This window comes from Heteronotia binoei, chromosome 5 (assembly GCF_032191835.1).
Source record: "Heteronotia binoei isolate CCM8104 ecotype False Entrance Well chromosome 5, APGP_CSIRO_Hbin_v1, whole genome shotgun sequence".
NCBI lineage: Eukaryota > Metazoa > Chordata > Lepidosauria > Squamata > Gekkonidae > Heteronotia > Heteronotia binoei.
The window spans coordinates 18,255,740-18,396,347 of record NC_083227.1 but is presented as its reverse complement, the minus strand read 5'-3'; the positions used below and the strand labels follow the sequence as shown (position 1 = coordinate 18,396,347).

The following is a 140,608-nucleotide window of genomic DNA, read 5'->3' as shown; positions in this document are numbered from 1 at the left end:
GGTGGGGTGAGGAATCAAGCAGCAGATATTCAATTACATAAATGGGAGTGTCTATTATCAGGAATGGCCAGACTTGCTTAATGGAAGAGCCACATAGAATAAACGTCAGACGTTTGAGAGCCGCAAGACAGGAACATCAAGGAAGGAAGGAAGATGGGGGAGGGGTGGAAAGAAAGCAACTTTAAATGCCTCCTCCAGGCTGCCGGCTGGCTTGGCGTGAAGAAGTGATTTTGAGAGAGAAATGCCTTCTCCCAGTTGGTTGATGGGGAAATGAGGGTTTTGAGAGCCACGCAATATGGATGAAAGAGTCACATGTGGCTCCCAAACAATAGTGTGGCCAGCCCTGGTCCATGTTAGGAATAGAACAAAGGCCTTTATTGTCCAGTGGCACCTTCAAGACCAACAATGTTTAATTTGGAGTATAAGCTTTTGTATGCATGCACACTTCTTCAGATACAGAGATTTCCACAACCGTTATATATAGGTGTGGGGTGGGGGTTTGTTGCCAAGAAGGGCTAGTGAGAGTCAAGATGCATAACTAACTGGGCAATCAGTACTGGATTAAGGCAGTTGGTGCAACCTGTGAATAGCAGCAAATTAGCATACAGATACAAGAATGCAGCCTATTACAGAACGTTCCCACTATCTGGCTATATGAATGAAATGAGCCATGGTATAGAAATTCTGCTTTGCTTCCAATGCTTGCCTCATTTCATCCATATAGCCAAGTAGTGGGAACATTCTATAATAGGCTGCATTCTTGTATTTGAATGCTAATTTGTTCTTATCCACAGGTCGCACCAACTGCCTTAATCCAGTCTTAGCTGTATTTACTGCCCAGTTACTTGTGCATATTGACTCTTACTAGCCCTTCCCGCTAACTAACCCCTCATGCTTATACGTAACACTTGTGGAAATCTGTTTCACTGTATCTGGAGAAGTGTGCATGCACATGAAAGCTTACACCCAGCCAAGAATTGGTTCCACTGGACAAACTTTGCTCTACTGCTTCAGACATCATGGCTTCCAACCTGAGTCTATATTAAGAATACTGTATGAAAGTCCTAGGAAAGGAAAGGTCCCCTGTGCAAACACCAGTCATTTTCGACTCTGGGGTGATGCTGCTTTCACAACATTTTCACGGCAGACCTTTTTACGGGGTGGTTTGCCATCGCCTTCCCCGGTCATTACACTTTCCCCCCAGCAAGCTGGGTACGCCTTTTACCGACCTTGGAAGGATGGAAGGCTGAGTCAACCTGAGATGGCTACCTGAACCAGCTTCCGCTGGAATCGAACTCAGGTTGTGAGCAGAGGGTTCCGACTGCAATACTGCCGCTTGACCACTCTGCGCCACGAGGCTACTGATGAAAAGTCCTAGACTCCTTCACAAAAGGGTGTCCCTGAAGTTGCTATTCTCTGCAAAAGCAGGTTACCTTTTAAGGATTTGGTTGGGGAAGTGCACTTGTTCAGTAGGGGTTGGGCTAGAGAGGGGGAGGGGCAAAGAAAGAGAGAGAAAAGAAGACTGCAGATTTATACCCCGCCCTTCTCTCTGAATCAGAGACTCAGAGCGGCTTACAATCTCCTATACTCCCCCCACAACAGACACCCTGTGAGGTGGGTGGGACTGAGAGGACTCTCCCAGAAGCTGCCCTTTCAAGGAAAACTCCTAAGAGAGCTATGGCTAACCTAAGGCCATTCCAGCAGCTGCAAGTGGAGGAGTGAGGAATCAAACCCGGTTCTCCCAGATAAGAGTCCGCACCCTTAACCACTACACCAAACTGGCAGAGAGGCAAACAGAGGGGCGGGGGGGAGGAGAGAGAGACAGAGAGGCAAACAGAAAAAGGGAGAGAGAGAGAGAGGCAGAGAAAGGGGAAGAGGAACAGAGAGCGGGGGGGGGACACAGAGAGAGAGAGGCAAAGAAAGAGGGGCAGAGAGACAAAGAGGCAAACAGAGGGCAGAGAGGGAAACAGAGACAAAGAGTGAGGGGAAAGAGAAAGGGCTGGAGAGGCAGAAGAACAAAGTAGGAGTCAAATTCACCTTTAAGACCAACAAAGTTTTACTCAGAACGTAAGCTTTCGTATGCTCCAAGCACACTTCATCAGACGAGGAATCAGGTACAGTGAGCTGGTAGGCAGTGGTTTATTATTATTATTTGTTTATTTATATTCCGCCCATTCCCCCATTGGGGGCGCAGAGCGGAGTACAGCAAATAGAAATAAAATCACAATAAAATCATAATAAAAATCAATTACAACATTCATCAAAGTGCAGCAAGATGATTCCGCAAGATGACATGACAGCAAGGTGGTATAGCACAAAACAGTACCACAATACAGCATCATAGTATAGTAGTGCAGTAGAGCAGCACAGCAGTAGAGGGGAGGCCAACCGATGGATAAATAGATGCCGGCTGCCTCATCCAAAGACCTGGTGGCCCAGCTCCATTTTGCAGGCCTTCCAAAAGGCCAGCAAGCCAGGTAGGACCCAGATCTCCATAGGGAGCTGATTCCACCAGGTCAGGGCCAGGACCGAGAAAGTCCTGGCCCTGGTAGAGGCAAGGTGGGCATCTCTTGGGCCGGGGACTGTCAGAAGACCTTGGGAGGCTGAACGAAGCGACCTCCAGGGCGTATATGGGAGATATGTTGGTCCCAGGCCGCGCAAGGCCTTAAAAGTCAAAACTAACACCTTGAAACAGATCCAGTACTCTATAGGCAGCCAGTGCAGGTTGTGGACCGCTGGCCATATGCTCACCTGACAGGTGATGCAGTCAGCAGGCGAGCTGCCACATTCTGCACCCGCTGCAGTTTCCGGATCAGTTTCAGGGGTAGGCCAGCGTAGAGCGAGTTACAGTAGTCTAGTCTGGAAGTCACCATTGCATGGGTCACTGTAGGCAGGTCTTGGGGGGATAGGTATGGTACTAGCTGCCTGATCTGCCATCGGAAGTGGTGCAGTCTTAGGGTCAAGCTGGAGGGACCTTGCATAAGTACAGTACCGTTTCCATTTAAGGGAGTAAGAACGTCTAGTTGAGGGTTTCCTTGCATTTAAGATACGTGCTCAACTTCATGCATTTAAGATAACGTGCGGGACGCCTCTTTTGGCCAAGCTGTCCTCAAATCCATCTTCCGCAGGTTTAAGGGTGAATCCTCCATGCTGTGAGTTGTAGGAATTGAGGATTGTGGTGGCACACCTGAGCCTGATGTTGCGTTAGGAGATCGGCTGCTAGGGGTAAGCGTCAGTAGGTGTGATGCGATAGCTGAAGGAGGCTCGTGAACCATGGTTGAGGAGGCCACCAGGGCGTTATCAAAATGCAGTCCATCCCATCCCAAACGAGCTTGAGAATGGTTCAAGATATCAGAGGGATTGGGGGGGAAGAAGTAATGAAGGGGTCCCGCCCATGTGTGAAGGAACGCATCGTTGGTGCCCCTGGAGTAAAAGCGGTTGCACTTTGCATTGGTCCGGGAAGCAAAGATGTCTACTTGAGGCGTCCCAAAGACATTGAAAATGCGCTGGAGGTAGAGTGGATTGAGGGACCATTCGTGGTCATCCAAGCGCAATCTGCTGACAGAGTCTGCCAGGGTGTTCTCCACCCCGGGGAGGTGAATGGCCGTCAAGTGGATATTGTTCTTGATGCACCATTCCCAAAGGGTTGTGGCCAGATGGCAGAGTCTGGTGGATCTGGTCCCTCCCTGTTTGTTTACGTAGAAAACCATGGCCATGTTGTCCGTGGTGATCTGTCATGCCTGCCAGTGAGCGCAGGGAGTAAGGACCAGAGAGATCTGTGCACACCAATAAATTCTAGGCAGTTGATGTGGAAATGTCTTTCTGCTGGGGTCCACAAGCCTCTGACGGTCTTGTTTTCGAGGTGGGCTCCCCAACCCCACGTCAAAGCATCCGTCGTCACCACGGCTGAGGGAGACGGCAGTATGAAGGGTGTCCCCTGCAGCAGTTTGTCCAGGTTGGTCCACCACAGGAGGGATAGGAGGACTCCTTGGTGTTCAGTCAGCATGGTGGATTGCCGTTGTACGTGAGGACGAAAGGTGCGTACGAACCAGAGTTGAAGTGGTCGCATTTGAAACCTCGCGAAGCAGAGCATGGAGGTGGTTGCGGCCATGAGCCTAAAAGGCGCTGAAATATGAATGCAGGTTGTGTCGGATTGCGTAAGAGTGAGGCCGCAAGGGACTGAATCGTCAGAGAGCGGTCCTGAGGGAGGGAGACCAAGTGGGGGCTCGTGCACAGGCAAAGTGCCTATAACTTGAATGTCCTGCGTGGGAGTAAGGTGGGACTTGGTGAGGTTCACACATAAGCCTAGGGAGTCTGGCAAGGCACGAGCAGTGCGGATGTCTTTCTCTAGTTGGTGGGGGGATGCGGCGATTATGAGCCAATTGTCTATGTATGGGAAGATGGAGATGTTGTGGAGGCGAAGAGCCACTGCCATCACTACCATGCATTTCGAAAATACTCGTGGAGCTGTTGATAGGCCGAAAGGAAATGCAGGTGACCTATGGCGAAGCGCAGGAAACGCTGATGCTGAGGCCTGATAGTTAGGTGGAAGTAGGCAGCCTGAAGGTCCAGGGATGCCACCCAAGTGCCCTGGGGCATTAGGGGAAGAATCGACTGAATGGAGAGCATTCTGAATTTTTTGTAGGTTATTCGTTTGTTTAATCTTCTCAGATCTAGAATAGGGCACTTGCCTCCATCCCGTTTTGGGACTAGGAAATACCATGAGTAGGAACCCGTCTCGATGGTGAAGTGGGACAGGCTCTATCGCACCCTTAAGAAGATCTTGAATCTCCTGGTGTAACTGTGGGGATGGAGGGGTGGTGACGAAGCGGTGGTGGCGTGGGGACAAAGCGAACTCTATGATGTAGCCGATTCAAATTATAGTGAGCGCCCAGGAATCCGTGGTGATGTTTTGCCACGTTCTTAGAAAGAGGTGCAGTCTTGTAGATTGGGGTGGGTATTCGTTGGGAGTGGGGGAGGAGTGGGGGGGGGGAGTCAAAGAGACTACTTGGAGGGAGGTGTTGGCTTTTTTGATGGTTGGGTCCGAGATTTTGGATGAAAAGGCTGCTTGGACTGGGGGGCCCTTCTCTTCCAGTATTCATGTTGTTTTGGAGAATGCTGTCGCTTAGGGTAGGAGGGTCTCCAGGTTCTGGGTCAACTGGCTTGTGCGAGTGGTTGAGTGACACCCAGACGCTTAGCCCGCTTCTGACCGTCATCCATGGAAGTGAGCACCTCATCCGTAGATGTGCGGAACAGGCCCTGGCCATCAAAGGGGAGGTCCTCAATTTTCTGTTTGATGCCAGGCTGCAAATTCGTTGACCGAAGCCAAGCGTGCCGTCTTAGGGCGACAGAAGAGGCCATTACTCTAGAACAGGGGTCCTCAAACTTTTAAAATAGGGGGCCAGTTCACTGTCCCTCAGACTGTTGGAGGGCCGGACTGCCGTTACTGTACAAGGCCACGGGCCGTCAGTTCTCCGTCTTCTGCATCTCTCTCCCTTCCCCACACCACACACCCCGGCCTGGGAACTCACCTCACCTCGGTATCACCTCACACTCAGTCTCCGCCGCCTCAGCCCAGTGCTGGAAGTGTGCGTTGCTAACACGAGTTTAGGTCGAACGTCACTTCCGGTCTGATTTTGCCATAACCCAGCGGGCCGCATAAACGTCCTCAGCGGGCTGCATCTGGCCCGCGGGCCGTAGTTTGAGGACCCCTGCTCTAGAAGAACAGGATAAAGCATGCCTGATGGAGTTTATCTGCTGCTTGCTGACTCTTGAAATCTCAGCCACAAGTTTCGAAGCCACTTACTGGGAAGCATCAGGTAGGGCCCGGATCAGTGGTATGAACTGGTTGGCTAAATTGTAGGTGTAAGCCAGGGGTGGGGAACCTTTTTTCTGCCAACAGCCATATGGATATTTATGACATCATTAGCGGGTCATAAAAAAATAATCAACTTAAAAAAACAGTGCTCTGCCAAGGGAGAATGATTCAGGCCGGCAAAATTAATACAAACAATTGTTTTTCTATTTGAAGTCATATGATGGATGACGGAGTCGAGATAGTTGTTGGCAGTTTGGATGCCGGAGTCGGTTGGACTGTCGAAGCGGACAATTCCCTTGCTTTTTTGGGAGCCGAAGACTCGGAGTGGTGTCGAGACTTCTTAGAGGACTTTTATCCAGCCTGAGAATGGCGGGAAGCTCCCTTGTCAGGCTTATGCTTTCTCAGTGATTGAACAGCGGCCGACACAGCTGAATCTCCCGCTCTTTCTGGGGGAGGAGGCGGGGAAGTCGATGCAGGCATTGCCCGGAGGGATTTTTCGAGGAGAAAACTGTAGTCTTGCTGCTCGGTTTTTCCGTGCCTGTTTCCCGAAGTTGGCGCAATGAGGGCAGGATTCGACTCTATGACCTTCTCCCAGGCAAAACAAGCAGTGGGAATGTCCGTCAGTCGTGGGGATTTTAGTCCTGCACCTCCGGCACTTTTTAATAGTTGTTTTCCCTTCCATACGCTCCGGACAAGGGAGAAGAGGAAGGGGGAGGGAAAAAAGAGGAGAAAGAAAGTGCAATAACAGGGCCTCTTTTGGGGGGGGGGGAGGGGGGGAGGAAGATGAAAAGGAAGAAAGACACATGCAGAGAAAATGAAAAAATACAATACCAGACGAAACAAAGGAGAAACGAGCCAAGTAGAGGAGCGCAACGAGGTAGGTGCTGTCTGGGCAGCAGTTAGGAAGAAACTGAGTGGGAGGTGCGGCTTCTGGTCGCTCCAGGCATGCACAGTCAATGCCTGCTCCCCAGAGTGAAACGGAAGTCACACCAAGAAAGATGCTCCTAGCGAGCTATTGGAGTCTCTGAGGTATGGATCCGTTGCCGAAGGCAAGACCCATGTGTGGGACTGCGCAGAGACCACGATGAAGATCTTGCAGCTGCTTCGCTACCGCTTTCTCAACCACCTTTCCCAGGAACAGCAGGTTCGAAACTGGGCGGTAGTTAGCTAGTACTTAGGGTCCAGTGAAGGTTTTTTCAGAAGCGGTCAAATTACAGCCTCCTTTAACATCTTTGGGAATGTCCCACTTGTGAGGGACAGGTTAACAATATCACCCTGATATCACCCTGGCAAGCCTTCACAAGCCAGGATGGACAGAGGTCCAAGAGGCAGGTTTAAGAATGCAAAATGGTACAAATTTAAGATCCAATGACAGAATAGTAAATTAATAAAGTGAGCAAACCTTTGATCTGGGTAGCATGAGCATGTGAAAGCAATAAAACAGTAATATGAGAAGCAGAGTAAGAGAGAGGGGGGCAAAGAGAGAGACAGAGAAAGGGGTGTCAGTGTATGTGCAGGCGACAGACCACTGCTGACAGCAAAGGATCTAATCGACATCAGATGATCTGGCTGACAGGGGCATCTGGAAGACAGCCAGATTGCATCAGCAGCCAGAGTGATGTGACCATGACTCAGCACTAATCCTGACTGGTCACTTACCTAGAGGACATGTATAAATGTACAGTAGTACTCTGCTACTTGTTGGAGGTTGGATGGTGAATTGTGTGCGGAGCATTTGGCTAGTCTGTATTATGGTTGTAAATAAATGTATATAGCTAGTCTAATCGCAGCTGTGTACAAGACTGGATTCCTTTGCATCTTCAGGAACCTCTCTCACTAAATGTGGAAGACCAACAAGGGGCAGGCTTATGTTTGTATCTCTCCCAGGTGAAGCAGTCACGGAGCTCTCCGTGTGCCTGTGTGAGAGAGAAAGAAAGGGAGACAGAGGGAAGAAAGAGGCAGGAAACAGGAAGAAGGAAACAAAGAGCCATGGAGGGGAGAAAAGCAAGGTAAAGTGCAGCTGCAGTAGCAGCCCTGGAAAGCATTAGAAGGAGTTTGCTGGGGGTGGGGGGGCAGATTTGACACTGCGTGGGCCATATTTAGCCTACAGGATGAACATTTGACACCCCTGATTTATACCAATACAAACAAATGGCCTTCCCTGGTGCAAATGGGACTTTAACCATCGATGAACCGAAGAAAGAAAGAAGGAGATTGGGTTTATATCCCACCCATCACTCAGAGGTTGAAAATGCCCCGGCTAAATTTTTTACTCACCCAAGTGGGAGCTCGGGAAGGTCCCATATCCATCATCTGGTTCTTCCTTTAATTCCACTTTTATTATCTTGACTGGACAGTCTGACCAAGAGAAAGAAGAGAATGCAATCATACCTTTTGTTGGGGTGATCTTCTCATCACTCCAGCAAGCCAAGAGCCATGATAGAGAAAACCAACATTCTTATTCTTAGTACTGTTATTGTTTAGCACCACAGCTCTTTACAGTTCTATGAACAAAACAAAAACCAAAGGACAGATCCCTTGCCCCCCGCCCCAACCTAAATATGTATCTTTGGAGGGCTTACATGTTATTGCCACCTGAGGATTCACATACCTAAGGAAGTGGATGCCAATATTCCCTCTAAGCTGTGGAATCTTGTGAGCAAAAATTCTACTTCATGAGCTCCTGGCATTAAAGTTGTGAGCTACTGCATAAAGTATTGCGCTCTGGGGCCATTTTTCCTGAGCTAAGACAAAAATGTGTGAGCCGAAGGCTAAAAAAGTATGAGATAGCTCACGCTAACTCAGCTTAGAGGGAACACTGGTGGGCACCACTCCACCACAGCTTATGCTAGAATAAAAATGTGTCAAGCTCTAAGGTGCTAGAAGGTTCTAGTACATTTTAGCTGGGTTTGGAAGCCAACCATCACATTTAGTAACCAGGGAGACTTTCTTTTGTACTTGCTGCCAATAAAAATGTTTTACACTGGAGGAATTGTGTATATATATATATATGAGTATGTGTGTGTGAAATCCCACCACTCCAAATCTAGAGGCATTGACACTGTTCCTCAACACAAGGCAAAGCCTAGTGCCAGTTTGAAAGAGATACTTGCTGACAGCCTGTGTTGCCGAAGGCTTTAAAAAAAATGTTGTTTACACCTGTGGTGGAATACCCTTGAAGCTCTTCCTGCTGGTCTCTAGAACTGAAATTTGAGCTGCCAGCTTCCAGAATCTATGGCAGATCCAAGCTCATTCTGCGAAATATGGGGAAGATTCCCACTGACAAGGCTGAAAATGCCATCACTCAGGTTTTTTTTCCTCACCTGGGTAAGAGCTTGGAAAGGTCTCCCATTCGTCATCTGGTTCTTCCTTCAGTTCCAGTTTTAATATCTTGTCTGGACAGCCTGACCAGGAGAAAGAAACCTCTTATTGCTAGCGAGAACAATGACAAAGCCATGATATATGAAGTGTCGACTAGAACAGGCAAAGGCAGCCTCTCCAAGCTTATTGTCTTTCTGCAGAAACCCTCCTAGCCCCACAATATAGTCTGAAGGAAGAGAATGAAGCCAAGACAGTCTAAGAGACCTGAGTGGTCTAAGAGGGCCTGAGTGGGAGACTCCCTCATGAGCATCCCCGGTTATATTTGCTGGCTTTTGTTTCTGGTTGAGACTCAGCGTGGAGTGCTTTAGAGCAGGGATGTCAAACTCATTTGTTATGAGGGCCAGATCTGACATAAATGGGACCTTGTTGGGCCGGGCCATTTATGTCATAAAATGTAATGCCACATAGCAGAAATATAAACTTTATAAAGCACACAAATAAACACAACTAACGGGGTTTTTTTAAAAGCTTTCAATAAAACATGCTTAACACAATAGCACTCATTGGCCTTAAAAGTGCTTTCTTTGTCTCTCTCCTGTGCAATCCAAGCAAAGAAAGCTCCGGCTCTTTCCTTCCTTCCACAGGGGAGGAGCATCAGCCAATAGAAGGAAGAGAGGCTTGGCTCTGTAGCTCCTGTGCGATTGAGCAAGCCTGGCAAAACAAACTATGATGCAGAAGGAAGCAAGAGAGACGGAGAAGGAAGCCGATAACAGCCAGTTCCTTGGGAGCCTGATTTTGCTCCCGGGCCACATGTTTGACACCCCTGCTTTAGAGTGCTGGCCTAGGCTCTGGGTTTGAATCCCTGCTGCCATGAAAGTTCCTAGGTGACTTTGGGCCAGTCACATACTCTCAGCCTAAGCTACCTCGCTGGGTTGATGTGGAAAGCGGGAAAGGGAGAAAGAAGGGTAGGATTGAAATGCTCCATGAAAGAAGGGTAGGATTAAAAAAAGAGTTTGGCTGTTCTGTTGGTATATTTCTGATATTTTCTCATTCTTTTTTATTGCTCTTAGTGGAAGGCACCACAGGAGAGAGTAATGTTAGAGTACAGGGTAAAAACATTATAAGTAAGAAAATAAGATGTGCATCATCTTGACCTCAGGTAGGTCACTAAGCACAGAGTACAAACCCTTTAAAAGCTGCCTATTCCTGGCTGTCATGACATCCTCTGGCAGAGAATTCCACCTTGTAAATCACTTTCTGTGTAAAGAAGTATTTCCATTGAAACACTCCCAGGCTTGGTCAGGCTTACCTCTATGCAGGACAGTACTGTACAGGGCTTTTTTTTCGTAGCAGGAATTCCTTTGCATATTGGGCCACACACCCCTGATGTAGCCAATCCTCCAAGAGCTTACAGCAGGCCCTGCAATAAAAGCCCTGTAAGCTCTTGGAGGATTGGCTACATCAGGGGTGTGTGGTCCAATATGCAAAGGAGTTCCTGCTACCAAAAAAAGCCCTGGTACTGTATAATTCCTTGTTCATATCCTGATATCCCTGGCCTAGTTCTCATTCGAGAAGAGATGGTAAACTTGTGTCTGGACCATACCATGGCAGGTAGTACAGCTCGCATAACTAAACACACCTCAGTTTTTTAAAAATCTCATAGAAAACAAGAGATCAGGGTGAAGGATTTAAAACAAGGATGCAGGATTCCCTTCTCTCCTGACACACTTGTTTTCCATTGGTCAGAATACAGTTTGTTTGGGTGAATGGCAGAGCACTTGACCGTGTGATCTCCCCACCAGCCATCTGAAGTGGTACAGTCCAAAAACATGCTTACTGCCTCAGGAACTACTTGGGAGAGCTAGGCTTTAGTACTGTGATAGGCTGAGGGGGAGGGGTTTCTCCCTCTTCAGCAGCTTTCCCCTGATTGACTGGTTTGAATGCTCAGGTGCCGTAGCAGATTGCTGAGGGCAGCAGTTGGCAAAGTGCGCTGAGGGAGGGAAATCAAAGCAGCCATTGTGGCAAGACATGGAAAGAAATACCCAGTATTCACAAAATGTAGTGTCTACCTCACAAACTCACTTCTCTATTCCATCCCCAAGGAGCTCAGAGTAATATACCTGCACTTCTTCAATTTTATCTAGGCAACAACTGAAGTCTTTTAGGTCCAGAACTTACCCAGTGACCACCACTGCTAAGCTAAGATGTGAAGCTAGTGCGCTCCAGGTCTCTCTTTCTTTACTCTGTAGTTGTTGTTTTTTAAGTTTTCCTTTTCTTCTGAATTCCTCAGCTTATCCACAACAGGCACCATTTAGGCATCAGCTTTATTATTATTTTTCTTTAAGAAGATAGCCCTGCTAGAACAGACCAAAGGTCTATCTAGGCCAGCATCTTGTCTCACATACACTTGCCAACCAGTCCCCCTGGAAGGCCAACAAAAGGGCATAGAGGCTGAGGCCTTCTCCTGATGCTGCCTCCTAGCACTGAGATTCAGAAGTGGACTGCCTCTGAATATGGAGGCTCCCCTCAATCACCATGGCTAGTAGCTACTGACCACTAGGAATCTATTGAATCCCTTTTTGAAGTTGTCTATTCCTGGCTGTCACTATATCCTCTGGGAGCAAATTCCACATTTTGATCACTCTCTGTGTAAAGAAGTATTTTCTTTTGTCCATCCCAAATCTATCGCCCTCAGGTTCTAGTATTTTGGGAGAGGGAGAAAAAAAATTGTCAACTTTTTTCCACCCCGTGCATGATTTTATAAACCTGTATCAGGTTCCCTCTTAATCATTTCTTTTCTAAACTGAGAAGTCTCAGACTTTTTAGCCTTTTCTCATAGGGAAAGGACTCCAACCCCCTAATCATCTTGGCTGCCCTCTTCTGTTCTTTTCCTGGCTCTGTGATGCCTTTTTTGAGATATTGTGACCAGAACTGGTAGTATTCCAAATGAGGCTGTGCCATAGATCCAGGGCTTTTTTTGTAACAGGAACTCCTTTGCATATTAGGCCACACACCCCTGATGTACCCAGTCCTCCAAGAGCTTACAACAGGTTCTGTAAGAAGAGCCCTGTAAGCTCTTAGAGGATTGGCTATATCAAGGGGGTGTAGCCTAATATGCAAAGGAGTTCCTGCCACAACCCCCCCCCCTTGCATATATATATACAGGGGCATTATCGTTTCGGTCATTTTATGTTCAATCCTTTTCTTGATAATCTTTAACAAAGAGTTTGCCTTTAAATTCCTGGGCTTAGAATTTTAGAGGTGTCCAGACAAAAAGATGCCTGGAATCCCACCCCTCCCCCCAAAGCACTGCATATATGGCAAGGGGCTGGGCTCACTTATGCCCCACCCTCCAATTCCAACTCTGAGGCAGCCACCAAAGGTACCATTAAAAGTCAGAATACATCATCATCACTATTTTACAACTGGCAGAATGCCATCTAAAGATCTCATATTAGGGTATCAAAATGTCTTGGGTAAGCCCTGCTGATATATAAAAAGGACGCTGGTACATTTACTCATGAGCAAGAGATGAGCCTGCAGCTCATAATGTTGGGTTCTACTTACTTACACCTGCTTCTTGCTAGGTCATCTCCTTGCTCCTTACAACAGCCAGCACCTATGACAGGATCCTCTCGGAGGTAAGCATGACAGTCCATTGCTTAAAGCAGCATGTTGCCTGCCTAGACACTGCAAGGAAGTTGGTACCTCTTTCAGGTAGCACTAACATCCATGTAATAAAACCCATAAATGGAGCCCTAATTTGGGACATCACCATTATCCCAATGGCTGACGGCACAACAGTCCCTGGTATGTCCTGTGTCAAACCCAGAGATTGCTTGGCCTCACCAGAACAAGTGTTGTGGAAGATCTTGTTCTCCTCGGAACCCTGAGGATCCGGAACCTGCAGATCTATCCCTTTTTCCAGCTTAATCACCACATCAGGAAACTCTGCTGCAGAGAAAATATAGAAATATTTTAGCGATATCATAATATAGCAAAATATAGTTATAGTAAAAAAAATAAAACACTGTAATAGGTTAGGTGAGATAGGAGAGCCTTGGTGTCCCTTGCGAGCTCAGAAAGATGTCATAAATTGTGTAAAATAAAATAAATATTTCTGAGGTATTAAATATAGATATTTTATGAAGGCCTTTTCATCAATGATGTCTGGTACAGTTACACAAAGTAGATACAAGTTGTGGCAGTGAACTGGGAAGCACAGGATCTCAATAAATTTTTTATTTTGAAGATTTCTAGACTGCCTTTCCATTTAAATATACCCTTGATGGGTTAGACGTAAAACATAAAATACAAAATTAATTGCATTAATGCATTAACAAATTGAGGCAAACAATCCTTAATCTTATTGTCTCAAATCTCCACGTATCTCTGTGTGAAATGTTTTCTCTGAACGCTTACCTAATTTAGCATCTGATGTTTTTTTCTTTTCCTCCCAGTCTTGAGAGTCAGGCATGAATGGATCTTTCCTCTGTACTATCTGAAAACCTGCTAAGGAAGGAACAAAACCCTGGCTGGCATTAAACATTATTAAGGTCAGTGCCAACCTACTGCTTATGAATGGTCCTAACCATGGGCAAATAAGGTGTTTCACGCATTGCATCCATTCACAGGCAACACTAAAAATGCAAATTGAACCGTGAACGTACCCACCCTGCTGCCTTAAGTATGTACAGCAACCCCAGCAAGGGGCTTTCAAGGCAAGTGAGAAGCAGAGACGGTTTGCCATTGCCTTCCTCTGCAGAGTCTTCCTTGGTTGCCCCCTATTTATTTATTTATTTATTTTATGACTTCTATCCCGCCCTTCCCAACAAGTGGCTCAGGGCGGCTTACAACACAAGAATATAACATAAATAGAAGTTAAAGATAAAACATTTAGATTTAAGTATTAAACCATTGAAGACATTAAAACATTTGGCATTTAAAACATTGGGGCAGCGGACATCCAGTGTAGCTACACTCAGTTTCTTGTACCAGCTAGTCATAGGCCAGCCGGAAGAGGGTTGTCTTACAGGCCCTGCGGAACTGGGCTAAGTCCCGCAGGGCCCTCACCTCTTCCGGCAGCTGGTTCCACCAGGAGGGGGCCATAATAGAAAAGGCCCGGTCCCTTGTCGATTTTAAGCGGGCTTCCTTTGGCCCAGGGATAACTAGGAGATTTTGTGTTCCTGATCTCAGTACTCTCTGGGGAACATGCGGGGAGAGACGGTCCTTCAGGTAGACAGGTCCTAGGCCATATAGGGCCAAGTACCAAGTCTGCTTAGCTTTCAAAATTTGACAAGACAGGGCTATACTATACCATTCCACAATCCACAGGCTTAGTGCTTTTACTGTCACAACTACATTCTTTTAAAATGTAGTTTAATATGTTGTGTCTTTAACCTCCTTGTTATGTCTTTGTCTTTCTCTGGGTATATAACACTGCCACAAGGAATTTAATTCCAAATCCTATTATTCAACTTTTCTCATAGTACTGTGCCCAAGTTCTAAATTCTAAATATAGATCTGAATACTGCTAATAATAATAATGCCCCTTCATTGGACTATGTGGTCTTAAGGAGATACTCTTGCAGGGCTTTTTTGAGCAGGAATGCAGTTCCATCTGACTTTGTGTCAGAAGGTGTGGCCCAATATGCAAATGAGTTCCTGCTGGGCTTTTTTGTAGAAACAATGTGTGAAACAATGGTGACATCAGGGGGTGTGGCATAAAATGCAAATGAATTCCTGATGGGCTTTTTCTACAAAAAAAGCTCGGGACTCTTGTATTTTAATAACATATGACTCTGGGTTAACTTTAAAAAAACAACCTATTTGTACTGGAAGCACATTGATTTCAGGATGTTTAGCGACTTATCTCTTCAATAACTAAAATGGTGTATGTTAATAACTTCTGACTAAAGTGCCACACTCTTTTCCAATCACTCCTCTATTAAGTCTTCCTTTCTCTTTCCCTTTAACTCAGCAATATTCTGTCAAGATTCTGAGTGCCTATGCCATTTAGGAATAGGCACCATCCATATTTTTCAAGATGACTTAAGCAGTGTCTTTTCCCCATGGTGTAGCCTCAAGGATGGTCCTTTGTATCTGTTAACTTTGTATTATGGATGATGTAACTTTGCATTTTGGATTTGCAGCCCTTGAATGATACAAACCTTGTGAAGTTATTAGGCAGATGTAATTTTTTTTGTATTAATATACTGTTGTTGTGAATGTCCAGTTTCTGTAATAGATATATTCTTCAGTGTGAATAAGTTGCATTATTAAGAGAAAGCACAGACACTCATGGTAGTTTGAATAACTTTATCTTGATGTCATTGCAGCATTTGGCTTTCAATTTGCATGTCTTAGGCTGTAATCCTTAGCTAATTGCTTAGGAATTAAAAACTGCACAGTAATCTTACACACACACAAAATTTTCTTAATGTTTTTCATACCATGAGTGAAAATGCCTTAAATATTTTCTCCCTAATAGTTTTCCCCACAAGATCATATTCAGTAACCTCTGTGCCTATAGAAGAAATCAGCCTTTCAAAACAAATGAAAATAGTCCTTACCATGAGAGCTGACATTCCTATAATTTTCTTGCATGATAGCCAGGTGCTTTAGGTTCTTTGAATATCCAAGAAATTCCCTTCCCCAATGAAATTTATATTCTTAATGCTCACAAGGCCTCTGAAAGAGAGCAAGAGAGAAAAAGAGAATCCTCTGTTGCTGAAGATTTACAATGTGCTGACAATGTCCACTGTAACACATAATCCACAGGAGAGACACAGGCATACCTATCCCAGTACTACTGTTATAAGAAATCTCAGTAAAATAAATAAATAAGTCTGTGTGCCATTTCAAAATATACAGACCCTTAATAAGACTGCTGTATAAAAAAAAACAAAAGGTCAGGGGGAAAATCATGAAAATAATTAAATGTCTTATCCTCAAAAATATGTCCAAATCCTAATTTTTTTAAAAAAAAAATCAAAACATTTGGGACCAGGAACCTGAATTCCAAAATGAACCTATTCATACAGTCAGATTAACTGGGAAAGATCTCTGTGTTCTGCTACCTGTCTGTCACATCTATGAACACAGAGGAAGGCCATTCCAGCTACCCAAATGTATTTTCTTTTCTTCTTTAGTGCTCTGTAATCCCACCTTTCCTTCAAAGAATTCAGGGCAGCATACATAATTCTCCCTTTCTCCAGTATACTCTCACAAGAAACTTTTGAGGGGGGAGAGAGAGAGCAATGGGTCCAAGGTTACCAGCAAGCTTCATGGCACAGAAAGGGTCTGAACTTGACTATCTCGGCTCCTAGTCCCACAAGGGCACTGTGCTGGTTCCTATACTATAGGCTCCTATGTAAATTCAGGGGTGGCCAAACTTGCCTCATGTGAGAGCCACATAGAGTAAACATCAAATGTGTGAGAGCTGAAAGATACGAACAGCAAATGTTTGAGACTCAGGAGGGAGGGAGGAAAATAGATGGGGGAGAGGGAGGGAAAAGAAAGCAACTTTAAATGAATTTGCCAAGCTGCTGGCTGGTTTGGTGTGGAGAAGTGATTTAAAGAGACAGATGGACAACGTGGTGGTGGTGGGCTTCAAGAACCACACAATATGTGCGAAAGAGATAAATCAAGATGGGTAGCCATGCTAGTTTGTCGGTAGCAGTAGGAAAGAGCAAGAGTCCAGGAGCACCTTAAAGACTAACAAAAAACATGGCAGGGCAGAAGCTTTCGTGAGTCACTGCTCACTTCTTCAGGTATCTTCTGAAGAAGTGAGCAGTGACTCACGAAAGCTCCTCTCCTGCCACAGATTTTGTTAGTCTTTAAGGTGCTCCTGGACTCTTGCTCTTTCCTAGTGCTATACATTCCCATGATGTGGTATAAAATCTGCACGCCAGTAGTCTCAGGCTAGATCTTTAGCACTACCTACAAAACCAATCACAAACAGCTGGAGGGCTGGGGTGACCAGAGGCTAAAAGAAGTACTTTAATCAAGTATTGCTTATTGTATTTTATTACTGATGCTGGTTTGTTCTTATTAACTTTTTGTTACATTAAACAATTTAAAAAACGGTATGGATTAGAGAAGAGGCAGGGATTTGTTGGGGACAATGCAGATTCTCAGCATGCATAAGTTAAAACAGCAACAGCTGCCATATGCTGGCCGGAGGTAACAGTCGGGAGCTGCACCTCCTGCAGCTGAGCGATCAATGCACACCATCACTCACAGATTCCGCAAGCCTCTTTTATTGAGTTCCAAGCATCCAAATGATCAGTTTACTCACGACTTAGTTGCTGAGTGATGGCAGGGTAGATCCTAGCGACCTTACGCCGCTGAATAATTCAGGTGATGGTGAAAGAAGCTGAGTTCGCTCTATTCCCTTGCTGGAGAGATTGCAACAAAGTGGGGGAAAGGAGCGATCAAAACCTTCCCGGGGTTTGCCACCTACCGGAAATGAGCTTCTATAAACCAATAGGAGAGGCTGATCGGAGCACCTGAGTTCGAACTACAGTACCCAGCAGACACTCTGGTTTAAAGATACAGCGCCTCCTTTCTTAATTAACACCGGTAACTTAGAACAAAGTTGGAGTCCAGTAGCACTTTTAAGACCAACAAAGTTTTATACAGAATGTAAGCTTCCGTGTGCATGCACACCTCATCAGATAGATTACTTAGGATCAATGCTCCCTCTAAGCTGTGGAGTCCTGTGAGCCAAAATTCTACTGGCATTAAAGTTGGAAGCTACTGCATAAATTAGCTTGCTCTGGGGCCATTTTTTCCTGTGCTAAGACAAAAATGTGAGTTGGAGGCTAAACAACTGTGAGCTAGCTCACACTAACTCAGTGGGAACACAGCTTAGGTAGGGGTGGCCATACTTGCTTAACATAACAGCCACAAAGAATGAACATCAGATATTGAGAGCTACAAGACATTAACATCAGACGTTTGAGAGTTACAAGACGGGAAGGAAGGCAGACAGGCAAATAGATGGGGGAGGTGGAAAGCAAGCAGCTTTAACTTCAAATGCATTCTGATTCTCCAAACGGCCAGCTGGCTTGGTGAGCCGGTTTAAAGAGACAAATGCCTTCTGCAAGCTGGCTGATGGGGTGGTGGGGGCTTCAAGAGCCACATAATATGTGTGAAAGAGCCACATCTGGCTCCTGAGCCCCAGTTTGGCCACCCCTGCCTTAGAATGTATTTGTTCTACCTCTGGCTATACCACACGCTATAGTCAACTAGGGAAGCTGCCTTTTCCTGAGCATTGGTATACTATGGGCAGTATCCTCTGATCTGCACCTACTGTGTGATCCTTTTAACTAGAGATACTGGGGATTGAACCTGGGACGTGTATTCTCCTACAATCCCTTCCCCAAAGAAACAGGGGCCCCGCTGGCTACACCTAGGAAGACCGCCTCGGCGCAAAGCATGCGCGCTCGCTCCCGCCCCAGCCGCCTGCAAACGGGCGGAGCTTGGAGGTTTTGGCTACCCCTGCTCTTCTGGGCTCACGTGCGTTCCCAATTTCTCTTTTTTAAAAAACCTGCGTCTTCGTTGCTTTTTCCATAAATGTCCTCGACGCCATTGAGAATGGCACAAAACCGCGATATAAACTTATGAATGCAAAACAACAAAGCAGCGGGATATTTCTCGAAATACCTGTTGGCGCTTCCCCTTGACTTTTCTGCGCCAGTGGTTTGCGTTGGTTGGTTTTGGGGAGTGGGGGGGTCCTTCCCATCCCCTTCGCAGTTACCAAAAAGGAAGTTCAGCCACGGCGAACACAGGGAACAGTGGAGAACCGGAGGATCAGCAATCGTTTCCCAGGGATGAGGAAGCAGGTGATCATGGGCGTTGTAGTTCATTTACAACCCTGCGGCCTTCTCTGTTGGGAAAGAGGAAGGATCGGGCTTTCAGAGCGCAGAGAGCCCACCGGAGATGAGTACGGTGGCTGCTGGAGCTGTAATCCATCCATTATTGAACTCTATAAGAATTATTGTCCACGTTGTGTATGACTGTGATCACACACACTGAATAATGCACTTTCAATCCACTTTCCAACTGGATTTTGCACGTTCACACAGAAAAATCCAATTGTAAAGTGCATTGAAAGTGCATTATTTAGTGTGTGTGATCCCAGCCAGAGTAAGGCTAAATCTTTACCTGGGACGTGTGCTTGAGTATTGGGATGCCTCTAGCCTAGCCTCTGTCAGTTTGTTTCCAATCAGGGAATGTTGGTGCTAACCATCCTCTGTTGTAGAGGTCTGTAATCCTATGGCTTGTAGACTCAACTATGAAATCTGGGTGTTCCCCTACATAGTTATCACCAGTGTTCCCTCTAAACTGAGTTAGCGTGAGCTAGCTCACAGATTTTCAGCCTCCAGCTCACAAATGTTTGTCTTAGCTCAGGAAGGATGACTGCAGAGTACAGTAATTTATGCAGCAGCTCACCACTTTAATGCCAGTAGCTCACAAAGTAGAATTTTTGCTCATAAGACTCTGCAGCTTAGAAGGAACACTGGTTATCACCAGGGCTTTTTTTGAACAGGAACGCAGTTCCGGCCAGCATGGTGTCAAGGGATGTGGTCTAATATGCAAATGAAATCCTGCTGCTGCTGATATTGGATTTATATCCCACCCTCCACTCTGAACCTCAGAGCTGCTCACAATCTCCTTTATCTTCCTCCCCCACAACAGATACCCTGTGAGGTGGGTGGGGCTGAGAGGCCTTTTTTACCAAAAATCCCTGCACAAAACAATGGTGATGTCAGGGGTGTGTGGCCTAATATGCAAATGAGTTCCTGCTGGGCTTTTTCTACAAAAAAGGCCCTGGTTATCACTCATTTGCTGTGATCACACAGACAAAATAATGCACTTTCAATCCACTTTCTAACTGGGTTTTGCCAGTTCAGACAGTAAAATTCAGGTGGAAAGTGCATTATTTTGTCTGTGTGATCACAGCCATTGTCAGATTTCCTTATCCATCAACAGCAGCCTAAGCTTGAGGGACCACTGCTTTGTGACATTAAAATAGAAATTCAAGGTGCACATCCTCATGGCTTTTACAGTTCCACACACCATTCTATCACACAGCACAGGCACTTTACAAACCAGAAAGCAGGGATCCGAACTTTTGTGGTACCACCATGCAATAGATCATGCATGGATTCTTATGGTTGTTGTCACACATCAAAAGTCACACACTGTATTCATCGCTGCAGATTGTTTACTAAAAGATGCATCATCATGCCCATCTGTAGGTAAAAGAAAATGGATCTCTAAATCTTGGATTGTTCTGTGTGAACATTGTGAAGATCGCCCCTCCCCATCTAGAATTTGGTACCTGTGTAGCTCCAACAATTACCCCACCCCCCAGATTTTAGTGCTAATTATTGATTCCTATATCCAAATTCCAAAGACTAACACAGCAGTAATATGTACTAACGCCTATCCGATCCTGGAAAACCGCTCCATGCTTGTGCTGAGTGTCTGCATTCTGAACCTGAGTTCAGGGAAGCCTGTGATCCTTAGGTAGGGGAGCCAGTGATCCTCAATGTGGCACCTGCTGGTGTTTCTTGGTGCCCATTTCCTTCTTCCCCAAAAAGCAACTCTGATTTTCTCTGCTTCAGGTGCTTCAGAACAGCACAGGGGCCATTATTATCTTTGTATCTACAGGGATCACTCATTCTTAAGAACAGGAGGGCTCTTAGCATGAAACCTAAAAGCATCAGCCCCAAGTGTCTGGCAGCCATTTGTAGCTGGCCATTTCTGCCATTTTGTGGTGGTAAAAAGGTAAAGGTAGTCCCCTGTGCAAGCAGCAGTTGTTTCCAACTCTGGGGTGATGTTGCTTTCCCAACGTTTTCATGGCAGACTTCTTACAGAGTGGTTTGCCATCGCCTTCCCCAGTCATCTACGCTTCCATTGCCTTCCCCAGTCATCTACGCTTAGGAGTGCTTGGATATTATACCACCTTTCTCTTCAGAAGAGTTACAGGCCAGGCAGAGAAGATGGAGAAGGAGCATGAGATGAGATGAGATAAGGTCCCAATCCAGGGAATCCCAATGAATGAATAGGAAAGGACCTGGTTTAAAGCAGGCATGAGTAGACCGCACAGGAGTGACTAGGCACTCTTTAAGCAATCCAAAGCAGCTCACCACCCCACTCATGGTGCTACTCTTTCTTATCCTTCCTCTACAGCTGTGCTCTCTCTTCCTTTCACATTCCTACTAAGGAGGCAGTGGTACACACCCTTTGGCACTGGATATGAAACTAACAGTAACAGCACCCTTTCCCATCTCCCTCCGCCACCAAGTATGCACATCCACACTCAGGTTCTGGTTAGAAAAGGAGCATGCTATTGACTCTTTTGTCCATGCTTCAAAGCTACTATATGCTTTTTCCCCGGGGGGGGGGTGGAAGCAGAGGTACCCATGCAGGTCAAGTCACAATTTGGGGATAGAAGTGGTGGTTTGCTTTGGAAAAACAGCAGAGGAAAAATCCCTTCCCCCTCAAGCATTCCACATCTGCTCCAAAGCACTGTAATTTTTGTACAAGACACCCACCAAGCTGCCATTTTGTGACTAGCTCCACTCAATGAGCCATTTTATGACTGACAATTCCCAAGACTCGGGGGGGGGGGCGGATTAAATTAATACCTAGAAACTTAGAAGTCTGCCCTCTCCTGCTTTAAAGGCAACCCCTTGGGATCTCTGTGGAGCTGGCTAATGAAACACAAACTTCCATTGCTGTTGGTGTGAGTGGCCACACATTAACATAGGAAGCTCCGCTCAGGAGCAATCTGGAGCCATGCAGGGTCTTACTCGCCCCATTTTAAAATTGCAGCACTTATATTTTGATAAGGATGTGAACTGTTCCACCCAATGGGGGGAATTAGAGGAAACATTGGTTGCGTCACAAAGATGCCACCCCCACCTTGCACACCTTACATCATTATCAACCCATGCACCTCTCACTTCACATTGGCAGCAGAAGACTTCAACAGCACCCCATGTGGCCAGAGAAGCTACTACTTAGGTAGGGGAGCCACTGTCCACATCTCCATGAAGCAACCTCCCCAGAGGATGTTCTGATGACAGTCCAAGCCCTCAAAATGGCCATGTGGCAAATGTGTAAGGAAAGCTCCAGTTACCCCATGCTGGAAGGCACACTCCGCTCATGTCCATTTCTCCAACAACGGCAGGCATGCAGGTGGACTTCGCCATGCCAAGCGGAGACTACGGACCCACAGCCAAATGCTATGGGCAGTAAGAACCTACAGGCATGAAGCCCCCCACCCCCCCAGTGCCATAAGTACGATGCTGTAATTCATGGGTGTTGAACTCATTTGTTATGAGGGATGGATCTGACACAAATGAGACCGTGTTGGGACAGGCCATGTCAGGTTGGGACAGGCCATGTGTGTACCTATTTAAGATTAGGTAGCAGAGATACAAACTATAAAGGACAGAGACAAACACAATTAATGTTTTTTTTTAACAAAACATAAAATATTGCTTAAAACGTTAGCATTCGTTGGTCTTACAGGGTGCTTTCTTTGTAGTTCTTCCATGGGATCTAAAGAACTGGGCAAAGGAAGCTCTTGCTCTTTCCTTCCTTCCCCTGGGGATTGGGGAGGGGGAGCCTCAGCCAATAGAAGAGAGACTTGGCTCAGTAACTCTGGTGTACAATTGAGAGAGCCTGGAAAAATAAGCTCTGCCTTTTCCCCTTCCTCCACAAGGGAGGAGCCTCAGCCAATGGAGAAAATAGAGGTTTTGTTCTGTAGTTCCTGTGTGATTGAGCAAGCCTTGCAAAGCAAGCTATGATGCAGAAGAAAGCAAGAGATAAGAGAGAAGGAAGCAGATGAAAGCCAGTTGCTCAGGAGCCTGATAGGAGCCCTCCGGGGACCTGATTCAGCCCCTGGGTTGCATGTTTGACACCCCTGTGTGCAATTATTTATCCTCTGCCTTTCCTTTGTAACTCAAGGCAGTTTACAGTTCTAAGATTAAAAGCCATACAATAAAACCACATTCCCCCCCCCCCCCGCTCCAGAAAAAATGCCTTTAGGTTAAACCCCATCAAAAGCCCCTCTCTTACTCTTGCCCTTCCCTGTGTTTTCTCTTTAGCTGCTATAAGCCCTCCTCCACCCATTTGGGTAAATAGTTTTTTAGTGTACACAGTTCTCCTCAGCTCTCCCTTTAGGGTTAGGGAGGGTCCATGGCTCAGCGGAAGAGCCTCTGCTTGGCATGCAGAAGGTCCCAGGCTTAATCCCTGGCACTTATTTATTTATTTCTATTTTATTTATTTATTTTTGTGGATTTGTATTCCGCCCTTTCCCAGTTTGGGCTCACTTTAACCTACAGTTAAAGGGATCAGGGAACCTCTGCCCAAGACCTAGGACAGCTAATATTGATAAAAGTAGATGAAGAATTACAGATTTATACCCCGCCCTTCTCTCTGAATCAGAGTCTCAGAGCAGCTTACAATCTCCTATATCTTCTCCCGCCACAACAGACACCCTGTGAGGTGGGTGGGGCTGAGAGGGCTCGCACAGCAGTTGCCCTTTCAAGGACAACCTCTGCAATAGCTATGGCTAACCCATGGCCATTCCAGCAGGTGTAAGTGGAGGAATGGGGAATCAAACCCAATTTTCCCAGATAAGAGTCCACGCACTTAACCACTACACCAAACTGACTCTCTAGTTCAGGGGTGGCCAATGGTAGTTCCCCAGATGTTTTTTTGCCTACAACTCCCATCAGCCCTAGCCATTGGCCATGCTGGCTGGGGCTGATGGGAGTTGTAGACAAAAAAACATCTGGAGAGCTACCATTGGCCACCCCTGCTCTAGATGATACTGACCTTGATGGACCAAGCGTCTGATATATAACAGGGGTGGCCAAACTTGCTTAACATAAGAGCCACATAAACATCAGATGTTTGAGAGTCAAGACATGAACATCAGATGTTTGAGGGAGGGAGGGAGGACATAAACATCAGATGTTTGAGGAAGGGAGAGAGGGAAGTAGTATAAGATAGCTTCATGTGCACCTTTAGAGCACAGAGTTTGTTTGAAGCTTCAAGTTTTTGTAAGGATACAGCAATACTGTTTTGTTTTTAAAAACTAATTTTGTTACACTAAAATAGCTTTGACTGAAAAATTATAAAGAAAGAAACCTGAGCTTTTATTTATAGAAGCCATAAGAGTAGGAAATTGAGGGGGGGGGGGACAACCAGCAAAAGTGAGATTTTAAGATTTGGGGGGGGGGGGTGAGATTTTTTTTAATACTGGGTGACTTTACAGATAAAAGTGGTCCAGCAGTGGGAGGGGGCACATTACAAATCAGGGGAGTACTTAGCTCTGGGGCGCACCACCCGGGGGGGTCGCGAGAGGTGTGCGTGGGAGGATTGACTTTCGCCCTGTGATGGGAGGGCAGCGGGGGGGTCCAGCTCCACCTGCTGTGCGGGAGGTGCGTGGGAGTTTAAGGGCATGGGGTAGGAAGGCAGGACAAAGCTCTGTTGCTGCTGCACGATCAGCTCCCCCAGTCTGTCCAAACTCTTCATTGCAGCTTCCATGATGCGGAAGTTGCGCTGCAGGGCTTCCTCCACGAGCCGCCGGTCCTCTCTCGCCTCTTCCCGGTCCGCCCGCATCTCAGCCATCATCTCCTCGTGCTGCCTGCGGCGCTCTGCCATGTCCTCCGCATACCGCTTCTTCTCCACGGAATGCTCCCGGCGGCGCTCCTCCATTTCCAGGGCGTGCTCCCTGCTGGACTGCTCCATCATGCGCTCCGCCACGCTGTAGAGACCTGGTACCCGTCGCTTCTTGGCACGAGCGTTGGCCAGGCGCGTGGCAGGGGACAGCTCTGCTGGATGGGCCTCTGCGTCCACTCCTGTGGATGGTGAAGGAGAGGGGGGAGGCGCACTATGAAGGACAGGAAGTCTCAGTGATTAAAAGAGGGACCTAAAGGCCCCCATTCCAGAACCACTCTGCGGGTGCAAAGCCACGTACCTCCCCTAGCACTCCCTGTTGGGCTTTCAGGGGTCCTGGCGCATTGCTCCTCATCCCCAGATGTATGCGCTGGAAAGAGAAATGGTGGTTTGTGAGGCGAGCCATGTGTTTCAGCAGGGAAAAGGGAAAAGCCGCAGACATTCAATGGGGTTTGGGTGGTAGTGGCGGTGAGCAGGCTGCTTCATGTCACCATGAAAAGTTGGTTCCACCCTCCGCTAGGCATCTATCACAGATTTATCCCTGTGTAGTCCCAATCATGTTGTCATTCTTCACAGCGTTTGGAAAACATCCCAACTGAAATTTAGTCATTTTACAGAAAGTGCACAGTTACTTTCCCATGACCATCTCCCATTTCTAGTTCGTAAGTGCGGTGGTTAACAAATAGGCAGGTACAGAAATCTTAAAAAGAAAGCATATATTTGGTATTACTCTTGGCAAAGATTTCTTTAGAACCTCCAACAGATCCAGGAGTGATGGGGCTTAAGTCTGCCTGGCTGTAATGCCCTCTTTGCCCTGGGTCAGGTAGGGGGTAAAAGGGACTCTCTTCCAGCCATTTTGTAGCTCCCTCTGCCCATTACTTTCGAAGCATCTAGGCAAAAAAAAAAATGCCCGCACCTTCCTCCTGGAGACTAAGGTGGAATTGGGAATCCAGAGGTGAGCCATAACATATTGTGTGTATGCAGGGCTTTTGTAGAAAAAAGCCCAGCAGGAACTCATTTGCATATTAGGCCATGCCCCCTGACACCAAGCCAGCTGGAACTGCATTCCTGCTAAAAAAAAAGCCCTGTGTGTGTGTTTGTGTGAGGGGGGTGCGATTATCTATGGGCCTGCTGGCTGGACATTGTGTCTAGGCCCAAACAACCTGGAGCAGGGTTATTGTGGGGGGTGGGGGAGAGAATGGTGGAGAACCTTTCCCACAAACTGATTTTGCCAGCGGAAGCATGGCATAAATACAAAAGAAATGCCTTAATGTAAACAATGCACTGTTAAAATGCAAAAATTATAAATCGTTACAATGCTGTCCTGCAACAGGCTCAGGCAAACTGGAGAAAGGCAAGGTAAAATGGTGCTGGGGAGGGAGGGAGGACCAACGAGACTTTACAAACAAGGTTGAGAGGAGAACGGGCAGTGGGGCTCAGCTGGATCTCAACAGGAAAGGATGGTGTGCATGGCATACCTGGCGTGGCTGCCTCCTCTATCGGCATTTCATCAGCCTCCTCCTTTGGGTGGGTGGTGGGTCGGCTGCCTGCGGGATCCATCATGGCAGTTCCTGGAAAGGGCCAACGCTTATTAACAGGGCTTTTTTTTGTAGCAGGAACTCCTTTGCATATTAGGCCACACATCCCTGATGTAGCCAATCCTCTTGGAGCTTACAGTAGGCCCCGTAAGAAGAGCCCTGTAAGCTCCAGGAGGATTGGCTACATCAGGGGAGTGTGGCCTAATATGCAAAGGAGTTCCTGCTACAAAAAAAAAAGTCCTGCTTATTAATAGAAAAAAAACAGAAGGAGCAAGTAACAGGGAGAAGTAGGCACTGAACGCTGGTTAATCTTACCTGAAGGTGCAGGGTTGGAGCAATGCATGTCCTCCGTGTTATTCTCCACCTTGACCATCGGCAGATGATGGGTGAGGAGCTGCTCCAAGCCTTCCTGCAGCACGGGGCGGGGCCGCTGTGGCTCAGCGGGCTTACGGAGGGCGCTTAGACTGCGCGGCACCCGCTTTGGCTTCACGCTGGCATCTCCTCGCAGGATCCGGTGGAGCTCTTCGAAATACGGGCAGGTCGCCCGGTTGCTGCCTGTCTGGCTGTTGAGCGTGACCACCCGCTTGTACTCCAGGCGCAAGGCTTTTGCCTTGGTCCGGCACTCCACGGCTGTGCGGCTGTGGCCTCGCTTGGCCATCTCCTTCGAGATCATCTCAAAGGAGTCGATGTTGCGGTGGCAGCTGCGGAGAGCCTCCTGCACGTTTTGCTCCCCCCAGAGGGCCAGCAGGTCCAAGGTCTCGTCGCGCCTCCATGAAACCCCGCGGACACCAGACGGTTTGCTGGCTGCAGGTGGAATTTTGAAAATGGAGAAAGAGGGGGAAATTGACAAGAAGGACAGAAGAAACTGCTGGGGGAAAGTACAGACCGGAGCCCCCAAAATCTTTAAACCTAAGGTGCCTTTGAAACTCGTGACACAGCATGGTGGGTGCTGCTTGGGTCACACAGTGCAGAGCCTGGTGTTGGAGCGGCAGGTTCTGGCAAAGCAACTGTTTAGAGTATCTGCACAGTCATCAGAAGACTTGCTGGGCAACAGCTCCACCTGGTCTTGCCCCCATTAAAAAACCGCAAGGTTGGTGACAGGGAAAGGTATCAGCAGGCACCATGGTGACCCCTCAACCCAAAGCGTAAATGGAAAGGAAAAGGAAAGAACACCCCACCAAACCTTTGGAAAAAAATCTTAGAAGATGTCATTTTCAGGACATTTTAGATCCACTTGCAAAGGGTACATGGGAAAAAGCACCTGTGAGGTCCCAGATACGAGGAAGAACCCTAGAGGGACTGCCCAGGGGGATGACTTTACACATGGACTGTTGCTTCATTTTCCAACCCATCTCTCATTCTGGGTTTTTTGCCCCTTGGGCTTTGGCACTTTTGTCCTTCTGTACCAGAGCTAAGACAATATAATTTCAGAATATAATTTCTACATGCTGATAGATCACTGTAGCAAAGTCAGAGTCCAGGGGCACCTTTAAGACCAACAAAAAAGTTTTATTCAAGCTATGAGCTTTCGAGGAAAGGGAAAGGTCCCCTGTGTCGTTTCCGACTCTGAGGTGACGTTGCTTTCACGTTTTCATGGCAGACTTTTTACAGGGTGGTTTGCCACTGCCTTCCCCAGTCATCTACACTTTCCCCCCAGCAAGCTGGGTTCTCATTTTACCGACCTCGGAAGGATGGAAGGCTGAGTCAACCTTGAGCTGGCTACCTGAAACCAGCTTCCGCCAGGATTGAACTCAGGTAGTGAGCAGGGCTTAGGACTGCAGTACTGCAACTTTAACACTCTGCGCCACGGGGCTCTTTCTGAGCTTTCATGTGCACATAAAAGGTAAAGGTATTCCCCTGTGCAAGCACTGAGTTGTTACTGAACCATGGGGTGATGTCACATCATGATGTTTTCTTGGCATACTTATTACAGGATGGCTTGCCATTGCCTTCCTCAGTCATCTACACTTTCCCCCCAGCAAGCTGGGTACTCATTTTACTGACCTCGGAAGGATGGAAGGCTGAGTCAACCTTGAGCTGGCTACCTGAACCCAGCTTTCGCCGGGATTGAACTCAGGTCGTGAGCAGAGAGTTTGGACTGCAGTACTGCACCTTATCACTCTGCGCCATGGGGATCCTTATCTTACGCCATGGGGCTCCTTATCTTACGTGCACATACACTCAAATAAAACTTTGCTGGTCTTAAAGGTGTCACTGGACTCTAACTTTGTTCTATTGCTTCAGACCAACATGGCTACCCACCAAGATAACTGTAGCATTCTTGTATTATAGCACGATAGCAGTTACAGTGGGGGTTTTTTAAAGTCCTCAAAAAATCCTCCTGCAGTACGGCAAGGGGAAAAAATGGTAGGGGGAAAATCAAGGCGGGTGGGACCTTTGCAGAGCAGAAATGTCTTTACCTGATTTCTTCACCAGCGATCTGTTAAACAGCTTCCTTGCCTCATTCATTGGCTCTGAGATTCTCCTCTCCTCAGTTCCCGGCCAAAGACGCTTGTCGTTGGCACTTGCTGGCCCATGGACTCCTAGAACAAAGATTTCGTCCATTATTGAGAAACACCTATACAGAACCTTGGAGGGGGGCGGGCACTGTTTTGCCTTGTCCTCAAACTCTGAGGTCACAGGTTTGGACACTTGTCATTTTTTTTCTGCATAAGTTTTGCAACTTTTAATCCCATCGTGTATTTTTATTTTTAAATTTTCATTTAAGAACTCCAAAGAGAACACTGGGTGAACTTCTGGGCTCTGGAGCAAATAAGAGTGTGATTTTGGGGGCTGCTATCCTCTGACAAAAGCAGATTCTCTTTTAAGGATCTGGCTGGGGGCAGGGCTGGGGGCGTTTCCATTTCTTTGGTGGGGATTGGATTAGAGACTCTCCAGTCCCATTTTTTTCTGTGACTCTGCAATTTCAGTGAGTCCCTCACCTTTGTGGGAATCTGGGAGTCTCCTGCACTCCCCTGAAGGATTTTCCTCTTCCTCTACTTTGATTATCACATCAGGGATCCCTAGTCAGGAAAGAGAGCCAAAATATAACAAAAAAACCCCAAATCATGTGGTACATAGATTGACAGCAATCTTCAACATTCAATATAATTTGCAGCAACAAATGCTAAGCTGTTGATGCTGCAACTGGAAAGTTTTGATATCTTAAAGTTACTTATGCTAGTTAATATCTGAAGATGTTTTCTTGACTCTTGAGATGTATAAATTCAATGGTTTCCTGAACTGACAAATGCACTGAATGTTTCATTCATTATTTATTTAGAACAGGGGTGTCAAACCTGTGGCCTGGGAGACAGAGGGCTCTCATCAAGCCCCCAAGCAACTGGCTGTCATCTGCTTCCTTCTCCCTCTCTCTTGCTTCCTTCTGCATCACAGCTTGCTTTGCAAGGCTTGCTCAATTGCACAGGAGCTACGGAGCAAAACCTCTGTTTTCTCCATTGGCTGAAGGGGGGAGGAATAGCTTGCTTTGCCAGGCTCTCTCAATCGCATGGCAGAGCTACTGAGCCAAGTCTCTCTTCCTTTTATTGGCTGAGGTTCCTCCCCCTCCTGGTCCTCTTACAGGGCCTACTGTAAGCTCTTGGAGGATTGGCTACATCTGTGGGGGGGTGTAACCTAATATGCAAAGGAGTTCCTGCTACAAAAAAAGCCCTGGTCATTACCCAAGGGCAGATGGCAAAAAAATATTACTAGTATGACCTGCAGCACACCCTATATTAGCATTGCCCATTTAGCATTTGAATAAGCAGTTTGGAAGACCTTGTTCCCCTCAGAGTCCTGAGGATGCAGAACCCATGAACCTGCCCCAATATGCTTAATGACCATATCAGAAACCTCTGATATACCAAGCAGTGAGTGACTCATTTATTTACTTATTTTGAAGATTTCTAGGCTGCCTTTCCATTTAACATATCCATTTAACAATCTGAGACAAACTGATCATCTCTGATTTCCAACTGCTTCTCTGAACAGTTACCTAAGTGGGCATCTGATGACGTCTTCTTTTCCTCCAAGCTCTGAGGGCCAGGCACAAATGGATCTTCCCTCTGTACCAGCTGAAACGTCAGTAAAGGAACTGGAAGACCTGTCCAGAGAGGAGGGAAATCGTGGCTGGCATTATAAATGGTTAAGGTAGGTGGGGAGAACATACGTCAAGGGAGGGAGGCCCACAATCCCATGTTTTCTCTGAAGCCCTTAACCATGGCTAATGGATCAAGAGGATTAATGATACTCTTGCCATTATTCATCCTCAATCCACCATTATTCATATAAGACATTTCAGGTATCTCACATGTGGCTACTTCTGCCTTTTGTCAGTTAGGGAAGTTACCTATATAGTTGTGATTTGCTGATGGGGTGCAGCTTCCTCCTTCTCCCATATGTGATGGTCATATAGATAAGCCTGGGTACAAACAGATGTGTTGGCTTGAAGCCTAAAGGAAAGTAAGTAAGGTAGACGCCAGGCAAGCCTCAAGAGGGAGGATATTCCGAAGGTGACGGTGCCACCACTGAGAAAGCCCTGTTGTCTCTGATGTCCACCTGCCTCAGCTGTGTAGGCAGGGGCACAAAGAACGGGGCCCGATCACTCAGACACACGCAAAAGTTTTAGATCTGCTTTACATGCCATGTGCGGAAATTGCCTTAGATAATTTCTTCCTAATTATTTTTTTCTCCACCAAGTCACTAGAGATTAGCCTCTCCAAACAAATGAACTAAATGCTTACCTTGAGAGCCGACAGTACTGTAAGTCTCCTGCATGATACACCAGGTGCAAAATTCTCAGAACGAGATTCCCACTGCTTTTCACATTCACATTCTCAAAGCTCAGCGGTGCCTGAAAGAGAGGGAAAAGACCCCCAACTCCAATGCTAAAGGTTTCTGTACTAACAACCAATATCATACAAACCAGAGAACAGGTAGTCCCAATTGTCCCAGTACTACGGTTATGAGAAGTGTCAGGAAAACGTACTACATGCAGAAATGCTAATTCTCTTTCATTGCCCTATTCTGCGTGCGAAGCCAGCCAAGCCCTTTTTATTTCAGTCTATTTCCACACGGAGCAATAGTTCCCCTCACCCCCAACAGCAGCGGCTTTTATTTCGGATTTTTTTTTGGGGGGGGGGGTACAATATCGTCGCGCTTTCGCCTGCTTTCCGAGCTTTCCACGGCTGCACCCACACCTCGTCGGCTATTGCAACCCCAGCCATCATTTTGCGTCTCGATTTTCCTGCTACAAGTCCGGCGCGGCCAGAGCGCATTCGCTAAGGGTGCAACTACGGGTTTCCCCAAACTTGCTTTTCTGCAGCCTTTCAAGGGACGATCGCACCCAAAGCGGACTGGAGGGGACAGGGCGGGCGGCGAGGTTCAGATTTCCGCACCTCTCCTCCCCGACATCCGGCACCATTCCAGTTCATGCCCGCCATTCTCTCTCCTCCCCCCTCGCCGCTTGTGGGCCTTTTATGCGCTTTTTAAAAATACAGATTTTGGGTACATTGCTGTAGCCCCGTCGCTGCTACATATTGTAACCAGCAAATCCAGGGGAAAGGCTGCCCGGAGCGGGGGGATGGCGGACGCGGGTGGGGAAAGCACGCAGGAAACCTCCATGCGGAGGCTCCGCTGCGAATGAGAGCAAAACGGGAAATCGCCCCCGTGCGGAAGCAAGCGACCCAAGTTATCGCTTCGCTGCCGCTCCACTTCGCTCCCCCGAAGGCGGCTTTGCGGGAAGGCACCCGATCAGCAACTCAAGTCAAACAACAGCGCTGCAGAATTGTTTATTTTTAAAACATTTAAAGCCAGCCCACCCAACCCAAAGGTACCTCTGGCGGCTCTTCTGCTGCTTTCCTGCGCCAGCAGTTTTGGGGAGGCGCCTTCCCATCCCCTTTCGCGGCTACCCAAAAGTAGGTCCACCCAGAGTGGGCGTGGCCGGGGGTGGGGAATCAAAGGAGCAGGAATCGGTTCTCAAGCCCGGGTGGGGGAGAGATTCAGGCGTTCATGGGACTTGTAGTTTAATCGCGAGCCTCTTCGAGCACAGAACAGGGTTGCGGTGGCTTCTGGGAGTTGTAGCATTTTTTTCGCCTTCATCGGTACTGCGCGGGTGCTTCCTAATGATAAGTCAGCTCCCGCCGTGGAGTTGATCCCAGTGCTGCTGGTTAACTCAGTGACAGACCCGCAGAGAAACGGCAGTTTCCAGAACTACAAAGACAATATAGGGTTGCCAAGTCCAATTCAAGAAATATCCGGGGACTTTGGGGGGCGGAACCAGGAGCAAGGTTGTGACAAGCATAACTGAACTTCAACGGGAGTTTTGGCCATCAATACTCCCTCTAAGCTGTGGAGTCTTATGAGCAAAAATTCTACCTCGTGAGCCACTGGGGTTAGAGTTGTGAGCTACTGCATACATTCGTTTAATCTGGGGCCATTTTTCCTGAGCTAAGACAAACATGTGTGAACCAGCGGCTAAAAAACTGTGAGGTAACTCACATTAACTCAGCTTAGTGGGAACACTGCTGGCCATCACATTTAAAGGGACTGCACATCTTTTAAATACCTTCCTTTCATTGGAAATAATGAAGGATAGGGGCAACTTCTTTGGGAGCTCATAGAATTGGGCCCCCTGTTCCAATCGTTTTGAAACTTGGAGGGTATTTTGGAGAAAGGCACTGGATGCTATACTGAAAATTTGGTGCCTCAACCTCAAAACACCCCCCCCCCCCCGAGTCCCAGATACTCATGGATCAATTCTCCATTATACCCTATGGGAATCTGTCTCCATAGGGAATAATGGAAAGCCCAGCAGACATTCCCCACCCTCGCTTTCTGATGGCCCTGAAGCAGGTGGAGGGTCTCCAAACTGGGGGATCCCCCACCCCCACCTGGGGATTGGAAACCCTAAAGACAAACCCTTTGTGTGTCTAATGAACGGGACTCCATAGTGCTTGGATTACTATAACCAAAGGACAGCATAGTGTCAGATTATCACTCTGTATAATGAGCAGCAAGTGGGGATGGAATTATCATACACACGGCCCTGGGAGGACAACATTAAAATACACTAGGCTGGAGAGATCCATGACCCTGACCTGAATGGTGCTGAGCCGACTGGCCCGATCTCATCATAAGTCTAAGGCTGCAGTCACACACACTAAATAATTTACTTTCCAACTTTGGATTGCCAGGTCTATGTAGGAAAATACCTGGAGACTTTGGGGATGGATCTGGGAGAGGGTGGGGTTTGGGGAGAGGAGGGGCCTCAGCATGGTCCAATGCCATCGAGTCCTCCCTTCAAAACAGCCATTTTCTCCAGAGGCGCTGATCTCTGGCAGCTGGAGTTCAGTTGTAAAAGTGGGAGCTCTCCAGGCCCCACCTGAAGGCTGGCAACCCTATCCAACCAGATTTTGCCAGTTTGCACAGTAAAACCCAGTTGGAAAGTGGATTGAAAGTGCATTATTTAGTGTGAGATCACAACTTAAGCAGGGTCAGCCCTGGTAAGTAGACCCCCAAGAAAGTCCAAGGGTCACCACGCAGAGGCAGGCAATGGCAAGCCACCTCTGAATGTTTCTTGCCTTGAAAACCCTACAGGGTCACCAGATGTTGGCTGTCTCTCTTGAGGACACTTTTTATCACCGAGAGGTGAATTCATGGCCCTTTTCATCCTGTGCCTTCATGGGTCAAGGTGCCATTGCTAGCATCAGATGGTCCACCAGTACTTCTGCTACCATAAATTAGCTCAGGGGTGTCAAACATGCAGCACGGGGGCAGATCAGGCCCCCAGAGGGGTCCTAAGACCCAAGAGCAAATAAAAAGTAGGTTTGCAACTTACAGATACATACCTGAACAGCACACTCAAGATTACTATAGCACAGACACTGTCTCCAGTTTTTGATGCATGTTTTAAGTTTTTAAAAAGTCTTTGTGTTTGCTACCTGGCATTACATTTTATGACACACATGCCCTGGCCCGACAAGATCTCATTTATGTCAGATTTGTCCCTCATGAGTTTGACACTCCTGAATTAGCTTCTCTGTAAAACTCTTGCAGAATGGTAAGTGGCAGAAAGTGAGGGGGACCTTGTTGAGGGTGAAAGAGGAGAGCACAAAAGGCTTGAAACTCAACATCAAAAACAACTAAGATGGCATCTGGCCCCATCACACCTTGGCAAATAGAAGGGGAAGACATGGAAGTAGTGACAGACTTCACTTTTCTGGGATCCAAGATCACTGCAAATGGTGACTGTAGCCATGAAATTAAAAGACGTTTGTTCCTTGGGAGGACAGCTATGGTAAACCTGGGCAGTATATTAAAAAGTAGAGACATCACCCTGCCAACAAAAGTCCGTATAGTCAAAGCGATGGTATTCCCAGTAGTAATGTATGGCTGTGAGAGCTGGACCATAAGGAAGGCCGAGCGTAGAAGAACAGATGCTTTTGAGCTGTGGTGCTGGAGAAGACTATTGAGAGTTCCTTGGACTGCAAGAAGATCCAATCAGTCAGTCCTAAGGGAAATCAACCTTGACTGTTCCCTGGAAGGTCAGATGCTGAAGCTGAAGCTCAAATACTTTGGCCACCAAATGAGAAGGGTGCACTCACTGGAGAAGATCCTGATGCTGGGAAAGACAGAAGGCAAAAGAAGAAGGGGACGGCAAAAGATGAGATGGCTGGACAGTGTTACTGATGTAACAAACACGAATTTGAGCAGACTTCGGAGGAGGGTGGAAGACAGGAGGGCCTGGCATGACTTAGTTGGACTCGACTGTGCAACTGAACAACAACAAAGACTCTTGCTGTTTTTGCTGCTGTGTACTAATATTCTGAAATGGGTTTTTAAAATTATGAAGTGGTCCATAGGCTTAAAATGAAAAAAAAAGCTTTGATTCTTTGAAAGGGAGGGGAGGACAGAAGACCGGTCCACTGCCCCCACAAAAAACCCAGATTCCATATTTTACAGGAATGGAAACAGAAGTTGCACATTTGCCAGGGCTGCAACTGAAAGATCTCAAGGTAAGCTGAAAACTACTAAAGGGATACCTGCAAGCAACTGAAGGAAACTACCTGATGACGTGTGCATGTACATGAAAGCTTACATTCTGAATAAAACTTTGTTGGTCTTAAAGGTGCTACTGGACTCCAGTTTTGTTCAGATCACCTCTAGGTTGAACATCTGTCTGGTTCTTCCCCACAGCCAGGAAATTTGACTGTACCTGTAGGCAGGGGTCGTTCTGTAGGAAAAAATAGGTGGTGGCACTCATTAGCATATGCCCCCCAGCCAAAAGTAACCCAATGCGAGAAAGGAGAGCCCTGGGTGAGGCTTGCTTGGCTGGCTAGAGATACATGTGTGGGTCAAAGGGCCAGCAAGCCACCTACTGCCCAAAATCACATAAGAAGTAGAGAAAGGGTGGTGTGGACTTCTCCAGAGATTGTGGGCTGCTGGGGGCATGGCAAAGCCCCTGGTGGCTGGCTGCCTGCTCTCCAAATCCAGGAATTGTTATGCAGCTGCACTTACTATTCAATGGACAAGGTATGTGGGGAGGAGGAGGGGGAACCACCAGAAAGGTTCAGGAGCTGCACTCCCATGAGCTCCTGCTGTATCTGAGGCCTGCCTGTAGCTCAGAGAAAGAACACCTGCTTAGAATGCAGAAAGGCCCATCTTTGACCACCAGCTTAGAAGATCCTCAGGTCATACAGCTGGGAAAGAAAGATCTTTCTCTACTTAGGGAGTTGCTGCCTCTTGTGAGTTGGACTCACTATAAACAAGATTCAAACCTCCCCCCCAATTCCCCACTTTTCAAGGTTAACGCTGCAGGGTGTCAAATTTCTTTAGATGAAAAGCTGCTGGAATTTTCATAGTAACAGGAGCAGATCAGGTACAAAGAAGAGGTGGGGGGGTTTCCTTCCTGCTTGTGTAATGCAGCAGTTTACTGAAGCTAAGCAAGTACAGTTTAGTTCATGGGTGGTCAAACTGTGGCTCTTCCACACATATCATGTGGCTCTCAAAGCCCTCACCGTCTTGTTGGCCAGCTTGGAGAAGGCATTACTCTATTTAAATCACTTCTCCAAGCCAAGCCAGCCAGTGGCTTGGTTAATGCATTTAAAGTTACTTTCTTTCCACCTCTCTCTCCCTACTCCCTCCCCCATCTATTTTTCTGCCTGCCTGCCTGCTGTCAAACGCCTGATGTTCATGTATTGTGGCTCTCAACCATCTGGCATTTATTCTATGTGGCTCTTTCATTAAGCAAGTTTGGCCACCCCTGGTTTAGTCAGTGCTTTGCAAGGGAGGCTAGATGACCTCCAAGATCCTTCCACCTCCAATGCTCTTCTTGTGCTCCAACATGAGCTTCCTGAGCCCGCTTGTGGGGAGGGCAGGATCTCTCGGCTTGGCTTCGCGAACGAAGATTTAAGAAGGGTGCAATAGTCCACGTTTGCTGCAGGCTCGCTGGTGGCTGACAAGACCAATGTGGGACAGGCAGGTCCGGCCACAGCGGCTGCAGGGAAAAGTCTGATTTAGGGTTGGTCCTGTAGCAGTGCGATTCTTCCTCAATCTCCTTTTGTCCTCAAGACCAGCTATGCGTGCGTTCTCAAAGGAAGAGACAGCCTGGTGGATGGTGTGCCTCCATGCTTTGCGATCTGAGGCTAGGCCAGACCACTGGTGATGGTTGATGTGACAGGTGCTAAGGGATTTCTTCAAGGAGTCCTTGTACCTCTTCTTTGGTGCCCCTCTATTTCGATGGCCGGTGGAGAGTTCGCCATACAGGGCAATCTTGGGAAGGCGGTGGTTTTCCATCCTAGAAATATGCCCTGCCCAGCGCAGCTGCGTCTTCAACAGCAGTGCCTCGATGCTGGTAACCTCTGCCCGCTTGAGGACTTCAGTGTTGGTCACAAAGTCACTCCAGTGGATGTTGAGGATGGTGCGAAGGCAGCGCTGATGAAAGCGCTCAAGGAGTCGTAGGTGATGACGGTATAAAACCCACGATTCGGAGCCATAGATGAGGGTTGTCATCACAACCGCTTTGTAAACATTGATCTTTGTGCCTTTTTTCAGATGCTTGTTGCTCCACACTCTTTTGTGCAGTCGGCCAAATGCACGGTTTGCCTTTGCCAGCCTGTTGTCAATCTCCTTGTCGATCTTGGCATCTGAGGAGATGATGCACCCCAGGTAGCTGAACTGCTGGACTGTCTTCAGAACTGATTCACCCACAGTGATGCAGGGAGGGTGATAATCTTCCTGGGGTGCAGGCTGGTGGAGAACTTCTGTCTTCTTCAGACTAACTTCTAGGCCGAATAGCTTGGCAGCCTCTGCAAAGCAGGACGTCATATGCTGCAGAGCTGATACCGAGTGGGAGACGAGTGCAGCATCATCAGCAAACAGTAGCTCTCGGATGAGTTTTTCCATTGTCTTGGAGTGTGCCTTTAGTCGCCTCAGGTTGAACAGGCTGCCATCGGTGCGATAGCGGATGTAGACACCATCGTCCTCATCTAGATCTACTGCGGCTCTTTGAAGCATCATGCTAAAGAAGATCGTAAAGAGAGTTGGCGCGAGAACGCAGCCTTGCTTTACACCTGTGCCTATTGGGAAGGGCTCCGAGAGGTCGTTGCAGTGTCTGACTTGGCCTCGCTGGTCTTCGTGTAGCTGGATGATCATGCTGAGGAACCTTGGGGGACATCCTAAACGTTCCAAGATTTGCCACAGGCCTTTCCTGCTAACGGTATCGAAAGCTTTGGTAAGGTCGACAAAAGTCACATACAGAGCCTTGTTCTGTTCCCTGCATTTCTCTTGGAGCTGCCTGAGAACAAATACCATGTCGGTGGTGCTCCTGTTAGCTCTGAAGCCGCACTGGCTCTCTGGGAGGAGTTCTTCTGCAATGGTGGGCACCAGTCTGTTCAGGAGTATTCTGGCAAGGATTTTGCCTGCGATGGAGAGCAGAGTTATCCCCCGGTAGTTGGAGCAGTCTGACTTTTCCCCTTTGTTCTTGTATAGGGTGATGATGATTGCATCGCGAAAGTCCTGTGGTAATTTGCCTTGTTCCCAGCAGGTGACAAGTACTTTGTGAAGTGAGCTATGTAGTACTGTGCCCCCATGCTTCCAGATCTCTGGTGGAATTCCATCAACTCCTGCTGCCTTGCCACTTTTCAGTTGCTTGATGGCTTTAACAGTCTCTTCTAGGGTGGGGATCTCATCCAACTCTGTTTTCACCGGTTGAAGTGGGGTGAGGTGGATTGCTGAATCTTGAACTACGCGGTTGGCACTGAAGAGAACCTGAAAATACTCCGACCACCGGTTCAATATGGATGCCTTGTCTGTGAGGAGCACTTGGCCGTCTGCACTATGCAAGGGACTCTGAGCCTGATATGATGGACCATATACTGCCTTCAGGGCTTCGTAGAACCCTCTTAAATCACCAGTGTCTGCACACAGCTGGGTTCTCTCTGCAAGCTTGGTCCACCACTCGTTCTGAATGACTCGAAGCTTGCGCTGGAGGTTGCTACATGCAGCGCAAAAGGTTGCTTTTTTCCCAGGACAGGAGGGCTGAGCAAGATGTGCTTGGTAGGCAGATCTCTTTTTTGCCAGTAATTCTTGGATCTCTTGATTGTTCTCATCAAACCAGTCCTTGTTCTTCCTTGTGGAGAACCCGAGGACTTCTTCAGAGATCTGCAGGATGGTAGTTTTTAGGTGTTCCCAGAGTGCTTCTGGAGAAGGGTCTGTGGGGCAACTGAGGTCCTCAATTCTTGACTGGAGTTTTGCCTGAAAGGCAGCTTTAACTTCGGCTGACTGGAGGCTGCCAACCTGAAACTTCCTCCGAGGGATACCTCCTCTCCTGGGTGTGGGTTTAAAGTGAAGACGGAGATTGCAGCGTACAAGACGATGATCCGTATGACATTCTGCGCTGGGCATTACTCGGGTGTGTAAGACATCTCGAAGGTCTCTCTGGCGCACCAGAATGTAGTCGATAAGGTGCCAATGCTTGGACCGTGGGTGCATCCAGGTTGTCTTCAGACTGTTCTTCTGCTGGAAGATAGTGTTGGTGATGGTGAGCTGGTGCTCCATGCAGAATTCTAGCAGGAGGCGCCCGTTGTCATTGCAGTTGCCAATGCCGTGTTTGCCAAGTACTCCTTTCCAGGCTTCCGAGTCTTTACCTACTCTGGCATTGAAGTCGCCAAGGATGATCACCTTGTCCTCTGTAGGGGTCTTCCGTACGAGGTTGCGTAGATCAGCATAGAACTTGTTCTTTTCTGCAGGATCTGCTTGAAGGGTTGGGGCATACACACTGAAGAGTGTTGCATGCTGCTTGTTTTGAAGTGGGAGGCGCATGGACATGATGCGATCTGAGTGACCTGTTGGAAGGTTTTCGAGTTTGGAGGCAATGGAGTTCCTGACCATGAAGCCAACGCCAGAAAGGCGGCTCTCAGCCTTTGACTTACCCGACCAGTAGAGGGTATAGCCAGCACCGTGTTCTTGAAGACTACCTTCCTCAGGGAAACGGACCTCACTGAGAGCTGCTATGTCGATATTCAACCTGAGAAGTTCATGGGCAACTAGAGCAGAGCGTCGTTCAGGGCGACCACTGCCTACTGTGTCAAGCATGGTTCTGATGTTCCAACACGCAAGCTTTAGTCTTTGCACACTTTGTGAGGCAGGTGCATGCCTTTTCTTTGTTGTTATTTTTCGACCGCAAGTAAGGATGCCCGTTGACCGCGGCTAGCCAACTGGGGTGGGGGAGACGAGCTTTGTTTAGGCCACCTTTTCTAGGCCCCTCTCCGTGTGGAGCAAGCAGTGCTGTCCCTAGATAAGGCTGCTTGGTCGTTCAGGGTGCTGCCGAAAGATGCTTTCGTCTCCGGGTTAGCATCAGGCGACCAATATCCTGAACCGCCTACATGCAGGATCGGGACTGCGGCTTCCAGTGGCACCTTCCACCTGCCGTTTCACCCCTTGCCTATCGCTGCAGGACTTGATGTGTTGTGGGTTGTGTGTGTGGATATGCCCTTCAGGCCTGCGCAGAGGAATTTTTTAGGTGAAGCGCAGTGTGCGCGGTACTGGCTCCACCCTTTCACCTGGGGGTCATCTGCCATGGCCCAGTAAGCCGGGACGCCGGCAGTGAGTCCTCCAGGTGGTAGGTGTTACATTAACGAGCTCTATCTGCCCGGGTTTGATGTTAGAGTTTTCCTTCTCTTAGGCTGACGAGGTTGGTGGGCCCAGCCTGCCCATCCGGTTATACCGCCGGACACTTCGGTCGCACCATGACGTAGCAAACTCTGTGAAAACGGGGGGGACCAGCGAGAAGGTGTTGCTACGGATGCAGTAATGCAGGAGAGGCCATTGCAGTGACCATCTGCCAGGCATAGCCAGACAGTGACCACGCGGCGTTCACTACACCGGGAGAGGAGAGGCTATGTATTGCGCATGCACTTTCCCTGGGGGGGTAGGATTCCCAGAGGGAGCCCACCCCCCACCCCCACCCAGGAGGGCAGGATAAAAACGGAAGAAAATAAATAAACGAGGTGCTCTATTTTTAGTTCTTTCTCTGTCTTCCTTCCCTTTTAAATGGCTTATTCTTACAATCCGCCAAACACTCCCCTTAGATTCCAACTGTAGCAGATGTAGTGGAACATTTAAGATGGAACTAGGTATTCCATTTTGCATTGCAATTTGGCCCCACCCATGATAACGTTAACTAAATCAGCTAAAGAGTCTACCCATTTAAAGGGGCCAATTTACATTGTTAGCAGTTCATCTTTTGGAGACTCAAAGCAGATTGTGCAATTAAAAACAAGCAATAACACAGGATTACAAAGTAAGTACAGAGCACATTAAAAATAATAAACGACATAAATTAAGCCCTAGTACGCAGAAAATATTTAGGGAGTAATAATACCCACAAACCCTGGCAATTAATATCAATTACAACAGTTTAAAACACGTTAGCGTCTAACTGACTAGAATAAAATTTTCTTGGTTTGAATAAAATCCAGATTCTCAAAATGGCAGCACTGCTTTAAACTGCTGTATCTTTTACCTTACCTCACAAGCATATCGCAGAATAGCAGAGGCTTATAGATCATTTTATTTGGAGTAAAAAAAAAAAGCCAGGTTGTCTCCTAACGTTTTTCCAAAACCAACCCCCAAAGTGGGGCAAGGGAGATGCTTGGAGGTTCTAGACCTATCTCTCCGTTACTCAGCATCTTAATTTAGAAATACCTTTCTATACATTTCAGGGAGCTTCGGTAAAACATAGCCCAACATAGAAGAATCCTGTTGCATCCAGAGGCAATATATGTACCATCCCAAAAACATTAAACAATCCTTTTCTACTACCCTTAAATCTGGGACAAAGACTATTTGTTCCAGAAACTGGTTCCAGAAATTTCTGCAATACAGAATTTTTTTTAAAAAATACATGAAGAGATCTTTTAATTCTGAGGAATAATCTGCAAAAGTTAAACAATGTGTCAAAAAGGATTTATAAGTACCCTTCCTGGTGTACTTCCTTGGTTTCAATACCTCTAGGTTCAACAGTGGATAAACACCCCCAGATGTTAAAAGACAATTTACAAGAGAACTCAGTTTCAGAAGACAACTTACAAGAGAACCTGCATGTTTAGAAATGGATTACCAATAGTTCTTCTTACCATAACACAAACTATTTTCTTTTCTTTACAAAACCTTAGGAGCAAGTGTTTGGCATGCAGTTCCAATCTACGTCCTCAGTGAATGAGAAGAGTATTTGCATGAACTCCACATTTTGATCCTTTATATGGACAACTCTGCTTTTTACTTCTCCACACATCAATATAAGAGAAGTGTCCTGTAAGCTCTACTCAAGGTGGCCTTTACTCCAGAGGTACCCCACAATGTATTTATAAAATACTTTAGCCAAAAATTGGAAGAAATGTGGAGGAATGGATACCTCTTATCATGTCTGGTATAAAAGTTCATCATTTTAAAGCCCTGATTAAACAGCATATACAAAAAATAGCAGGCTATACCATTCCCTTATGAGCTAAAGTACAGGTACATCATTCCCATCTGAGTGATACTACTTGATACTGAGTGATACTACTAAAGTGATACTACTTGAGTATACTGAACACAAATACCTCCAATTCAGAACAGTTTATAAATCTGCTGCTATTAGTTGCTAAAAGGCAACCAGTATTTTTTTTTGCTACACTTTTTTTCAAATGTAGGTCTAAACAAAAACAAAGCCAAACTGTAAAACTGTACCTTAAACATACGATTTATAAAATAATGCAAGCAGCGTCAGAGTTCTCTAGCTATGTAGGTAAACTTTATTACGAACAGTTGTGCCATAATGATTCTCATGGGTTTCTATTATGATAACCAAGATGCATCTATACATAGATTTTGTTGTATTTACATCATTGTGTTGCTAAAAATTATGTCCACTAACTTCTTGTGACAAATTTGGCGTATTTGTCAATGTAACCTGTGATTAACCTGTTGAAATAAAAGTTTTAAAAATTAAAAAGGCATACTATGTGTAATACATACAAATGAAACAAAACTGGATTATAAAATTAGAGAAAAAGTACAGCAGTATGCCATACACAATGAACAAAGCAATGAAAACTAACATTTCACAGACATTAAAACCCTGCTAACATGCGTGGAAAAGGGGGGGGGGGGACACAACCTCACACATATTGTATCATGGAGTATATTTTACCCCAAGAACTTCTCTTCCTGTGGTAAGGCAAACATGCTCCAAGTCATCGGCAGGGCCTGTATCTCTTCAAAGAAATTTTAAAAAAAGATTCCCCAGAGCAGTGTTTGCCTTGGGGGAAAAACTCACAGAGCATTTTTTAAAAACCCTACATTTGTACTCTTTCCCTGCCTCCAATCGCCACCTCAGTCTAGATGGGGTTTTTTTGCCCACTCACAAAACCCCATAGGTACTTTTATTTATCCCTTCTCCCCGCTTGGGTATTTTTAAATCACAAGGCTACTCCCCCCCCAAAAAAAACAAGTATCGAAGAAAAAAAAGTCACAATGGCTTGGATCCCCTGGTAAATCTCAGGAGGCAGAAGGGAGTCCCAACACCGGAGCAGGATTGCCTTGCCTCACCCCTTCTCACTGCAGCCCAAAACAATCCCTCAGAAGTGCTGCTCTGGAGGTAGACGTCCCCAAGAATAGGTAAAGGAGGGATCTGGAAGTCTGCACCATGTGGCGGGAAGTGGCAAAAACTGTCCTCCCACCCTTCTGTTAGTGGAAACTTTCCAGAGGTTCTAATTTTGCCTAAAGGTTCCTCGTTTTGTGAAAAGCCTCCCCACTACCCCGAGTCATTTTAAAGAAAACCGTACAGATACACCTTCCAGAATCAGAGAGAATACTCACAATGATGGTTTTAAATGGCACCGAACAATTAAAAAAAAAAGTAATAAAATAAAATCTCGGAACTTCTCTCTACTCGTGGAAATCAACAGCCTGAAAACAGACCCACACAAAGGATAGCAAGTGAAGACAGTCTGTCTGTCCTTGGTTCCCTTCTTTTGCGCTGGCAGCCGATGGTCCGGGTGCCAGCAGCAAGGGGAGGCTGAGGGAGACAGCCGACGGCTCCTCCCTGTGCTACGGGCAGCGGGTCTTCTGACAGTCGACTGCGAGGAAGGCCGTTTAGGCTGGCTTGCACTGTGGCGCTAACACCGGGACTCCAAACACAAAGACGACCTCCACGCTTCCAATTCGCCCGCTGCACAGTAGACTGAAGAGGAGAGGACAAGAGAGGATGAATCCGTACAGCGGCTGAGCTCCAACAACGCCTCCCAAACCAGTTCAGAGTTTTCTGGCGCATCCGCACGACGCCGGCTTCCAATTGTTCCCTTTCCTTGGTGTCCCCCTGGTTGGCCGCAATCTCCCTGGAAAGACCACAGTCAGAGTCAGCACACCAGCTAGAGGCTTAGTTGCTCATTGTCAGGACTCACCCCACACTGGCACCATCTACTGCCACCGTCCCCTCACCGCTGCCGTTTTCCCCTCCATGCCTCCGGAGGGCTTTTTGCCAGATTTAAAATAAAACAACCATTTCCCATTTCTGTGGCAAACAAGTTCCTACAGATATATTTTTTCAAAAAGCCCTGCAGTGGCATGGTGGATGGCGGGGAAGCAAGCGCAAGGGGGGGATGGAGGGAAGTGCATATGTCAGGGGTGTCAAACTCATATTGTTATGAGGGCCAAATCTGACATAAAAGAGACCTTGTTGGGCCAGGCCATGTCGGGCTGGGCCGAGTGTGTTCCTATTTAAAATTAGGTAGCAGATAAAACTTTATAAAGGAGACAGACAAATGCAATTAAAGACCTTTTTTAAAAAAACCTTAAAAACATACTTAAAACATTAGCACTCATTGGTCTTAAAGGTGGGGGTTTTTTATTTCTCCCATGGGATCCAGGGAAGTGGGCAAAGGAAGCTCTGGCTCTTTCCTTCCTTCCCCAGGGGACCAGAAGGGGGAGGAGTCTCAGCCAATACAAGGTAGAGAAGCTTGGCTCAGTAGTCTGTTGTGCGGCTGAGACAGCCTGGCAAAGCAAGCTATCCCTCCCCCCCTCCTCCCCAATAGAGGAGCCTCAGCCAATGGAGAAAATAGAGGTTTTGCTCTGTAGCTCCTGTGCAATTGGGCAAAGCAAGCTGTGATGCAGAAGGAAACAAAAGAGAAAGGGAGAAGGAAGCAGATGACAGCCAGTTGCTCAGGGGCCTGATAAAAGCCCTCCGGAGGCCTGATTTGGCCCCGGGGCTGCATGTTTGACACCTCTGGCATATGTAACCCACGTCTGAAGTTGCTTCAAATGCCTCTGCATTCAAAGCAGTAATCAAGTCACAACAGAGAACGATCTGCATGTGGTGCAGCCAGAGACTATACTGAAGACATTTGATTAATTGATGGCCACTGTCCCCTTTCCACCTCCTCACCTTCTTCCCAGAATGCCAAGGGTGCAATCTTACACCAGCTCAATCTAGCACACATCACAGACGTGTCTTATACTGAATCAGACCGTGAGTCCATCAAGGTTAGCATAGGCTACTCAGACTGGCAGGAGCTCTCCAGGGTCTCAAGCTGAGGCCTTTCCCATCAGCTACTACCTGACTCTTTGAACTGGAGAGGCCAGGGACTGAACCTGCAACCTTCTCCTTGCTAAGCAGGTGCTCTACCACTAAGCCACGGCTCCTCCTCAGTCTCTTTGAACCTACCCGGCATTCTATGAGGGATGCATCCAGGAGGCTTGACATATCCCTCCACATTCAGAGGCAGTCAGCCTCTGAATCCCAGAGTCATAAGGCAACATCAGAGGAAGGCCTTGAACTCTATGCCCTGTTGCTGGACCTCCAGAGGCCACTGTGTGAGACAGGATGCTGGACTAGATGGACAACTGGTCTGACCCAGCAGGGCTCTTCTTTGGTTCTTAAAAAACCCTAGCCTGATGAATAATTCCAGAGAATTTGAATGTTCACACATTATTTTGTGTCACTTCAGTTGGTTGTAATAATAACTATTTACATAACTTTTGAGTTTGGATTTTACATAAGAGGAGCTGGGAAGGAGGAGGAGGAGGTCTCAGAGTAGCTTGCTATCTCTTTTCCCTTAAGAACATAAGAGAAGCCATGTTGGATCAGGCCAATGGCCCATCCAGTCCAACACTCTGTGCCACACAGCGGCCAAAACCCAGGGACCATCAGAAGGTCCATCAGTGGGGCCAGGACACCAGAAGCCCTCACCCTATTGCCCCTCCCAAGCACCAAGAATACAGAGCATCACTTGCCCCAGACAGAGTTCCAAAAATATGCTGTGGCTAATAGCCACTGATGGACCTCTGCTCCATATATTCATTCAATCCCCTCTTGAAGCTGGCTATGCTTGTAGCCGCTGCCACCTCCTATGGCTTGTAGCTGCCACCATCTCCTCTCCCCACAACAGACACCCTGTGAGATAGGCAGGGCTGAGAGAGCTCTTTTGAGAACCGCTCTGAGAGAACTCGTGACTGACCCTGTGGTCACACTGGGCGCTGCCTGCGAAGGTGTGGGGAATCGAACCCGGTTCTCCCAGATTTGAGTCTGCACTCCTAACCACTACACCATACTGGGTGGGAAAGCGAGGGAACCAGGGGGCACTCGCAAGAACCAGCATCTTAACAGCAGACAAAGCCCTGAGGAGGAAGGAAGTGTGCTGCATCTCAGAAATGAAATTCACACTGCTTTTGGAGAGCCAGTTTGGTGTAGCGGTTAAGTGCGCGGAATCTTATCTGGGAGAACCGGGTTTGATTCCCCACTCCTTCACTTGCAGCTGCTGGAATGGCCTTGGGTTAGCCATAGCTATCGTAGGCGTTGTCCTTGAAAGGGCAGCTGCTGTGAGAGTCCTCTCATCCCCACCCATCTCACAGAGTGTCTGTTGTGGGGGGAGAAGATACAGGAGATTGTAAGCTGCTCTGAGTCTCTGATTCAGTATAAATCTGCCGTCTTCTTGTTATTTTCAAACAATGAAACAAATTAGCATCCCTATCAATTTTGCTGATCAAAAATATTTCATAGAAAACAGCATACTTCTACCCTGAGCATCAAGGGAAGAACCAGTTTGTTAGCATTGCACTTAGTACCACGAAGTGAACAGAGAGAGAGGGATTGGCAGTGCTGCAGATCTGAAGGCAGGCAGCCCCTGGGGAAGCAACAATCAAGAAAGCTCCAATTTCAATAACAGTTTCTTAAGCCTCGTGGCACAGAGTGGTAAAGCTGCACTACTGCAGTCCAAGCTCTCTACTCAGGACCTGAATTCGATCCCGGCGGAAGCTGGGTTCAGGTAGCTGGCTCAAGGTTGACTCAGCCTTCCATCCTTCCGAAGTGGGTAAAATGAGTACCCAGCTTGCTGGGGGGAAGGTGTAGATGACTGGGGAAGGCGATAGCAAACCACCCCATAACAAAAGAAAACATCATGATGTGACGTCACTTCATGGGTCGTTAATGACTTGGTACTTTTACCTTTAAGACATTATACAACTTATATCTTATCCAGTATTCATAATGCAGTATTTATATTGGTGTCAATATCAAAATATCACAATACAGTATTGTAACATTTTGATATTGACACCAATATAGATACTGCTTTATGTCTACTGCACAAGATAGGATTGTGTCTTAGGAAACTGTTATTGAAACCGGGGATTTTTTGATCGTTGCTTCACGTGTGCCCCAGTTCTCCCACTGTATGTTTGGATTAGTTCCTGGGGAAGGGCTCGGGAGACACAGCCTGTGTGTACTACAGACTATTCCAGGGGTAGCCAAACTTGCTTAACGTAAGAGCCACATAGAATAAACATCAGATGTTTGAGAGCCTCGAGACATTGAATGTCAGATATTTGAGAGAGGAAGGAAGGGGAAAAGATGGAGGAGGGAGAGAGAGGTGGAAAGAAAGCAACTTTAAATGCATTCTCCAAATCACCACCTGGCTTGGTTAAGTGATTTAAAGAGAGAAATGCCTTTTCCAAGTCAAAGGGTGGCGGGGGCTTCAAGAGCCACACAATATATGTGAAAGAACCACATGTGGCTCCTGAGCCACAGTTTGGCCACCCCTGAACTATTCCCACACTGACCCATTAAGCTACTTAAATAATTCAATATAATTAGGTTTTTACCTTAAAACTGGATCGCCAAGGGAAAGGCAGCACCCTCCGGTTCTTCCTTTTTAAACCTGTATTTCTGCTGACCCCTTGCAGCTCTCAGTAGCTCTGGGTTCCTGTACAGGAATTCATGGAAGTCCGCACAGGAAATATTGAAGTTCAGCTGGACCTGCAGCTCGGCTTTCACCACACTGTCGCTCAGTCTGTTTCTGTCCTTGCTCCACAGCTGGGCCATGAGACTGTAGATTTTCTCACAGAAGGTGTTGGACACGGGAATGGAAAGCACGAAAGAGACCAACTTCAGCAGCTGGCTCTCCGCACGCTCCGGGATTTGCCTGAAAACTTTCACCCACCGCTGATCTATTCTCTGCTCCTTGGAGACAATCTCTTCTCGGAACTTCTGCAGAACGCAATACTCATTGTAGAGCTGGTCGATGTCTATCTCAATGCGGAGGGCTGCCACCAGAGCCACCAAATCCGGCCACTTGACTTCGTTGTTAAGCGACAGCACGGCCATCGGCTCAAAAACGGCAGCTTTGAAATTGTAACACTCCTCCAAGTATGCAATGCACTGTGTCAACATGTTCTCCGCTTCCTCGGTGAATTTTTGGTTGTCAAAGACAGAGATGTTGCCCAAAATGACTTGGGCGGATCTTCCATAGAATTTGTCCTCTCTTCTTCTCTTGAGCTTGCAGTGGAGGCCTTCCAAGACACCGTGCAATTCTGTGCTGCCGACATGGTCGCATTCCAGTTTCTTCACAGCGTCGGAAAATATTCTCATCAGGTTGTGCACAAAGTGAACGTAACAAAGAGGGAGAGACTCGTGCTCTTCCGCATTGAACGCTTCCCACACGATCTTCACGCACTCTTCGTCCCCTTCTGACAAGAAGTACGCCCTCAACACTGACCAGTTTTCGAGGACGCGGTCAATGGCGGGCAGGAGAGCAAGCCACCCCGTCGATACCTGCTGAAGCACATCTTTGTAGTCTGTTTCCACAAACTCAAAAAACGACGTAAGGGACTCGGTCTTCTTGGGTGAGGACGAAAACTCGCTGTATATCTTGAAAATCAGGGTTTCTACGTCAAAACTCAGCGCCCTCATCCCCTTTTTGAGGCAGTTGTGGATGACACGGCCCATACACCCCACTTGTATCAGTCCATCATTAAGTTGCTTGAGGTCCTGGAACACTGCCCAGTGCTTTGCAAAATCCACAGAGGCATTATCAATCATGTAAGATGACACTCTGCTCACATTGAGGCCATTCTCTTGCAGAATAATGGCGATCCGTGTTGCAATCGAATCGCTTGTCAATTCGTTGTAGAAATCAAGCAGGCCGTGCTTAATTCCCTCGGTCACCGAAAAGTAACGCACAGTGACCGGGAAGAATTTCTTATTCCTCTTGTTGGAGGCATCCGATCCAATGGAAAAATAAGGCGCAGCCTCCAAGTCCTTCAGCAAAAGTTCCCGCGACTTGGGGGCCAAGACGCTTTCCGCAATGCTGGTGGCTTTCGTCCGCCCGCAAGACATTTTTCTCGCCACGACCGAATCAGGTAAGATCCGCGAGAGCGTTTTATACGCACAAGCTTGGCTCGCATAACTCAGATGGTGCACAATGCTGTGATATACCTGTCCTACCTCCGCCGCTGTCACCATGTCTTCTTGGGAGAAGTTTGCTTTGTTAAAAAAAGTCACGATTTCTGGCATTTCTTTGCGTTGTTTCTCCAGTTCTTTGTGCTTGGAGCTGTCTGCGTGGCTGGTCACTGCTCCTCTTCCCTCATATTTTATGGAGAATCCCTGATGGCACAGAATGCATTCGGCCGTCACCATGTCCACTTTGTGAAGCCAGCCTCTGAACGCCTCTTCTTTGCACCATTCATCCTTAAAGTAGCAATAATACTTTCTCTTCTTCACTGAGCTAGTGGTTGTATTCCCCTCACTGGCATCCATGTTGCCCTGATCCTAATGTTCTGTCCGTATTTTTGAGCAAAGTCTGCTTCCTGTAAACAAAACAACAACAACACAAATTGCCTTTCATTCTATATAGGTCACAGCCCACAAACACACCAGGTAGGCAGTTTCCCCCATCACACAACATGACAGCTGAAGGATGTTGCATGGTTTCATGTTCCACAGCACTCCCAGTTTGGGAGTTTGGTGTAGTGGTTAAGTGCGTGGACTGCAGCTGCTGTGAGAGCTCTCTCAGCCCCACCCACCTCACAGGGTGTCTGTTGTGGGGGGGGGGAAGGTAAAGGAGACTGTGACTGCTCTGAGACTCTGAGATTCAGATTATAGGGCGGGATATAAATCCAATATCTTCTTCCCTTTCAGAGAAAATGAGACTGAGGAGTATGAGCAGAATCCATCCTTTTGAGCTCCACAGTCTCATTTAGAAGTTCTGTGTAGCCTGAAATGCTGTGAAACCTCTGAAGAACTGATACAAATTTAGTTAAATATTTAATACGCCACTTTTCTCCCCAACGGAGACCCAAAGCAGCTTACAACGCCCTTCTCTTCTCCTCCATTCTGTAGGTTAGGCTGTGAGTGACTGGCCCGAGGAAACCCACTGAGCTTCCTCAGCAGAGTAGGGATCCAAATCTGAGTTATCCCAGATCCTAGTCTAACTCTCTAACTACAGGGTCAGATCTAGACTAAACTGCAATTCCCACTGATCCTCCATTCCCACCGTAGACCCCCTTTTCGTGTGATTCCTCTGAGTTCCCCATCTCAAGGAGCACTGCGTGTGCGTGTGGGGGGGGGGAGACTTTTGTTTTGCTGAAAGAATAATCTGGATCCAGCCCACAGTCCCCCACAGAACATGCCCCTCCCCACTGCTCTTTATCCACAATTACTAAGAAAAATAAATGTACAACACATGCTTCTCTCCCCCCACCCCCCTCCATCTCCAGCTCACACATGGTGTTGCTGGGGGATCCTAAGGAATACGGGGAGTGGGGGGAGAAGAGAGATTAAATGCTCATTGAGAAAGAAGTTCTCAATGCAAAAATCTGCAAAATCAATACACTGAGGCGACTCTTAAGCAGGTCTAGGATCGCAGTCATGAACCACTTGCAAACAAAGGCAACGATCTGTAAACTTCTAGGAGTATTTCAGATTCAATCTGAAATAAGCGCATTCCTAAACAGACAGCTCCAAGCGGGCAGCCGTGTTGGTCTGAAGCAGTAGAACAAAGCAGGAGTCCAGTTGCACCTTTAAGACCAACAAAGTTTTATTCAGAAGGGAAGCTTTTGTGTGCTCTCTAAGCGCACTTCATCAGACGATGATGATTCCTAAATACTCGTCTGATGAAATGTGCTTACAGCACATGAAAGCTTCCGTTCTGAATAAAACTTTGTTGGTCTTTAAAGGTGCAACTTGACTCCAACTTTGTTCTATCCCTAAACAGAGTTACACCCTTTTAAGTCCTTGGAGGCCAATGGGTGTAGAATGGTGCAACTTTGCTCGGGATTGCACTGGAAGTTTCTCTAGATCCATCAGTGTGGATTTTCAGGTGTCTTGCTTTTCCAAGCCCACCCTGTGGGATGCCTTGCCCCTTGGCTCACAACCCAGCACATGCTCACTGAGAAGTTCTATTGGACTCACTATCACATCACTGTAGTCCTCAAGATGCAAATATGTTTTCATTGGTGTCTTGCTCTCTTCATTTCTCACTTTCCCTGGTTGCAAACAGAGACAACCAGAAAATCTGTGTGTGTGTATAGGCCACTGTGTGATGCAGAGTGTTGGACTGGATGGCCCATTGGCCTGATCCAACATGGCTTCTCTTATGTTCGACCACTTCTACAGAATTAATGCTGCCATTTAACAGTTCTTTTACTTTCTTGCTTAAATGCACTGGCTGAACAAGGATTGGCTAGGCCTTGACACATTTTTTCTTAGGCTCTAGGCTCCATCTAAAAATGTAGGTATTCGTTTTCACAAGCAATGTAACTATTGCCAAATATGAAAATATCAGTCATGTCTATTCTGGAGCAGAGCAGTGTATAATTGGTAAGAGTATTGTAGAAGCTTCATAAATCACTTGCAGAAGGTTAACAAATCTTTGCACTCTTACCGCAAGGCACAAACCACAGCCTGCACTGACAAGTATAATTCAATTAATTAAGCACTCCTCCTTGTTGCAGTTGGGATGGTAGCCTCACAGGGAACATGTCTCTTCCTCACTTTCTGAGCTTACCTCTTTCCCAGGCCAAGTCCATAATTTTGCCATTTACATCAGTATGTATCTAGTGCAGGGGTGGCCAAACAGTGGCTCAGGAGCCACACGTGGCTTTCATACATATTGTGTGGGTCTTGAAGCCCCGCCCCCCCACCCTGTTGGCCAGCTTGGAGAAGGCATTTCTCTCTTTAAATCACTTCTCTAAGTCAAGCCAGCCAGCAGCTTGGAGAAGGCATTTAAAGTTAAAGTTGCTTTCTTTTCACCTCCCCCTCCCCCAATCTATTTGCCTGCCTGCCCTCCTTTTTTCCTGTCTTGCAGCTCTCAAACATTTGACGTTCATGTCTTGTGGCTCTCAAACATCTGACATTTGTTCTATGTGGTTCTTATGTTAAGCAAGTTTGGCCACCCCTGATCTAGTGCATTTGGGACCTACTCCGAGCCATCTGAATGAGTCTGACATGCTGCTGTGTGTTATAGTTTGGCATGAGCCCGGACAGAATTCTGGGGCGCTAGCTGTTAGGTGACAGTGAAAATTTCCTCCTCAATTGGAATATCATACCTGCTCAAAATGCACTTTCTGGCTTGGCTCTGACCTCAAAACTTCTACGGAGGGGCACCTCTCTATCCAGAAGCATGCCTCTCCCCCCCCAGCCCCCCATATCCAGCTGCAGCTCACACAATGGTGTTGTTGGGGAATCCTAAAGAATACGGGGGGTGGGGAGAGAAGAGAGATTAAATGCTCATTGAGAAGGAAGTTCTCAATGCAAAAATCTGCAAAATCAATGCAAAACCGGCTCGCCCCCTTCCCTTGTCGTTTTTAGCCTGAGAGTACGACTGTCTACAATTATTTTTTTTAAAGTCACGTACAATTTCTCACCCCGCCTGGACCCATTGCTTGCTACGGGGGACAAGGGCGGCGGGGGGGTGGGTGGGATCAGGGCCACAATATGCAGGGGTTTCCTTTGGGTCCCAGTGGGCTTCAATGCATATTTCTTTCTCATCTATTCATTTTTTAAAAAAAATCTTATCCGCGCCGTCTCCAAAAGCTCGCAGCAGCATGCCTAGTTGTCTGCTCTTCCGAGGTCGGCTGGCCTGAGAAAACCACCCACGAGCACCCGACACCAGCTCCAAACCCTTGTTACCTTCTCCTCCTCGGTCCCCGCTCTCTCCTTCGCTCTGATGCAAACGCTTCTTTGCTTGCAAGGCTCTCGGACTCTGCTTTCGGCGTGGGGGGGGAAAGGTCGGCCCTCTCCGATGCTAGCGAGAGGGGAGAAAAGAAGCTCTCTCTCCCTCCCCCCCCCCCGCCGCTCTAGGAACCACCCGACTTCCCCAGGGCCCTAAGCATTCCTCTACGCTCTTCTACCAAAGAGACGACACCATCGCAGGGATTCCTAGAGGGGTGCGACCTACATCCGGTCGGCTCGCCAGCGGATGCGCAGCCCGAGTGCTTCCGGAAATGGGGTGGGTGAGTTGCAAGCTATCCCTGGGGATTTGCATGGTGCCATGCGGAGCCTGTTCCCGGCAGGGTGGAGGGTCTAATCGTGGCTCCAGGAGAGGAAAAAAAAGTTTGCGTTGCAAATGCAGAGCAGTCGCTCTACCTGAGCCGCGCTCCTTCCTTCAAACACATGAACCGGCCCGACTTTAAGTTGCCAGCCTCCAGGTGGGGCTGGAGATCTCCCGGAATGGCTGCCGATCTTCAGACGACAGAGTTCAGCTCCGTGGAGAAAATGGCTGCTTTGGGAGGGGAGGGCTCTGTTGTATGTTATACCGTACTTAGATCCCTCCTCTCTCCAGATCCCCACCCAATGTTCCCTCTAAGCTGCAGAGTCTTGGGAGCAAAAATTCTACTTTGTGAGCTTCTGGCATTAAAGTTGTGAGCTACTGCATAAATTATCGTGCTCTGGGGACATCCTTCCTGAACTAAGACCAAAATCTGTGAGCTAGCTCATGCTAACTCAGCTTAGAGGGAACACTGATCCCCACCTTATGTCTCCAAATCACCAGGAATTTCACAACCCAGAGTTAGCAACCTCAGCTCGCCTTCTGAGTCACACCCCTTTTACCTCCTCACAAGCTGCGGCTCTCAGAAACAAAAGCCGTCTAAGTTAAGACTTGCCAACAGGACTGAAGAAAAATAACCCACCCCTTTAATACAAGCTTGACGGAATGATATGAACAGCTTTCTTATGTCAATTGCCACACTGAGACGTTTTTTTTCTCCTGGCCTATTCAGGGCTGTGACCCTCAGCCTAACCTACATCACTGTGTCATTGTGAGGCTGAAACAGGGCAGGGAGAAGAATGCATGCTACTCTGAACTCCTAGGGGGAAGGACAAGAGAAAAATATGCTTGTCAGGAGTGGCCAAACTGGCTTGGGGAGCTACATGTGGCTCTTTTGCGCATATTATGTGGCTTTCAAAGCCCACACCACCCTGTTGCCCAGCTTGCAGAAGGCATTTGTCTCTTAAAATCGGGTCTCCAAGCCAGCTGACATTGGGGGGTGGGGTTGGAAAATGCATTTAAAGTTAAAGTTGCATTCTTTCCAACCGTCTAACCCCCCAAATCCATTTTCTTTCTTTCTCTTCCTGGCGTTCATGTCTTGCAGCTCTCAAACACCTGATGTTTATTCTGTGTGGCTCTTATGCAAGTTTGGCCACCGCTGCACTAGATATTTCCCTTGTTTTAAATGCATTTTGTTTCCCTTTACCAGGAAGCTGACACCCCCTCAAAAAAAAAAAAAGCATTCAGCCACCCCCAGGAGTTTTGGCATCAGTGCCAGGGAGGCAGCTTCCTGGTGCAGTGCTGGAGGGTGTCTGTTTCTTTGGGTGAGAAAGCACGAGACTAGGGACTGCTGGATGTTTTTATAGCATTTGTTTTATTTAAAAATACCTAAGAGCACAGGTGAAGGAAAAGAGCAACCAATTTATTACCCCACACCAGATCTCTACAGGGAGGGGTGGCAACCTGCTGTTATTCCTGGAGGTGCACAGGTGCTCCTGGGAGACCTGCACTGAGCCAAAGTTGAGACTAGAAGACCTCTTGCATCACTTCAAACCCTAACTTTCTGTGATTCTGTCTTGCACCCTAAGGGCTGCGTCATTTTCAGCTTGCTCTGCTTTACAATCTGCTGAACAATTGCTTTACATCCCACCTCTCGCAACTGAAGTTCCAATGCAAGGAACACCCAACAAGACTGGGACTCATTCTGTGGCTTGTGGAGAGCTGCATTGGCAGTTGCCCTCAACCGAAAGAGCCACACATGTATGCGCTCATGAAGCTGCCTTATATTGAATCAGACCCTGGGTCCATCAAGGTAGCACTGCCTACTCAGACGGCAGCTCTCGAGTCTCTGGCAGAAATCTTTCTCATCATCATCTTTTTTCCTTTTAAACTGAAGCTGCTGGGGATTGAACCTGGGACCTTCTGTGTGGCAAACAGATGCTCTTCCACTGAGCCATGTTTACTCCAGTCCCTTCTATGAAATGTGTAACTCAGAAAGGCTGACAGCTTTCCAGTTCCTTCATTGGCAACGGCTACAAGATGGGAACCACCTGTCAGCTACAAGTCGTAAGAACATAAGAGAAGCCATGTTGGATCAGGCCAGTGGTCCATCCAGTCCAACACTCTGAGTCACACAGTGGCCAAAAAATCAGGTGCCGTCAGAAGGTCCACCAGTGGGGGCAGGATGCTAGAAGCCCTCCCACTGTTGGCCCTCCCCAGCACCAAGAATACAGAGCATCACTGCCCCATAAGAACATAAGAGAAGCCATGTTGGATCAGGCCAGTGGTCCCTCCAGTCCAACACTCTGTGTCACACAGTGGCCAAAAAATCAGGTGCCGTCAGAAGGTCCACCAGTGGGGGCAGGATGCTAGAAGCCCTCCCACTGTTGGCCCTCCCCAGCACCAAGAATACAGAGCATCACTGCCCCATAAGAACATAAGAGAAGCCATGTTGGATCAGGCCAGTGGTCCCTCCAGTCCAACACTCTGTGTCACACAGTGGCCAAAAGAATCAGGTGCCGTCAGGAGGTCCACCAGTGGGGCCAGGACACTAGAAGCCCTCCCACTGTGCCCCCCCACAAGCACCAAGTCCCACTAGGCAAGAATCTTGTCCACTTTCCTGAGACTTGGAGCAGGTTCAGAAGAGCCACTGAATAGCACTGCAGCCAAAGGAATATTTTTGATGGAACTGCCTTTTCTGTTTTGTTCTAGGATTCATGACAATATTAACAAGTCAACCACCGCGGCTATTATTACAGGGACCAGCCACAGGGAGCATTTTACTCTTTCCCTGCCCCAAAGCATTGCCGCAGCTCAGCAACCTTTTCGCCTATTGGGAAAAAATGTATGGGTAATGTTATTCTCCCCCCCCCCCCCCCCCTTCAATGGGAGGTGAAACACAGCAAGGGGAAACAGCTGCTTTATTTTCAGGTACAAGTGGGAAGTCAGAGTCCTTTTCCCCGCCCCCACCTCTGCATGGGTCCATTGAAATGATAGCCCTCAGTGCCTGGGACAGAAGGGATTTTCCTCAATAGACCAGACCTTCCTCAGCTCCACCCCACCACCCCCAATTATTCCTGAAATGCTGCTTCTGGGAGACAGAGACCCACCAACCTGGAGCAGCATGGCAAGTTGAAGGGGTGCAGGAAGAGAGGGGAATCCACAAAAAATCCTCCCCCTCGTTGGTATAGTCATTAAGTCCACAGACTTAATTCTCCACTTCTCCACGTTCGCCTCCCGGAGTGATCTTGGGTCAGTCACAAGTTCTCAGCAGAACAGTTCTCTTAAGAGCAGTTTCTGTCAGAACACTCAGCTCCACCTACCTCACAGGGTGTCTTTTGTGGGGAGAGGAAGGGAAAGAGATTAAAAGACACTCTGAGACTCCTTTGGGTATTGAAGGGTGGGGTATAAATCCAATATCATCTTCTGTATGTTGAAATTTCCCCAAGGATCCAAGCCAATATAGCAGGGGTGGCCAACGGTAGCTCTCCAGATGTTTTTGCCTACAACCCCCATCAGCCCCAGCCAGCATGGCCAATGGCTGGGGCTGATGGGAGTTGTAGGCAAAAACCATCTGGAGAGCTACCGTTGGCCACCTCTGCAATATAGTTTTGGCCAAAGGTTCCTTTTAGTCACTTCAAACAAAATCACAGTAATACACCTACCTGTATGTTGCCCCAGGAAAATTGTTTTCTCCTTTTTTTGGAAGCCTTGAAGGCAACGCTGGTACGGTGTCGGTGGGAAGACTCAGGTTCAAAGCATCAGTTTGCCATGAACCAGAGTGAGTAGCCTTGAACCAGTTCTTCTCCTGCCCTGTAACTTATCTCACCCAGTTGTTGTGACCCTAGGAGAGCCAATGTGGCGTAGCTATTCAGGTATGGAGAGACCAGGGTTCAAAAATCTGCTCAGTCATGAGCGTCACTGGAAACTGCTGGAACTGCAGTCATGAGCGTCACTGGAAGCTGTTGGGACTGTTATGAGGACAAAATGGGGAGGGAAGAATCATGTACTGGTGGTGGAAATTGTCCTCCAGTCATAGCCGACTTGTGGCAACCTTGTAGGGTTTTCAAGGCAAAAGACATTCAAAGGTGGTTTGCCATTGCCTGCCTCTGCACCCCACCCCTGGTATTCCTTGGTGATCTCCTATCCAAATACTATTGACCAGGGTTGATCTTATTTAGCTTCTGATTGGATGAGATCTGGCTAGCCTGGGCTATCCAGGTCAAGGCAATCATGTACTGCCATACATTTATTCTAAGCACCTCAGGGTGGGATAAAAAGTTAATAGATAAAATGGTATCTATATGGAGATACATACATGCAGGGCTTTTGAGCAGGAACGCACAAGAACGCAGTTCCGGCTGGCTTGGTGACGGGGTGTGGCCTAATAGGCAAATGAGTCCGTTGGGCTTTTTCTGCAAAAAGCCATGTAACTGGTGATGTCAGGGTGTGTGGCCTAATATGTAAATGAGTTCCTGCTGGACTTTTTCTACCAAAAAAGCCCTGCATACATGCATACCCTGTGTATACTTGTGTGGGAATGTGAAGATCTGGTTTGAGAGTACATTTTTTATTCACCCATCAGCCGATTCTGTGCTCTGGCTTGAGGTCACTGCAGATAAACTGTTCCTAAATGCCAGGGCTTTTTTTTTTTTTTTGAGCAGGCACACAGCTCCAGCTGGATTGGCAGCAAGGGGTGTGGCCTAAAATGCAAATGAGTTCCTACTGGGCTTGTTCTACAAAATCTTTCTACTTTCTGCAGGGCCTGTAAGACCGAACTGTTCCAACAGGCCTTTGATATCTAACCGGGAGAGAACTGCCACCCCACATCATTATAGAGTTACTATAGAGTAAACCGCCCTGAGCCCGCCTCGGTGGGGAAGGCGGGATATAAATCGAATAAATAAATAAATACTATGTGATCACCATCAGAAGAAAAAAAGAACTCGCTTATATTGTAGTGGTACAGCACCACAAAATGGTTTTAAATTGTAATTATGTTTTATTAGTTTTAACTTGTAAATATGAATGTTGTTAGCCGCCCTGAGTCCGCTTGCAAAGAGGGTGGGATAGAAATTTAAAATAAATAATAACCAAAAAAGCCCTGTATGAACCAATGGTGCCATCAGGGGGTGTGGCCTAATATGCAAATGAGCTCCTGATGGGCTTTTCCTACAAAAAAGCCCTGCTGAATGCAAAGGTTCTGCTTTTCACTCTTATGTAAAACCCCAGATTGCTTTCCACATCTCCTTGCCTTTTTTTTTTTTAAAGCCATTTCTGTCAGTAGCCAGTTGTGAAGATTCTGTTGCCAACAAACACTGGGTGACTCTTGGGGAAAAGTGGTTGGTTTTGTTCAGTTGCTGGAGGTTTGGCTATTCCCCTTCAAGGAGAGAGAAGATGAGGAAGCAGCAATTCAGTGCCTTATTCAGAAAGGCATTGCAGAACCTTGGGCCAACTGCAAGAATGGCCCTCATCTTCACAGCTAACTGGTGTTCTTACCTTGTAGAATTAGGCCTGACCTGCTGAATTTAGGGTTGACAACTGGTGTGAAGGAAAATGTCCCTGTCCCTTTAATAGAAGCTTTAACATGTAGAAATGGACTGTGGTTTGTTTGTGGCATCTGAATAAATCTATGCTTTTAGGTTACAGTAATTCTGATTCACAGAAGTAAATCCATTAAGAGATCGCTGTATCTATTATGTGTTTTGGGCATCAGAGTTCATTACAGATTTAACAATAATGGAGCAGAGTATAGAGATGTGGGGATGGAAGAAAAATTGAGAATATCTGCTTATTGCATTGAGATCTGCAAGGAAGAAGACGACGACTGCAGATCTATACCCCGTCCTTCTCTCTGAATCAGAGACTGAGCATCTTACAATCTCCTATATCTTCTCCCCCCCCAACAGACACCCTGTGAGGGGGGCGGGGCTGAGAGAGCTCTCACAGCAGCTGCCCTTTCAAGGATAACTCTTGCGATAGCTATGGCTAACCCAAGGCCATTCCAGTACGTGCAAGTGGAGGAGTGGGGAATCAAACCCAGTTCTCCTAGTCCACACACTTAACCACTACACCAAACTGGCACCAAACAAATGCTAGGCTTGATTCCCTGGCTCCTACTGCGCCTGCCTTGGCGGGGAGGGCGAGGTATAAATCAAATTAAACATAAACATAAAACAATTCTGTGACATAAAACAGACAGGCGACACCCTTGGACATATTTTAGAAAGAGCTAAACCTGGCTTTTGCCCCAGTGGTGGTAGAAAGTGCCATCAATTTGCAGTTGACTTATAGTGACCCCCCAGGGCTTTCAAGGCCGGAGATGAGCAGAGCTGGTTTGCCCCTGCCTGCCTCTGGATAGCAACCCTGGACTTCCATGGCAGTCTCCCATTCAAATGCCAACCCTGCTTAGCTTTTGAGATCTGATGAGAGCCTGGGCCATTCAGGTCAGGGCTGCTTAAAAGGTACATATTGAAGTATAAACTTTAGCAGATGGAAGCCTTTTATTGGCAGGGCTACCGAGAGCTACCATGGGCCCCTGGACAAATTTTTCGTCTGACCACCCCCTTATGCCCCTGATTCAAACTAAATATAATCTTAAGAAGAAGACTGCAGATTTATACCCTGCCCGTCTCTCTGGATCAGACTCTGAGCGGCTTACAATCTCCTGTATCTTCTCCCCCCACAACAGAGACCCTGTGAGGTGGGTGAGGCTGAGAGGACTCTCACAGCAGCTGCCCTTTCAAGGACAACTCCTGCAAGAGCTATGGCTAACTCAAGGCAATTCCAGCAGCTGCAAGTGGAGGCTGGCTATTAGTATTCATCTTTTCCTGTCAGCCAGCTTGGAGAAAGCATTTCTCCCTTTAAATCACTTCTCCAAGCCAAGCCAGCCAGAAGCTTGGAGACTGCATTTTAATGTAAAAGTTGCTTTCTTTCTGTCTCTCCTTCGCCTCATCTATTTGCCTTCCTTCCTGTCTTGCAGCTCTCAAACAACTAGACAGCTTCAAGGGGTTAGATAAAAATATGGGGGTTAGATAAAAATATGGAGCAGAGGTCCATCAGTGGCTATTAGCCACAGTGTGTATATATGTGTGTGTATACACACACACACAATTTTTTTTGGCCAATGTGTGACACAGTGTTGGACTGGATGGGCCATTGGCCTGATCAAACATGGCTTCTCTTATGTTCTTAATGCTTATTCTATGTGGTTCTCACATTAAGCATGTTTGGCAACGTCTGCCATAGACCTTTAGAAGGCTGCATCCTGTGAAGGCCGGTCTTTCCTTGCTCCAGTGCAGGCTTAGCTGATGGGTTGAGCAAGAGCAGATCAGCAGTTTCTCTCCACCTCCTGGTAAACTTTGCAGAAAGGCCTGAGCTCTCTGCTGTGCTCTGCCTTCCCTGCACCCCTAGAGGCTGCAGCCAGAACTACATTAGAATTTCTTTTTAAATGCATTCCATGAAGAGGGCACTGACCCTCCAGCTGATAACATTGTGATAGGAATGTTCAGCTGATGGCCAAAGCTTCTTATAGTGAAGAGGGAAACCATATTAAAAAGAAGAAGACTGCAGATTTATACCCTGCCCTTCTCTTTGAATCAGTCTCAGAGCGGCCCATGATCTCTTTTATCTTCCTCCCCCACAACAGACACCCTGTGAGGTGGGTGGGGCTGGAGAGGGCTCTCACAGCAGCAGCCCTTTAAAGGACAACTCCTGCGATAGCTATGGCTGACCCAAGGCCATTCCAGCAGGTGCAAGTGGAGGAGTGGGGAATCAAACCCGGTTCTCCCAGATAAGAGTCCGCACACTTAACCACTACACCAAACTGGCTCCCCCCAAAAGTGAAGTCGCATGCAATGTGTTTTCATTAAATGGAAGCCACATGAAGCTGCAGTTGAAACTCAAATTCTTACTGTTCAGGATGACAAAACTATTGACCTCTGCTCGGACTGTCCATTCGTCTGGGCAGCGGGGAAAAAAAGATTTATTCAGCGATTGGTCAAGTGATTTTTTTTCTAAACATAAGCTTTATTAGAATAGCAACAAAAGATAATTTCATCAACAGGTTTGATACTGTTGCTAATTAACAAAACAAACTGGTCAGTTGTTCCTGTGAAACACTTTTAAAAACCCTATAATGCATTACTCTTAACGTTTAAACAATATTAGGTGAGGTTCTATAGATGTGAACTCTCCATCCCTTTGGCTTTTATAGGGGAAAACCAGGGTCAGCCTGCAGTTTCAATTCAGAAAAAAAAATTAAAACAGAAATAAAGCTAAGTAACAGCAACTTCCAAAATAGACAAAACAAAAACAAATTCTTAAAGGCCGATTTTTCCCAGAGATCCCTGCAGTTATATAGCAGGTGGCCAACAGGAGGCGCTCTTGCTCTGCTGCAGAACTCATGGCAAGCAGCCCTCCTCCTTCCTCTGCTATCAAAGGACAGGAGAATGAAATTTTAAAAGGTCAGCTGACAACCTAAGCTTACCATTCCCCAGATCCAGGTGGGGGTTTCCCCACTTTTCTGTGCTCCTTCCTGCAGTGGACCAGCTGGCTGGCGAGAGGAAATCCCGCCCCCAACAGCGAAGTCACGTGCAATATGCTTTCATCTCTTCCAGAAGTGATGCCAGCCGGTGACACGGGGGGCAATGCTCTATGGTAAAATCGCCCTCAAATCATATTTTGCCCCCAAAGCAGAGTGTCTCTCCCCTGACGTCACCAACACACAAACATCACTTCCGGAAGCGACACCAGCACATCGCGCAACGTCCCCATCCGCTCCGGAAATGCCCCCCAAATCCCACCACTGGCGCTAAAGGAACAACCTGGCAACCCTAGCCTAACCCATGATGGTATTTGATTCGTGGTTGCCTCTTAGGATTAGCACGCTGGTCAGGTGACCCATCTAAACATTGCCTAAACTTCTATTAGAACTGCCAATGTTTTAATGGGTCAGCTGACAAGCGGCCACCCCTAGAAATGATTAGACTAGATTATGGGATACTGCAAAGTACATTGTAGTTCACAGCAAAGAGTATAGTTAGGGCATTAACAACTATTCCTGTCTAATTTGGTTTCAGACTGTGACTCGCTTCTGGAGGAAACAAATTAAGCTTGTAACAGTACAGTAATCACATCCAATTTCATCTGTTCCATCAAACTACTTTGAGCAGTCTATAAGATCACAGCACCGCAGCCACTGGTGAAGGAGAGGAGAACGCAGCCCATTATTCTTGATGTTGTAACTATATCATATCCCATTGGCCACCGACTTAGCTGATTTAGAAGAAGGTATCCAGTTCACAAGGGATCCGAGATGGGTTCTCCCCCCCTCAGAGTTTTTGGTCCTCCAGCAACATTTATTGAGGGTTATTATTTGCAGCCATGATGTGCTGGTTCATACATACGCTGAATTTCTTCTGTAAAAGGCAGGATGAACACCTAAAAAAAATAAGAAAATAAACATTTTTTTTCTGTCCTTTATTTTGTGAAATCTGTTTTAGGCATCCCCGTGATTGCACCTTTGAGGTACACAGCGCTCTACACAGAGATAGAAATACATTTTCAAAAAGAAGCCCTGGCCCCCATGAGTTTGCAACTGAAAGGTAGATAGAAGTCAAGAGGAGGAAACAGAGAGTGGAGGGGATAGGAGTGACAAAAATTGAATTGCACAGGGGAAAAGATAAGTCTGCACCCACATGGCTGTTTTGACCTACGCCAGGGGTGTCAAACATGCGGCCTGGGAACTGGATCAGGTCCCCAGAAGGGTCCCATCAGGCCTGCAAGCAAATCAAAAGTAGGCTTGCAGCTTACAGGTACACACTTGAACAACACCTGAACAGCATACTCAAGATTGCTACAGCACAGACATTTGTCTCCAGTTTTTGATGTGGTAATTCAGAACGAGAGGTGTCAGTTATCAGAGAAATAAACAAAATATTGCAAGAGTGCTGATGTTTTAAGCTTTTAAGAAAATCTTTGTGTTTGTCTCTGTCTGCTACCTGGCCTCACATTTTATGACACACATGGCCTGGCCCAACAAAGTCTCGTTTATGTCAGATCCGGCCCTCATAACAAATGAGTTCGACATCCCTGACCTACGCTGACCTCCAAACCAGAGTGATTCCCTGCCCCGACCCCAGAGCATCCATATGACACCATCCTTCCCAGATTTTCACATGCTTTGCTCTACTTCACACTTTCCCAGACCTGTTTTGCTATGATCCTTCCAGGAAGATCACAGTCCTGGCGGGTGAGAACATAGTCTGGATGGAGATTCCCACCCATGGCTGGAGCCATTTTACTACCATCGTCCCTTTGTAACCGCCATTTCCCCTGCACTACAGAGCTCTTTGCCAGCTTTTTTTTTTTAAAAAAGGCAGTTACTATATTGCTATAAGAGCCCCGTGGCATAGAATGGTGAAGCTGCAGTACTGCAGCCCTAAGCTCAGCTCACGACCTGAGTTCGATCCCGGTGGAAGCTGGGTTCAGGCAGCAGGCTCGAGGTTGACTCAGCCTTCCAAGGTTGGTAAAATGAGTGCCCAGCTTGCTGGGGGGGGGGGGGAGCGTAGATGACTGGGGAAGGCAATGGCAAACCATCCCGTAAAAAGTCTGCCATGAAAACGTTGTGAAAGCAACGTCACCCCAGAGTTGGAAATGGTGCTTGCACAGGGGACTACCTTTACCTTTTTATATTGCTATAGCAGCTACTGATAGCAAGAAAAAAGCCCTCTGGCAGCATTGAGAGCTGAATGGAATGTAACCCCAGTGAAGATGCTGTTTCAGTGTCAAATCCCTCAGCACTCACAGCAGAGAACCACTGTGGATGCTGCCAGACACTATCCATAGGGTATCTAATCCACCGCTGTTTCTCTCTTTACCAGAGGAGGTGGCTATTGTTTGGCCAACCTACCCCCTACTGGCTACTGATGGCCAAACTGGGGTTCGGGAGCCACATATGGCTCTTTCACACATATTGTGCGGCTCTCAAAGTCCCTACCGCCCCGTCGTCTGGCTTGGAGAAGGCATTTCTCCCTTTAAATCACTTCTCCAAGCCAAGCCAGCCAGTGGTTTGGATAATGTATTTAAAGTTAAGGTTGCTTTCTTTCCACCTCTCCTTCTTTTCCCCCATCTATTTGCCTTCCTTCTTGCTCTCAAACACCTGATGTTCATGTCTTGCGGCTCTCAAATATCTGACATTTATTCTACGTGGCTCTTACATTAAGCAAGTTTGTTCTAGCCTGAGGGCAAACAAGAAAACACAGTCTGACAGTCTTGGATTTGCAGCTGATGGGTGAAGCTGGAGGCTCTGGCCATTCTGGAGATTTGGGGACAGTGACTTTAAGGGTCAGAGGCTGGGGAAGATCTTGAAAGGGCAGAGGTTCAGAGAGGGCCGGGCCTTTGTGCGCTGTACAAGTACAACTACATTGACTTAAAACCTATGTAAATAACATTCTGTTCTTACATTAAAGTTATGATGCCTGTGGAATGTCATCTTCTGGTTCCTCCTTTTTACACTTGTATTCTGGCTCGCCCCTTGCTGCTCTAAGCAACTCCGGGTTCTTGTACAGGAACTCGTGGAAGTCTGCGCAGGAAATGTTGAAGTTCAGTTGGACCTGCAGCTCGGCTTTCACCACACAGTCGCTCAGTCTGTTTTTGTCCTTGCTCCACAGCTGGGCCATGAGATTGTAAACTTTCTCACAGAAAGCGTTGGACACAGGAATGGAAAGCACGAAAGAGACTAACTTCAGCAGCTGGCTCTCCGCACGTTCTGGGATTTGCCTGAAAACTTTCACCCACCGCTGATCAACTTTCTGCTCCTTGGAGACAATCTCTTCTCGGAGTTTCTGCAATACGCAGTACTCGTTGTACAGCTGGTCGATGTCAATATCGATACAGAGGGCCGTCACCAGGGTCACCAAATCGAACCACTTCACCTCGCTGTTCAACGAGAGCACCGCCATCTGCTCGAAAATCGACGTCTCAAAATAATACCACTGCTCCAGGTATGCGATGCACCGGGACAGCGTCTTCTCCGCTTCCTCGGTGAATTTTCGGTTCTCGAACGCAGAGATGTTGCTTAAAATGACCTGGGACGATTTCCCGTAGAATTTGTCCTCCTTCCTTCTCTTGAGCTTGGCATGGAGGTTTTCCAGGACGCTGTGCAATTCCGTGCAGGTGACGTGGTCGCATTCCAGTTTCTTCACGGACTCGGAAAAAATCCTCATCAGGTTGTGAATGAAGTGAACATAACACAGCGGGAGGGATGCGTGTTCGTCTGCACTGAATGCCTCCCACACAATCTTGAGGCACTCGTCCTCCCCCAGTGACAAGAAGTACGCCCTCAACACGGACCAGCTTTCAAGGATACGGTCAACAGCAGGCAGGAGGGACAGCCACCTTGTCGTGACGTGCTGAAGCACATCTTTGTACTCTGTTTCCACAAACTCGTAAAAAGACATAAGAGAGTCTATCCTTTTGGTAGAGGATGAAAACTCGCTGTACACCTTGAGGACGAAGGTTTCGACGTCAAAACTGAGTGCCCTCATTGCCTTCTTGAGGCAATTGTGGATCACGTGGCCCATACACCCCACCTGTATCAGTCCACCATTAAGCTGTTTGAGGTCCTGGAACACAGACCAGTGTTTCCCAAAATCCACAGAGGCATTATCAATCATGTACGAGGCCATCCGGGTCACACTCAGACCGTTTTCCTGTAGAATAGTGGCAATCCGTGACGCAACTGAATCGCTCGACAATTCGCTATAAAAATCAAGCAAGCCGTGCTTAATTCCTTCTGTCGCCGAAAAGTAACGTATGGTCACGGGGAAATATTGCCTACTTCCCTTGTTGTAGGCGTCAGAGCCAACTGAAAAAAACGGCACTTCCTCCAACTCCTTCAACAAAAGCTCTTGAGATTTGGGGGCCAAAACAGTCACTGCGATGCTGGTGGCTTTTGCCGCTCCGCATGACATTTTTCTTGCCACAACGGAATCAGGTAAAATCCCCGAGAGCATTTTGTATGCGCAATCTTCGCTCGCGTAACTTAGCTGGTGCACGATGTTGTGATAAACCTGCCCCAGTTCTGCAACGGTCACCATGTCTTCCTGGTAGACGTCAGTTTCGGTTAAAAGCACCGGGATTTGCGGCATGTCTTTATGCTGTTTCTCCGATTCCCTGTGCTTGGAGCTGTCCGCATGGCTGGTCACCGCTCTTCTTCCCTCGTATTTTATGGAGAAGCCTTGATGGCACAGAATGCATTCTGCTGTCATCCCGTCGATCTTCCGGAGCCAGTTTTTGAATGCATCTTCTTTGCACCAATCGTCCTTAAAACAGCAATAGTACTTTCTCTTCTTCACTGAGCCAGTGGTGGAATTCCCCTCACCAGCATCCATGTTTCCCTGATCCTGATGTCCTGTCGATATTTTCTGAGCCAAGCCTGCCTCCTGTAAACAAAGATCAACAAAACAAATTGCTTTTAATTCCATACAGGTTGGAACTCCACACCCCGCCCCCCCCCCCGCAAACACACACACACACTCACCCAGTAGGCACCTATTCGATCAGACAATACGTTGTGTTGTGTGTATTGTGGAAACCAATAGCTGAAGGATAACTGTACTCCTCCTTGTAGAAAACAAGTCTTTGCAGCATGGGCAGAATAATTCTGAGTGCCAAAGTCTCATTAAGATGTTCTGTGTGGCCTGAGAGCCAGTTTGGTGTAGTGGTTAAGTGTGCAGACTCTTATCTGGGAGAACCGGGTTTGATCCCCCACATACGCCTGCTGATGTGACTGTGGGTCAGCCATAAGTTCTCTCAAGGCTGTTCTGCTCAAGAGCAGTTCTGGGAGAGCTCTCTCAGCCCCACCTACCTCACAAGGTGTCTGTTGTGGGGAGGGGAAGGAGATTTGTAAGGCGCTCTGAGACTCCTTTGGCTAGTGAAGGGCAGGGTATAAATCCAATCTCTTCTTCTCTTCTGAGATGCTGTGAGACTTTCTAAAAACTAGTTGGTACAAGTTAATTTAGATACTTAGACTCCACTTTTCTCCCTAATGGAGACCCAAAGCAGCTTACAACTTCCTCCTGTCCTCCATTTTATCCTCACAACCACCACCATATGAGGTAGGGAGATCCAGGTGAACAGCCTTGTTGGTCTGAAGCAGCAGAACAGATTTTGAGACCAGTGGCACCTTTAAGACCAATAAAAGCTTATTCAAAGTATGAGCTTTCATAAGCAGACACACTTCTTCAGATACATGAAAATGAAAGCTCGTGTTTCATATATGCAGCCAGATGCCTCTACATAGGTGAGCAGCAAATTAGCATACAACTTAATGAAGATGCTTTGACATATGTAAAGACTAAATAGCAACAATATTTTGGATATAATTAGAGGGGGGGAACAGTGGAGCAGTAAATATGTCAAAGTAGGAGACTGACATGTAAAAATATCTTTGTTAATAGTTAAGAGCAGGACTTTTTTTGTAGCAGGAACTCCTTTGCATATTAGGTCACACACCCCTGATGTAGCCAATCCTCCTGGAGCTTACAGCAGGCCCTGCACTAAGAGCCCTGTAAGCTCTTGGAGGATTGGCTACATCAGGGAGGTGGAGCCTAATATGCAAAGGAGTTCCTGCTACCAAAAAAGCCCTGGTTAAGAGTAATTGAGACTCTGCAGTTAGGCACCATTCGTCTCCACTCACGCATAGCTGACAGCATCCTCTTAGGTTAGGCTGAGCGAGTATGACAGTCCCCAAATCACCCAGCAAGTTTCCATGGCAGAGTGGGGATTCAAGCCTGGATCTGCCAGACCCCAGTCCAACACTCTAAGTGGTCACTCTGCCCATGTAGCTTTAAAAAGCCACAACTACTTCTGCACACAAAACAACATACAACTCGAATCCTACACCACTGATTAATAGGGCTTCACCTAAGTGTGCCTAAGGACTGCAGGTTACCACCAAAAGGTGAGTCTGTGAACTTCCCAGAACATATGGAATCAATCTTAACAGTACCTTTCTCAGTCCATCAAAGCCAATGGGCTTAGAATGGTGCAGCAGGAGGTCCACCAGCAGGGCCAGAACTTCAGAAGCCTTCCCACTGTTGCCCCCCCCTCCCAAGCACCAAGAATACAGAGTGCCACTGCCCCAGACATAATGTTCCCATCTATACCTTCTGGTTAACAGCCACTTATGGACCTCTGTTCCGTATGTTTATCCAATCCCCTCTTGAAGCTGTCTATAATTGTAGCTGCCACCAATTCCTGTGGTTGTGGATTCCATGTGTTAATTACGCTTTGGGTGAAGAACTTCCTTTTATCTGTTCTAAGCTGCTTTGAGTCTCCAATAGGGAGAAAAGTGGGGTCTAAGAACTTCCTTTTATCTGTTCTAACATACTCAGTCATGTTATTGAGTGCCCATGAGCTCTTGTACTGTGAGAAAAGTACTTTATCTCCTTTCTCTATCCCATGCATCTTTTTAGAAACCTCTCCCCCCCAGTCTTTGTTTCTTCAGGATAAAAAGCCCTAATCTCTTTATGGCTTTCTTCATAGGGAAGGTGTTCCATCCCTTTAATAATTTTTGTTTTCCTTTTCTGCATCTTTTCCAATGCTATAATATCTTTTTGAGCTATTTTGACCAGATCCGTACTAAGTATTTCAAATGAAGCCACGCCATCGATTTATACAGGCTGATATGATACAGGCAAAAACTGAAGTCAGCTTCTCTGCCATTTTTCTATCATCCTTTAGTAAACCTTTCACTTCTTAGTCATCCAAGAGCCCAGCTCCCTCCCTGGTTGGTTTTCTGCTTCTAATTTATTTTAAGATATTTTTATTGGTGGTATTATATGTTTTTTGCAATATGAGCCTCATGGTCCCTATTTGCCTGTCTGATCACCTCCTTGCATTTTACTTGCCAAAGCTTGTGCTCCCTTTTATTTATCTCACTCAGACTAGAAGACGACGACGACTGCAGATTTATACCCTGCCTTTCTCTCCAAATCAGAGACTCAGAGCAGCTTACAATCTCCTGTATCTTCTCTCCCCACAGCAGACACCCTGTGAGGTGGGTGGGGCTGAGAGGGCTCTCACAGCAGCTGCCCTTTCAAGGACAACTCCTGCAATAGCTATGGCTAACCCAAGGCCATTCCAGCAGCTCTGAGGAGTGGGGAATCAAACTCGGTTCTCACAGATAAGAGTCTGCGCACTTAAGCACTACACCAAACTGACTAGCCTTCCACCGCTTAAAGGAATCTATTTCTTTTTACTGCTTCCATGACTTTGTTTGTTAACCATGCTGGCTTTTAAAAAAGACCTATTTGTACCTTTCCTAACCTGTGATATACATCAGGGGTGGCTAACGGTAGCTCTCCAGATGTTTTTTTGCCTACAACTCCCATCAGCTCCAGCCAGCATGGCCAGTGGCTGGGGTTGATGGGAGTTGTAGGCAAAAAACGTCTGGAGAGCTACTGTTGGCCACCCCTGATATACATTTTATCAGCGCTTCCAGTACTGTAGTTTTAAAAAGTTTGCAAGCTTTCAGAAGCGAATTGATCCTCCTTAACTTTACTTTCAGTTTCTTCTTCACAAGGCCCTTCATTTGAGAGAAGTTGCCCTTTCTTAAATTAAATGTGGCTGTGTTGGTCTTCTGGGGAAACCTTCTATGTACATAACTGCTAAACTTAACAGCCTTGTGGATTCAGTTGGGTAGCCATGTTGGTCTGAAGCAACAAAACAAAGTTTGAGTCCAGTGACATTTTTAAGACCAACCAAGTTTACTTCTGGGTATAAGCTTCTGTTTGCACGAATTAAATGTGTTCGTCTTAAAGGTGCTACTGGATTCAAACTTGTTCTTAACAGTATTATGGTCACTATTCCCAATTGTCACTATCATGTTTGCATCTCTCACCAGGTAGTGAACATTACTTAGGATCAAGTTCAGGACTGCCTTCCCCCAAGTACGTTCTGTGGCCATCTGCTCCATGGCACAGTTGTTGAGTGTATCTAGAAACCCAACCCCTTCCTCCTGACTTGAACACATGCCTATTGACCCAATCAATGTGTGAGTAAAGAACCTATTATGACAAAGTTATTCATCTAGCTGCTTTCTTTTATTCTTTTGCTGTTTTTAAATAATTTTCTAACCTTTGATCTGGTGGGCAATAACAAACTCTCACAGTTAAGCTTCCTTTTGGCCCCACTATTCCCACCCAGAGTATCTCTGTAAGCAAATCTATTTTTTTTTAAAAGTCTCAGTTTCACTGGAGTTACACACAACCTCACTCCAACATTTTGTGGCTGGCTCTGTGTCTCACGACAGCCATTGTACCCACCACCAATTCCAAAGAAATCTTCAGGTTTATTAATATCTGCTTCTGTAATGCTGAATGAGCTTTCACCAGCACGTTACAATTACCAACTATTATAATAAATTCAGGGGGAGGAACACCTCTCATATTTATCCCAGAGCAAAGTGGCTTTATAATTCTAAAAGTATGATGGCACATTTGTAAAAGTTTCATAAATCTTTGTCCTCTTACCATACAAGGTACAAATCACAGCCTGCACTGAAAAGTATCATCCAAGTAATTACTTTCAGTTGCAATTGGGAAAGTCTTACACAAAACATGCCTCTTCCATACTTTCCATGCATAGCCTCTTTCATAGGCCAAGTCCCTAACTTTGTCGTCATCCTGGGATATCTCTGGCACATCCAGGAGCAGCACTGCATATTCTTAACAGAATCTGGCGTACTATTGTCAGCTACCATTCTGAAACCATCCCCTCACAAGATTCTGGGAAGCAGGTCTCAGGTGAATACATTCCTCTGAATGGATATATCACAAATCTGCTTCAAATGCACTTTGCTCCACAGCTCCCACCTAACGTTTTCTTGGCTGGGAAGACTTCCATCCAAGAAGCCACCTGCTCCCCCATTCCAAAATGCCTCACCATTGTGCTCCTGAATACACCCTCCCCCCAAAGTAACTGGCAGAGGGGATCAGAGATCGGCTATGGGGGGGAGGGAACCAACACACCTGGAGTTGCCAAGCCCATTTCAAGAAATATCTGGGGACTTTGGGGGGTGGAGCCAGGAACAAGGTTGTGACAAACATAGTTGAACTCCAAAGGGAGTTCTGGCCATCACATTGAAAGGGACTGCACACCTTTTAACTGCCTTCCGTCCACTGGAAATAATGAAGGATGGGGCACCTTTTTTGGGGGGGGCTCATAGAATTGAACTCCCTTGTCCAATCCTTTTGAAACGTGGAGGGTGTTTTGAGGAGAGGCATCAGATGCTATGCTACAGATACTCATGGATCAATTCTCCATTATACCCTATGGGAATCGCACTCCATAGGGAAAAATGAGAGTGCCCAGCAGACATTCTTCCCCTCGCTTTCTGATAACCCTGAAGGGGGGAGGGCCTCCAAACTGGGGGATCCCGTACCCCCTCCTGAGGATTGGCATGCCTAAACACATCCCGTTTCTGTCCCTGGAAGCCTTAACCTCTAAGGTATAGTTTAATTCAACAAATGCAACCTTCTTTTGTTTTTCCTTCAGGTACAATTTCTTACCCACCCCTAGGGCCGCTGCTTGCTCGATGGTGCCAGTAGTGGGGTTTGGCTCAAGGCCCCAATCTACAAGAGGGTCCAGCACCGAATAGGGTCTAAAATCTACCCCTAAATCACTTCTTAACGCAATTCTCCCCTCCCAAAAGCTCAGGGCGGCATGCCTAAAAATACCCTCCAGGCTCGAATACGGGAGGAAGAGTTCCCACCCAACTAACTTTAGGGGAACACTATTTGAACCTGCCCTGGCACGACTCTTACCTTTTCCTTCGCCCCTCCTCGCTTCGCCTCTCTTGCAGTATTTCTCGGCCCAGCTGGCTCTTCCCCCACTTTTCAGCAAGGCTCCAGCTCCACTTTTGGCGCAGGAAATCACCGACCCTCCTCGACGCTCCAAGTGCCAGGAAGAGGGGGAAAGAAAAGGGGGAAGAGAGAGGCGCTCCGGGCCGCTCTAGGAATCTCCTGCTTTTTCCTGGCCCTTTCGCTTCCTGAGTCATTTTCTACCAAAGAGACGCCACAGCTGCGGGATTCCTAGAAAGGCTCCAGATACTTCCGGCTAGTCAGTCAACGGCCACGGAGGCGGAAATGGTTTTTTTTGCTATTCGCTGGGAGATTGAAGTCGGTTCAGGGGGACATTTTCCAGTGATTAGTCTTGTTCCTAGGGAAGTCTTATTCAGCTATTTTGAATAGGGTTGCCAATCCCCAGGTGGGGGCAGGGTCATCAGAAAGCCGGAGGGGAGGGAGGGAAATATCTGCTGGGCACCCTATTATTCCCTATGGAGACCGATTCTCATAGAGTATGAAGGAGAATTGATCGGGGTGTGTGTGTGTGTTTTGAGATGGAGGCACCAAATCTCCAACATAGTATCTGGTGCCTCTCCTCAAAACACCCTCCAAGTTTCAAGAAGATTGGACCAGGGGGTCCAATTCTATGAGCCCCCAAAGAAGGTGCCCCTATTATTCCAGTGGAGGGAAGGCATTTAAAAGGTGTGCTGTCCCTTTAAATGTGATGGCCGGAACTCCCTTTGGAGTTCAATTATGCTTGTCACAACCTTGCTCCACCCCCATGTCTCCTGGCTCCACCCCCAAAGTCCCCAGATATTTCTTGAATTGGACTTGGCAACCCTAATTTTGACGGTTCTCTCCCCCCCCCCCCCCAGAAGTGATATAATTCTGGCACTGGAAAAATAAATTAGGGATGACAGCCTCCAGGTGGGATCTGTGGATCCCCTGGAAGTACAGTTCATCTCCAGATGATCAGCCCCTCTGGATAAAATGGAATCCTTTGAGGGTGGGCTCCATGGCATCGTACCCCACTGAAGTCCTTGTCCTCTCCAGGCTCCATTCCCAAATCTGGAGATTCCCAACCTAGATCTGGCAACCCTTTGTGAGCTACAAATTTGCACTGAATGCAAAGCAGATGCTGTCTTATTGAGCCACAGTCCAAATAGGAAAGGAAAATTCCTGGAGAGAACTTCGCTTTTTCCTAAACTAGCATAGGTTGCCCACCTTCAGGTAAGGCCTGGAGATCTCAGGGAAATCAGGGGTCATTTCATAGAAAAAGAGGTGCTGGAGCTCATTAGCACAACTCATTTGCATATGCCACACACCCCTGGCATTACCGGAAGGTGTACTAAATTGTAGCAGCTCAGCATCTATCTTAAAGTGCTTCTTGAATTATAATTGTCATAATAAAACCCTACTCCATTCAGACTTTTTAAATTACTTTCTCCTCTGTGGCCACAGTGCCATGATGAAGATTTCCATCTGCCTGCTTTGTATGTTTTGGTTATTTTCCCTTTTTTTGTGGGGGGAAATATTAGAAAGTTTGTCAAATCTTAAGAGTTCAGCAAAAATTTTCACAGGGGGTTTGAACAATGGAGCCCAGAAGCAATTATAAGGGCGGGGAGGGGGGGGGAGAAAGTGCACAGTAAAATTTAGAGGTTCCAGAGCTCCGCTCCTGTGAGCTCCTGCCCAAAATGAGGCCTGCCGAGAATTATAATGGCTCTCCAGACTGTAGAGGTCATTTCCCATTGATAAATTGCATTTCTTTATTAATGTGATTTATAGTTGTCTTTTCTCATAGGGACTCAAGGTGGAGTACGCATAGTAAGACAATCAACAAACTGGGATACTCAATAAGCAATGCATTAGACTTGTAGAAGTCTGAAGGCAATGAGAAAGAACTGAAGCATAGCATAAATATTTAACGTGCCAAGTAGTACAGAAATTACATAATGGGACCCTTCTTACAAGTAAGCTTTCCACAGCAGTATAGACCACATACAGTCTCAAACGTTTACCCAAGTAAGTTTTGTGAGCCATTTTGTGCAATGCAACCCTGTTACCTGCACAGAAAAGCCCTCTTGAATAATTCAGTTTTGTGCTGTTTGCAGGAAACCGGGGGATGGGAGCTTTCCTGACCTTGGGCAGGCCATTCAACAGGGCAGGAGCCACAATGGAGGGCAGTTGTTGATTCTGCCCATTTGTAAGGTTGGCACTTGCCCCTGCTGATATGAGCCATGTTGTTATTGCAGCATCAATCCAGGCAGCCAGATCAGTGACCGCTTTGGAGAGTAGACTCTGTGGCATTATGCCCTCTTGAGGTCTAACATGACATTAGACATCAGCTAGAACTTCTGTCATCACATCCCATCCCAATTTTTGCCTATATGTGACGTCAGCATATAACTTGACATTGTTTCCACCCCTCCAGGGATGGCCCTTGACTGTCTGGCGCCCCAGGCAAGGCCAACTTCTGGTGCCCCTCCCCCCACACTGATAATATCACTGAGTCACATGGACGCCCCCAGAAGCCCAGTGCCCTAGGCAGTCACCTAGTTTGCCCAGTGGCAGAGCTGGCCCTGTACCCCTTGCCCCACCCCAAAAGTTCCCAGGGATGGTCAGCCACCCCTTAGCATCCCCATTCTGAATGGCAGCTACAAGCATTCAGGCATGATCGACAGTCAATGGTTTTCAGTGTAAGGTGGTGGCTATGTATTCATTGCAAAGTTCCATAGTGGGGTCCATGAACACATGAAGCTGCCTTATACTGAACCAGACCATTGGTTTATCAAAATCTGTATTATCTACGCAGACTGAGTGGCAGCAGCTCTCCAGGGTCTCGGGTGAAGGTCTTTCACATCACCTATCACCTGATCCTTTGAACTGGAGATGCTGCCAGGGATTGAACCTGGGACCTGCTACCACTGAGCCGTGGCCCCTCCCCGAGCTCTCAAGGGATAGCTTGAGATAGGATTGAAGCAGAAGGGTTTGTCATAGGATTGCCAAGTCCAATTCAAGAAATATCTGGGGACTTTGGGGATGGAGCCAGGAGACTTTGGGGGTGGAGTCAGGAGACATCAGGGTGGAGCCAGGAGCAAGGTTGAGACAAGCACGATCGAACTTCAAAGGGAGTTCTGGCCATCACATTTAAAGGGACCGCACACCTTTTTTAATGCCTTCCCTACATTGGAAATAATCAAGGAAACTTGGAGGATGTTTTGAGGAGAGGCATTGGATGCTATGCTGCAAATTCAGTGCCTTTGCCTCAAAAAATAACTCCCCCAGAGCCCCAGATACCCATGGATCAATTCTCCATTATACTCTATGGGACTCAGCCTCCATAGGGAATGATGGAGTGCCCAGCAGACATTTCCCTCCCCCACCCCACTTTCTGATGACCCTGAAGTGGGGGGAGGGCTTCCAAACTGGGGGATCCCCTGCCCTCACCTAGGGGTTGGCAGCCCTAGTTTGTCACCCTGGATGACTTCCCTCCTGTTCTTCCATATTCCTCTTCCCCCCCACCCCACCCCACCCCACCCCACCATCCTACTGAGCATTTCCTTCCCATTCAAAACTGACAAGGGCTCTCTCTTGAAAGGACAGCAAAGCCATTGGCCGTCAGCAACACAGAGTCATCTGCCACAGCATCTACATTAAACTAAGGCATCCAAGGACCTGATCTCACTGTATAGCCCTGTCTACTTCTATGCCAAAGCTATACAGAAAATGTACTTATATGGATTGGTCCAGGGTGAAGTTCAAGTTGGGGTGAACATTGTTGACATCACATAGAATTGGAAGGGACCTCCAGGGTCATCTAGTGCAACGTATGAACATATGAAGCTGCCTTATACTGAATCAGACCCTTGGTCCATCAAAGTCAGTATTGTCTTCTCAGACTGGCAGCAGCTCTCCAGGGTCTCAAGCTGAGGTTTTTCACACATATTTGCCTGGACCCTTTTTTGGAGATGCCAGGGATTGAACCTGGGACCTTCTGCTTCCCAAGCAGATGCTCTACCACTGAGCCACCGTCCCTCCCAAACCTCCACAATGCAGGAACTTCACCAATATATCTCCCTCTTGCCTCAGTTTGAAAACCTTCAAGGAAGGAGAGCCCACCACCACCTCACAAGGAAGCCTGTTCCACTGAGGAACTGCTCTATCACCCAAAGGGTGATTAACGTATGGAATTCACTGCCACAGGAGGTGGTGGCAGCTACAAGCACAGCCAGCTTCAAGAGGATATTAGATAAACATATGGCGCAGAGGTCCATCAGTGCTATTAGCCACAAGGTATAGATTGAACTCTCTGTTGGGGCAGTGATGCTCTGTATTCTTGGTGCTGGGGGGCACAGTGGGAGGGCTTCTAGTGTCCTAGCTCCACTGGTGGGCATCCTGATAGCACTTGAGGGTTTTTTTGGCCACTGTGTGACATAGTGTGTTGGACTGGATGGGCCATTGGCCTGATCCAACATGGCTTCTCTTATGAGATCTCCTGGAATTACAACCAGTCTCCAGAATACAGAGATCAATCACCGTGGAGAAAATGGCTGCTTTGGAGGGTGGAGTCTATGACATTGGACCCTGCTGAGGCTCCTCCTAAACTCTTGCTTTTGTGAAGATAAAATGGAGGTAAGGAGAGCGATGGAAGCTGTTGGATCCCCAGTGGGAGAAAATGGGGATATGCAGGAGGTAAATTAATAGAATTGCTAATCATTTATTGATAAAACCGCAAATCCCTGATAAAGGCTTTTCACCTAGAAACAAGACACAAAAGGAACTAGAGAATGTGAAAGAAAAAAATCTGTTTTAAAATGCCATTAATGTATGTGGAAAAAATCTTTTGACTCTGACAGATGGAAAAACTTGATGTGAGGTGGATGGTTTTTGAAAAAAATCTCAAAACACAAGGTTACCACAATGTATGTGGTTAAGTATGTGGACTCTTATCTGGGGGAATTGAGTTTGATTCCCCACTCCTTTGATTCCATTTGCAGCTGCTGGAATGGCCTTGGGTCAGCCCTAGCCTTCACAGGAGTTGTCCTTGAAAGGGCAGCTGCTGTAAAAAGCTCTCTCAGCCCCACCTACCTCACAGGCTGTCTGTTGTGGGGGTGGGGGGTGAGGAGGTAAAGGAGATTGTGACCGCTCTGAGACTCTGAGAGTTAGAGTATAGGGCGGGATATAAACCCAATATCTTCTTCTTTGTGAGAAGATAAAAGGTTTTCAGTAACTTCTGAGAGTGCCTCTGGGCAGATGCAGAGTGCCCTCCCACATTATCAACAATGCTTATGGCTCAGAGAGGGCTTGAAGGCCAAAGGACAGGGCCTCCAAGAAAGACTGAATCTGGTTCTGGAGGTTAAATACCATCTTCCCTGCCAGGTAAGGCAGCTTTTCCACACAAGGGGTTAAACTGAGAGAGCTCCACTTGCTAGAGAGTCTGCGTTGTATGGACATCCTTTTCTTGTCTCTCCCCCAAGGCTCGGTGGAAAGAAACTGCCTTTGGGGTCGTTTTGAAGGTGGGCGTCTCTTGCATATTTCCAGGGGCTGCAGCCCAAGTCAGTAACTGAGAGAGGTGAGTTTTGGAAAAACTCGGTAGATCAGAAAGTGAGTCCGCTTTGCATCGAGTGACTACACCAACTAATTTAACCTTGTCTCTTCTGACTGGCAACCGCTCTCCAGGGTCTCTGGCAGGGAAAGATCCTTTTAACTGGAGATGCTTTGGAGTTGCTCTAAGGACTCAAAGCTGATGCTCTACCCGTTCCTTTCTCCTGGCACCTCCTTTCAAGGGCAAGCTCTTGCTGCCTTAATATCCTGTTAGACAGCCGACCTGTCTTTTTTCTCTCCGTTTTGTCTACCAGCAGCGACTCACAAAAAAGCTCCCGCCTTGCCACAAAATGTGCTAGTCTTTATGGTGTTCCTGGACTCTTGCTCGTTTCTACATTTCCACACAGTAAGCCTCTGTTAAAGGGGCAGGACACTTTTCTTTAGGCTTGCTGATAGCCATAGCTTCAGAAGCTATACTTGTCTAAGATAGCCAGTTTGGTGTAGTGGTTAAGTGTGTGGGCTCTTATCTGGGAGAACCGGGTTTGATGCCCCACTCCTCCATTTGCAGCTGCTGGAATGGCCTTGGGTCAGCCATAGATCTTGCGAGAGTTGTCCTTGAAAGGGCAGCTTCTGTGAGAGCTCTCTCAGCCCCACCTACCTCACAGGATGTCTGTTGTGGGGGAGGAAGGTAAAGGAGATTGTGAGCCACTCTGAGTCTCTGATTCAGAGGGAAGGGCAGGGTATAAATCTGCAGTCTTATTTTTCTTCTTCTTTTCTGGAGACATTCCACATACAGAAACAATAAAATGGCAAGGGCCCCTGACAGCTGGGAGACCTTGGACCAGTCACTCTCTGCCTAACCTATCTTACAGGGTTGTTGTGTGGTTAAAATGGGGGAGGGAGAACAACATACACTACCCTGAGCTACTTGGAAGAAGGACAGGGTAACTGCTAGATAGGAGAGAGATTGCCTTGTCCTTATTAAAATGATTTTTTTTTTGTACTAGAACTATAGCCAGGAATGAAAATGGAGGGGCTGAGTTTGGCAGGATCTCCAACAAGTGAATGCCTGGATTTGGGAGGAAGAATCCCTCAGATTCTCCAAGTTGAAACTGTAAGGGAGTTTCTGGCAGGGGCAGCTCTGCAACCCATCAAGGAAGAACCAGCTGAAGGGTTGCAACCACACGGGAAAGTCCAGCATCAGGAATTCCCAAAGATGACCCAGTTCCCACATATGGGATGGTACAATCCACAGCGGCCTCGGACCCTGTCAGAAGAGGACAGTTCCCAGAAGTTCCCAGCCTCCTTCACGGCAGCAGCTGGCATCACCCCATGGCCTCAAAGGGAGTGTGTGGCCCAAATTCCACCAGAACTTAGTGAGGAGACCCGAGAGGCCTCTGACCCTACAGCTTCTTCTGTCAAAGTGAAGGAAGAGATACTGGAGGAGTTCCTGGTCGGCTTGGAGACGTGCCAGCAGCGTTTCAGGCAGTTCTGCTACCAGGAGGCCGAGGGACCCCGAGAGGCTTTCAGCCAACTCCAGGATCTCTGCCATCAATGGCTGGAGCCAGAGAGACACACCAAGGAGCAGGTCCTGGAGCTGGTGATCCTGGAGCAGTTCTTGTTCATCCTGCCTCAGGAAATGCAGAGCTGGGTCAGGGAATATAGTCCTGAGACCAGCAGCCAGGCAGTGGCCTTGGCGGAAGATTTCCTCCTCAGGAGAGGAGAGGCTGAAGGTGCTACGCAAAAGGTGAGAGAACTCCATCCTGTTTATCAATTTAAATTGATAAGAGCCAGTTTAGCATAGTGGTTAGGAGTGTGGACTGTAATCTGGGAGAACTGGGTTTGATTCCCCACTCCTCTACATGCAACGGCTGGTGTGACCTTGGGCCAGTCACAGGTCTCTCAGAGCTGTTCTCTCAAGAGCAGTTCTTGAAAGAGCTCTCTCTCAGCCCCGCCTACCTCACAGGGTGTCTGTTGTGGAAGAAGATTGTAAGATGCTCTGAGTGAAGGGCAGAGTATAAATCCAATCTCCTCTTCTTCTTCTTCTTCCTCCCGCCTCCTTCCCCCCTTTGGCGTGTGACATGCGGTCTGTGCCTAGAATACGTGTGGTGTTTTTTCCTGTGTTCTTTTCCATTCCTGCAGCCCTGAGAAGCTCATGGCACCGCACATGGTTCTCTCTTAACAACGTCCCTGTGAGGTGGGTTCGGGCTGAGAAATACAGTGCATGTATCGAAAGCGCTTATTTAATATTTTACACTTATTCCATTTTTATCCAGTCATTCCTCCAAGGAGCTGATGGCTGCATATGTGGCTTTCCCATCCTTCATTTTATCCTCACAACAACCCTGTGAAGTAGATGTGGCTGAAAGCAAGTGACGGGGCCAAAGTCACCCAGTGGCAGAGTGGGGATTTGAACCAGGGTCTCCCGGATCCCACTCTAACCACTCCCTCACACTGACTCCTGTACGCATGGGTGGCACAACATAAATAAATAAAGTTTTCCAGTGTGATAGTGTAGAAAGGGACCTTGACACTTTCTTCCAATTCCATGTGCTGACTGGAGCTGGTAATTTAATTTGGATACAAATGTATAGGACTGCTCAACCTATTTTAGGTCAGGTGGATGTGGGCAAAAGTGGATTGTGGATCGTCCTTTTAATGTCCCCCTTCCCAAATCTCTGATTGCTAAACATTGTCATTGTTTGGTGTGGTGGTGAAGTGTGTGGACTCTTATCTGTTATCTGGGAAGACCAGGTTAGATTCCTCGCTCCTCCACTTGCACCTGCTGGAATGGCCTTGGGTCAGCCATAGCTCTTGCAAGAGTTGTCCTTCAAAGGGCAGCTTCTATGAGAGCTCTCTCAGTCCCACCTACCTCACAGGCTGTCTGTTGTGGGGGAGGAAGATAAAGGAGATTGTGAGCCACTCTGAGACTCTGAGATTTGGAGTGGAGGGTAGGATATAAATCCAATTTATTCTTCTTGTTGTTGTTTTCTGTTTCAGAGACAAGGGCCCTCAGAATATATGGCTGTTAATTCCCCCAAGTCTGAGGATGGTCCACTCGACTCCATAAAAATGCGGTTCTCTGTGGAGGCCAAACATGAGGCCCGCTTGCTGGGTAAGCATCAGGGCCTCAAGTGACCTCTACTGACCTCTTGTCTCCCTTGAAGAAGCGTATATTACACAGAAACATGAAACAGCCTTCTGTTGAGGCAAACCGTTGGGCCAATGAGGCCAGTATTGCCTACTCAGAATGAGAGGGGCTCTCCAGGGTCTTTTCCCTCAGCTCCTACCTGATCTTTTTAACTGGAGAAGCTAGGGACTGAAGATGGAACCTGCCAAGCAGAGGGTCAACAGCTGATCAACAGCCCCTCCCCGACATGTACGCTACATTTAATTTCTGGTCAGGAAGACTTTTAGTGTTGGGGTTTAAATTCTGGTCATGTTCCTAGTGTGGCGCAAAACCAGGGTGTGTGTTTTACATGCAGGTGGACACTAAATGTTCAGATGCCTGGCCTCTCCAGCTAAAGGATCTTCAAAAGCAGGTAGGCTTCCCAAATCCCCCGCTTTGCCTGGTGACCCCCGATTTGAAGCCTTCTTCTCCCGCTAGCCAAAACTCTGGAAAGCGGGGGGGGGAATGGCGGCCCTTCCCACCCAGCCCCGATCTCAGCAACTTTTCCTTGCCCTGCCCTTCCCACCCAGCCCCGATCGCAGCAGCCTTTCTTCAGTTTTCCCAGGCTGCTTCCGGTCCCAATCAGCTGGCTGGCGGGAGAGGGGGGGAGAGAGGGAGCCCCGCCTGCAAAGGACCATGTGCCTTTGCACCTCCAGAGGCTTGACTTGAAAGGCTTCCATTTAGGATGGTGTGTCTGTGTGTGTTTCTGTGAAGAAGCTGGCAGCAAATGGTGAGTTGAGAGGCTGATCCGCTGCTTCAGACTGGCCAGAAAGAGGGGGGGGGGGGGGAGAAAGGGAAACGTCTTCATTATTTCCTATGTGATCGATTCTCATAGGGTATAATGGGGAATTGTTCTGGAGGTTTCGGGGGCTCTGGGGGAGCTGTTTTTTGAGGTAGAGGCACCAAATTTTCAATATAGTATCTAGTGCCTCTTCCCAAAGTACCCCCCAAGTTTCAAAACGATTGGACCAGGGGGTCCAATTCTATGAGCCCCAAAAGAAGGTGCCCCTATCCTTCATTATTTCCTATGCAAGGAAGACATTTAAAAAGGTGTGCTGTCCCTTTAAATGTGATGGCCAGAACTCTCTTGGAGTTCAATTATGCTTGTCACACCCTTGTTCCTGGCTCCACCCCCAGTGTCTCCTGGCTCCACCCCCAAAGTCTCCTGGCTCCACCCCCAAAGTCCCCAGATATTTCTTGAATTGGACTTGGCAACCCTAAAAGCAGGTCTTGGGAAATTGCTCTTGCTCTCTTGTTCTCTCCATTTCTCTCTCTTTGCCTGAACCCCTGGAAAGCTGCTGCCCAGTCATAGAAGACCACTCTGAGCTACACAGGTGAAAGATCTGACATGGCATAAGGAAGTTTCCTATGATGGAACATCTGCTTTGCACACAGGAAGTCCAGATTCAACTGGCGAGAAAAGAGCCAATTTGGTGTAGTGGTTAAGTGCACAGACTCTTATCTGGGAGAACCGGGTTTGATTCCCCACTCCTCCACTTGCACCTGCTGGAATGGTTAAAATGCTTGGGGCTCTTTAGCTTGGAGAAACATCAACTGCGGGGTGACATGATAGAGGTTTATAAGATTATGCAAGGGATGGAGAAAGTAGAGAAAGAAGTACTTTTCTCCCTTTCTCACAATACAAGAACTCGTGGGCATTCAATGAAATTGCTGAGCAGTCGGGTTAAAATGGATAAAAGGAAGTACTTCTTCACCCAAAGGGTGATTAACGTGTGGAATTCACTGCCACAGGAGGTGGTGGTGGCTACAAGCATAGCCAGCTTTAAGAGGGGATTGGATAAAAATATGGAGCAGAGGTCCATCAGTGGCTATTAGCCACAGTATGGATGTATACACACACACACACATATATATATATGTGTGTGTGTGTATACACACACACACACATATATTGGCCACTGTGTGACACAGAGTGTTGGACTGGATGGACCATTGGTCTGATCCAACATGGCTTCTTTTATGTTCTTATGTTGTGGGGGAGGAAGGTAAAAGAGATTGTGACCACTCTGAGACTCTGAGATTCAGAGTATAGGGTGGGATATAAATCCAATATCATCATCATCATAACCCTTGATCCCTTTAATAGAGGCTTAGAGGGATGCTTAGAGCCAGTTTGATGTAGTGGTTAAGTGTGCAGACTCTTATCTGGGAGAACTGGATTTGATTCCCTACTCCTCCATTTGCAGCTGCTGGAATGGCCTTGGGTCAGCCATAACACTTGCAAGAGTTGTCCTTGAAAGAGCAGCTTCTAGGAGAGCTCTCTCAGCCCTACCAACTTCACATGGTGTCTATTGTGGGGGAGGAAGATAAAGAAGATTGTGAGCGACTAAGACTCTGATTCGGAGTGGAGGGCGGGATATAAATCCAGTATTATAATAATAATAATAATAATAATAATATTATTATTATTATTTTACCTCGATGCCACAAAAAGCTTCAGCTTCCCATTTCCACAGATTAAACCTCTCCTTGCAGTCAAAATGGCTGCCAATCACTCATCTTTCTGCATTCTTGGGTATGAAATATTGTCTCACAGCAGAATCCTTCACTGTGTAAGAAACTGAACCTGTGAGACAATAAATCTACTTTGAATTTGATTTTACCATTATGACCCCCCAAGGTGGCTTTGTTGAGCCGTACGTGGGCTTCTATTTTATTTATTTATTTATTTATTACTTTCCATTTATATCCCGCCCTCTCCGCAAGCGGACTCAGGGCGGCTTACAACATCATAAAAAACAATCAATCCAATAAAACATATAAAACCATAATTTACATATATCAACTTTAAAACCATTCTATAGCGCTACTTCAGTCCAGTATAGGCGGTATTGACTTCTCGACTATGATCGCCAGCATTTTGTAGGATGTCCGGTGGCAGCCCTTTTTCAATCAAACCGCAAAAGCCTGTTTAAACAATTCGGTCTTACAGGCCCTGCGGAACGCAGACGAATCCCGCAGGGCCCTTATAGCTTCTGGGAGGGTGTTCCAAAGTTCTGGTGCTGCCACCGAAAAAGCCCTGGATCTCGTCATACACAGCCTGGCTTCTTTTGGGCTAGGGGCAGACAACAGATTTTTTGTCCCTGATCGCAGTGCTCTCTGGGGGATATATGGGGAAAGGCGGTCCCGTAGATAGGCAGGTCCCTGACCATAGAGGGCTTTAAAGGTTAATACCAACACCTTGAAGCAAACTCGGAACACAACAGGCAACCAGTGCAGCTCTCTCAGCACTGGCTGAATGTGCTCCCAACGCGGCAGCCCCATTAACAGCCGTGCTGCAGTGTTCTGCACTAGTTGTAGTCTCCGGGTTAGCATCAAGGGTAGCCCCATGTAGAGAGCATTACAGTGATCTATTCTTGAGGTGACCGTAGCATGGATTACCGTCGCTAAGTCGTTGTGCTCCAGGTAAGGGGCCAGCTGCCGCGCTTGCCGAAGATGAAAAAAGGCAGATCTAACAGTGGCTGCTACCTGGGCCTCCATTGTAAGGGAGGACTCAAGAAGCACGCCTAAGCTCTTGACCTTAGGGACTGGTATCAGTGGTACCCTGTCAAGGGCTGGCAGCTGGATCTCTCTCCCGGGACCGCCTCGACCCAGGTAGAGAACCTCCGTCTTCGTCGGATTCAATTTCAGCTGACTCAGTCTGAGCCAAAAAGCCACAGCTTGTAACGCCAGGTCTAGATTTTCCAGGGTACAGTCAGACTGGCCACCCATCAATAGATAGAGCTGGGTGTCATCTGCATATTGATGGCAACCCAGTCCATACCTCCTGACAATCTGGGCAAGGGGGCGCATATAGATATTAAATAGCATCGGGGATAGGACCGCTCCCTGTGGCACCCCACAACTAAGAGAGTGCCTCTGGGATGCTTCCTCCCCTATCACAACCCTTTGTCCCCGATCTTGGAGAAAGGAGGTCAGCCACTGTAAGGCAGATCCCTGAATCCCCACATCGGCAAGGCGGCTAGTCAGTAGCTGATGGTCAACCGTGTCAAAAGTGGCCGACAGATCTAATAACAACAGCACTGCAGAGCCGCCCTGATCCAGATGTCGCATAAGGTCATCTATGAGAGCGACCAGAACTGTCTCCGTCCCGTGACCTGGCCGGAAGCCGGACTGGAATGGATCCAGTGCGGAAGTGTCCTCCAGGAATCCCTGCAGCTGAATCACCACCGCCCGCTCTATGCCCTTACCCAAAAAGGGAAGGTTTGACACCGGCCGAAGGTTCGCCAATATGGCCGGGTCTGCTGATGGTTTTTTTAAGAGGGGACAGACCACTGCCTCTTTAAGAGGTGTGGGAAAGATCCCTTTGATCAGGGACCTGTTGATAATGTCCTGTAGTGGTTCACGCAGCCACATTTGGCTAGCCTTCATAAGCCAAGACGGGCACGGATCTAACCTACAGGTCGTAGGGCGTACAGCTGCAAGGATCCTGTCGACTTCCTCCAGACTGAGTGGACCGAAGGAGTCCAGAACTGGACCAGAAGACGTGCTCGGTGCCCCAAGTTCATCTACTGTATTAATTATGGCGGGTAAGTCGTGTCGGAGCGACGAGACCTTATCTGCGAAAAAGCTCGCAAAAGCCTCACAGCCTATTTCCAATTCTCTATTATTTTGTTTGCCCTGTGGCAATTGTGTTAATGACCGAATTATACTAAACAATTGTGCTGGGCGCGAGGTCGCAGATGCGATTCTGGACACAAAGTGATCCTTCTTTGCAATCCGAATAGCCATCTCATAGGTCCTCATAAATGACCTATATGATGTTCTCGTAGCTTCGTCACGAACGTGGTGCCATTGTCTCTCTAGTCATCTTAATCGTCGCTTCATTGATCGCAGCTCCGGGGTATACCACGGAGCGGATCGTGATCGAGGATGAAGAGGACGTCGGGGAGCGATTTCGTCGATGGCCTCGGAGAGCCGGTTATTCCAGGTCTCCACTAGCTCATCCAACGAGTCACCAGTGGGCCAAGGATCCCGTATAGCCATTTGAAGCCGCAACGGGTCCATCTGACTATGCGGGCGAGCCAAAATCTGCTCACCGCCTAAATGGGACAGGGGTGGCATGTCCACACGGGCCTTCAGGGCCTGGTGGTCAGACCATGGCACTGCCTCGGCAGATATCTGACCCACTACTACTCCCGCCGCAAAGATCAGCTCTAGTGTGTTCCCAGCCTGATGCTTGGTGCCTGACCCCTTGATTCACCCATTTGAGCGCACCAATGGTGAGGGCCTTTTCCATCATGGCTCCGATCCAGAGGAATGCTCCATCTGAGATTTGTGCCCTGTGGGTCCTGTCTTCATCCTGTGAGGCATGTAAGAAAGAGTTATCCCCCCCAGGCATTCCACTAATATAATTTTGGTGGACTCTACCGACAGCGCTATTGACTTTTTATGCCAAAAGTTGTATGCTGAGTTTTAATGGAATTTTATTGCCCTGACTTGGATAGCCCAGGCTAGCCCAATCTTCTCAGATCTCAGAAGCTAAACAGGGTCAGCCCTGGCCAGTATTTGGATAGAAGACCTCCAAGGAAAACCAGGGTCATCATGACCAATATTCCCTCTAAGCTGTGGAGTCTTGTGAGCAAAAATCCTAATTTGTGAGCTACTGCATAAACCAGTTTGCTCTGGGGCCATTCTTCCTGAGCTAAGACAAAAATATGTGAGCCAGAAGCTTAAAAACTGTGAGCTAGCTCACACTAACTCAGCTTAGAGGGAATACTGGTCATGACATGGACGCAGTCAACGGCAACCCCTCTCTGTATCTTACTTTGAAGATCCTACTCGGGGTCACCATAAGTCAGCTGTGACTTGATGGAATCTTCTGTTGCTACCACCATGTTTTTGTTGTAGTACTGTTAAGTTGTTAGCTGCCCCAAGCCCCACTCTGGGGGAGGGGCAGGATAAAAATCTGATAAAATAAATCAGTAAAATAAATAGATCCTTTACCATGCTATCCTGTAGGGCAGAGGTGGGGAATCTCTGGGCCAAGCCTCGAGATCACTTGGTCTGGCCCTCAGGGATTACCGGCCTGAATTGTTCTCCCTTGACAGAGCACTGTTTTTTAAGTTGATAATTTTGCATAGCCCACGAATGATGTTATAAATATCTAAATGGCCCTTGGCAGAAAAACGGTTCTCTACCCCTGCTGTAGGGTAAAATTCATATGGTGATTCTTTTCCCATCCCCAATAGGTGAAGAGCAAATCCAGCAGAATGAGGAAACAACCACAAGGCCTGAGCAAGTAGATATCAATGCAGTATCACAGGGAAGAGCAGAAGGGATATTTTCCCAGGATCATGAGGAAAAAGAGTTGCCTACAAGTCATGAGGGACCAGAAAGTCAACAGGAAAACTATCCAGGGGAAGCAACAGATATTTGTGAGGAACCCAACCTGAGCTTCCATGGAAGCGCTTTCCAAGATGGAATCTGCAGGCTTGAGGGAGAAAAATTATCTATCTCTGAAAATTACCTCACTGAGAATCAGGAAACACGGTTGGCAGAGAAACTATCAGTGCACATACCATGGCAAAATCTCCAGTAGGAGACCACCCCTGCTAAGCATCCCTGAGAAAGGTCATGTGTCATATGAATGCTCAGAGTGTGGGAAGAGCTTCATCTGGAAGTCGCACCTTTTTAGGCACAAGCGAAGCCACTCAGGAGAGAAAGCGCACCAGTGCTCTGAGTGCGGGAAAGGCTTTATCTTCAAAACAGACCTTTTCAGGCACAAGAGGATCCACACAGGAGAGAAGCCCTATGAATGCTCGGAATGTGGGAAATGCTTTAGCCGCAAACCGAACCTCATTACGCATAAGAGAACCCACACAGGAGAGAAACCACATCAGTGTGCTGAGTGTGGCAAATGCTTCAGTCGTAAACCAACCCTTATTACTCACAAGAGAACCCACATGAGGGAGAAACCATACGAGTGCTCAGAATGTGGGAAAGGCTTTATTTCTAAAATCGACCTTTTTAGGCACAAAAGAACCCACACAGGAGAGAAACCTTATGACTGCTCAGAGTGCGGGAAATGTTTCAGTCGGAAAGCCAATCTCATTACGCACAAAAGGACCCACACAGGTGAGAAGCCATACGAATGCTCAGAGTGTGGGAAAAAATTCAGCCGTAAAGGAAACCTTATTATCCACACGAGGACTCACACAGGAGAGAAACCGTACGAATGCTCTGACTGTCAGAAAAGCTTCACTCAGCGAATACATTTCCTGAGGCATGAATCAATCCATATGAGAGAGAGAAATGTGGAAGGTGTGGGGAATGCAGGGAGCGTGGCTTGGTGCTTACCAGGCGTAATAAAATTCACATGTGCACAAGAGGAGCCAGAGAAAGCGTGAAGGAAAGGTTGTCTGGTTCTTCTTGGCTTTGTGAACATCAAATGACCCATTCTGAAGTAAAACAGAAAGGATGTTTAGACTGCAGGTGGTCTTTTGGGGTGAAACTGAAACCATGTATCACATTTGATGAATCATAGAATCATAGAGTTGGAAGGGGCCATACAGGCCATCTAGTCCAACCCCCTGCTCCATGCAGGATCAGCCTAAAGCATCTCGGATAAATAATCATCCAGCCGCATTCTGAAGACTGCCAATGAAGGAAGCTTCAAACTGCAGATGGGACTGAGTGTGGGGGGGAAGTAGCGTAGAAACCTTATGACAATTTATCTGTGCAAAAAAGATTGCATAGGCAACACTATATGATGAAAAAGCAATATTCCAATGACATTACTTACTGTTGGAAAAGACACTGTAAGCAGTCTCAAAATACCTTCCCCAAAACACACCCTTTAGTAACACCAGTGCTTTAAAAAAAAAAAAAGGTGCTGCTACTCTTATGCAAAGTTGTGCCAATCTCCACCAATTCCCTCTCCTGACCCCCATTAGGCTATTCCTGTTTCTCTAGCTGAGTGGACCAGGCCAGCCTGGTACCAGTTATTGAGTGCTGTCACTAGCCCCCTCCCCCAAACCAAAGTAGCACCCAACAAAATTATTCATTGGGGCACACACAAGCATAGATTAAGATCCTGCGTGGTGTAGCGCTGAGATCAGGGGTGTCAAACTTGTTATGAGGGCCAGATCTGACTTAAATGAGACCTTGTCGGGCCGGGCCATGCATGTACCTATTTAAGATTAGGTACTAGAAATATAAACTTTATAAAGGACACAGACAAACACAAAGATTTTAAAAAAATGTTTAAAACAGCACTTGTTGGTCTTAAAGCTTTTTTTGTATTTCTCCCGTGGGATCCAGGGAACTAGGCAAAGGAAGCTCTGGCTCTTTCCTTCCTTCCCCAGAAGACCAAGGGGGAGGAGCCTCAGCCAATAGCAGGAAGAGAGTATTGGCTCAGTAGCTCTGCTGTGCAATTGAGAGAGCCTGGCAAAGCAAGCTCTGCCTCCCCCACTCCCCCCCCAAAGGAAGGAGCCTCAGCCAATGGAGAAAATAGAGGTTTTGCTCTGTAGCTCCTGTGTGGTTGAGCAAGCCTGCAAAGCAAGCTGTGATGCAGAAGGAAGCAAGAGAGAGGGAGAAGGAAGCAAATTACATCCAGTTCAGGCCCCGTGTAAGAAATGATGGCTGCAGAGGGCAAATTGTATGGTATTCCATAGGTTCTAGGTGAACTTTCTCTCCAAATTCTCTCCTCCACAGGTACTGCCCCGCTAAATCTCCAGGAATTTACCATCCTGAGGTTGACAACCCTCCCTATGATGGCTGCTAGCCTTGGGAGAGTCATTTTTGTAGCACCTTAGAGCAGGGATGGATGGGCAAAGGAAACTGGATTAAAGTAGGATGGTCTCAGTTTAGCTTATAGGGAGACCTCAGGATTGTTGAACAAACAACAAACAACTGGGTTAAAATGAATTAAAACAGACACAGTGGTGGTGGGAAGTACCGTCAAATTGAAGCTGACTTATCGTGACCTCACAGCATTTTCGAGGCAAGAGGCGAACAGAGGTACTTTGCCCTTGCCTCCCCCTGGACTTCCTTGGTCTCCCATCTCTGCTTGGCTTCAGCAAATCTGATGAGATCTGGCTAGTTGTCCAGGTCAGGACTAAAACAGACAACAGAATACCTTAAAAACCATAGCAAACTTCATCTTAAAACCCTGCCTGTGATCTGACCTTGCGTTTCAGGGGGCTTTAGGTAGAAATCCCGAGGATACCTTGTTCTAAATCCATGTTACAGTGTTATGGTACAGCACTACCATGAAGCCCAGAATTTGTCACTTTGGTTTTTTTAATAGTGCCATGTGCAATCTGTCCTTTGCTATTTCCTTTTGGGAAACCACCTAAATAAACAGTGAAATTATGCACACTCTCACTGCCACAGCACTGAATCTCTGATGATGGTTTCTTAACTAATAGCACAGCCTGACAAAGGCAGCCCAACTGCCAAGTCCAATTCAAGAAATATCTGGGAACTTTTGGGGTAGAGCCAGGAGACAGGTTGTGGCAAGCACAACTGAACTCCACTGGGAGTTCTGGCCATCACATTTAAAGGGACCGCACACCTTTTAAATGCCTTTGCTCCATTGCAAATAATGAAGGATAGGAGCACCGTTTTTGGGGGGGCTCATAGAATTGGACCCCCTGGTCCAATCTTTTTGAAACTTGGAAGGTGTTTTGAAGTGAGGCATTGAATACTATGCTGCAAATTTGGTGCCGCTACCTCAAAAAACAAGAGCCCTGTGGCGCAGAGTGATAAAGCTGCAGTATTGCAGTCCTAAGCTCTGCTCACGACCTGAGTTGGATTCTGGCGGAAGCTGGGTTCAGATAGCTGGCTCAAGGTTGGCTCAGCCTTCCATCCTTCCGAGGTCAATAAAATAAGTACCCAGCTTGCTGGGGGGAAAGTGTAGATGACTGGGGAAGGCAATGGCAAAAGTCTGCTGTGAAAACGTTGTGAAAGCAACGTCACCCTAGAGTCGGAAATGACTGGTGCTTGCACAGGGAACTACCTTTACCCTTTTTTTTTTACCTCAAAAAACAGGCCCTCCAGAGCCCCAGATACCCATGGATCAATTCACCATTATACCCTATGGGAATAGGTCTCAATAGGGAATAATGGAGTGCCCAGCAGACATTTCCCTCTCCCCCCCCCCTCTGCTTTCTGATGACCCTGAAGCGGGGAGGGCCTCCAAACTGGGGGATCCCTTGCCCCCAACTGGGGATTGGGCAGCCCTGGGGCAGCCGCTACAGTATGAAGGTGGTTCTTTCCATGCGGTCTGTAAAAACCAAACCTCTTTACTCTCATCTGGATCCATCTCGCCCCGCTCCCCCCACCCCACCCCAAGCAAGCAGAGGAAGGAGCCAGCTGGGGTTTTCTTTTCTCGCCCTGTAATCCATGTCTTTCAGATTTCTATACGGGATACAGGTCATTTCTTCTTCTGGGCCTCTCTAGAGGAGCCCCCCACCCCCGACAGCAGCTGCTACTACGGTTGCCAGCCTCCCGGTGGGACCTGGAGGCCTCCCGTTTTTACAGCTGATCTCCAGCTTGCAGAGATCAGCTCCTCTAAAGAAAATGGCTGCTTTGGTGGGTGGACACTCTACGGCATTGCACCTTGCTGAGGCCCCTCCCCTCCCCAAAATCCGGATCCACCCCTCAAAACCTCTAGGTATTTTCCACCCCAGACCTGGCAACCCTAGGCTGCTCTTCTGTTGCCTCCCGTTGTTTGTTTGTTTTTTGTGAGCGGCACAATGGGTTAAGTTCACGGAGTTCTAACGGCTAGAGAGGAGAGCCAGAAATGGCTGGGAAGAGGAGGAGAATATGCCAAAAAAAAGGAGGTGGGGGAAAGTGAGGTCACCTTCCTGCCCCACCCTCTCCTCTTCCAGGGGTAAAACTTCCTTTTGGATCCCCCCCCCCCCCCCAACCCCAGCATCCTGCAGGAGCAATTGCCCAGAATCTAAGGGGTTTAGGTGAGTAACAAGCAAAAGGGCACGGGAGGGGAAAAGGAGTTGCAGAGACTTGGATCGGGGCGGAGAAGATGTGTGGAGAAAAACGTGGTGCTTCATCAGCGCCCGCGGGGTGGGTTGCAAACATTGTCATGCACCCAGTGGCCTGAGAGACGTGTGTTTGTGCGTGTGTGCCCGAGACAGAGGGAAACGAAATCTCAATTTTTAAAAATTGATTTTGCTGCTGTTGACCCTTAAGGAGCTGTTGGCATTTTGGAGGGGCTGTTCTCTTTATCTTTTTTTTTTTTTAATGTGATGTTTTATTTGAAACTCAGCAGGATATGTGCTTCATCACAAAAGGTTGTGTCTGTGTTTTTTTTAATGCACGCTGCAGTATACTTCGCAAGCGTGAACTGATGCATGCAGGTATGGAACAGTGAAGTTCTCAGTGTGTGCACTGCAGCATAATTCTGAAAGGGGGATTTGTACACACCGCGCTGTTGCAACATCATTTGCAAAAGGGGGGGCGGGTTGCATGAGCTGCTGTGTTACAAGATGGCACAGGAATCTGAGAAGCAAGCCCTTTATAGGACAGAGAATTAGTGAAGCTGGTGGGTGGGGGCTTTTGATTGTCAAAAATATGGCTGGACAGAAAGCATCGCTTGGCTGTGATGACACAGAAGAAGCAGGGTTGGGAAATCCATGCCCCTCCCTTCATTTTATAAAAGGCATTACTATGGTTTGTGGCCGTTCTGTTCCAAAAATTTACTTTTCTGCATTAGTATTGAAACTGTATTGTTTTGAGTGTCAGAGCTGTCATTTCGGGCCACTACAAGGCTTCTGCCCTGACCTGGATATAGCCCAGGCTAGCCCGATCTCATCAAATCTTGGAAGCTAACCAAGGTTAATATTTGCAGACCTTTTTTGTAGAAAAAGCCCAGCAGGAGCTCATTTGCAAAAAATAGGCCACACCCCCTGACATCACAGTTCTCATGTAGGAACTCATATTAGGCTACACCCCCTGACATCGCCATTGTTTCACACAGGGCTTTTTTGTGGGAGTAGTAGTAACTCATTTGCATATTAGGCCACACCTCCTGATGCCAAGCCAGGCAGAACTGCGTTCCTGTGCATTCTGCTCAAAAAAAGCCCTGAGTATTTGGATGGGAGTCCACCAAGGAAGTTAAGGTCAGCATGCTGAGGCAGGAAATAGCAAACCACCTGCATTTGTCTCTTGCCTTTAAAACCCTATAGGATTGCCCTAAATCAACTATAAATCAACCCTATAGGGTTGCCCTAGATCAGCTAGGACATGACAGGAAGCGACAACAGCAAACAAGAGTTCTGGAGCTTGAATTCCAAAGCGCAGGGCTCTCACAGGAACATTTCACTTCCTGATAAAAATAGATGCATCCTTTTAAGTCGGAAGTAGCATCTTCAGTCTTCGTGTCCCAGCCCAGCAATCTTCTCTGTGGCTGTCCTTTTGCCTTTTGTTTATTTTGCCTTCAGCACCACCAAGGGAAAGCTGTGAAATATGAAGGAGAGGGGAAGATGAGGCAGTGAAGGCAGCAATAGTAAGATCGGTAAAAAAAAAAGGGTCCCAAGTGTTGAGCACTCTGCCTGTTTGTTGCACCATGTGCTGTACACCTGGGTGCATCGAAGACCTGACACCCGCCTATTGTCGGATCTGACAGTTTTATTTCTGCTGAGGAGAATGGGGCGCTCATTAAGTGTAGGCAATTTTGGCAAATGCGGGCAAAACCCATTAAGCTGGGCAATTTTTAATGCGCTGCTGCGGTTGCCCCTTTAAATTGCAGCGTGTGTACATGGTCTTTGGGAAAAAAAACCCATAACACTCTTCAAGGCAGCAAAGGCCAGAGCATAGACCTGGTTGCCCTAAACTCTGTACTCACAGCACTGGGGGGAAAAGAGAGAAACCACGCCATTCTTTCTCCCCAGCCATTTGAGTGCTGGAAGGCAGGGAAGGGTATCTAAGAGAGGTTTAATTATACTGATGATTTCTTCTCAAATTGTGGTAGGAGAGCTGCATGAGATTGTGTTTTGTGACTATTTTTTCCTAACTTTTGTTGCTGTTATTTCTGCCAATTTCTATTCCTGTTGTTTCTTATTTTGGCAAGTAAACATTTTTAGAAAAAGCCATCAGTTATACCTAGAAAAAAGACTCTCTGCCTCAGGTATGAGAAGGTTGGCCTAGACTGACACCTGACATTTAAAAGCGTTCAAGCTGCTTTCTGCTATTGACACGCTCACCTGGAAGACAGGAACAAAATTTTAAATGTGCTTCCATCAGCCTTGTAAATTGATTGTGTTACCCAAGGGAGTCAGTTTGGTATAGTGGTTAAGTGCATGGAGAACCGGGTTTGATTCCCCACTCCTCCACTTGCAGCTGCTGGAATGGCCCAATTGCCCCAAATTCTGTACTCACAGCACTGGAAAAACAGAGAGAAACCGGTCCATCCTTTCTTCTTTGCCATTTGAGCGAGGGAAGGCAGGGAAGCATATCTAAGAGTGGGTTTAATTATACAGATGATTTCTTCTCAAATTGTGGTGAGAGGGCTGCACAAGATTACATTTTGTTCCTATTTTTGCTATATTTTTTTTGTTCCTGTCACTTCTTATTTAGTAAAGTGAATATTTTTAGAAAGAGCAGGCCACCCATTTATACCCAGGAAACACTGCCTCAGTTACGAGAAGTTTGGCCTAGACTGACACCTGCCATTTAAAAGCGTTCAAGCTCCTTTCTGCTGTTGCCACACGCTCATCTGGAAGACAGAAACAAAATTTTAAACGTGCTTCCATCAGCCTTGTAAATCGATTGTGTTACCCAAGATCAGGGTTCCACAAAGTGCAATCTAGTGGCTGATGTCACTCCATTTCTACATGAAGCCTTTAGGAGGAATCATGCATAGCTTTGGAACTGGATGTCATCAATATGTGGATGACACCCATCTTTATCGCTCTCTGTTTAAGTTTTATTGGATCTGTATTCTGCTCTACCTGTGTCCAGGCTCTGAGTGGGTAACATGATAAAAAGCATTCAATACATAAAACCAATACTTGCATTTCACTGCAAAGTTGGAGTCCAGTGGCACCTTTAAGACCAACCAAATTTTATTCAGAATGCAAGATTTTGCATGCATGCATACTTCATCAGACCTGGATGTGTTTCATTGCGACAGCGGACGTCCAATACTATTCGGCCCCTTCTGCTCAGACTTCCTGCCAAATTGTTTTGTCCAATGGTTATCGACAGGGAGCTAGTTCACCCAGGAACCCTTGGATCTGCTTATTTCTGAATATCAACAACTCTTACACAGAACCAGGGATAGGAGGTTTATTAGACTGCCATCTTTATTGTTTTGTGACTGGAATGGATTTTTTAAAAAGTTTTTAATGTGATTATTGTTATCATTTTTATGTTGTAACCCTCCCCACTCAGGGGAGGAATAGATAGATAAAATATTTAACAATATATGATACAATAAATATACTGAAATGGTAATAAAAATGATGTAAAAACTTAGGAGTGGTGTATACTCTGTCTGGCCTATAAAGGGGAGGGGGGAAAGAGGAGAAAGGGGAGGCCAATCAAAGATGGAAACTGTCACTGTTCTCAACCATAATGCCCAGTGGAACAGCTCTGTTTTACAGGCCCTGTGGAACTGCATTAGATCCCACAGGGCCCGGATCTTAGCTGGAATTGTGTTCCACCAGGCCGTTGGAACATTCTTCCATCTGAGGACTGCTGGATGCTCTTAGGGGTCACCAGCAAGTTTTGATCACTAGAGTGCAACACTCTCTGAGGGGTATACCGGGAGAGGCGGTCCTGAAGGCATGCTGGTACCAGACCATTTAGGGATCTGAAGGTTAACGCCAAAACCTTGAATCTGATCTGGTCTTCCATCTGGAGCCAGTGCGATTGGTGGAGCACTGGTTGAATATGTAGTCTAAAGGGTGTTTCTGTGAGCACCCGTGCAGCTGCATTCTGGATCAGTTGCAGTTTCTGGGTCAGGTGATGCAGTAGTGGTCCTAAGTCGCTGCCTGATTGCTGTGGTCAAATGGCCGAAAGTAGATAAACTGAAAATGAATCCAGACAAGACTGAAGGGATGCGGGTTAGGAAGACAGAGATTTATTTTATTATATTTATATCCCGCCCTCCCCTGTTGGTGCTCAGGGCAACTAACAACCATTAAAATACACAAAATATGATACAATAAAATCATAACAATCATTAAAACATCTTAACATATACATATACAATTTTTGTCCCTAGATGGCACTGTTATTGATTCTTAATTAGCGCTGCTTGCTGTAATATCTTTAGATGTTGTTAAGCGCCTTATGTTTCTGTCTAAGGTCGGGATAAATATCGATACCATGGGTTGGTGAAGTGCTGGACCGCCTCCATTAGGTGTTAAAGGCCTGTTTAAAGAGTACTGTCTTACAGGCCCTGCGGAATTGTGGCAAGTGAGATCTTGAAGAACGTTCTACTTCCCACTTTTGATGGCGTTCATCCAATCCATGCTGACTCAGTGAAGAGCCTTGGGGGTCATACTGGACCCAGCTTCATTACTGGAGAATTTACAGAATAAGCTCAAGGGGACTTTTGGCAAAAACAACAAGAAGGAAATGGGAGCTTCTGTCTGCTTTTCTCTTTTTCTCTCTTCCCTGTTCATCTGGTTTACCTCTCTATAATGATTTGAATTTTGATATGTACGTTCCTTTAATTGTTGGTAAGTTGCAGTAGAGAAAGGGGGGTAAAAGATGGGGAATGGCTTTGTGAGGTGATTGGTTGGTGACCAACAGGTGTGGGTGGAGCTAAGATGTGTGTGTGGAGAGAGAAAGAAAAGTCAGTCAGCAGGGAACTCTTAGCAGAGCAACAGCAGTTAACAGTCAGTTATGGTCAGTCAGCAGTCTGCAGAGTCTGAGAAGCAGCAGTCGTCTGATTAGAAACCCATATGGTGCTGTGGAAGGCATTCAGATTCTAGGGAAGAAAAGCAGAATACTTTAGAGGACATATTAGGGCTAGATAGAGAGCCAAAAGCTAACACTGGCAGATATTATAGAAGTGTGGGAGACAGAAACTGTCAGAAAGTTGAGTTAGGAAGAGAAAGGAGGATTTGAAAATGAAGAGCAGGCCTCATTTTGGGCAGGAGCTCACAGAAGTGGAGCTCTGGAACCTCTAAATTTTATTGCTCTCTCTCTCTTTTTTTTTACTCCCCCCCCCCCCCCCATACTTGCTTCTGGACTCCATTGTTCAAATCCTCAGTGAGAATTTTGATGAACTTTAAGATTTGACAGACTTTCTAATATTTCCACCCCACAAAAAATGGGGAAATAACCAAAACATATAAAGCAGATGGAAATCATCATCATGCCACTGTGGCCACACAGGAGAAAGTAATGTTAAAAGTATAATGGGAGTAAAGTTATAATTCAAAAAGCATTTGAAGGTAGATGCTGAGGAGATATAATTTAGTACACCTTCCGGTGATATCAGAAGTGTGTGGCATATGCAAATGAGTTGTGCTAATGAGCACTGGCACCTCTTTTTTCTACAAAATTACCCTAGAGTGTCACCTCAATTAGAAGTTATTATTCATTGATGAATTAAGCTATAAAAATCTTGAAACCAATACACTTGTTCAAATAAAGTTTTATTTTGTTCTATATTAACTTTGTGTCCTGTGATTTTAAATTATAAGAGTCTCATCCTCAGGGCCACATGGTACAATGAAGAAGCCTTAGAGCTTCGGCACAATTCAGTCGGGAACGTTAAATAAAAATGTTGGAATTAAATTCCTGGTGGCAGCATTGCATATACTAAGAAGGAAGTAGAGACACCCTCCTTGAAACAGCATTCCCCCTCCCCCCCTTAAGGGCTGGGATGTGGGAAGAGCAAGATTTCTGTGTGGTTTCTGAGTGAGCTGTTACTTGTTTTAGAAATAGATTTGTACTTGCTAGATCTTGTAGCTCTTTTCACTGCTTACTTAAATGAACTGATGATTTTTATGTGAAAGCCATGGCACAGAGCTTCAGTTGCGAGGCACTACGTCCGTCTGTTCATTGAACAAACCTGATTAGCTTATTGGTTTCCCCCCCTCCTTTCTCATTCAAGGGCTGTAGCCAGCAGTCAAAATGGAGGAGCAGAACACGGCAGAAGCCAAAGCTGGGGAGAGATTGGCAGCGGAAGACAGAGATCTTCACATTGTCCAAGTTGGGATGATTGGGGGGTTCCTGAGTGGGGTGACCGCACCTCAAATTAAACAAGAACCTGATGAGGGGCTACAGCAAAGCTGGGGAGTCCAGCGGCAGGAGTTCCTGAAGACAACAAGACAGACTCCATATTCGGGATGGTCAGGCACTCCCCGCCCTCAGTTCCTGTCAGAGAACAGGACAACAGAATTCGGGGGCTCTTCCAAGGAAGGAGGTGATGCCGGCCAATGGCCAAGAGGAGAAGGTCCAACTCAACCCAAGCAGAGCCTGAGTCGGCAAGAAAACCGTGAGGCTTACAAGAGCCTGGACTCTCCCATGGAAGTGAAAGAAGAGATTCTGGACAGAGTGGACATGGCAAACTTGGAGCTACGGTGTCAGCGCTTCAGGCAGTTCAGCTACCAGGAATCGGAGGGCCCCCGAAAGATATTCTGCCAACTCTGGGAACTTTGCCACCAGTGGTTGAAGCCAGAGAAGCATACAAAAGAGCAGATCTTGGAGCTGGTGATTCTGGAGCAATTCCTGATGATCCTCCCTCTGGACATGCAGTGCTGGGTCAGGGAACGGGGCCCTGAGACTTGCGCCCAGGCAGTGACCTTTGCGGAGGATTTTCAGTGGCAGGCGCCGGAGGCCGATGGAACAGAGCAGAAGGTGAGAAGAGCTCACTCCAGTCATACCTACCAGACACCAAAGCATTGGGTTGCCAATCCCCAGGTGAGGGCAGGGGATCCCCCAGTTTGGAGGCCCTTCCCCCACTTCAGGGTCACCAGAAAGCGGTGGGCGGGAGGGAAATCTGCTGGGCACTCCATTATTCCAAATGGAGACCGATTCCCTTAGGGTATAATGGAGAATTGATCAGCAGGTATCTGTGGCGGGGGGGAGGGGGCATGCTTTTTTGAGATAGAGGAACCAAAGTTTCAGTATAGCATCCAGTGCCTCTCCCCAAAATACCCTCCAAGTTTCAAAAAAGATCAGACCAGAAGAGATGAACAAAATCCCTATTTCCGTTTCAGATCTCGGAGGACACGGATGGCTTGATGGCCGACTCTCCCAAATCGGAGCTGGACCCATCGGACATTGTGAAGATTGAGCTCTCAATGGAGAACTTGCAAGAAGGTGAGAGTTAGGCTGCCCTGGACTCATGGCTGGTCCTGCCGCTAGGCGAACTAGGCGACCACCTAGGGCGCTGGCCTTCTAGGGGCGCCAAGTTGGGCACCCCCCATGTAACGGTGATGTCAGTGTGGGCGGGGTGTGCGTGCCAGAGGTTAGCCTTGCCTAGGGTGCCAGACAGTCTAGGGCCAGCCGTGTCTGGACTTCCTTAGTCGCTGGAACTTTCTGGGATGGTTGCAACGGAGATCCTTTTCTGGAGTTTAAAACAGAGCCAAAAGCTGCTTTAAATCCAGTCTGATTAGTGGTCCAGCCAGCTCTGCTTGGACTGGCGGCAGCTGCTTAGAGTATCCACTGAAAGTCTTTCCCAAAACTTTCCCCCAGCACCACCCATGAGATCCTTTAAACTGGAATGGCCAGGGACCGAACCTGCAGTTTTCTGCATGCAAATAGAATTACGGTGGTGATTTATGCGGCAACACTGACCTTTGAACGCTCAAGTATGAAGCTGCTTTACATGAAGTCAAGCCTTTGACCTACCCTGCTTCTGCCTTGCCAGGCTTTTAATGGGAAACACCAAGAAGTGAGCTTGGGAAAAGCTTGGTGGCTCAGTAGTAGAGCGTCTGTTTGGCATGCAGAAGGTCGCAGGTTCAATCCCTGGCAGTTTAAAAGAATCAGGTGGGAGGTGATGTGGAAAACCTCAATTGGAGACTCTGGATAGCAGCTGCCGGTCAGACTAGTCAGTACTGATCTCGCCATGCCAATGGCCCGAGAGTCAGCTTAAAACAGATTCAAGCAGGGATGGAATTCTAGCAGGAGCTCCTTTGCATATCAGGCCACACACCCTTGATGTAGCCAATCCTCCAAGAGCTTACAAGGCCCTTTTTTTGTAAGCTCTTGGAGGATTGGCTACATCAGAGGTGGGTGGCCTGATATGCAAAGGAGCTCCTGCTAGAATTCCACCCCTGGATTCAAGTACATACATTAGTTGAGGGAGAGGCCATGGCTCAGTGGCAGAGGAATTGATTTGCGTGGAGAAGGTCCCTGGTTCCATCTCGGTTGCAAACACTCAGGTAGGAGGTGACGTGAAAGACCTCTCTGTACTTGAGACTGCAGCCAATCAGAGCAAGCAAGACTGACCTTGACAGACCAATGGTCTGACTCAGTATTAAGCAGCAGAAAAGAGCCAGAGTCCAGTAGCACTTTAACAATGAACAGAATTCGTAACAGGGGATGGAGCTTTTGTGAGTCGCTGCTCACTTCTTTGGATGCAGCTAGAATGTGAGTCCCTCTGTCCTATATATTGGAAAGTGGAGAGATTTCAGATGCCAAATGACATTAGCAGGCACATGACAATATTGTCATATTGTCTATTGTTATATTGCAGGGGTGGCCAAACCTGCTTAACTTAAGAGCCACATAGAACATCAGACATTTGAGAGCCAGAAGACATGAACGTCAGAAAGAAGGAAGGGAAATAGAAGAGGGAAGGGAGGAGGGAAGGAGAGGTGGAAAGAAAGTAACTTGGAAATGCATTCTTCAAGTCAGCTGAGGGGGCAGTGGGAGCTTCAAGAGCCACACAATGTGGGTGGAACAGCCACATGTGGCTCTTGAGCCACAGTTTGGCCAACCCTGTTATATTGTGTTACATTTTTTGTTTTGAGTTCTTTGGAGTTTTATCTAAAGAAAACACAAACCAGTTCTTCTTGGTTTGCCTGAAGTGGAAAGGAGGCTGGAGAAAGGGGAATGCTGTGTGAGAAGGAATATTTGTGAGAATGGGGGACCCTGACATATTGAGTGTGGTTTCATTAGCAGCTTCCACACATGTGCTTTCTGAGCTGTTAGGCCTTTGCCCTTATTATCAGTCAAATACAATATGATTTATTCCCGTTTTTCCTCTGCTGCTAGACCACTCAGCCTACCCTCCGGCCTGAGCTAGCTCAGAAGTCATTGCTAGTGGCTCTTCCCCCAACCCCACTGGATTTCATTACAGTTTGGATTAGTACCTATAGCTGCTTTTTTGGATTGTGAGTGCTTCCCAAGTTATTGACTGAATTGCTGTGATGTCACTCCTTCACCCAATGGGTAATTAAAAGAGGTGACTGGATAAACACACAGAGGTTCATCAGTGGCTGTTAGCCACAGGGTATTAATGGAACTCTGTCTGGAGCAGTGACGTTCTGTATTCTTGGTGCTTGAGGAGTGGGAGGGGGGCAACAGTGGGAGGGCTTCTAGTGTCCTGGCCCCACTGGTGGACCTCCTGATGGCACCTAGTTTTTTGGCCACTGTGTGACACAGAGTGTTGTACTGGATGGGCCATTAGCCTGATCCAGCATGGCTTCTCTTATGTTCTTAGAGGCCTAAAGAAAGTCCTAAAGATGGAGAAAATGGAAGGGGGCCAGATTTATGCAGAGTTTAGCTTGAGGCAGGCTTAGAGCTCATTCTTGTGCATATTAGTTCTTAAGTAAATAAGGATTGCCATGTCATTTATGCCTACAGGAATCCTTTCCATCTAATGTGGGATATAATTTACATGGTGATTTTTGCTTGTTGCAGGAGACCAGCAACAATATTATTTTGGCGAAGCAGGTGAATTGCAAGAGGAAGCTTGCAATACTGTGAGAAAAAAGACTACTTATGACAGTGGGAAAACCCTCCATCCAGCCTCTGACCATCTCTCCAAGAAAGAGAAACCATATAAATGCTCATACTGTGGGAAAATCTCTGATTGCAGGGCACACCTGATTATCCATGAGAGAACCCACACGGGGGAGAAGCCACATAAATGCTCTGTCTGTGGCAAGAGTTTCACTCGTAAAGAGTCTCTTATTATCCATGAGAGGTTTCACACGGGAGAGAAGCCCTATAAATGCTCAGTGTGCGGCAAAACCTTCAGTGATAAAATTGGCCGCCTCATACATGAAAGAACCCACACGGGAGAAAAACCATATAAGTGCACTGAGTGTGGGAAAAGCTTTGGAACTCGCTGTAACCTTCTAAGGCATAGAAGGGTCCACACGGGAGAGAAACCATATAGATGCTCAGATTGTGGGCAAAGCTTCAGATATAGACCGCAACTAGTGATACATGAAGGGACCCACAAGGGCGAGAAACCGTATAAATGCCCAGACTGCGGAGAGAGCTTCAATCAAAGTCGGCACCTCGTTATACACAAATGGACTCACACTGGAGAGAGACCACATAAATGTTCCATCTGTGGCAAAAGCTTCAATCAGAAATCGGACCTCATTACCCACACAAGAACCCACACAGGGGAGAAACCATACGTGTGCTCAGAGTGTGGGAAAAGCTTCATTTCAAGCTGCCAGCTTCGAAAGCATGAGAGGATCCACACGGGTGAGAAACCATACCAGTGTTCGGATTGTGGCAAATGTTTCACTTACAGCTCTCACCTGACAACCCACAAAAGGACACATACAGGAGAGAAACCATACCAGTGTCCAGACTGTGGCAAGTGCTTCATTTCCAGCTCTCACTTCACCGCGCACAGAAGGACGCATACAGGAGAAAAGCCGTATCAGTGTTCGTACTGTGGAAACAGCTTCATCCAGAGATCACAGCTTGCTAAACACGAAAGATCCCATACAGGCGAGAAACCATATATCTGTTCAGAGTGTGGGCAAAGCTTCCGGTGGAGTCAAGGGCTTAAGAAACACATGAGGACTCACACAGGAGAGAAGCCATATAAATGCTCACAGTGTGAGAAAACATTCACTAGTTCCTCTAATCTTTCTAGACATCAGAAAATCCATGCTAGGGAGAAACTGTAAGGACCTTGGTCAGAGACTATAAACTTCCGAAAATGCTTAGATGGTGGGACAGTGTATTGAGTGGACATCAGAAAACCACACCAAAGGAAAATCTTTCCATTGTGCCAAAAAGGTACAGTTACGCTTAGCAGCCAGTTCACACTGTAAATAGAGTCTTGGGAAACCTGGGTGATAACTCCTTTCATAGTTCTCAGTATCCTAGTCCTCAGAAAATCCAGTGCCACCATCACATGTGGATCTGGTTCACTGCCTATTCCCAAGAGCTGGGCATCCCAAAATTTGACACTGGCAATTGAAAAAATGGGTTTTGGCTCTCGTGCAGTGGTGTCTTGATTGGTTGCTGGTTTAAAATAAGTTTTGTTTAGGAACTTGTATTTTTCCACCTCTCTTGCTGAGTGTATGCAACCACTGAGAATCATTTCATTGATTTTTAGAGTCCGGCATTTGTATATACCTGTTTTGCTTTCAACGACTGTTCCCTGCCCAGAGCTGAAGAGATTTGTATTGGCCAAGACTGTATAAGTGCAAGTTTTGGGACATGCCTTCAACTGTAGGTTTCATGTTTAAAATGATTTCTCAACCTCATTAAATTTAACGGTGCCATGTCCTAGGCAGTGTTTATTCTTAAAGTGGAATGAGAGTTCTTGTTAACCGTCTGCATTGGTCTTTTGGGGTACCTTGATTAGTTTTGAACCAGGGTAAGAAGATTTGCAAACTGCAGTTCGTATGAATCAACTTTAGCAGAAATGCTGCTGCAGATGTAATACTGAGCTGTGTTTAGAGGGAGAGGAAAAGAAACTGTACAGTAAAGGGACAGGGAAAAACTGTACAGAAAAATGCACTCTTAAGAGAAGTCCTGCTGAAAAAGAAAGCGTGTCATCACCCTGCTTGAAGGCCTGATGGGACGAAATCTTGCAGACCTTGGCTGGCGTCTCGTGGCAGAGGTGTGAGAGTCATAGAAAGGCTCAGTGTGAGAAGGCTGCCACTTTAGCCACTGCCAGCAAAGACACCTTCAGTAGGCTTTCCTGGAGCAATGCCAGAGAGAGCCGTGTTGGTCTGTCGTAACAAAACCAAGCAGAATTTCAGTGGCACCTTTAAAGACTAATAACATTTATTTCAGTAGTAACATTTATGAGACAAAATTGACTTCTTCAGATACAATGAAAGAAACTCATTTACCTTATTACGGGAATTACAGGAGGCCAGCGGGAAAATGGGAGGAGCTGAGTAGAGAGAGGCATAGTTATAATTCCCCAAATAGAAAATTTTACGATAAGCAAATTTGGCCAGCCTTGCTCTAGCATTTTGGTGGGAAAGACTTGCCAACCCTATCATTAGTTGCCTTTTCTTTCCCCACAACAGGCACCCTGTGAGGTGGGTGGGACTGAGAGAGTTCAGAGAACTGGGACTGGCCTAAGGTCACCCAGCAGGCTTTGTGTGGAGGAAGAGTAGAAAAACAAATCTGGCACTCCAGATTAGAGGGACTCTTAACCACTACACCAGGGGTGTCAAACATGCAGCCCGGGGGCTGAATCAGGCTCCTATCAGGCCCCTGAGCAACTGGCTGTCATCTGCTTCCTTCTCCCTCTCTCTTGCTTCCTTCTGCATTACCGCTTGCTTTGCAAGACTCTCTCAAATGCAGAGCTATTGAGCCAAGCCTATCTTCCTTCTATTGGCTGAGCCTCCTCTCCCTCCCGGTCCCCTGGAGAAGGAAGGAAAGAGCCAGAGCTTCCTTTGCCCAGTTCCCTGGAACCCGTGGGGGAAATACAAAGGAAGCACTTTTAAGACCAACAAGTGCTAAAGTTTTAAGCATGTTTTAATTTTTTTTTAAAAAAACATTAATTATGTTTGTCTGTGTTCTTTATAAAGTTTATATCTCTGCTACCTGACCTTAAATAGGTACATACAAAGCCTGGCCTGACATGGCCCGCCCAGCCCAACAAGGTCTAATTTATGTCAGATTCAGCCCTCATATGCCATGCTTGTATTTCACTCAGCACTTCAGTTTTGTTCTCCTAGAGTGAGCATAACTCGCACAAGGACTCATAGCAGGTTTAATGGCTGTTCAGATAAGCAGACATTGCATTGTGAAGGCCTTTCGAGGGAAGCAGCAGCAATTGGAAACGCACCCAAAGCTTGCCAAAAACCGGCGTTGCTGCCTTCAAAACACGCTACGTGATCAGTGAGCCCGATCTCACAGAAAGCCGGGCAGCTGGCTTTCACCGGAACTTGGCCATTCAGAGCTTGAAATGCAAGCACTGGTATTGTGAAGTGTGACTGGATCTTAATTGGCAATCGTGCCAGCCCTGAAGTAGTAGTAGTAGTAGTAGATTTTATTTGTATCCCGCCCTCCCCGCCTAGGCGGCTCAGGGCGGCTAACAACATTCCATACATTAACAAGGTACACAGCCTTGCTTTTCCATTCTAGCCAGCAACCGATAGAATCAAGACAAAAAGGAGAGCTGTAGTCTCCTGTGCACACATGGGAAACGATGCCTCTTACCTGATGATGTCCAGCTCTCTCAAAAACTAACTCAGCCAGAATCCAATGGATCAGTATGGACTAACAAACATTTATTTCAGCATAAAGTTTTTAGTCTGTCAGTTGTATGGCATGTAGAAGATGATATTGGATTTATATCCCGCCCTATACTCTGAATCTCAGAGCGGTCACAATCTCCTCCACCTTCTCTACACCCCACCCCCCCCCGCAACAACAAACACCCTGTGAGGCAGGTGGGGCTGAGAGCTCTTACAGCAGCTGCCCTTTATTTTATTTATTTTACTCAATTTATATCCTGCCCTCCCCGCGAAAGCAGGCGTATGGCGGTTTACACATCCATGTACATACATGGAACATAAAACTACACTTAAAATACAAAAGGTACAAAAAACATAAAAGCATAAGACCGTTTCATGTGCTATAATGATCTTTATATTTTCTAGTTATTTCAGCTGGATGTTCTATAGGAAGATCGGTCTTAAGTTCATGTTTAAGGTGGCCCAGTTGTTTCGGGGTCTATTGCAGCCGGTGATCTTAATTTGCAAATGCCTGGTGGAAGAGCTCCGTCTTACAGGCCCTGCAAAACTCTGTGACTTTTCAAGGACAACTACAAAAGCTATGGCTGACCCAAGGCCATTCCATGTACATTTCTAGAAGACACACCATGTCTCATGAAAGCTGTTTCATTATTATCATCATCATCAGGGCTTTGTGGGGAAAAGCCAGCGGGAACTCATTTGCATATTAGGCCACATTCCCTGATATCACCAGTTTCACATAGGGCTTTTTTTTTGTAGAAAAAGCCCGGCAAGAACTTATTTGCATATAAGGCCACACTCGCTGATGCCAAGCCAGTTGGAACTGTGTTCCTGTGCATTCCTGCTCAAAAAAAGCCCTATGTGAAATGTGATCATGAACTTTATACCCTGCCTTTCTCCCAAGTGGGGACACAAAGCAGCTGACATTGTTCTCTCGTCTGTTACATCATCACAAGCCATGACGTAGGTTAGGCTGAGGTCACCTGTGGGCCAAAGTGTGGTTTGGAACTTGGGTCTCTTAGATCCTAGTCTAGCCACTATGGCCATTGGCTGCCACTTATGCTGTAATGCGTTTTGTTTGTCTTTCAAGATGCCACCATTCTGTTTTTCTGCAACAATGATCACTCTGGAATCCCTTAGAAACTGTTTCTATTCCTGGGGTGTGTGAAAAGCACCCTTGCTTGCATGCAAGGGAGCAAAAAGCTCTTTGATCTGTGCTTTAGTCGAGTTAGGGTTACCACGTCCAACTCAAGAAATATCTGAGGACTTTGGGGGTGGAGCCAGGAGCAAGGGTGTGACAGGCACAACTGAACTTCAACGGGAGTTCTGGCTATAACATTTGAAGGGACCATGGGCCTTTTAAATGCCTTCCCTCCATTTAGAATAATGAAGGATACGGGCACCTTCTTTTGGGGCTCATAAAACTGGAACCCCTGGTCCAATCCTTTTGAAACTGTGTGTGTGTGTGTGTGTTTTGAGGAGAGGCACCAAATGTTATGCTGAAAATTTGGTGCCTCTACCTCAAACAGCCCCCTCCCAGATACCCACAGATCAAGTCTCCATTATACTTTATGGGAATCAGTCTCCAAAGAGTATTATCGGGTGTCCAGCAGAATTTCCCCCCACTCTGCTTTCTAATGACCCTGGGCCTCCAAACCAGGGGATTCCTTGCCCCCAACTGGGGATTGGTAAGCAAAGAGGAAAACACTGTGAAATTAACAAGCCTAAAACAAATGCATGTAATTCTTTTATATAATCCATTCATTGGAACTTATCAAAACAATTATCAAACATAAATCGAAGTGGCTCTACCGACCTCAAAGTCCAGCAATTATTTTTTCTGGTTCCAAAGAAATTCACTTTCAAGGCTCCCCCCCACCACCACAAATTTTGTTAGTCTTTAAGGTGCTCCTGGACTCTTGCTCTTCTCTTCTGCATAGGTTTACACTGTAAAAAGCCTCAGGATTTCTTTTTGTTGCGATGCTGCTTAACAGTCCTAGATGGATAAAGCTGCCTCTGAATTTGTTTTGCTTCCAGGCTCTCCCACAGAGGGCAGACTTACCCCCAGGAGGCGACCACAGTACTTGCGCCCTTACTCTCTCATGAATAAGCGCTTCCCGAGAAACGCGCATGCGCCGACCCGACCCCCTCCTGACTCTTTAGAAGCCCTTTTGTTAAACAGGCAACGAGTTAACAGAAAAGCCTTGCGTTCTATTGCCGCGTTACAATTGGTTCTCGCTTCTTCAAACGGCATTCAAGCGAGCCAACCCGATCCTACGTTTCAACGGAGCCCGTAGCAGCCTGCCCAGTTGACCAATCCGCAGCAAGGACCGCGAGTATCTTTGTAAAACGCTTTTTCATTGGCCGCATTCTATTCTAGAAGCGCTTCCTACTTCTCCTCCCCCCGTGTGTTTTCTTTCGCGGACTGGAGCGGGATAGGTCGGCGACCGAGCGAGGAGGCGGGCTCGCCATTGTAGCGCGTAATCCGAATTTAGCTACCGGAGGAGGCTAGGCTCGGTCGGAGTCGCTGCAGAAGGTGAGGAGCGCCGAGCACAGTCACGTCAGAGCCGCGTCGGACAGGCCGTGGGGAAAGGGAGGGGGGTCTGTTCTAGCCTATCCTCGTTCTGAGGGCTAAGAGAGAGCAGGTCTCCTGCCTTTGGCTGACGTCTCCGACCGGTTTTCCTGGTCAGAGACAGGTGACGTCATTCCTGACGCAAGAGGAGTAGCCTCGCCAAAGCACGTGATCCGCACTGGCACTTGAATTGAGAAAATAATATAGATCAGGGGTGTCAAACATGCAGGCCGCCGAGCAACTCCCATCAGGCCCCCGAGCAACTGGCTGTCATCTGCTTCCTTCTGCATCACAGCTTGCTTTGCATGGCTTGCTCAATTGCACAGGAGATACAGAGCAAAGCCTCAATTTTCTCCATTGGCTGAGGCTCCTCCCTTGAGGAGGAAGGGGGGGAAGGGAGAGCTTGCTTGGCCAGGCTCTCTCAATCGCACAGCAGCACTACTGAGTCAAGCCTCTCTTCCTTCTATTGGCTGAGGCTTCCCCCCACAGTCCCCTAGGAAAGAAAGAGCCAGAACTTCCTTTGCCCTGTTCCCTGGATCTCATGGGAGAAATAAAAAGAAAGCAACTTTAAGACCAATGAGTGCCAATGTTTTCATCATGTTTTAAGTTTTTAAAAAATGTATTTCTGTTTATCTGTGTTCTTTATAAAATGTATATCTCTGCTACCTATTCTTAAATAGGTACACACATAGCCCAACCCAACATAGCCCAGCCCAACAAAACTCGGAACAGCACCTGCCCATAGAAAAAGCACACCTGCCCATAGGGAATAATGGAGACCACATTTCACCATAGGGAAAAAGGGAAATTAAACTTTGCCTAAGCACAGCGCCTGCCCATAGACTATACACACCTGCCCATAGAGAAAGCACACCTGCCCATAGGGAATAATGGAGACCACACTAGCCCTTAGGGGAAAAGAGAAATTAAGCTTCGCCTAAGCACAGCGCCTCCCCATAGACTATACACGCCTGCCCATAGAGAAAGCACACCTGCCCATAGGGAATAATGGGGACCACACTAGCCCTTAGGGGAAAAGGGAAATTAAGCCTAAGGACACCCCTTAGAAGCGGCCCTGTGATGCAGAGTGGTAAAGCTGCAGTACTGTGGTCTGAACTCTCTGCTCACGACCTGAGTTCGATTCCAGCGGAAGCTGGATTCAGGTAGCCGGCCCAAGGTTGACTCAGCCTTCCATCCTTCTGAGGTCGGTAAAATGAGTACCCAGCTTGCTGTGGGGGAAGCATAGATGACTGGGGAAGGCAATGGCAAATCACCCCATAAAAAGTCTGCCGTGAAAACGTTGTGAAAGCAACGTCACCCCAGAGTCGGAAACGACTGGTGCTTGCACAGGGGACCTTTCCTTTCCTTAAGGACACCCCTTGCCCATAGGTGCTGTGTTTGGTGAAGCTTTTTTTCCCTGTGGTGAAATGTAGTCCCCATTATTCCCTATGGGCAGGTGTGCTTTCTCTATGGGCAAATGTGTATAGTCTATGGGCACGGGGTGCCCTTAGGCCAAGCTTAATTTCCTTTTTCCCCTAAGGGCTAGTGTTGTCTCCATTATTCCCTATGGGCAGGTGTGATTTCTCTATGGGCAGGCGTGTATAGTCTATGGGCAGGTGCTGTGCTTAGGCAAAGCTTAATTTCCCTTTTCCTCTAAGGGCTAGTGTGGTCTCCATTATTCCCTATGGGCAGGTGTGTTTTCTCTATGGACAGGTGTGTATGGTCTATGGGCAAGGGGTGCCACTTTAAAGATTTGCATGGGATTTTTTTTGGTGTTAAATTAATGCACACACTTTTGTATGCAATATGTAATACATGTGTATGAATTAATACTGTTTATAAAAAATGCTACCGGGATATTGTATTTCATACAAATTTGTGCGCATGTGTGTAAAATGACCTGATGGGTACTTGTGTTAGACTCTAGTAGCAAAATACAACAGGAGTCTAGAGGCAGTTTACACTGGAATAAATCTTATTAGTCTTAAAGTAAAGGGTTGCTGGCTCTGGGTTGGAAATACTTGGAGATTTTGGGGTGGGGCTTGGAGAGGGTAAGGACTTCTACGAAGTATAATGCCATAGAGCCCACCTTCCAAGGTGGCCATTATCTCCAGATCAACCAATCTATATGTCCTGGAGATCAGTTGTAATAGCAGGAGATCTCCAGCTACCACCTGGAGGTTGGCAACCCTCTATGCAGCCTTTCTCACATGGCTCCCTTTGCCATATCCAGTAAATGAAGCCTATAAATCTTTTAAATTAGAGTGGCATTAGCCCTACCATTCTGTAAGGCACCTCTCATGTACCACTGCAGCTCACTTTTAGAAGGCAGCCATGTTGGCCTGCAGCAGAAGACTTGGATTTGAGTCTAGTAGCACCTTAGCGACCAACAAGATTTTCAGGGTATGAGATCTGCTGAAGGGAGCTTTGACTCTCAAAAGCTTCTGCCCTGAGGATCTTGTTTGTTTCTAAGGTTCTACAGAACCTGACTCTTGGTCATCAAATCATAGAATCAGAGTTGGAAGAGACATTCTTCAAGCACTTGGTCAGCACTCTTTAATGGAGAGAGATGGTTTTAGAGCTGCAGTTCTCTGCCCCACAGCCTGAAGCCGTGCGATCCCTTCTGTCACCTTGACCCTCTGCTGCTTTGGTTTGATTGAGTGTGTGTGACTGATTCAAGGTCGGGAGGGACGGTGGCTCAGTGGTAGAGCATCTGCTTGGTAAGCAGAAGGTCCCAGGTTCAATCCCCAGCATCTCCAACTAGGCAAATAGACCTGAAAAACCTCAGTTTGAGACCCTGGAAAGCCGCTCCCAGTCTGAGCAGACAATACTGACTTTGACGGACCGAGGTTCAGATTCAGTATAAGGCAGCTTCATATCTTCATATAAGGCCATCCTGCCAGCTTCCACGGCAGTGTGGTGATATGAACTGGGTTTTCCCAGATCCCAGCGGGACTGACATTAAGTTGCAGCAGCCATTGTATATCTGGTTTGGCAACCTGTGGCAGCCATTTTGTGGCTGTGCTCACCATGCTGTGTCAAAATTCCAAAGGTGTCTACAGTCTGAAAAAGTCTGGAGATCCTGCCTTATAGCCTCTCCCCTTTCTCTGCTTTCCTACCAGCCAACTTATCCATATCTGCTTCTTTCTCTTTCTTTTTCCTTCCTTCCTTCCCTCCCCAGCAGCATCTCCCTGGGAAAGCTCCAGCCAAATTATGCAGGGCCAGTTGCCAGACAAGGCTCAGTTGTGTGGTGCTGGCTGGGTTGGGCCCAGTTACATGGTCTGGGTCTAGCAAGTGCTTGTGGGGAGAACCTCACTTTATCCAATCCAATTCCAAAACCTTTAATGGCATAACAGCCCTCACTTTATCATTTCCTCTTTCTCGCCAACTGGTAACCTCCAAATACACTTCCCCCCCTGTTTCTTTCTGTCTTCCTCACACAGCAACCAGCCTACTTTTTATTTGCGCACCCCACTCCCCCATCTTCAGCTGTATTAATCAGGGCTTTTTTCGTAGAAGGAGCTCCTTTGTATATTATGATTAAAGAGTTGGAACACTTTCTCTATGAAGAAAGGTTAAAACCCTTGGGGCTTTTAAGCTTGAAGAAATGTTAACTGAGGGGTGACATGATAGAAGTTTACAAGATTATGCACGGGACAGAGAAGGCAGAGAAAGAAGTCCTTTTCTCCCTTTCTCACAAAAGAACTCGTGGGCACTCAATGAAATTGCTGAGCAGTTGGAATAGAACAGATAAAAGGAAGTACTTCTTCACCCAAAGGGTGATTAACGCGTGAGATTCACTGCCACAGGAGGTGGTGGCAGCTACAGGCATAGACAGCTTCAATAGGGGATTGGATAAGCATTTGGAACAGAGGTCCATTAGTGGCTACTAGCCACAGCGTATTGTTGGAAATTTTTGTCTGGGGCAAGTGATGCTCTGTATTCTTAGTGCTTGGGGGTGGGTGGGAGGGCAACAGTGTGAGGACTTCTAGTGTCCTGGCCCCGCTGATGGATCTCCTGATGTCACCTGGGGTTTTTTGGCCACTGTATGACACAGAGTGTTGGACTGGATGGGCCATTGGCCTGATCCAACGTGGCTTCTCTTATGTTCTTAGGCTGCGCACCCCTGACATAGCCAATCCTCCAAGAGCTTGCAGGGTTCTTAGTACAGGGCCTACTATAAGCTCCAGGAGGATTGACTACATCAGGGATATGTCGCCTAATATGCAAAGGGTTCTGGCTACCAAAAAAGCCCTGATATTAATTATCTATTTACTTCATTTATGCCCTACCTTTCTCCCCAATAAGGACCCAAAGCAGCTTACATCATTCTCTTTGGTATATGTGCTGCAAAAGTAAGCACCAGCTGACATCATTCTCCTCTCCTCCAGTTTATCATCACAACAACCTTGTCCGGTGGGTTAGGTGAGAGCGTGTGGCTGGCCGAAAGCCACAGAGTGAGGTTTTCACATCAGCTTGGGGATCTGACTTTGGGTCTTCCAGAGCCTAAGCTCTACCCACCACCACAGTGGCTGTTCATGGGGTAGCTGCTATTGAACAGTGGCAAGCGGCCATCCCTGGATGAGGCACGCAAGTCATGTGGTAGCAAATCACAGTGGTTGCTGGTGTCACTGAACCCAAAGAGTTCCCTCAAAGGCCAAACAGCACTGCAAAAGACCGTGCCCCCTCTTCTTGTCTTTTACTGACGGAGGCCAAGGCAGCAAGGCTGGCAATACTGTGCAGTTGCCAAGTGACAGCCAATGTGGGCATTTCTTTCTTAAAGCTACAGGTACTGCTATCAATGGTTTTAACCCTCCATTTTGGGTTTTTGGGGCGTGTTATTGTTGATTTCAGATTTACCTGGGGCTTTGGAAGTCACATGAGTGTGCCACTGAAATATGCAAAGAACCTCCCAGTAAGCTCACCCATCCCCCACCGGTTGCCTGGAAGGACCTGGCAACCCTGCTATTTGGGAGGGTGGACTATATGTCATTATGAGGGCCCTGCCCTGCCCTCTGAAGACTGTGCTCCCTCAAATCTCCAGGAATTTCACAACCCTGAGTTGGCAGTGTAAAATCTGACTGTCCACTATCGTATCCAGGATCCAGTAGGGCTGCTTGCATGTTCTCTATAAGAACATAAGAGAAGCCATGTTGGATCAGGCCAACGGCCCATCCAGTCCAACACTCTGTGTCACACAGTGGCCAAAAATTTTATATACACACATACACTGTGGCTAATAGCCATTGATGGACCTCTGCTCCATATTTTTATCTAAACCCCTCTTGAAGGTGGCTATACTTGTGGCCGCCGCCACCTCCTGTGGCAGTGAATTCCACATGTTAATCACCCTTTGGGTGAAGAAGTACTTCCTTTTATCCGTTTTAACCTGTCTGCTCAGCAATTTCATCGAATGCCCACGAGTTCTTGTATTGTGAGAAAGGGAGAAAAGTACTTCTTTCTCTACTTTCTCCATCCCATGCATTATCTTGTAAACCTCTATCATGTCACCCCGCAGTCGACGTTTCTCCAAGCTAAAGAGTCCCAAGCGTTTCAACCTTTCTTCATAGGGAAAGTGCTCCAGCCCTTTAATCATTCTAGTTGCCCTTCTCTGGACTTTCTCCAATGCTATAATATCCTTTTTGAGGTGTGGCGACCAGAACTACACACAGTACTCCAAATGAGACCGCACCATCGATTTATACAGGGGCATTATGATACTGGCTGATTTGTTTTCAATTCCCTTCCTAATAATTCCCAGCATGGCGTTGGCCTTTTTTATTGCAAACGCACACTGTCTTGACATGTATGTGGTCTGACCCTCAGTCTTTCGGTTTCCCTTTTATGACTGATTTCATATGTTTGGTTATTTACCCATATTCATTTCTTTTCCTGGGATTGTAAACCTGTGTCCATAAGATGACTCTGTTTCGATTGTGTGTCTCCAAACATTAAGTCATTGCATTTTGTTAAAAATTTGTTTGAAAATTGATTCTTCCTGCTCTTGTATAAATTTAGAGTTGAAAAATTATCTGAATTAAGAGTCATTATTCTCTTTGCATTTAATACCTTATAGCCACAGCAATGTTATCAACATGTACCAAACCTTTCTCCCCACCTTCCCACTCATTCCTCCATTTTGATTCCATAAAGGGGCAATTTGGGAATGCAGACCTATTATATAGGCCTGTTTTGATTGGTTTTAAGTGGTAACTCTTTGTATAGAAACAGTAAATTGGCCAAAAATATGAATATTTGGGGGGGGGGTAGTTAAAAGGGAGAAGTTGCCATTGTGGAGGTAGGTCTAGAGTGCCATGCTGGGGGATGTATTTATATCTCTGCTTGGGTGTGAAGCTTACGGGGCACCATCTCAGCCTGTCCTACCTCACAAGACGGTTGTGACAGAGCCACATATGCTGTCTGGGCTCCTTTGAAGGAAGGGCAGGGTAATAATGAAAGATGATGTCTTCCCTTCGTTCTTCCAGGCAGGCACCATGTGGCGTCGCTCCCCAGCAGGCCCAAGCCCCAGGAGAGGTTCCCCCACCTCTCCTCGTCGCCGAGGACGGCCACCAGCGTCTCCACGCCGAGGTCGGCCACCAGCGTCTCCACGCCGAGGACGGCCACCAGCATCTCCACGCCGAGGACGGCCACAGGCGACTCCACGCCCCCGCCCCCAGGAGGAACCTGCTCAGGAGCGGCCAGGTAAATGCTTAAGGTAAAAAGGTAAAGGTAGTCCCCTGTGCAAGCACCAGTCGTTTCCAGTTCTGCGGTGACGTTTCTTTCACAACATTTTCACGGCAGACTTTACGGGGCAGTTTGCCATTGCCTTCCCCAGTCATCTGCACTTTCCCCCCGGCAAGCTGGATACTCATTTGACACATCTCGGAAGGATGGGAAGGCTGAGTCGACCTGGAGCTGGCTACCTGTACCCAGCTTCCGCCAGGATCCAACTCAGGTCGTGAGCAGAGCTTAGGACTGCAGTACTGCAACTTTACCACTCTGTGCCATGGGGCTCTTCGATAAATGCTTACTGGAGGCCAAAGCAAGTTGATGACAAACGAACTGGCAATCTTTCATCGACTCGCCTGTCTCTTCATAACAGCCCCCAGTTTTATATCCCACCCACCCTCTAAGGAAACTCGGGGTGGTCTCCATGCAGTTTTGTCCTCACAACAGCCCTTTGAGGTAGTTGAAAGGGGGTATGTGTTGCTGACCACCCAAGAAGCTTCAGAGTGGAGCGGGGATTTGAACTTGAGCCTCCTTGGCCAATATCTTGCTTTGGAGGATGTCTCCTAGAGCAGCTGCGGACTCATGACTGATTCAACCCAGCCATAATTAGTTTACATTGACTACAAAGTTTGGGACTACGTGACACACGGGATGGATAAAAACGTTAGGGCTGACCCTTAAAAAATGCATCACGGTGGTGCTTGGGGAATTTGGGGAATATGCCTCTGACTTTGATTAAAGAGACTCGCGGTTGTAATTGGTCATCACAAGAGTTTTCTCTGTCAGCGTTTTTAGCTTAATCTGTAACCAACCGGGATCACAAAGGATTGCCATCTTGCCAGAATGATGATTAGGCTTTGAAGCACGCAGGCCTTGGATGGCGGCCTAATAGATTCGAATGTTGACTGCAGCCTGGGGCTAATTAGCAGCTCCCTTGTTTTTCTTGTGGCTCAGATAAACATTCGTCAAAACCACAAGCTCATCTTGGAAAGCGCCAGAACTTACAGAGAGGGGACTTTTCCGCTGCTCTTAAGGCGTTGCGTTCGATTGAAGCGTTGGTCCGTTTAGCTCAGCATGGCCTGCTCAGCCTGCAATGGGCTTGATCGCCATTGTGACTGAAGAGCTGCGTTCTCACCTTTCTTCCGAGGAGTGATGTACAGACTTCTCTGATTTTCCTCACAACAACCCTGTGAGGTGGGTGGGTGAGAGGACGCAACTGTCCAAGATCAAATTGAACCCAGCCCTAATTTGATGGTCTGTACCAGTGATGCCCATGGGGACAGGGTGCCCACCAGCACGTTTCCTGACACCCGCCAAGTGTGGGTGGGGTCGGGTGAGGCTTTTGCCCAGCAAGGCTTCTGATTGGCTGTTGGGAGATGTCATTGGCTGTGCTGATTTTTTAAAATGTTTCTTTGGCAGCAGCTACCACCACACCACCAGGATCTTCACCATGTGACTAAGGATGAGCTGCGGCAGCCATCTCGTGACTGGCTCTGTCTCCTGCAGCAGCCATTTTGCGGTAGCCATTTTGCGGCTGTGCACACCATGATATGTCAAGATATCCACAGAGGCTGGGGGTCCCTGGTTCATGGCATTATACCCCCGTGGCTCCTCAGGCAGAGCTGGGGGCAGGGTTGAGACCTATTTTCTGGTGGGCTTATAAACTGAAAGGATCTTAGAATGTGTCAGTGCCTCAAAGAAAGTTGGATCATTGGTCCATCTCCCTAAAGCACTGTTTCATCTGCCTGGCAGGGGCTATCTAGAGTCTCTGCCACTGAAAGACCTTTCCTGGGATTTTTTTTTTTTAATTTTCAAAAGTTTATTGAATAAAGTCAAATTTTGGAATTGTGTAGATGGATATTATATAAGTACCAAAGCAGATCTCAATAAATAAAGTTCTCTCTCTCTCTCTCTCTCACACACACACACACACACACACACACACAAAGAATGATCTAATACTGCTAGGGGAGGGACGGTGGCTCAGTGGTAGAGCATCTGCTTGGTAAGCAGAAGGTCCCAGGTTCAATCCTCGACATCTCCAACTAAAATGGGTGCAGGCAAGCAGGAGTGAAAAACCTCAGTTTGAGTCCCTGGAGAGCGCTGCCAGTCTAAGTAGACAATAGTGACTTTGATGGACCAAGGGTCTGATTCAGTATAAGGCAGCTTCATATGTCCATATGCTATACAATTAACAACAGACCTATTGAAAGGAATCAGACAAGAATGAAAACGGAGACCCATTACAATCATTAAGTACTGTAAATCTGTTAGAAATACAGGAAGCCAGAAATGGAGATAAGAGAGCCTAATAAGAATTTAAAGAAAATAGAAGAACAAAATAAACAAAAAATACCACTCCTGTCCCATAAAACAAAAACTAGGAGTAAAATAGCAGAGTTAGAAGAGAAGTGTAGACATTTGAAAGGAATTGAAAGGAGGAAGTTCTAGAGGGGTACCATAATCAATAAAAGGAAACCATTTAGCAGAAAGGTTAAGAAAAATCAGAATGCTGCAATTTAGAATGGATTTTTTCCATTCCAGGATTTTTTAACTGCAGATCACAAGGATTGAACATGGAATCTTCTGCATGTAGAAAAAGGCATTCTACCATGAGTCCTAGCTTGCCCTGTATGCATTGTGCTGCATATCCTTCTATCAAAGAGTGATCTTCATCCTTTTTGCGTGGTTTTCAGGTTGTGTCCTAGGAAGCCCTGGGTGATATAGGGGGCGTCTCAGGGGTACTTCCTCAAGAAGATCTGTAAGAGCAGTCAGGATTCCTGACCTAGAATGTGTAAAAGACAAAGCGTGTTGTCGAGTCACAGCTGACTTCTAGCAACCCCATGAACGTCCACGTCTTGGGGTTATCAAGGCAAGAGAGGAGCCATTGCCTTCCTCTACGCAGCAGCCCGGTCTTCCTTGGTGGTCTCCCATCCAAGTACCAAACCTGATTAGTTCCTCATCTCTGATGAGATTGTAGTAACCCAAACTGTTGGTGCTGATCTCCCGAATATCTCGGGCATCTCCAGTGACTCTTCACCACCAGGTTTCTTGCCCCTCAAAAATCTGTTTCGTTCCCGCCCAGACAAGCCTGATCTCGTCAGATCTCGGAAGCTAAGCAGAGTCGACTCTGGCAAGTACTCGGATGGGAGACCTCCTTGGATACCAGCAGTCGAGAGGTCAGGGGCAGGCTTTATTCAGCCACCTCTCTGAATATTCTCCAGGCCCCCAGTAGGGACACCAGAGGTCACCATGATTTCCAGGTGCATGCACGCATACATGCACACCAGAATACAAAAATACCCCCGCCCCAATCAGTTTCATTCTCATTCCTAGCTCTTGGGCTATCTGAGCTTCTTTTCTTAGAACTCACGTTGCATGTTCTGGCAATCCTCTTCTTGCACAGTGCGGCGGCGGAGACGATACCGGCCCGGCCAGCGGGCCATGCTAGAGATCCGGAAGTACCAGAAGAGCACCAGCCTGCTGATCCAGAAGCTGCCCTTTGCCCGTCTGGTGAGTCTACAACAAGAGTCCTCAGCCTTTTTGAGCCTGTGGGCACCTGTGGAATTCCTGCACCGTGTGGCGGGCACAGCTACAAAATGGCTGCCTGTGGAGGTGGAGCCAGCCAGACACACGGAGGAAGCCCAAGTGCAGGAGAGGAAGGGTGGTGATTTTAAAAAATCTACTCATAAAGAGGAGTGAGAGAAAATAAAACCTATACTGTGGTGGCAGCTGCCACTGTAACTTTTTTTAAACTATGCACAGCCAATCAGATTTCCAGTGGCCAATGAGATGCTCTACTGCAGCATTTGTTATGAAGGCCGAATTTGACATAAATGAGACCTTGTCGGGCCAGACCATGTGTGTACCTATTTAAGATTAGGTAGCAGAGATATAAACTTTTTAAAGGACACAGACAAACACAATTAAAGATTTTTTTTAAAAAAAACCCTTAATATAAAACAAGCTTAAAACATTAGCACTACTTGGTCTTAAAGGTGCTTTCTTTGTATTTTCCCCTGGGACCCAGGAAACCGGGCAAAGGAAGCTCTGGCTCTTTTCTTTCTTCCCCAGGGGACCAGGAGGGGGAGGAGCCTCAGCCAATGGAGAAAACAGAGGCTTTGCTCTGTAGCTCCTGTGCAGTTGAGCAAGCCTCGCAAAGCAAGTTGGGATGCAGAAGGAAGCAAGAGAGAGGGAGAAGGAAGCAAACAAGAGCTAGTTGCTTGGGGGCCTGTTTGACTCCCCTGCTCTACTGGGCAAAAAGCCCAACCCAGGAAAGGTGTTGGTGTGTGCCACTGTGCCCAAGGGTACTCTGTTGGGTTGGAGACCCCTGTTCTACAAGTTGGCTTTGTGCTGCCTCCATAGAAGAACCAGTTTGGTGTAGTGGTTAAGTGTGCGGACTCTTATCTAGGAGAACCAGGTTTGATTCCCCACTCCTCCACGTGCACCTGCTGGAATGCTATAGCTCTGGCAGAGGTTGTCCTTGAAAGGGCAGCTGCTGTGAGAGCCCTCTCAGTCCCACCCACCTCACAGGGTGTCTGTTGTGGGGGGAGGAAGGGAAAGGAGATTGTAGGCCACTCTGAGACTGTCCTTGAAAGGGCAGCTGCTGTGAGAGCCCTCTCAGCCCCACCCCCCTCACAGGGTGTCTGTTGTGGGGGGAGGAAGGGAAAGGAGATTGTAGGCCGCGCTGAGACTGTCCTTGAAAGGGCAGCTGCTGTGAGAGCCCTCTCAGCCCCACCCCCCTCACAGGGTGTCTGTTGTGGGGGAAGAAGGTAAAGGAGATTGTGAGCTGCTCTGAGACTGTTCGGAGTGGAGGGCGGGATATAAATCCAATTTCTTCTTTTTCCATTTGTGTCGGAGATGGTGTCCCAATCTCTGTGAAGAGACATCTGTGGATCCTGAGCAGGCGGGGGTCTGCTGCCTCCCAGTAGCGAAATAACCATGCTTCCTGTAATGAAGCTGTGGTGGTAGGGGAAAAAAACCAGTCTGGAGATCCTCCAGTATTGCCATCAAAGTGCTGACCACCGAAGTGCTTTTATCCTTGCTTGTCGCCATCTCCCCCCACACTTTTGCCGTGCTCTGTGCCACTTGCTTCTCTTCTGGGCAGCTTACTTGGAGGGGGCTGAGCACACGTCCAGGCTTCAGGCTGCAGGTTGCAAATGACAAGGGCCTCTTTGTAGACGGACCTGAGACTATCGCTGGGATTCTCTTCGTCTGTCTCTTCTTCCGCTAACAAAGCATAAGGCACCACAGTCTCCAAGCTAAACAAAAACAATGAACTGGACTGTACTTTATTAATATTGTCTTACTGTTCTACATTGTAATGTTCGTTGTGAATTGTATGATCTCTTGTGTGAAATTAGTGTGTGACATTAGGTGCACAATCTACCTGCAACAATCCTTGTGTGGCATTTCACCCTTGCTGAACACTTTAAGGGGTGGGGGGAAAGGATTCCATAATGCGCTGAAGAAAGCCAGCAGAGAGCCACTGGACGGCATCAGCTCTGCTTTTGTTGTCACTCGATTGATGTCAGTCAGTGGAAACCAAGAGAACATTGCATTTGTCCAGGCGAGGGACAACCAAGCACTCTGTGGGTCAAACGGAACAGGAAGTCGTTTGAGACACAATCTAAGGGTCAGGCTTCCCTTTGCATAGGGGGCTTTTAGTGCATGTAGGTGATTTGCATGGTCTTGACTTTTGTATGCTGTGCAAAATTGGTTTAAGCTCATTGGGCCCTGTCTCTCTCACGGTGTATCCACAAGGTGGTGCTCTCCGTCTGGCAGGAACTAGGCAGAGTGTTTTCCTTTCCATAAGGCCTGCAAGACAATATTATTTCAGTTAGCTTTCAAATGAAATTGCTGAAATACTAGCTCTAAAGGATGCCTAAGAATGCTGAACGCCATCTGTAACTAAATGATAATTAGCACCAAATTGTTTAAATTGTTTTAACTGTTTTAATTGATGTTGGATTTAACTGTTTTATTGTGACTTCACTGCGTGCTGTGAGCCGTCCTGAGCCTGCTGCGGCGGGGAGGGCGGGATACAAATTGAATAAACGAAACTAAACTTGAGAGAAGGATACTTCATCAGACAACGGAATGGGGTACAGTGAGCAGAGCTACTTATAGCTGATGGGCAGTGGTTTAGAATGCAAGGTGATACAAAGTTAGGATCCAGTGGCAAAACAGTGAAATAAACGAACTGAAAGAACATTTGGTCTGGATAGCATTTGAGTGGGAAACCGATAAAAGGTAATAAAAGCTGCCTGTTAATTGCTCGATTGTTTCACCCAGACTTGTAGCAATGGAGCAATTTACAGGCAGCTTTTATTCTTTTTACTTTAGTTTTATTTTGTCACTATTTTGCCACTGGATCCTAGCTTTGTTTCACTTTGCATTCTTATCCACTGCCCACCAGCTAAGTGTAGTTCTGCTCACTGTATCCCATTCCATTGTCTGAAGAAGTCTGCACGCATACGAAAGCTTACATTCTGAATAAAACTTTGTTGATCTTAAAGGTGTTGCAGTATAGATATTGACTTTGCCAGGCTGTTATAAGAATGACCAAGAATTATAAGAATTAACAAGCACCCCATGTAAAGTGTCATTTCTTGACCTAGGCTGGATGTCCATCTGTCGTAGCTATTAATGGGGGTGGGGAGAAGACTGTCCCAAGCGTGGCCCTGGGTGTGCCCCTCTGATTCTTATACCTTGCTCTGCCTTTTCCTGCTCCACAGGTGCGTGAGATCTGCCTGGAGTTCACTCGGGGGGTCGATATGTACTGGCAGGGGATGGCTTTGCTTGCCTTGCAGGAGGTAAGCGTGGGGGTGGGAAAGGGCTGGGTCTGGTTTTGTATGTACTCGGGGCCCAGCGTGACCTATTTGATATCTTTGCTATTGCATACCTTGGGTGAGCCACAAGTTCTCTCATGGCTGTTCTGCTTGAGCAGTTCTGGGAGAGCTCTCTCAGCCCCACTCCAGTTGGAGAGCCAGTTTGGTGTAGTGGTTAAATGCACGGACTCTTATCTGGGAGAACCGGGTTTGATTCCCCACTTCTCCACTTGCACCTGCTGGAATAGCCTTGGGTTAGCCATAGCTTTCATAGAAGCTGTCCTTGAAAGGGCAGCTGCTGTTAGAGCTCTCTCAGCCCCACCCACCTCACAGGGTGTCTGTTGTGGGGGAGGAAGGTAAAGGAGATTGTGAGCTGCTCTGAGATTCGGAGTGGAGGGCAGGATATAAATCCAATATCATCTTCTTCACCTACCTCACAGGGTGTCTTGTGGGGAGAGGAAGTGAAAGGAGATTTGTAAGCCGCTTTGAGACTCCATTGGCTAGCAAAGGGTGGGGTTTAAATCCAGTCTCTTCTTCTTCTTACTGAGGTAGGGGAACCTGTGAAGAGAACCAGAGGCAGAGGTTATAGTCCTTCCATGGGGAAAGTACAGCATTAAAACAGAAGGAAAAGAAAAACAGAACGAAAGCTCAGTTCTCCTCTTGAGCAGAGGAGGTTGCTGCTCAAGAGGACCTGCTCTGGGTGCCTAAGGGCTCAGGCTCATTCATCCCATTTAAAAGATTCCTGATAGTATTTTCTCTGCTGGAAACCTGGAAAAAAATTCCCTTTCTACCTATCCTGCTGTGCCTTACAGATCATGAGAAGAATGCTGTTGGATCATACTCAGGGTCCGTCTGGTCCTCTGCCCTATCATAGAATCATAGAGTTGGGAGGGACCTCCAGGGTCATCTAGTCCAACCCCCTCTACAATTCAGAAAACTCACAAATACCTCCCCCTAAATTCATTGCTGTCAGATGGCCATCCAGTCTCTGTTTAAAAATCTCCAAGGAAGGAGAGCCCACCACTCCCGAGGAAGCCTGTTCCACAGAAACAAGAGCCCAAAGGCAGCTAAAAGACTAACACAATATAGTCATAGAATCATAGACCCCTCCAGGGTCATCTAGTCCAACCCTCTGCACAATGCAGGAAACTCACAAATACCTCCCCCTAAATTCACAGGATCGTCATTGCTGTCAGATTGGCCATTTAGCCTCTGTTTAAAAACCTCCAAGGAAGGAGAGCCCACCACCTCCCCAGGAAGCCTGTTCCACTGAGAAACCGCTCTAACGGTCAGGAAGTTCTTCCTACTGTTGACCCAGAAACTCTTCTGATTTAATTTCAACCCATTGGTTCTGGGGCCACAGAAAACAATTCCACACCATCCTCTATATGACAGCCCTTCAAGTACTTGAAGATGGTGATCATGATGGCGATGGAACCAGCTGCCGGAAGAGGTGAGGGCCCTGCGGGACCTTGCTCAGTTCCGCAGGGCCTGTAAAACAACCCTCTTCCGGCTGGCCTATAACTAACCGGCACAAGAAGCTAAGTGTGGTTCTATTAGACTTCTGCTGCTCTTAATGTTTTAAATGTTCTTAATTATTTTAACTGTTTAAATACCTAAACTTAATTTATGTGGGATTTTATGTTGTAAGCCGCCCTGAGCCACTTGGTGGGAAGGGCGGGATATAAATCATAAAATAAATAAATAAATCATATCACCTCTCAGCTGCCTCCTCTCCAGGCTAAGCATCCCCAGCTCCTTCAACCTTTCCTCATAGGACTTGGTCTCCAGACCCCTCACCATCTTCATCGCCCTCCTCTGGACCCCATCCTATAAGCATGCATTGGATTTTTCCTACATAAATGCAGAACTTTACATTTATTCCTGTTAAAATTCTTATTGATTTTAGCCCAGTTTTCCAGCCTGTCGAGGTCATCCTGTATCCTGTTTCTGTCTTCTTCCGTGTCTGCAACCCCTCCCAATTTAGTATCATCTGCAAATTTAAGAAGCATTCCCTCTATTCCTTCATCCAAATCATTGATAAAGATGTTGAACAAAACAGGTCCCAGGACAGATCCTTGAAGCACTCCACTTGTCACTCCTCTCCAAGAGGATGAGGAACCATTCACAAGAACTCTTTGGGAGCGATCTGTCAACCAGTTACACCTAACGCTAACAGGATCCAAACCACATTTTACCAACTTGTCAACAAGGATAGTATGTGGAACCTTATCAAAAGCCTTACTGAAATCAAGATAAATGATGTCTACAGCATTCCTCTGATCCAGCAAGGTAGTAACTGTCAAGTCGGCTGATTCAATAACGAGACCTTTTTGATAAAAAGTTTCTAGTTTATTGATATCATTGTTCTCGACTACTCAGAGAGATTGGAAGACTGAAAACCATATAGTAAAGGTTAATCATATAAGGTATGCTTCAAAGGGATTCTTTAGGGAGGGGCACTATGCAGGGCACATTCACACATTGATGTTACAAATTCGTTCTCAGGCCCATCGTGGCCTTGGGGCGAATACTACCCCCCCCCCTACTCAGCCTGAGAAGGCACCATAATCTCTTTCGCATATTCCCATTTCAAAGCAAAGCTACATAACAAAGGAAGGGAGGGGGGACGGGAGAGTGAGAACTAGCAGCATTGGTGTACAGTGTGGCTTTTACCCAGAATGCTTCCGCCTGAACCAAAGATGGAATACAGACTTGACCAGAGTTGAAGCAGACTTGACAGTAACTTTCTCAAAAAAAGAGATCAGGTTAGTCTGACATGACTTGTTCTTGAGAAAACCATGCTGGCTCTTAGTAATCACATCCATTCTTTCTAAATGTTCCAGGACCGACTGTTTGATGATTTGTTCTAAAACTTTTCCAGGTATAGACGTCAAGCTGATGGGTCAGTAGTTACCCGGATTGTCATTTTTCCCCATCTTGAAGATGGGGACAACATTCGCCCACCTCCAATCTTCTGCCACCTCTCCTGTTCTCCAAGAATTCTCAAAAATAATACCCAGGGGCTATCATTTCTGTTCTGTTTCACACAGCAGCCAACTAATTGCCCTGAGGACCGAAAACAGGATGTAGAGGCTGAGGCCTTCCCCTGCTGCTGAGTCCCAGCGTTGGGTGTCAACAGTATACTGTCTCTAAATGTGAGAGTTCCTTTCAGTCACCACAGCTGGTAGCCTCAGTAGACCTGTCCTGCATGGATTTGTTTAGCCCAGTCCCTTTTATCATTGTCTCGATTAGCTGGGAATTGCAGAGTTTAATTAATAAAGCCCCCAAAGCTTGGGACCGGGTTATCCAAAGAACCCTCTTCTCCCCTATGTTCTTGCCTGTGGATTAAGATCCCAGGAAGAGGCTCTCCTGACTGTCCCATCAAGCCTAGAAACTCAATTGGTGGGTGCCCAAGAGAGGGCTTTTTCAGTGGCGGCCCCACAGTTCTGGAACAATCTCTCCAGGGAAGCACGCCTGGCCCTCTCACTTCCGATCTTAGGAGGCAGGCGAAGAAGGCTTTAGGACTGCATTTGGTTATGTTAACTAGCAATCCTGTGATTTAAAATTTGAGGGGTTTTTTTTTGCCATTTTAATGTATTTAATGTGTTTTGTTTATGTTGTAAGCTGCCTCGAGCCCTGTAAGGAACAAGGGCAGCCAATAAATGTATTAAACAAAAGAAGCGGGTGATCAAAGAAGGACTTAATTTTGTCTGTCCTGAATCTATTTCCCATTAAAAAGCCTGAGATCTTCCATTATAGGAAAGGCAGAAAAAAGTTCTCGATCCACTTTCTCCTCCCCATGCCGATTTTCATAATCCTCTTTCCTCATAGGTATCCTCACTTAACCATGTTTCTTTTCTTAAAGTCTTTCCTCTTAGGAAAAGCGCTCCAAGGCATTGATCATCTTTGTTGCCCTTCTCTGCCCTTTTTCCAGCTTTGCAATCTTTTCGTGACAAGCTCTTCGCTTGCGCTAAGCTCCCAGGATGCAGGGGAGGCCCAGCCGCCTCCTAACTTTCCCAGGGTTCTTTACAGTAAGAGTGGAGTGCTGACTCCTCCCTTGACAGTGGAGAAGACAGGGTGGTAGTGGTCAGCCAGTTCACTAGTGAATTGAGTGTGGGGAGAGGTTGCCTTTACACGTGGCCCATTGGCCTCCAAAGAAGGAAGCAGCAGGATTAGCTTTTTAATATTTGCCGGTGTGGATCAAACCCTGTGCACAGAAAATTAAAGTGAAAAGGCCTGGCTTGATTCTCTCACTGAGGGAATATCCTGGTGTACGTCTTCCTTTCCCCCTCTCTTACTAAGGGGAGAGAGATGACTTCTCCTCAGGGTTTCCACATGTACCAGCAGCTTTTCCCCACATCGCTGTACTTGCATAGGGCATTGTATTTTCCATCTGTTATCGGCCCTCCTGTCGTCATTTTCCCTTCTTTTCATAGGCTGCTGAAGCATTTCTCGTACATCTGATGGAGGATGCCTACCTGTGCACCATTCATGCCAAACGGGTCACTCTCTTCCCCAAGGATATACAGCTGGCTCGGCGGATCCGCGGCTATCAGGAAGGATTGGGGTAGAACCCATTCCCCTGAGCTGGAGAATCTGTCTCCCAAGACTGGGGAAAAGGAAACTCTTTCTGAGGAGAAGTCCCAGATTTTGGGCTTAAAGCTTTCTTCAGGACAGAGGCCTAAATTGTTCCACTTGATAATCAAGGTCATATTGGAAGGTCCGATCCAACCAAGAGTTCAACCACAATATTTTAAATAGAAGCGGTTTTTATCTTTCCTGCTTCTTTTTCTTGTAAACAAAAGTACTGAATACTTGACTGGGCTATGCTTACAGCGTTAATTTTTTTTTACTGTTTTTATAAGAGATTTTTATATGGCCCTTGGTGTGTTCCCACATTCTACTCTCTGTATCCTCTCTGCAGGCACACAATTTTTAAACTCATTTTTTGTTCATTTCTAACCCTTTTGAAAATTTCCTCCATTCTTACCTTCACATTTTTTTACCTCAGAAATGAGACAATAATGGGTGAGAAGTGGTCAACGCTCTCCAAACATCTTCAGGGGTGTAAATTCTCCATCAAAGCCTGTTCCCTGCCTGAAGATGGGAGGGATACAAATCCTGCCAGAAAGGTAGCCAAGAAAGCCTCTGTGGTGATAAGAGGGCCTGAAAATCTCATTCTCTAGCTGCTTCCTAAATGCCATGTTCATTCCTCAGAGAGAGGACTCTTGGGTGGAAGAGATTGTGCGTGGAATGGCATGGCAATAAAAGAGCTGTTCCATTCTAATTTTATTATACCGAATGTTGAATAAAATACTTTTCATTATTTCTGTGCCTCATCCGTCCTTGGTGGGTATGGGTGAATGGCAGCGTGTGCTTGATTTACTCTGAGAATCTCTGCCTGTGGCCCTGCATGCCAATTATGGGAAGCAGCTGGCCATTTGTTGGCTATCCAGCCATTTAAGGTGGCCCATCTAGCACCCTGAGTCTTTTCCATCCTGGCTCCAGCTCTGGAATGAGGTCACTGAAGAGAGAAGTTGGTGCTGTGAGGCCTGCCCGTTTTGCCTGGGCTTCTGAGGGGTTTGAATGGAGGATCTTCTAACTGGGGGAGGGGGGAGAGAGTTGGGGTTTGCTCTATTTTATTGTCAGTTTTAACTGGAAATGTTTTTGACCATTATAAGCTGCCTTGAGTCGTGAGGAAAGGTGGGGAATAAATATTTTAATTCATTAATGTGTTGGTTCATTGAGCCACAAAACCACAGCTGTTGAAGAACCCTCGAGTGCCTGCCCCGGAAGCAGTGCTATATAGAGATGCCAGCCATCTCTATAGTTCTTTTCTTCAGTTATCGCTACAAGCGATTTCATTCCCCCCATTTTTGTCAGTGGCTCTCCCAACACATTTCTTACACCCCTTACACATTGTATGCCAAAATAGCAGTTAAAGGTGTATAAATTTGACAGGAAATTAAAGGTGAGAAAATTAAGAAGCACCAGAATGAAGACTCTTGGGTTCAATTTGCATGGGAGAAACAAAACTGAAAGAATTTATGACCACCACCCTTCAAGTTAAACAGCAGTGATGGAATATCTTCCCCAGTGTCTCAGTGAGTTCTGGGGCAAGTTCTAGCACACACATATGTTCACATGTGACCCTTGCCAAATGTTAAAGCTCAGGCCCTGTTTTTCAAAGGAGTTCAGGGTGTTTCTCCATATTTATTTTCCAAATGACCCTGTCAGGTATGGTGCGCTGAAAGGGAGAGCGTGTCACTGACCTATAGTCCATACTCTTGAGTTTTGTGGCTCAGTGGGGATTTGAACCTTGGTCTTTCTGTTCCTAGTCCAACCACACAAATGAGTGGAGCGGACCAAGCCAGTTCCCTCACTGAGGGAGCCGATAAAGTGGCTGGAGTTGTGCAAGTTGGGTTGTGGGGAAACTCCGATTAAAACCCTTCATCAATTATCGTGGTGGCCTTGGGATGAGTTGCTGTATTCAGCCTGACCCACCTCATGGGGATTGTTATAACCTGGAAGACAGCTGGATATGCATGTGAGAAATCCGAAATCTCCACTGGCTTCAGCCTCTAATTTATCTCATTCAAGCTCCCAATTTGTTTCCACATTTAAAGAAGTTCATGCTGTGGTTATCGGAGAAGGGCAATTTTTTTTAAAGCATCTGTTTTCATTTATTGCCATTTCTTCCATAGCAGCAAACACTTAAAACATTTTTTGTTGTTGTGCTATTAGAATGCAAAGACTCAGGTTCAAAGCCTCACTCAAGCATTTAACACAGTTATATTCCTAGGTGGGCAAGGTGCCAGATGTCTCTCCTACTGCTTCCAGGGGAATATGGTTGGTCTCTATGTGAAACAGGATGCTGGGCTAAATAAACCATTGGTGCGATACCGCATGACTGTTCTTGTGTATTCAGAGTCTTATCTAGTTGACCTTGATGATTGGAAAGCTTCAATGTCAGTTTCATACCTGAAATCTTTAGCCACTCTTCCGTCTGACCTCTCTCCTCTTTCTACATCAGTATGCCAGTACCCAGGAGATCAAATGGCATTCATGTAATCATTACTGGTTAATTTTCATTACTGTAGCAAATGTAATGATTGAGGGAATTTTTGTTGTTGTTTAAAAGCAGTATTTGAATGGCATTGGCAACCAGTACACATTCTCTAGTGCAGAGGTCCCCACTTTTTGAACCTGTAGGCATCTTCTGCATTCTGACACAGGTGGGTGCAACTACAAAATGACTGTGGCAGGAGGTGGGTCTAAAATATCTACCACTAGAGCAGTCAGGTTAGAACGGATAAAAGGAAGTACTTCTTCACCCAAAGGGTGATTAACACATGGAATTCACTGCCACAGGAGGTGGTGACGGCTGCAAGCATAGACAGCTTCAAGAGGGGATTGGATAAACGTGGAGCAGAGGTCCATCAGTGGCTATTAGCCACAGTGTATTGTTGGAACTATTGTCTGAGGCAGTGATGCTCAGTATTCTTGGTGCTTGGGGGAGCACAGTGGGAGGGCTTCTAGTGTCCTGGCCCCACTGATGGACCTCCTGATAGCACCTGATTTTTTTGGCCACTGTGTGACAGAGTGTTGGACTGGATGGGCCATTGTTCCATGGCTTCTCTTATGTTCTTAGAGGTAGAGCAAGCAATGAAATGCCAGTGAGTTAGGTCATGCATAATCAAGGACCCCGTCCTTTGCTCAGAGTGTCTTACAATCTCCTTCCCTTCTCACAACAGGCACCAGTGGAAATAAAAATTTTAAGGTTTGGGTTAGGAATCCACAGTACACTGGAGTTCCCTAAACACAAGCAAACAAGCAATTAACAGCATACAGCTTGACCAAACTCCCAAAATGCAACACTAGCAATCTCCCCCATCTCTCGCTTGTCACGTACACACTGACCCGCCTCCTCTGGAATGGCACCAGGAAAGGGGCATAGCCATCTGGGCACATCACACACGCAGACCTTCCTGACACCAGCACCTAAATCACACCAAAACAGCAAGAAAGAGCTCAGCCTTTCTCCCAGCACATCACAGAGATAACAGAGTGCTCTGTCTTATCTCAGTACAAGGAGAAACAAAACGACACACGACCTTGCAAGGGACGGTGCACTGAAAGGGAGGGAGAGTGTGTCACTGACCTAAATTAGGCTAAATTAACATCCAGTGTAAATTAAAATCCAGCAGTCTTCATTTACAATGTGCTTGCTGTTGACAAGAAATGCACCAGAAATGCATGGGGAACACTCCCTACGCAATAAGTATCTGTGAATCAAGGAAGAGTCATTCAAGATGTAATTCATGCCTTTGTGTAAGTATCCAAACATGATCTTTTTGGTATAAATATGTGTACTTGAGACTCATCCGGGGCTCTCAAGAGAGCATTACTATTCTCCAGATGCCTGTCAGTCCAAGAATTCTTGTTATAGGGTGGGAGAAGGCCTCTTTTCTGTATCTTTGTAGAAGTAAAGTTTCCTTTGTAAGGTAGTAGTATATCTTAGCCCAGCAAGAGCCTGCCTGGCCTCTTGCCCAGAAATTAGTCAAGGTTATTTTACTGTGTTCTTTTGTTGAAAATAAAAGTTTAAGTTTGTTTTTAGATACATTGTTGTGGTTATTTTTAGACATATAGTAATAAGATAGGTATAGGGAGACTCCATTGGTACACGCCTAGGTAAGGGCGCACAAGAAGAAAGAACCATTGCACGCTTGTCGTTGGGGAGGGTTACCTGTAAATGGGTCATTTTGTAGAAAAATAGGGGGTGGAGCTCATCCAGGGGTTGTTATGCAGCTGCACCTACTATTCAATGGGCAAGGTAGGTAGGTGGGGGGGGAGGAGGAGGGGGAACTCTCAGAAAGGTTCAGGAGCTGTGCTCCTGTGAACTGCTGAATTCAAGGCCTGCCTGTAGAGGAATTCTTGCGACAACACCCTGTGAGACAGGTGGGGCTGAGAGAGCTCTGAGAGAACTGCTCTTGAGGGAACATTTTCTTGAATACACACAGCTTACCTTTTTATTATTTATTTATTTTATTATATTTGTATCCTATCCTCTCCTGATGGACTCAGGGCGGCTAACGTCAATTAAAACAACATAAAATTGCATTATTTCAATAAAATCACAATAAACTATTAAAACATCTCAAATGTATACAATTTTAATCATTATTACTACTTGATTAGCTTGTGATGTTGTTGGATATTATTGAGTTGTTGGATATTATTGAGTGCCCTGCATTTCTGTTTGGGTCGGATTAAGGTATCCATGCTGTGGGGTGGTGAAATACTGAACACCTCCATTAGATGTTAAAAGCCTGTTTAAACAGTTCTGTCTTACAGGCCGTGCGGAATTGTGGCAAGTCCCGCAGGGCCCTGATGTTTTCAGGGAGAGCATTCCAGAGGGTAGGGGCTGCCACCAAAAAGGCTCTTGCCCTGGTGGGGGATAGCCGAGCATCCTTTGGCCTGGGGAACGTAAGAGGTTTTGTGAGCTTGATCGTAGTGCTCTCTGAGGCTCATGTGGGGAAAGGCGGTCTCGGAGGTAAGCAGGTGACCTTCAGACACACAGTGAAGATTCTTGGACCATGGGGCCAACTCCTGCCTAAGCAACTTTAAATATCTCCAGTGGTCAATCAGGAGCCCTGCTAGGCCAAAGCCTATCCTGACTCTGCCCACTTTCTACAAACACTTGATGGGCTCCAGGAAACTATGCCACCTATGGGCTCCACATTGGGGACTCCTGCTCTAGTAATTACCATAGTGTGTTGGGTGGGGTGGGCAGAGGTGGACTCTGTTAAGCCGAGTGTAAATATTGGGGCTTTTTGTTGTCTTTATTTTAAAAGCACTACACAGTGTGTAGTGGCTATTAGCCACATAAATTTATATATATAAATTTTTTGGGGCCACTGTGTGACACAGAGTGTTGGACTGGATGGGCCATTGGCCTGATGCAACATGGCTTCTCTTATGTTCTTAAGAAGGAGAACAAAACCTTGAGATGATTCATGACGACCGTCACCTTCAGATGACAGAGTAACGGCTGCCACCATTCCCAGGGTAGCCAGACTGGAGTCAAGGAGATGTGGCAATATTTTAAAAGGATAAACTTGTCATGGGGTCAAGGATGGTTTACATTATTTAAATATGGGAGGAGGGAGGCTTGTTTATGGAGGGCGACTGTTGGCTGATGTGGAGGCAGCCCCCACCCCCCATGACTGTTTCTGGATTTATACCTCTGCAGAGACCGCTGCCCCGCCTTGTGCCTGCTTAGCGATGTTCAGTGCTGCTATTTTCTTCCTGGTGTTCCTGGCTGTGGCCCTGTTCGGCCGGTGGCATGCCAGGCTTCTCCATCCAAAGACGTGTGGGGATCTGCCTGGCCCTTGGGCCCTGCCCCTCATTGGAAATCTCTCCGTCCTGTTCCACCCCAACCTTCCCATCCACTTCCTCAAGTTAACTGAACTGTATGGACCCATCTACCGCCTTCGCTTTGGCAGGAAAGGTGAGCTCGGGTGGGGTGAGATCATTGAGGTGGGGGCCTTGTGGCCATGGATGGATCTCTTTTGTCCTTAAGCCAGTTAGGTGTGGTGGTTAAGTGCGTGGACTCTTATCTGGGAGAACCAGGTTTGATTTCCCACTCTTCCACTTGCAGCTGCTGGAATGGCCTTGGGTCAGCCATAGCTCTTGTAGGAGTTGTCCTTGAAAGGGCAGCTGCTGTGAGAGCTCTCTCACCCCCTCACAGGGTGTCTGGTGTGGGGGAAGAAGATGAAGGAGATTGTAAGCCGCTCTGAGACTCTGATTCAGAGAGAAGGGTGGAGTATACATTTACAGTCTTTTTCTTAAGCTCCAAATTGCTCGGGATGACTTACTTGGGTCTCTCCCATTTTACCCTTACAACAGCCCTGTGAGACGGGCTAGGCTGCACAAGAGTGGGAAGAGCAGCCATTGAGGCTTGTGCCTCCTGGGTTCTAATCTAGGTCTCTAGCCTGGTTCAGCTACAAAATGGCTGGGGCAGAGGGTGGAGCCAAGTACACAATGGCTACCACTGGAGGTGGAGCAGTGGACAAAGATGGTAGATATGGAACTGATCAATGTGGTCTGGAGAACAGTTATCATTCTGGATAGTGACCACCCTAGCGGCAGCCTTTCCCCACCATGCTCCCTGAAATTCTTTAACTAAAGGCCAAGAACTGAAACAAAAGTTTGAATTCAGTGGCAATAAGCTTAATTCTGGGTATAAGCTTTCATGTGCATGCACACTTCTTCAGGTACCATGAAAATGACTTCTACAACTGTTACCTAGAAATTAGTGTGGGTCCTTTCTTTACCTTTTACGTGCAACATAAATGCCTGCCTGTTAGCTCACCCTTCCTTGAAGCAGGTCAGAGCACCATATGGTTCCAACTTCCTCGCTTTATCCTCATGACAACCTTGTGAGGTAGGTTAAGCTGAGAAGGATTGCCCCAAGGTCATCCATTGAATTGCACCGGGAGACTCAGAATTTGAACCTGTGTCTCTCAGACTATTGTCCAACATCTTAATTGTTGTCCTACACTGGCTCATTGGAAATACACAAATGTTCAATGACTGCGCTATGGCTAATGTGGACATTTCATGCTACTGGTAGGGTGGAGTGTCTTGAACTTCTGACAATGGCATTATGAAGTAAAACCTGAGGCAAATTTGGCTCTAACACACTCTTAAAAACCCCAGGATTTTACAGAGCTATCTGCTTCTTACCTCACTATGCATGCTAAGTTACTCAGTTCTCACTTATACCCAGAAATCAAACTTTGTTGAGCTTAAAGATGCCACTGAACTCAACCTTAGTTCTAGTGTTTCCTCTAAGGTGAGTTAGTGTGAGCTAGCTCACAGTTTTTTTAGCTTTGGGCTCACACATTTTTGTCTTAGCTCAGGAAAAATGGCTGCAGAGCAAACTAATTTATGCAGTAGCTCAGGGGAGTAGAAATCTTGCTCACAAGACTTCACAGCTTAAAGGGAGTATTTTCTCACATCTGTTGTTAACTGCTTTGTTATCTGTATACCAATTTACTGCAATTTACATGTCTTACCTAATGTGTTATTCCAATCTTAGCTGTACGTATTGCTCAGTTACTTAGACATCTTGACTCCAATTAGTTCTTCCTGGAAACTAATCACCTGCCCCCTTACCTGTATGTAATATTTGAGGAAATCTGTTTTAGTGAATTTTAAGGAGTGTACATACAAAGTCTCTCAGTTCTCGTTTGTGACCAGAATTGAATTTGACCCAGAGAGAACTCCAGTTTTCTGGGTTACACCTCTGAGGATGCCAGTCACACTTGCTGGCGAAACGTCAGGTTTCACAATGTCAAGATCATGGCCACACAGCCAGGAAAATCTACAGCCAAAGAATTGAACTTTATTTGATAGGACACAAACCTTGTTCCCACATCTGTTTGTTAACTCCTCTATTTGTATGCTAATTTACTGCCATTCACAGATCTTTCTCACATCCAATCTCAGCTAGAATCACCCAGTACTTAGGCGGCTCTAAATGGAACTCCTTGACAACCACCCCACCTATAAGTAAAGGGTTGAGAAAATTCTGTTTCACCTGTAACTGAAGAAGTGAACAAAACTTCGTTGGTGCAACTGGACTCAAACTTTGTTCTACACTCTTAAAATGTAAATACTTGTGTGGATGAATAACCTGTCCTCAGGGCCGGCTTGCCCACTAGGCAAATGAGGTGGTTGCCTAGGGCTTCAGGAAGGGGGGGGGATGAATTGGGTTCCCCCCTCCCAGTGCCCAAAACAACCACCTAGTTTGCCTGCCTGCCTTCCCACCACCACCTCCAGCCACTGCCCTTCCCTTCTGCTGCTCTTCCCCACCCCAGCTCACTGTGACGGTGCTGGGCCCTACCGACTTCTCCCTCCTCCTTTCCAGAACCAGACGTGAGGGGGAGCGAAGCCTCCTGTAGCGCTGCCTTCAAAAAACGCGTGGCTGCCTCACTGGTAGGGCCCAGTGTCGTGGCGAGCTGAGGTGGGGAAGAGCAGTGGAAGGGAAGGGCGGGGGCTGATGGGAAAGGCAGGCAGGGTCCACATCATTGCAGCCAGGGGGGCGCACGTGCGAGACAGAGCATGCTGGGGGTGTCACCAGACAGGGAACCTGCCTAGAGCTCCATGAGCCCCAGGGCAGGCACTGCCTGTCCTCTTGCCTCCTGTGTTTTTGCAGGGGTTCCTTATTTTGGAGTGTGCCTCCCATGTTCTGTGTGGCTTGACCTTAGAGTAGTGACTCATGCAGAGATGCCACAGGTGGGTGCCTGGCCTTCTTGTACCTCTGCAAATAGAAGAGTAAATCCTGGGTCTCAGAGATTTCCTCCCATTCCTTAAGACAGGAACTCCTAAGACTGAGAACGGGTTCAGTCATTCATATGGCCTCTTTGATAGACCCTGAATAACTCACTGGGAGATGGGCATATTGTTTTAAATTTTTATTCTGTGCGACTGTTCCCCAGTGATTTGGAGGTCTGGAACCAAACTTGACCTTACAGTACTGACAGATCTGCCCCGTGGATGTCAATGCCTTCTTACAGCTGAATTCAGCCCATTAAAAATCCCATGAAGGGCACAGTGTGACAGGAACAGGGGATGATGGCTCCCCTCCCCCCCCTTCTCAAGTGCCAAAATTGATTGCTTGGTCCAGCCACACTGCAGTGCTTCTGGCATTTCCAAAGGTAAAACCTGTGGATGCCAGTTTGGCCCCTAGCTTTCTGGTATTTGTGTATTTTAATACATTTCACTCACTTTTCTCCAGCGAGAGGCAGGGCCGGCTCTCCCACTAAGCAAACTAGGTGGTTGCCCAGGGCACAAGGAGGAGGGGGGCACCAAATTGGGCTTCCCCCTCCCGGTGCCCACGACAACTGCCTAGTTTGTTTGCCTGCCTGCCTCACTGCCGCTACCGCCCGCCCCTTCCCTTGCACTTTGCCCGCCCCCCTTGGCACTATCAGAGGACTGCGCTGAGGCTGGGCCCTACTGGCTTCGGCAACTTACAGTGACTTGAAGTTTGGAGACTTGAATTGCTTGGCGTTCATATCCCTGTATCTGAAATTGACTACTTGAAGCTTGAAGAAGCAATTGTGAAACAAGGCAATAGTACATCCTTGTCACAATAATTGGACTGCTGGCTGCCTTATGAGTTACATTTGAATCTACTTGGACATCACTCATAATTCTTCTTCAGTGCTACATCGGAACTTTCATCAAGGAAACAGCATTGGACTGCTTTAAAAATTGGACTTATTTTCCGATGGCCACTTTGGGATGTTCTGTTCTTTAAATAGAGTTGTGCCTGTTCTTTATGTTATACAGAATATATCACATTTTTGATAATATTGTTACTGTTTCTTTAATGTTTGAGGCTGGCAATCACGGAGGCTTTGTGCTTTATTTTCCTGCTGCCTGCTACTATGGTTCTCTTGTTGGGTTGCTTGCAACCTTCAGGTAGTGGCTGGAGATCTCCTGTTATTACATCTAATCTCCAAATGATAGGGATCAGCTCAACTGGAGGAGAAGGCTGCCTTGGAAGGTGGGACTCTGTGGCATTATACCTCACCGAAGTCCATCCTAAAACTCACCCTCCTCAGGCTCCATCCCCCAAATCTCCAGGTATTTCCCAACCCGGAGTTGGAACCTTATTGCCACTGAGGTATCCACTAGTATTCCCATGATCTTTGGCTATTCCAGACCCCATTAGCATATATTGAAAGTTAAGGGTTTTTCACCTGTTATGTATTTCATCTCACTGGGTTGTTGCCTGAGCTTGAGACAGGCACTCCTTGCAAACCAGGATCCTGAAGCCTGGAAGAACTGGCCAATCTGGATGCTAGGCATGTAACAACTAGTAACAGAGATACAAATGAGGGATTCTGGAGTGAGCCAATAGGAGTAACGGTTGCCGACTAAAGGGAGTGTGTTTAACTCAGCCACATTGTATATATTGAGTGAGTTGCCTATGTTGTTTGTGACTGTTTCTTCTTGCAATAAACTGTTCTTGGTTGATTCTGTAATCTTTCATTGAAATCTGCCTCCGTTCCTGAGGACTGGAAGGTAGCAAATGTCACCCCCATCTTTAAAAAGTGTTCCAGAGGAGATCCGGGAAATTACAGGCCAGTCAGTCTGACTTCAATACCGGGAAAGTTGGTAGAAACCATTGTCAAGGACAGAATGAGTAGGCACATTGATGAACACGGGTTATTGAGGAAGACTCAGCATGGGTTCTGTAAGGGAAGATCTTGCCTCACTAACCTGTTACATTTCTTTGAGGGGGTAAACAAACATGTGGACAAAGGAGACCCGATAGATGTTGTTTACCTTGACTTCTAGAAAGCTTTTGATAAAGTTCCTCATCAAAGGCTCCTTAGAAAGCTTGAGAGTCATGGAGTAAAAGGACAGGTCCTCTTGTGGATCAAAAAGTGGCTGAGTAATAGGAAGCAGAGAGTGAGTATAAATGGGCAGGCTTTGCAATGGAGGAGGGTAAGCAGTGGGGTGCCGCAGGGCTCGGTACTGGGTCCCATGCTCTTTAACTTGTTCATAAATGATTTAGAGTTGGGAGTTAGCAGTGAAGTGGCCAAGTTTGCGGATGACACTAAATTGTTCAGGGTGGTGAGAACCAGAGAGGATTGTGAGGAACTCCGAAGGGACCTGTTGAGGCTGGGTGAGTGGGCGTCAACGTGGCAGATGCAGTTCAGTGTGGCCAAGTGCAAAGTAATGCACATTGGGGCCAAGAATCCCAGCTACAAATACAAGTTGATGGGGTGTGAACTGGCAGAGAATGACCAAGAGAAAGATCTTGGGGTCATGGTAGATAACTCACTGAAAATGTCAAGACAGTGTGCGTTTGCAATAAAAAAGGCCAGCGCCATGCTGGGAATTATTAGGAAGGGAATTGAAAACAAATCAGCCAGTATCATAATGCCCCTGTATAAATCGATGATGCGGTCTCATTTGGAGTACTGTGTGCAGTTCTGGTCGCCGCACCTCAAAAAGGATATTATAGCATTGGAGAAATTCCAGAAAAGGGCAACTAGAATGATTAAAGGGCTGGAACACTTTCCCTATGAAGAAAGGTTGAAACGCTTGGGACTCTTTAGCTTGGAGAAACGTTGACTGCGGGGTGACAAGATAATGCATGGGATGGAGAAAGTAGAGAAAGAAGTACTTTTCTCCCTTTCTCACAATACAAGAACTCGTAGGCATTCGATGAAATTGCTGAGCAGACAGGTTAAAACGGATAAAAGGAAGTACTTCTTCACCCAAAGGGTGATTAACATGTGGAATTCACTGCCACAGGAGGTGGTGGCGGCCACAAGCATAGCCAGCTTCAAGAGGGGTTTAGATAAAAATATGGAGCAGAAGTCCATCAGTGGCTATTAGCCACAGTGTGTGTGTATATATATAAAAAAATTGCCACTGTGTGACACAGAGTGTTGGACTGGATGGGCCATTGGCCTGATCTAACATGGCTTCTCTTATGTTCTTATGACATGTCTAAGCATCAGCTGAGGCTGTGTGGCTTAAAAAGCATGTAACCGATTTCATTTCACTCTTCTCTCTTTCTTCTTGGCTAGATGTGGTCGTGCTGAACAGTTCAGATTTAATCCGGGAGGCGCTGATGAGGAAATGGACCGACTTTGCAGGGCGTCCTTACAGCTTTGTTGGTAATCTTGGCCTGGAGGGGCAGAAGAAGGTTCTGGGAAGCCAGCCAAACCATTTAAAAAATAGTTCTCTTTCCTCTGACTGGTGCTTGCACGGGAAGTCTCCCTGGGGGGCATTATGACCAAAACTAACTAAGAGGGATGGGAAAGGACTCTTGGGGTTCCTGGAATGCCCGAGAGGCTGGGCAAACAAGTGATGAGGGGCTGAGAGAAATTGCCATTATATCAAATGTGGGTGGGGATGCATTTGGAAAGGCCGCTGGACAAGAAGCTGACTGGGTGAAAAGTTAATGTAAGGTCAAATCTGCACCTTATGAAAATTAAGCTGCCATCTATTGGCTGAGACAACTGGTCATTCTAGCTAACTATTATCTGTTTTGGCAGATAATTCTGGAAGAAGTGAGCAGTGACTCACGAGAGTTCACACCCTGCCAATGCCACAAATTCTGTTTGTTGACTCTTATTGTTTTCTACAGTAGCTCTAAAACCTCCAGAAACCCTCCCGGCATATTAAAATCTCTGTCCGTACTGCAATGATTTTTTGACTGCCAGCTTAAACACCATACCATCACCTGATTTGCTGGTATGCCTTATTCAGAATTCTGCTTTTGTAATATAGGAAAGATACTTGGCTTCCTTAGTCCTTGAATGTTCTTTATTTAGTGAAGATAGAGAGAGATGGATAACCCCATTGTTAGAGAAGGATGAGTATATAAGCAATGATCGAAGCCCCCCCCCCCCTTTCTAGTCCTGACATGGATAGCCCAGGCAAGCTCAATCTCCTCTGGCAAATACTTGAATGGGAGACCTCCAAGGAATAACAGTAGTTGGGAGGCGGGGGCAGGCTTTATTCAGCCACCTCTCTGAATAGCTTCCAGGCCCCCTACAGGGGTCAGTCACCAGAGGTTACCATGACTTCCAGATGCATTCTCTCTCTCTCACACACACACAATACCCCCTAAAAAGGTTTTCTTTTCCTTTCTACTGTGGGATAAGAAGAAGATGAAGAAGATATTGGAGTTATATCCTGCCCTCCACTCCGAAGAGTCTCAGAGAGGCTTACAATCTCCTTTACCTTCCTCCCCCACAACAGACACCCTGTGAGGTGGGTGGGGATGGAGAAGGCTCTCACAGCAGCTGCCCTTTCAAGGACAACCTCTGCCAGAGCTATGGCTGACCCAAGGCCATTCCAGCAGGTGCAAGTGGAGGAGTGGGGAATCAAACCCGGTTCTCCCAGATAAGAGTCCGCAGATAAGAGGAAGGTAAGGGAGATTGTGAGCTGCTCTGAGACTCTGAAATTCGGAATGGAGGGCAGGATATAAATCTAATGTCTTCTTCTTATTACTACATTGTAATATATAATGAAATAATTATACAACTCACGGCCCAGTTGCTAACAGGCCACGGACCAGTACTGGTCCTCGGCCCGGGGGTTGTGGACCCCAGTAATCCATCATAACATTAAAAAAAAACTTTTATAAATTGAGTGGATTCAGAAGGTGAAAAGGAGATTATATATTATAAAGGGAGATTACATTCCAGTGCACACTGGAAGTGACATCATTGTGCACCGGAAGTGACATAATCAGCGGTGACCTGGGACTCTGGTATCTGGCCCAAAAAGCTATGCTAAAAAGGCCTTTCTGATCTCTCTCCTTTGTTTGCTTTGCAGCAAATCTTATTTCATTTGGAGGCAGGGACCTGTCCTTGGGTGACTACACACCGGCCTGGCGGTTACAAAGGAAACTGACTCACATGGCTTTTCAGCGCTGTTTGCGGGGAGACACAGAGCAGATTGTTAGCAGCCAAGCTCAGCTTCTCTGCCAGGTGAGCCTTTGGAAGGGACTGCTTGTTGTGCCCCTGTGAAAGCTTTTCTTCCTTCCCACCGGTCCCAGCCAACAATTTGCACGAACCAAGCATCCGCTCTAGA

General features: G+C 47.0%; 8 protein-coding genes across 12 annotated transcripts in view; 4 read left to right on the top strand and 4 right to left on the bottom strand.

Annotated features, from left to right (window-relative positions):
- The window catches only part of LOC132571090 (zinc finger protein 883-like), a 21,130-nt gene extending 2,110 nt beyond the window's left edge, over positions 1-19,020 (bottom strand). Inside the window, exons 1-6 of one of the 4 annotated variants that reach the window (XM_060237764.1) lie at positions 18,809-19,020; positions 15,712-15,829; positions 13,562-13,651; positions 12,989-13,093; positions 9,142-9,222; positions 8,096-8,176 (exon numbers count right to left, since the gene is read on the bottom strand). In XM_060237764.1, coding sequence (XP_060093747.1) covers positions 8,096-8,176; positions 9,142-9,222; positions 12,989-13,093; positions 13,562-13,651; positions 15,712-15,745 — 391 coding nt within the window. In that variant the 5' untranslated portion in view covers positions 15,746-15,829; positions 18,809-19,020. Of the gene's footprint in view, positions 1-8,095; positions 8,177-9,141; positions 9,223-12,988; positions 13,094-13,561; positions 13,652-15,711; positions 15,830-17,438; positions 17,613-18,808 lie in introns of those variants that run through there. The other 3 variants (XM_060237766.1, XM_060237765.1, XM_060237767.1) reach the window with 3 other exon arrangements.
- A 5,280-nt stretch (positions 19,021-24,300) lies between these two features.
- Positions 24,301-32,324, bottom strand: LOC132571105 (zinc finger and SCAN domain-containing protein 29-like). 2 transcript variants are annotated; one of them, XM_060237784.1, is made up of 10 exons: positions 32,220-32,324; positions 31,128-31,237; positions 30,734-30,836; positions 30,380-30,487; positions 29,328-29,408; positions 28,806-28,928; positions 26,701-27,189; positions 26,326-26,418; positions 25,149-25,217; positions 24,301-25,029 (listed from the first exon to the last, which is right to left on the bottom strand). In XM_060237784.1, exons 3-10 carry the CDS (start codon positions 30,780-30,782, stop codon positions 24,476-24,478), a joined length of 1,566 nt encoding a protein of 521 aa, XP_060093767.1. In that variant the 5' UTR covers positions 30,783-30,836; positions 31,128-31,237; positions 32,220-32,324; the 3' UTR covers positions 24,301-24,475. The 2 variants fall into 2 exon arrangements, with proteins under 2 accessions (XP_060093767.1, XP_060093769.1); XM_060237786.1 differs by having other exon boundaries at positions 30,734-30,805.
- Positions 32,325-42,657: 10,333 nt separating this feature from the next.
- On the bottom strand, positions 42,658-53,570 carry LOC132571087 (uncharacterized). Its single transcript, XM_060237758.1, has 3 exons — positions 53,330-53,570; positions 48,025-50,007; positions 42,658-44,264 (listed from the first exon to the last, which is right to left on the bottom strand). The coding sequence occupies exon 2, from the start codon at positions 49,955-49,957 to the stop codon at positions 48,026-48,028; it is 1,932 nt and encodes a 643-aa protein (XP_060093741.1). The 5' UTR covers positions 49,958-50,007; positions 53,330-53,570; the 3' UTR covers positions 42,658-44,264; position 48,025.
- Positions 53,571-61,694: 8,124 nt separating this feature from the next.
- LOC132571088 (uncharacterized) lies at positions 61,695-72,758 on the bottom strand. The gene is made up of 3 exons (XM_060237759.1): positions 72,518-72,758; positions 65,152-67,132; positions 61,695-63,128 (listed from the first exon to the last, which is right to left on the bottom strand). The coding sequence occupies exon 2, from the start codon at positions 67,079-67,081 to the stop codon at positions 65,159-65,161; it is 1,923 nt and encodes a 640-aa protein (XP_060093742.1). The 5' UTR covers positions 67,082-67,132; positions 72,518-72,758; the 3' UTR covers positions 61,695-63,128; positions 65,152-65,158.
- A 6,335-nt stretch (positions 72,759-79,093) lies between these two features.
- Positions 79,094-88,621, top strand: LOC132571787 (zinc finger protein 397-like). Its single transcript, XM_060238581.1, is given in 4 exon segments — positions 79,094-79,829; positions 81,083-81,197; positions 87,464-87,735; positions 87,737-88,621. Coding segments are annotated over 4 exon segments (1,992 nt in total). The 5' UTR covers positions 79,094-79,109.
- A 3,280-nt stretch (positions 88,622-91,901) lies between these two features.
- Positions 91,902-103,907, top strand: LOC132571077 (zinc finger protein 883-like). Its single transcript, XM_060237740.1, has 4 exons — positions 91,902-92,191; positions 98,308-99,053; positions 99,416-99,518; positions 102,066-103,907. The coding sequence occupies exons 2-4, from the start codon at positions 98,328-98,330 to the stop codon at positions 103,298-103,300; spliced, it is 2,064 nt and encodes a 687-aa protein (XP_060093723.1). The 5' UTR covers positions 91,902-92,191; positions 98,308-98,327; the 3' UTR covers positions 103,301-103,907.
- Positions 103,908-108,241: 4,334 nt separating this feature from the next.
- On the top strand, positions 108,242-127,301 carry CENPA (centromere protein A). The gene is made up of 5 exons (XM_060237812.1): positions 108,242-108,377; positions 114,899-115,115; positions 118,549-118,655; positions 121,880-121,957; positions 126,412-127,301. Exons 2-5 carry the CDS (start codon positions 114,908-114,910, stop codon positions 126,544-126,546), a joined length of 528 nt encoding a protein of 175 aa, XP_060093795.1. The 5' UTR covers positions 108,242-108,377; positions 114,899-114,907; the 3' UTR covers positions 126,547-127,301.
- A 4,912-nt stretch (positions 127,302-132,213) lies between these two features.
- The window catches only part of LOC132571786 (steroid 21-hydroxylase), a 27,390-nt gene continuing 18,995 nt past the window's right edge, over positions 132,214-140,608 (top strand). Inside the window, exons 1-3 of the mRNA XM_060238578.1 lie at positions 132,214-132,485; positions 138,592-138,681; positions 140,351-140,505. Of these exons, the coding sequence (XP_060094561.1) occupies positions 132,260-132,485; positions 138,592-138,681; positions 140,351-140,505 (471 nt within the window). The 5' untranslated portion in view covers positions 132,214-132,259. The remainder of the gene's footprint in view (positions 132,486-138,591; positions 138,682-140,350; positions 140,506-140,608) is intronic.

Bases quoted from the DNA above. Each gene is read 5' to 3' on its own strand.
- LOC132571105 (XM_060237784.1), bottom strand. From the start codon at position 30,782: ATGGGAGAAGGAGGAAGCTGCACCCCATCAGCAAATCACAACTATATA. The intron at 30,488-30,733 runs GTAACTTCCCTA...CTCTCTGGACAG, and splicing joins AGCAAATCACAACTATATAG to GTCTTCCAGTTCCTTTACTG. The intron at 29,409-30,379 runs GTAACTGTTCAG...TTTCCTGACTAG, and splicing joins GTCATCAGATGCCCACTTAG to GGATCCCTGATGTGATAATC.
- LOC132571087 (XM_060237758.1), bottom strand. From the start codon at position 49,957: ATGGATGCCAGTGAGGGGAATACAACCACTAGCTCAGTGAAGAAGAGA.
- LOC132571088 (XM_060237759.1), bottom strand. From the start codon at position 67,081: ATGGATGCTGGTGAGGGGAATTCCACCACTGGCTCAGTGAAGAAGAGA.
- LOC132571077 (XM_060237740.1), top strand. From the start codon at position 98,328: ATGGAGGAGCAGAACACGGCAGAAGCCAAAGCTGGGGAGAGATTGGCA. The intron at 99,054-99,415 runs GTGAGAAGAGCT...TTTCCGTTTCAG, and splicing joins CCGATGGAACAGAGCAGAAG to ATCTCGGAGGACACGGATGG. The intron at 99,519-102,065 runs GTGAGAGTTAGG...TGCTTGTTGCAG, and splicing joins AATGGAGAACTTGCAAGAAG to GAGACCAGCAACAATATTAT.
- CENPA (XM_060237812.1), top strand. From the start codon at position 114,908: ATGTGGCGTCGCTCCCCAGCAGGCCCAAGCCCCAGGAGAGGTTCCCCC. The intron at 115,116-118,548 runs GTAAATGCTTAA...CTTCTTGCACAG, and splicing joins ACCTGCTCAGGAGCGGCCAG to TGCGGCGGCGGAGACGATAC. The intron at 118,656-121,879 runs GTGAGTCTACAA...CCTGCTCCACAG, and splicing joins AGCTGCCCTTTGCCCGTCTG to GTGCGTGAGATCTGCCTGGA.